The sequence below is a fragment of the Mytilus galloprovincialis genome, chromosome 3 (genome assembly GCF_965363235.1).
Source record: "Mytilus galloprovincialis chromosome 3, xbMytGall1.hap1.1, whole genome shotgun sequence".
Lineage (NCBI taxonomy): Eukaryota > Metazoa > Mollusca > Bivalvia > Mytilida > Mytilidae > Mytilus > Mytilus galloprovincialis.
The window spans coordinates 61856099-61975153 of NC_134840.1; the positions used below are offsets into that span (position 1 = coordinate 61856099).

At 31.9% G+C, this 119055-nt stretch overlaps 3 protein-coding genes and 1 long non-coding RNA gene across 18 annotated transcripts; 3 read left to right on the forward strand and 1 right to left on the reverse strand.

Moving 5' to 3' along the window:
* Positions 1–17227: 17227 nt before the first annotated feature.
* On the reverse strand, positions 17228–67343 carry LOC143068565 (protein sprint-like). Of its 5 annotated transcripts, XM_076242727.1 has the most exons (22): positions 67233–67343; positions 52933–52993; positions 52095–52171; positions 51230–51429; positions 48183–48212; positions 42634–42734; positions 36565–36724; positions 35294–35461; positions 34552–34736; positions 33874–33965; positions 31227–33347; positions 27237–27288; positions 26476–26578; positions 25989–26078; positions 25420–25535; positions 24908–24983; positions 23691–23822; positions 22935–22989; positions 22250–22449; positions 21516–21639; positions 20394–20468; positions 17228–20016 (listed from the first exon to the last, which is right to left on the reverse strand). In XM_076242727.1, exons 4-22 carry the CDS (start codon positions 51305–51307, stop codon positions 19886–19888), a joined length of 4089 nt encoding a protein of 1362 aa, XP_076098842.1. In that variant the 5' UTR covers positions 51308–51429; positions 52095–52171; positions 52933–52993; positions 67233–67343; the 3' UTR covers positions 17228–19885. The 5 variants fall into 5 exon arrangements, with proteins under 5 accessions (XP_076098842.1, XP_076098843.1, XP_076098844.1 ...); XM_076242728.1 differs by lacking the exon at positions 48183–48212 and having other exon boundaries at positions 67233–67342; XM_076242729.1 differs by lacking the exons at positions 48183–48212; positions 51230–51429; positions 52095–52171; positions 52933–52993; positions 67233–67343 and adding an exon at positions 46106–46237.
* A 78-nt stretch (positions 67344–67421) lies between these two features.
* Positions 67422–81389, forward strand: LOC143068568 (serum paraoxonase/arylesterase 1-like). 2 transcript variants are annotated; one of them, XM_076242734.1, is made up of 9 exons: positions 67422–67693; positions 74842–74912; positions 75404–75459; positions 76680–76869; positions 77240–77363; positions 77850–78050; positions 78626–78707; positions 79385–79516; positions 81065–81389. In XM_076242734.1, exons 1-9 carry the CDS (start codon positions 67629–67631, stop codon positions 81233–81235), a joined length of 1092 nt encoding a protein of 363 aa, XP_076098849.1. In that variant the 5' UTR covers positions 67422–67628; the 3' UTR covers positions 81236–81389. The 2 variants fall into 2 exon arrangements, with proteins under 2 accessions (XP_076098849.1, XP_076098851.1); XM_076242736.1 differs by lacking the exons at positions 67422–67693; positions 74842–74912; positions 75404–75459 and adding an exon at positions 75606–75659.
* A 13239-nt stretch (positions 81390–94628) lies between these two features.
* LOC143068569 (serum paraoxonase/arylesterase 1-like) lies at positions 94629–111608 on the forward strand. Of its 10 annotated transcripts, XM_076242743.1 has the most exons (10): positions 94629–94748; positions 98548–98618; positions 99233–99288; positions 102435–102621; positions 103362–103485; positions 107412–107612; positions 108388–108469; positions 109515–109646; positions 110099–110309; positions 110647–111608. In XM_076242743.1, the coding sequence occupies exons 1-9, from the start codon at positions 94684–94686 to the stop codon at positions 110267–110269; spliced, it is 1089 nt and encodes a 362-aa protein (XP_076098858.1). In that variant the 5' UTR covers positions 94629–94683; the 3' UTR covers positions 110270–110309; positions 110647–111608. The 10 variants fall into 10 exon arrangements, with proteins under 10 accessions (XP_076098858.1, XP_076098852.1, XP_076098857.1 ...); XM_076242737.1 differs by having other exon boundaries at positions 110099–111608; XM_076242742.1 differs by lacking the exon at positions 99233–99288 and adding an exon at positions 99553–99608 and having other exon boundaries at positions 110099–111608.
* On the forward strand, positions 95670–97335 carry LOC143068564 (uncharacterized). Its single transcript, XR_012976197.1, has 2 exons — positions 95670–96428; positions 96809–97335. It is a non-coding gene; the product is annotated as an uncharacterized LOC143068564 (long non-coding RNA).
* Positions 111609–119055: the final 7447 nt, after the last annotated feature.

Sequence of the window (119055 nt, forward strand, 5' to 3'; positions counted from 1 at the left end):
TGCGGTTTCAAATCATTTTTGACGATTTTTGGTGATTGTATCGAAATCTCATCTATTACGTCATTTCCGAAACTATACGAATTTTGATTGGCTAAATCGGACGTTGGGAGAATTTGCTATGGAGTGGTGATTTTTTGTCTACACCGAGATCAAAGATTTATCAACTTGTTGTTTTTCGACAACATCATTGCGACATTAACAATATCTTCAAACATGACTGTTGTTCCCTTGAACACTTACAGTTTTGAGTAAGAAAATCGCCAAAAACTAAGATTCATCAACGTCAATGTTTAGCTTGTCACGTCACACTCATTATCACCAGCTGTTGAGCACCTTGTCAAAGAAGTCGGCACATGGAAATCACAATGTAAAGGTGGATTTTGCATACATTTTGAGGTAAATACGTTGTAAATTGTAACTCTTTATCATCGGTACCCATTTCTTCTTATTGAATTTGTTGAAGTGAATCAAAAAATTCATAATTCGTCATTTATTTCGATAACCGACGACGAAAACCTTTAACCTACGAATCAATCATTGAAACAATAAAGTTGTCTAAACGGAAACAATGCTCGGAGAAAGATTGTTTTAATATTAGTTATAGCTAGACTTGATTTTTTCCAAGCCAACTGTTACATAATAATTACCCCTCCCCCCCCCCCCATTAAATTCATCATTGCTGCAATGTCATTGGTTTAGTGTATGCAATAAATTAAAACTATTCATTTATGTATACATAGCTCCTTAACTTAGGTAGTAAGGGGTGCACCCCCTATATTATCATAAAAATAAAATTGAGAATGGAAATGTATACCAAGCCTACCTCTCCTTAGCCTTTAATAGTCAATTTTTTTTATACTTTTATACACCACCCACACAAATGAGCACTTCATGTGACTATAAAATAAGTGTCAGTTACAAAAATATAATATTTGAATGCTTACATGATAATGCAGACTTCCTACATGTTAAACAAAGAATGACATTGTTTTTTTTAATTGACTTAATTTGTGATTTAAGCATGAATTTTATAAATATAAAACTTGGATTTGTTTCACAAATAGTATTTATATCCATTGTCATTTCTAAGTTTATGAGAAAATACCAGTCACACAAAGACAAAGAATTTATAAATGCATGTACAAACAAATAAAATGTACTATTAAGTCATATTTCAGTTGACAGGCTACTGAGATTTTACAAAATGAGAGAATTTGCTCATCTCAGTTAATATATTATCCAATTTAATTTTTAGTTAAAGATATGAAAATTTTAAATTGATCACCACTTTCATTCAATTGACATTTTTAAGACTATTTATTACTTGTATGATGCTTGATAACTATTAAAATGTTATAATACAAATAAGTGACTTTAAAATTTGTCAATCTACATTGATGTAAATATTTCAATATCATACAGATTAAATACCTAACAGTCTTTTAAATATTTGCCACTGGACGTTAAGCAACCAACAATCAATCTTTTTTAAAAATATCTCCTTTATTGCCTATTTTCTACATGTTTTAAAAAAAACTTTTGGTGTATTTATTGCTTTTAAAGTTTTGATTATGCAATTTTATATTTGTCTTTTGCAGAATTTGTATTCACTGGGTTTTTTTACTGCTTCCAAGTGACTTGACATGTAGGAAGTCTGCATTATCATGTAAGCATTCAAATATTATATTATTGTAACTGACACTTATTTTATAGTCACATGAAGTGATATGAAAGCTTTTTAAAGATTAATTGCTTATGAGTTTAGATTAATCTGTCTATTTTATTTATGTGTTAAGAAAGTAAACAAACATGGCAATCATTTTATTACAAACATGTAAGTTTACTATTGGTTTTACCAACCACTGCTGATACTAAGGGCTTAATTAGGCTATTAAGCTTACTAAAATTTGATTATATTGAAGTTCTCTTTTTGTATCAGAATAAGAATAAGATAATTTTTATGTTCAAAATATTAATAACAGGGCACATTAAGAGCATATAAATCAAGTACAATGATTGAAGTAATAGATATTATGCATATATATAGTAATGGGGCTTATAAATTAATTACATTGTGTATAATACTATCCTTTCTTTTTGCAGAATTTTAGGATGAATGAGAAACAATCATGACAATGGCCACTTCCAATACAATAGCACATTTGATAAAATGAATAAGACTCAAGGACTGCACTTGTCATTCAAAGGAAGATCAACAAATGAAACCCAAACAAGGATATTATTTTCATATTATCAGATTCCTGTGCATTGAGATATAAAGAGAAAATTAATTTTCCTGAAAAGGCAACTCTTTACTTATACATATATATGTGTGACAAAATGAATGGAATCAAGACTGTTTTAACTGTGCTAAAAGGAATACAAATTAGAACAATGTAGAAGTTAATTGAGTGTATTAAAAATAAGTGAGAAAAAAAATTTGCTGCTGCATTAAAAAGCAGGTTCAACAAAAGGAAATATGTTGAAATGAATGAATACCTGACTGCAATGATTCTGGAACATGTGTTAATTCATGATCAACAAAGGAAAAATTTATAAGAAAGTGGAGAACATATATATATAGTATGTGATATTGTGTCCTAATTAATATGATCACTGAGGAGAGGATGTTTCACTGAACTTTTACTTCATAAATGTGTCACTGAGTACAAATTGTGATTTCATTCTGCAGATAAAGTATATTTAGCTGTGCTTCATGGAATATTTAAATCAAAATTATTAATATTGTTTATTAATAATATAATGTGAAACAAAAGCAAAAGTGTTAGGAATGATGAAATGTTTTCACATACAAATTAGCAAATAGATTCATCAATAGGATCACCCATTCCCTAATTTCTATGATTGTGAAACATGTTTTATAACAAAAAACAAAAAATTCTATGTTATTTGGTTATCATGGTTATGATGGTAAGTTGTGACACATTGAAAAACATACCACATGAAGTAAAATAAGTCATGTTGGCTGCATAAAATACACAATTTCAAATCAATCAATCAGTGAATGTATATTTTAGATTACTTGGGTTAAATGAAACAATTTTGAGATTGCCCTTTAGGGTTTTCTGTTCGACACTGATCATATATTCCCCAGGCGCGGATCAAGAGGGGGGGTTCCGGGGGTTGGAACCCCCCCCCTTGTTTTGGCCGATCAATGCATTTGAATGGGAGCATTAGCTGGAACCCCCCCTCTACTCTGGGTTGGGAACCCCCTTTTTAAAATGGCTGGATCCGCCCCTGTTCCCTTTCAAAAACATTCACTCCACCTTTTCAGAAAGTACCAAATAATGCTTATTGAAGAGTAATTATCAATATTAATTCAATTATCTAATTACATGAAGCTTAAAAAGATGATAAATATTATAACTTTAACTTTTCAACATGGTTTAAACTGATGTCTGCTAGTTTTATGCTGTTTATTATTAAAAATAAACACCTAATATTGATGGTTAGCATTGCAATTGTAAAAGATAATATATTATTATATTGATATAAATAAAATAAAGATAATTAAAACAGTTGTCCAAGTTGATGATTTTTCTAATTTATACAGATTTAGGCCTCAGATACATAAATTTGGGTCTGAACTGAGGGGGGGGGGGGAGCAATTAGTTGTTAAGAGAATTTTTATCTATTATTTTTAATCAAATAGCATCTTTTCTTTACCCTGCAAAATTATATATATTCTTTAAAAAAAACTTTACACCCTATATATACCTATATTTCTTTTTCCTGTACCTTAAAAAGAAGGCACAGATTACAGCTATTTTCCTATTGCATGTAGAGCAAGACTTTGGTTACCTTGCTTGCTTTGTTTGAATATTGTACAATGATTATTTAGATAACATCCAATTGAATTTAACTATATATTTACAGGTTTAAGTTTGCCTATATTTATTGTTTGAAGATGACAATCTTAAGTGCTTTAAGCTTGGGTAAAAAAAAGCAAGCCAACTAAACATTTGCTCTACAAGCTGTAGGAAATAAGCTGTAAAAGAAAATATTCTGCAGTTTTGGAATATTTTATTCTCATAAACTAAATACAAATTTAAGTTACAGAGATAATGGTACATATATATATATACATACATAGAATAAATACATATTCTGGAGTTTTAAGTATGCTTGAATGAGACACAGAATGTTCATTGAATGTGTACATGGTGTAAAGGGAATGTGTGATAAAAATGTTGCAGGATTTGAAATATAATTAAATTTCCATTAGCTCTTGGACTTTGGTATAAATTGATTTAATAGTCCCATACTTACTGACCATCATAAGTTTTTTTTCTATGAAATCAACATCTATTTTTCTTTAACTATGTTTTCTATCATATGGTAATTAGATTTATTGAGAGAAAAATAAGCAGGACATTGAATATATATATATTCCAAGTTGTCATTACTATATGGTGTGATTGCCACTGTGACTAACGATTGAATGATGTACAGTGTATGGGTCTGTATGATTTATGAAGAATGAGCAAGATTCAAGATTTAATTGTACACTCTGACAGTTTACACTGTTACAAGAGGCAAAACCCAAACATGAGAGGCACCTCATCTGACAAAATAGAAAACACAATTCAAAGAACTATCTGATTGATTGAATGGTGTTTAACAACACTTCCCACACTGTTGTGCGAATACACGGATGTCGTGTTTTATTTGTAGATAAAGCTACAGTGTCCGTAGAAAAATTCAATACATAATCGTTTTGCCAAAAATACCAAACAGGAAAAAAAGGGGGTATTCATACCAAGCTGATCTATTCCCCGAGTAAAATATATATTTAAATACTTTGTTTCTTTTATTAAATAAATTGGTTATGGAGAAAATGCAACAAAACGTACATTTAAATAAAGATCAGCAACAATTTCCCGATGACTGAAATTTTTATTTCTTATTACAGAATTACTTCCCTTTGAAAGTCACTTGTGCGTTTGTAAACAATGACGGACCCGAAAACTTTTGAAACAAGTTAACTTTGACTCAAAAGTGCTAGCGTGTAGAAATGATGAAATTTCGATTCAAATTAACGTACAGAAAGCTGAATATTAATATTTTACGAAAACTGCTACTCGGTTCATGTTGTTTATACCGTTTAAGTGTTAAACGATGTAATATCTGAAGGTCATAGTATTTTTGGCGCAATTCAGTCGAAAATCTCCGTTTATTTAATTAATCGTTTCATTCAAAGGAGGCGAGTAGCACTTTTCTAATACTTTAGTATATAAGCTATCCACAGATAACAATACTTAGAAACAAAAGAGTGTCTACACGCTAGCACTTTTGAGTTTACTGTTTTCACGTTTATAAATAGATTTTGAGTGTCACGTGATAACCACGTGATAATTTGAGAATGTTATTTTTGAAAACGAAAATTTATATTGTTAACATACTAGCAAAACTAAAAAATATAACAAATTACACTATAAATGAGTCAAAAAGTCTTTTTATTAAAAGTTGAAATTTAAGTATCATTTTTTCATTTTTTTGAAAATACAGCATTAACATACCCGCGATGTGCATGATTTGAATTCAAACGCATCATCTCGTATTTCCGCCATTGATTTTAAATACAGGTGCTTTTGTGAAACACCCAAATGATTCTATAGATTGTTCCTTCAATCAAATATTCAATTGATAATAAGCGGAATCACAAATTTAAAAGGTTAGTTCATCATACCAAAGCTTAAATACCTTGACCAACTTAGTACCGCTGTGTTCTATAAAGACGAAGCCATAATAACGTAATGTAAAGAAATGAACGTATACCCGATATTCATCTAAAAGGTGTTATAATACAGGTAATATTGATCCAGAGGACTCTATTACAGCGGTTGAAGAGATTTTTTTTAGATATCGACATTTCTGACAGATTTTAAAAAATTCAGTAATAATTGAAATAGTTGAATACGCATAATGAAGATAAACAGGGACTGTTTAAAGTGTTTTATAGAATTGACTACAGTGCGCAAGCGATTAGGTAAAAGCAACAAACAAAAACAATCTTAAATCCGTTAATAATTCTTTTCCTTCAGTTTTAAAAAAGGAAATCGAACTTGAGAATCTGCATTTCGTGCAAACAATTAATCTAGAATAGAACCGTTGATTGCAAACTTCCTGGAAACAATTGAACACGATTAAGATGAAACGATAAATACTTCGATTGAAAGTTGAAGACATAGCAGAAATGCATACGATTCTCTGTTTTAATTATCTTTACCAGAGAATTATGAGAACAACAGACGTAACAAAACTGTACATCATGCATGTTACAATCTTATATAAACGGTTTTGCATATACCATAATTATAAATAAAGATCTTGCTTACACAGACCAAACGAGTTCACTTAACTCTACTCAGAATTTTAAAGGTTGCATGGGCAATATAAAAACCACCAACAAACATAAGCAAGCAGTTCCTTTGTTTTACTCATAATAAGTACTAATTTAGTGTTGTAACAGCCAAGGAAAAGGGAACTTGGTTTTGGATAAGACAGTTGAAACATAAACGTGGTCATCTGTGACACAGATATCCTATAAAGTTCAACCAACTCGTGATACCGTCCGTAAGTCTTTCGAAGGGAAAATTTTACTCTTTCCTTGATTTTAAGTAACTAAATCTGATTGAAACCTACACTAGATTAGGAAGTTTCACTGTAACTGAGTTCCGGCTTTGATCGTTGATTAAAACAACTGATGTTCATACTTGGAAAGTGAACTTTGCATAACTAGCAAAACAACGTTGATAACAAAACACTAACGTATTTTTTTTCAAATCCAAAACGAGAATTACATACTTTGTCGAGTTGATTGTTCAAACATATGAAAATGATGTCATAAAAGGAAACATTAGTACCTTGTTCACAGATTAGTACCTTGTTCACAGAATACTTGTTCATCTTTGAGCTTAACAAATACTAATTGAACATCAAAATAACAACAGTGGTACTAAAGTAATATCGATTTTCTAGTTGAACTTAAAACACAGATCCAGTTTGATTTTTTTAATAGACAGGTACTGCATAAACAGAAGCTACTCATCCAGGAGTTCAACCGCAAAGATTCCATCTAATTCTAAATACCACTGATATGTTTAGGATTGAACTGATTGATCATTTCTTATTTTCATTAACAAAGCTGATTGAAGTAGTAAAATTGAGAATGGAAATGGGGAATGTGTCAAAGGGACAACAACCCGACCATAGAAGAACAGACAACAGCAGAAGATCACCAACAGGTCTTCAATACAGCGAAACACATGCTGTTGCTCGATGTTCAAACATTGCACTCTCTCTTTAGATTGTTTAGTTCGTTTATAGTCGGTGTGATGTTTTTTTTTAAATATTTTTACTTTATAAATTCAAAAAGTGAACTGTTTGTTTTAAACAGATTTTGCTATGATGACTGAGAGCTACACACGAGCAGCAACTGTTTAATTTTCCGATGCGTATTCGTTCTCCAACAAATCTCTGCATTGTCAAGGATGTGTAACATATTTTTATGATGAAACTGAAATCTGTGAAACGGATATTCTATAATGGTCAACCAACTCATGATGATGTTCTTAAAATTTACGAAGGGATGATTTCAACTTCACCATTTGGAAGTCTTGGTTTAATAGCTTCCTTGTGAGCAGCAACTCTCTATCAAGGAAATCAGGATAGGAAATACAAGCACAGGAATATCGTATTGGGAGATATATATGTACCATATGTAGATGCTACTGGAATCGATGTTGCTACATAGAAATGGAGAGTTCACAATTGAGAAGCTGAAATCATATTTTTGTCGTACAGGTTTTCCAACCGACCCTCATTGTCAATTTCTAGATGTAAGTCAAGACAGATTTAACTGTATCTGTTGTATCCTTTATCTTTAGTTCGATGGGATAGATGCGTTCAACATAGTCACCAAATTTTGAATTATTTAGTGACAGATCATCATCTTTAAAGCGGAAAGTAAAGTTTAGGGATATTGCTAACTTCTTCCTTCTTTCTAAGAAATTAAACTCATAAGAATAATGGAACAAGTCGCAAGAAGAGCTAGGCACAATTGTTCCCATGGGAATGCCGATAGTTTGTTGAAAAACACGTCCTCCAATCGTAACAAATATGGTTTCAAACAAGAACTCAAGCATCTTGATAATGTCAGTTTTTGAAAATTATGCTTGAATCAGAGTGATTCTTTACAAAGTAGGATTTATCCCTCCCAAGACAAGATACTTGTATCTACGTTGGTCATTCTTTTTTATGAAACCAAGCAACACGAACTCTTTCAATTTGTCCTTTAGTCCTCTAAAAAATCTTCGGAATTTTTTAGTACTTAGTATCCACATGTGATTCAAGCCACTTCTAGAATAGACAGTTTCATACTAACTTTGAAGCCCGGCTTTGACTGCTAATAGAATTGATGTTTTAAAATAATTTAGAAAGAGGTTTCGTGAAACTCTTGGAAGACCCAGCAATATACTGTTGTTTGTTAGGAAACTTATGTAGTTTAGGTATCCAATACAGTGATGGAAGATCCAGTTCTTCATCTTTGGTTGAAATTCCAAAGGAGTTTAGAAGAGACCTATGATTATCCAGAATTTCCTCTTTGGTAAGTGTCATTGGGGGTATATAGGTTGAGTTTCCAAGTAAATTGTCAATACCTTATTCATTTATCAAGCAGTTTATGTAATGAGATTTACACACAAAAACGATGTTGTTTGGTGCATAATATCTACGGGGACAACAACATATTTGTTTTAGAGGTAGGACAAGTGTTTTGCAATTTTTGTGTCTATCAAGATTGACGTAGCATAGATATTGGTAGACCAATCAAGTTTCTTAATTCTTATTTGTATGAAGGACTTCACAGCATTGATCCATTCAGAAAGAGTATTAAATTATATCAAGAGTTTCATGCTCCTAACTACTCAATCCTTGTCATATTTTATGCTGACTGAGCATAATTTATGATGAGAAATAACATGAACAGTCTTTTCAAATAACACTTAAGAATCAAACTGATACATTTTTATTTAGAAAATGATATAAATGTTAAATATCTACTATTAATATCCTTTAATATGACAAATATAGGAATATTACAATACCGGTATTCGATGAACACAATGGGTTCTGGTCAATACTGTGGAATTTTATGCTACTGTCCTACAAGTGGGAACTTAAGTTAGCTATTAAACCTAGTTCAATCAATTATTTTCTACTCAGAAAAATGCATGTATAAATTCATGAAAATGACATTTGTTTTCTATTCGTTTTATGTGTTTGAGCTTTTGATTTTTCCATTTGATTAGGGACTTTCCATTTTGAATTTTCCTTGGAATTCGGTATTTTTGTTATGTTTCATTTTCATATACTAAGGATGTATATAGTAATGAAATAGTCTGTTGGTAGGAAGTCATCGAATATTGCCAGTAATGTGCCATAATTATGGTTCTTTACATCTTTGATAAATGTGTTCATCCTGCTCTTTTGTCATTGGATACCTAACAAATCCACCATATAGTTAAATGTTACCTTTCAACCTCTCTCTGACACTTTTTAAAATTCCATCAACTACTAAGTTTTGTACTGCAGTCATAATATTCATTAAAGATAACAGGCTTATGGTTAAAAACGCCAGACGCACGTCTCGTCTAAACAAAACTCATCAATGTTACACGAACAAAACCACATCGGGAAACTAAATCAATTATGAAACTTAGGATTATTGAAAATCCAATCAAGCAGCATACCCCCACTCATAATTCAAAGCACTGGAACACAGAACGTAGCACTCTGACAGATCAGTTAAGCGCACATATATTACAACTCATTACTGTCAAGCTGCTGATAAGATATACAGTCATTAGGTTTAGTGGTATTGGAGAAATGAGTGACAAAACATTTTAAATTTATTGAATATTTCAAAGTATAAAGAAACAGGAAATAGACATCTGATAGATAAGAAAAGTTATCACTCAAAAGCTTCTCAGCAAATACGAAAGCATTCAGTTCCACAACATTTCGGTGTTGACATGAATATCAATAATGTGGTCATTTTTATAAATTTCCCGTTTACAAATTTTAAATTTTTCGAAAAACTAAGGATATTCTTTTCCCATGCATAGATTACCTTAGCCGTATTTGGCACAACTTTTGGGAATTTTGGATCCTCATTGCTCTTCAACTTTGTACTTGTTTGGCTTTTAAAATATTTTGATATGAGCGTCACTGATAAGTCTTATGTGGACGAAACGCGCGTCTGGCGTACATGTACTAAATTATAATCCTGGTACCTTTGATAACTATTCCATAGTTTCCGAGAGAAATATATTGAAAATATTTGTACAACAGAAGATTGGGCAGACAATGTGCAGTAATATAGTCCAAGTTTCTTCAATAGGATACTAGTATAACAAGTTGTCTTCGGCCATCTTTCCTTTGGAATAGAAAAGCCTCAGTATTTCAAAATGATTATCATTTTGCGATGAGTAAATTTACAAAAATGAGCACATCGATATTTTTATGGCTTGGTTAATAAAAGTCTCTGTGACGAAATATCCAACAGAGCACCACCGATCCAGTGGTTGCAAAATCTCATCACAGATATTGGGCTTATAATTAAGCACGCTAGATGTGTGTTTAGCATACCAAAATAATTCATTAGAGGCCTTGGTACTTAAACAGTTTAAAAACCAAACCATTCAATATAAAAGCTGAAATGTTTTGAAATAAACTACATGAGTGTACACACTGAAATGTCTTGTCTACTTTACTCATTTCTGTTTAAAATCTGGAATATGAAGGTTTCAAAGATTACATAAATCTTACATTATCAACAATCCATATAAATCATGGTATTGTTCAGATGAAACCTGCAGCACAATGTACACCTCATGCAACAATCAAGTAAGCCTATTGCCTATAGCATTTTGGGAAACAAATCTAGTCACCAAAAGTGAATATTTACCAATAAACAATAAAAATGATGCTCCGCAGGGCGCAGCTTTATACGACCGCAGAGGTTGAACCCTGAAAGGTTGGGGCAAGTATGGACACAACATTCAAGCTGGATTCAGCTCTAAATTTGGATTGTGATTAAATAGTTGACACAGCATAGGTTTTGGACACAGAATGAATGTGGTCTAATGAACTTAAAATAATTTTTTTGCCTTTGAGCAATCACTATGCTGTTGAATATTAATCCTCTCAAAAAAATGTTTGAAGAAATTTTCTTTTTATTTATGAAATCTGAAATGAGAAAAACTTAACCCCCCACACCATTTTTTTTTTTTTAAATCCCCCTTTCCCTTTTTTCAAAACTGATCTCAATTCAAATTTCTAATGGAGTTTGCAACAATAACTACTCATTTAAATACATCATAAAATATTAAAATGCAACAAAAAGTGCTTGTTATCACTGAATGGTAAAGATTGTTTTTATTTATCAGTTGGTAGTAAAAGTGAATATACATTGTGTATTGTATAAAACAATGATTTAAGTTGATTCAACTACTATTCTGGACAAAGAAAGATAACTCCAATCAATTGAAAATTTCTTGCTATTGCACAATATTGTGCAATTAGATATTTCTTGCTATTGTACAATACTGTGCAATTGAAAATATTTGCTATTGCACAATACTGTGCAATTGAAGATTTCTTGCTATTGCGCAATACTGTGCAATTGAAAATTTCTTGCTATTGCACAATACTGTGCAATTGAAGATTTCTTGCTATTGCTGAATACTGTGCAATTGAAAATTTCTTGCTATTGCACAATACTTAATATAATTATTTTGGATCCTGATTTGAACCAACTTGAAAACTGGGCCCATAATCAAAAATCTAAGTACATGATTAAATTCAGCATATCAAAAAAGCCAAAGAATTCAATTTTTGTTAAAATTAAACTTACTTTAATTTTGGACCCTCTGGTATTTAATGTAGACCAATTTGAAAACGGGACTAAAAATTAAGAATCTACATACACAGTTAGATTTGGCATATCAAAGAACCCCAATTATTCAATTTTTGATGAAATCAAACAAAGTTTAATTTTGGACCCCGATTTGGACCAACTTGAAAACTGGGCCAATAATCAAATATCTAAGTACATTTTTAGATTCAGCATATCAAAGAACCCCAAGGATTCAATTTTTGTTAAAATCAAACTAAGTTTAATTTTGGACCCTTTGGACCTTAATGTAGACCAATTGGAAAACGGGACCAAAAATTAAGAATCTACATACACAGTTAGATCCGGCATATCAAAGAACCCCAATTATTGAATTTTTGATGAAATCAAACAAAGTTCAATTTTGGACCCTTTGGGCCCCTTATTCCTAAACTGTTGGGACCAAAACTCCCAAAATCAAACCCAACCTTCTTTTTATGGTCATAAACCTTGTGTTTAAATTTCAAAGATTTCTATTTACTTATACTAAAGTTATGGTGCGAAAACCAAGAATATGGCTTACTTGGGCCCCTTTTTGGCCCCTAATTCCTAAACAGTTCAGACCTCAACTCCCAAAATCAATCCCAACCTTCCTTTTGTGGTCATAAACCTTGTGTTTAAATTTCATTGATTTCTATTTACTTATACTAAAGTTATTGTGCGAAAACCAAGAATAATGCTTATTTGGGCCCTTTTTTGGCCCCTAATTCCTAAACTGTTTGAACTAAAACTCCCAAAATCAATCCCAACCTTCCTGTTGTGGTCACAAACCTTGTGTCAAAATTTCATAGATTTCTATTTACTTAAACTAAAGTTATAGTGCGAAAACCAAGAAAATGCTTATTTGGGCCCTTTTTGGCCCCTAATTCCTAAAATTTTGGGACCAAAACTCCCAAAATCAATCCCAACCTTCCTTTTGTGGTTATAAACCTTGTGTTAAAATTTCATAGATTTCTATTCACTTTTACTAAAGTTAGAGTGCGAAAACTAAAAGTATTCGGACGACGACGACGACGCCAACGTGATAGCAATATATGACGAAAAATTAAAATTTTTGCGGTCGTATAAAAATGAGGTCTAGATGACTCTACAATGTAAATAAAGCTTACTCACTTATCAATGAAATGAGGTCGTGGTCACACTAACCATGTTAGACAAACATGTAGACCTGGCAAGGCATACCAAATATACCTATTGATAATTCATGATAAGTGAGTTTTTCACAAGACTAAAAATAACAAAAAATTTATTTGTCAAACAGTTGCTGAACAAGGAAAATGATGCCAAAAAACAATGGACATATGATAGGCATAAACTTCGTAACATAAAGCATCAAGGTATAAAATATCTAGATCTTCTACTATCTGAAATAAATAGTTTTATGCAAAAGCTCAAACGTGTTTTGCAAAAACCACATCCTCCATAGAAAAGTATCCCTGTTTTTGGATTCTGTGTCTTTTGTTGCAGATGAGACAAAAAATTAAAATTGGGCCAAATCTTACAATTGAGAAAGGAAGATTGCTTAGCCATCTATTTCTTAGTAATATTTGTTAATCATATATGCACCTGCCACATTTTTGCGCCTGTCCCAAGTCAGGAGCCTCTGGCCTTTGTTAGTCTTGTATTATTTTTAATTTTAGTTTCTTGTGTACAATTTGGAGTTTAGTATGGCGTTCATTATCACTGAACTAGTATATATATTTGTTTAGGGGCCAGCTGAAGGACGCCTCCAGGTGTGGGAATTTCTCGCAGCATTGAAGACCTGTTGGTGACCTTCTGCTGTTGTCTTCTCTATGGTCGGGTTGTTGTCTCTTTGACACATTCCCCATTTCCATTCTCAATTTTACTGTTAATTCATAATAAATTACTTCATCAAAGATATTTTTGGCTTTTTGAGATACTGATACTCATATTTACTAATGTCAGAAAAGCTACATGATAATATTATGAATGTATGGATAATATTATTGGTACCAACTTTCCTCTACCAGATGTGCAATTTGACAAATAATGTCTCTTCGGTGATCCTCAAGGCCAAACTATTTAAATAAAAAAACATCGAAGAGCTGTTCAAACCAAATAGGACATAAACACTAGCCAAACATGGTGATTGTTTAAAAGAAATCAGTTGAGGAAGGATGAGCTTCACAATGACCAGATCAGTTTATCAATATATTAATCACTGGGTAAACAAGAGATTAGCAGCTCATGATAGAAAGAAGAAATCAGTTGATGAAGGATGAGCTTTACAATGACCAGATCAGTTTATCAATATATTAATCGCTGGGTAAACAAGAGATTAGCAGCACATGATAGAAAGAAGAAATCAGTTGATGAAGGATGAGCTTCACAATGACCAGATCAGTTTATCAATATATTAATCACTGGGTAAACAAGAGATTAGCAGCTCATGATAGAAAGAAGAAATCAGTTGATGAAGGATGAGCTTTACAATGACCAGATCAGTTTATCAATATATTAATTGCTGGGTAAACAAGAGATTAGCAGCACATGATAGAAAGAAGAAATCAGTTGATGAAGGATGAGCTTTACAATGACCAGATCAGTTTATCAATATATTAATCACTGGGTAAACAAGAGATTAGCAGCACATGATAGAAAGAAGAAATCAGTTGATGAAGGATGAGCTTTACAATGACCAGATCAGTTTATCAATATATTAATCGCTGGGTAAACAAGAGATTAGCAGCACATGATAGAAAGAAGAAATCAGTTGATGAAGGATGAGCTTCACAATGACCAGATGAGTTTATCAATATATTAATCACTGGGTAAACAAGAGATTAGCAGCACATTATAGAAAAATGAAATCAGTTGATGAAGGATGAGCTTTACAATGACCAGATCAGTTTATCAATATATTAATCGCTAGGTAAACAAGAGATTAGCAGCACATGATAGAAAAAAGAAATCAGTTGAGGAAGGATGAGCTTCACAATGACCAGATCAGTTTATCAATATATCAATCGTTGGGTAAACAAGAGATTAGCAGCACATGATAGAAAGAAGAAATCAGTTGATGAAGGATGAGCTTTACAATGACCAGATCAGTTTATCAATATATTAATCACTGGGTAAACAAGAGATTAGCAGCTCATGATAGAAAGAAGAAATCAGTTGATGAAGGATGAGCTTTACAATGACCAGATCAGTTTATCAATATATTAATCGCTAGGTAAACAAGAGATTAGCAGCACATGATAGAAAGAAGAAATCAGTTGATGAAGGATGAGCTTTACAATGACCAGATCAGTTTATCAATATATTAATCACTGGGTAAACAAGAGATTAGCAGCACATGATAGAAAGAAGAAATCAGTTGATGAAGGATGAGCTTCACAATGACCAGATCAGTTTATCAATATATTAATCACTGGGTAAACAAAAAATTAGCAGCACATGATAGAAAGAAGAAATCAGTTGAGGAAGGATGAGCTTTACAATGACCAGATCAGTTTATCAATATATTAATCGCTGGGTAAACAAGAGATTAGCAGCACATTATAGAAAGAAGAAATCAGTTGATGAAGGATGAGCTTCACAATGACCAGAACAGTTAATTAATATATTAATCGCTGGGTAAACAAGAGATTAGCAGCACATGATAGAAAGAAGAAATCAGTTGATGAAGGATGAGCTTCACAATGACCAGATCAGTTTATCAATATATTAATCGCTAGGTAAACAAGAGATTAGCAGCACATGATAGAAAGAAGAAATCAGTTGATGAAGGATGAGCTTTACAATGACCAGATCAGTTTATCAATATATTAATCGCTGGGTAAACAAGAGATTAGCAGCACATGATAGAAAGAAGAAATCAGTTGAGGAAGGATGAGCTTTACAATGACCAGATCAGTTGATCAATATATTAATCGCTGGGTAAACAAGAGATTAGCAGCACATGATAGAAAGAAGAAATCAGTTGAGGAAGGATGAGCTTTACAATGACCAGATCAGTTTATCAATATATTAATCGCTAGGTAAACAAGAGATTAGCAGCACATGAAAGAAAGAAGAAATCAGTTGAGGAATGATGAGCTTTACAATGACCAGATCAGTTTATCAATATATTAATCGCTGGGTAAACAAGAGATTAGCAGCACATGATAGAAAGAAGAAATCCGTTGAGGAAGGATGAGCTTCACAATGACCAGATCAGTTTATCAATATATTAATCGCTGGGTAAACAAGAGATTAGCAGCACATGATAGAAAGAAGAAATCAGTTGAGGAAGGATGAGCTTCACAATGACCAGATCAGTTTATCAATATATCAATCGCTGGGTAAACAAGAGATTAGCAGCTCATGATAGAAAGAAGAAATCAGTTGATGAAGGATGAGCTTTACAATGACCAGATCAGTTTATCAATATATCAATCGCTGGGTAAACAAGAGATTAGCAGCACATGATAGAAAGAAGAAATCAGTTGATGAAGGATGAGCTTTACAATGACCAGATCAGTTTATCAATATATCAATCGCTGGGTAAACAAGAGATTAGCAGCACATGATAGAAAGAAGAAATCAGTTGATGAAGGATGAGCTGTACAATGACCAGATCAGTTTATCAATATATTAATCACTAGGTAAACAAGAGATTAGCAGCACATTATAGAAAAAAGAAATCAGTTGATGAAGGATGAGCTTTACAATGACCAGATCAGTTAATCAATATATTAATCGCTGGGTAAACAAGAGATTAGCAGCTCATGATAGAAAGAAGAAATCAGTTGAGGAAGGATGAGCTTTACAATGACCAGATCAGTTTATCAATATATTAATCGCTGGGTAAACAAGAGATTAGCAGCACATGATAGAAAGAAGAAATCAGTTGATGAAGGATGAGCTTCACAATGACCAGATCAGTTTATCAATATATTAATCGCTGGGTAAACAAGAGATTAGCAGCACATGATAGAAAGAAGAAATCAGTTGATGAAGGATGAGCTTTACAATGACCAGATCAGTTTATCAATATATTAATCGCTGGGTAAACAAGAGATTAGCAGCACACTATAGAAAGAAGAAATCAGTTGATGAAGGATGAGCTTCACAATGACCAGATCAGTTTATCAATATATTAATCACTGGGTAAACAAGAGATTAGCAGCTCATGATAGAAAGAAGAAAGCAGATGAAACTTGGGCAAAATTAAAAATGATGATTCTCAGCATCATTTCACAAAATAACTTTGGTTTACATAGTTCTGGTAAAATCAACAACATATAGGTAAATATCTTTTTATTTAGCATCAACTGTGCCTTAACAAATGAAAATAATAATGATTACAATGGAATAAAATATTCAAAGCACAACCTCAGATCACAATCAATCAATCACATCATTTAACTGCTAACACACAATCATTAATGAAGAGATGATATGAATGTTTGAATAAAATTCCACTTTTTACATGATCACATGACCAGAAACAATTTTAAATGATTTTTTTTAATAGGCATTTTTTTTCTTTGTTGTATTCCATCAACACTTTTAAATAAGCTACTGTATTTCTTATTATGGGTATTTCAATAATCATGCATATAACATGTTTTGGCTAGCTACTATTTTTGCCATACTGAATGGTAATCTATATTCAGTAAGAACCATCACTGCTAATTTGAAACTGGTAGTACGTGGATTTCTTGAAAAAGGTATTAAGTAAAAAACTGCCTATCAAATATTATTATCACTGTAACATCTTATAACAATAACATCACATGATACCTAACAGTAACATTCCATATCATGTGACAATTTTAAGTCATCACATGGTATCTTCTCATACAAATAACATAACCAACAAGATTTGAAGCAACAATATTACATAACACTTTCAACTTATTAAATCACAGATCTGGTTCCCTTTCACAAAAGTTTGCATGAAAAGTATTTTTAGTTAGACAAGGAAGCAGTACAAACATTTGTGAAAGCAGAATCAAATTAGAAATATATGAAAAGTTTGAAATCACATACATAACAATCCATAACAGACATCCTCATGATTAAAAATCAAAATAAAACATATTCAATCAAAAGTATCACATAACATTATATCTAACAAATTTCAAATTGGAAAAATACACAACTTATAAAGACATTATGTTTTACTCTATTTTTTATTAACATTTTGAATATTTGTCAGAAGATTTTTAGTCTTCAAAAATTTATGAAAATCTTTGAAAAAGTTGTTACATTGTATAGGATACATATTGCATAAAAAGATTGCTGATTAAAAAAGAGATATAAAAAAATCGATTATGCCATTAAAGATTGCAGAATCACATATTGCAATTCATAAAAGAAGCATTCATGTTTGTTCTAATCATAGACTACTTCTTTTTTTAATTGCTTTAGCGATATTAATGAATCTAAATTAGAAACACTGGATGAAAAACTCATATTGCTGGTATAAATATAATTTGACAATAAAAAATTGAAAAATCATTAAAAGACGATTTCAATGTGAAAGAGAAAATAAATTGATACACTATTTTTTAACAAAAAATCAAAGCCATTTTTAGACTTTCATTTCAAGATTTTATGATTTTTTTTGGTGGATAAGAATAATGAACAGAACAAATGTCAACCAAGTTTATCTAAATAATTGTTACTTAAAGTAAATGACGGGGTCACTGATTTAATCTAGGGATGGAAAATGGACGAAAGCAAGAGTTTTTGTTTGGTAGAATACAGCAATGCCACTAATCTAATCCATTTTTTTTAATACATAACAATTAAATAGGGTCTATTTACATTTGGTATGGCACAACATATAAAATGGCACAATAATGCTGAAACATGAAGCTGAGAAGCCAAAAGCACCAACATAATGCTGATTATCTCCCTTATATAACCATATTATCTCCCCTTAACCTACATTCCTAATATGATGTTCAAATGACAAAATTAATATGAACAAGGACATCATGGCATAAATAACATACTGTAATATAAAGTGAAAACTAAAAATTATTTCTGTTTTACCTAAACTTTCCTTTGAATAAGATTGTCAATACAAATAAATGAATAAAATCGGCTTTTTATAAACTATTCAATACAACCTTGCAAAACATTACAATTTGAATAAATAAACTGTAATTAAACACAATTTTGTTTTAAAAATGCCCAATAAAAGTTATTTATTGTCTGCAGTATTCACCTTGAACCACAGGCCCCAGCAGCCCAGGTTTGTAAAATTCCTTCCAAACTTAAGCGCCTGACTTCTAGGTGTTTAACATATTTTAAACCTTGTATATATAAAACCAAACTTTAGTCATTAGAGTTAGATATTGTTATTGAACCTTTCTCTTGTAATTGCAAAAAATTGAAACTGAATCTGCTACTTGAAAATTATTTTTTTGTTTCCTTAATCTCACTCATAACCATGGACTTGATGTAACAGTTACTTCAATTTAACTTACAATATTAAATCACATTACGAAATTTTTATGAATCAAGAGCACTTTGCTTGTATATAATAAAATTTCAAATAAGTAGTTTAAAAAAATTAACAATAATTATGCATGAAAAATTTCCTTTTTCACAACAAAGACAATAACTTGAACACTTATAAACTAAACTAGTTTTGATTTTTGATTTATGTAAATGTAGTAACCCTACAGCAATAAACAGAAAATAAATAAAAAATCTGAAACAAAATTATAATTAAGTCTTTAATGGTACAGGTCATACAACATTTGTTATACAACCTTTTTTTCAGAAAAATCCTATCTGGAAAACTTCAGTATATTTTTAACTGGTAATACTGATCCATCTTTTCTGAAGACAGTAGCAAGTATAAAAGATAACAGTTTTTAAGGTTAATTCTATGCTGATAATAGCAAGAAAGACCATCCATACTACACATGTAATACTGGCTGTTTACTTCTTCACAGATAGTGGCCATGCAATATTTGATGCAAGTCTCTTGTAAGCAAATACACAGTCTTGATTTTTTAACATGATTTCTGTTTTCACGTCTTGAGGACAATGACTATCATTCAGTTTTGTTTCTGGAAAAAAATAATAACATAAATAAATATATCACAGAATATTTTGGTTTTTGTTTGTAGAAATTTATATGATCTTTCTTTTGTTGTTTTGTATCAAGTTGTCCTATATAAATAATACAAAAATCAACTTTATAAATCTGTGTACCATTTACGTTAAACAATGTCCTCTACTGGATGGTAACATCATCAGACATATGTATCATGAAACAAAATAATTCTAAAAGACATTTAAGATTGTGTTCCAGTTTGCTGGAATCTGATGGATTTTTAGAAGATCTTTTGTTTATAATTATATCACACAAAATAAATAAGTTCAATTCCTTTTATAAATTTGCATTGCATTAAAATGTTTTTATATATAAAAAAAAGGACCTTACCTACTCCCCTCACTATGTAATAAAAACCATAATCCTGAGGGTTTGTTATTTTGAATTTGTGAGCAATCATGGAACCTGAAATGTAAAACGATATCATCAATATAAGGGACAAAACTCTGGATAATTTCAAAGCATTACAGGCAAATTTCATATGAATTAACAGTCAGCTCTCTCAATCAAACAAATACAAAGGAGTCAATATAAAAAAAATCAAAATTGGTGATTAAGGTTTAATACAAGCCATTAATTTACTCTAGATAACATTGTTAAAAAAAAGTTACTATATATCTATTACTGTATAAGAAGTGCACACTCTGTTGGCAGGCAGTTACGCTTATTAATAGATCGATTTTACCTACATCCCCCATCTTATTCTGGGTTGAAATTATTAATTAGGAGAGGCCAAAATGCAACTAACACCTTGTCAAATTGTACTGTCAAAAATGACAAATAATAAAACTAGAGAAAAAGATGTCCAAGGAGACCGATTATAATTCATCAATTTAAAGAAAGTTATATCTAACTAGAAATATAATCAGTATTTAAAGATTTTACTGTGACACTACATTTGGGAAATCGATCATGTTATCTTTTAGTATGATGCACATTGTACTGAAAATTAGTACACTGTATTTTAATTGTAATCAATCAAAGTTTAACATTGTTTATGAAATCTATCAAGTTAAATTTAGCTTTATAAATTACTTGTGGTAACATAAAACCAAAATCTACAACATCACTACATGACACAGAGTAATCAAATGTATGTAAAACGTGGTCTTAAATTTTTGTTCTCTCAATTTTTTTAATAGTAAAAACAAATGTTCCTACATTCTACATTTTGCAGATTTTTGTTTTGTATGTTTTCATTTTGTATGTTCACCATTTCTTTATTAAACTTTATGCGCCAAAAAAATGAATCCAACTGCAAAGCACATACCTGCCAACTGTAATTATTTGTGGGGGTTTTGCCAATGGAAATTGGAAATTTCAAAAGAAACAAAACAATCAATTCTACTATGGGTATAGGATTGTAAAAGTATGAAGAAGCAAATAAACAACATTAAAGCATTTTGAAATGATGGCAGGTATGAAAGTTTGCTCTGTCCTACATGTACTTACAAACATCTCGAGTATTCATGTTAGGTCTGACAGGTAAAGTTTTCCAGATAATGGAATCTCTCAGCTCATCAGGGATGGCAATCTTCAGAAAACCTTGCATGTCACTAATACTGGGTAAACGACTCTGAAAGGTAATAAATATTGATGTTAATATTGGTTAATCTCTATTCTGTAGTGTCTTTTTGCAAGTATCACATGCATATCAAGAATAAACACAATAAGAGGATTCAATCATTGATGGGAATCTTAAAGAGGGGAAACTTTTTGTTGGATACTAAAAAAACTATCACATACTGAAAAGGGTTAGAAATCATGTATTATTATATTAATATCATTCTTTACACAGTCTACTCCTCATGAAAAAAATATTTTAAACATTCAATAATATGACTACAAATTGTGGTACTTTAATAAATTATGTCTTTAGAAATTAGATGTCAATTTCACACACATTGCTTAAGGCAAATATCATAGTCTATATGAAATAAAACATGCATTGTATAAAAACTTATGTAAATAGACTGAATAAATTCTGAATCACTAAACAAATTTTAAGGAAACAGATTCAAATGACAAGCTTTGATTTACTGTCGTCAAGGAAACTTTATGTTGATATTCAAATTACAGAGCATTAATAGTCATGGTAACAAATAACATGTCACTATAGATAAAAAAAAAACCAAATTGAAAGTGAAAGTTAATAAAATCTATTTATATCAAATGTGCAATAATACCTCATGTTGAGTATTTTGGGCTTCCTGCATTTCTTTAAAGTTTTTCAGAACCAATACAGCACTATTTAATGAAGTCAGATAATATCCTCCTTCTGTGTTCATAACAGCTGGATTTATCAGATCCCACATGTAGTCAGCCTCAATCTCAGCTGCAATTATCCCACAATGCACCACTACATAGATCAACATTGGTAAGAAATCTAGAAAAAATATTACAAATCTAATTATGAGACAGTGTTTGATGAACAAAATCTTCATTTCAAATTTAAAGATTATATTTTATTTTTTCAAGCATTAGTGTGAATGAAGTTCTTAGGGAGATTTCCATGAGACAACAGCTGTGTTTAAGAAAACTTCTGTCCAAATTTCATGGATGTTTGACAAAGTTTTTGATGTCAAAAAATACTTTAACCACAAACAGAATCTAAATTTTGATGCCTGTGACACAGCCAAAAGTTATCACAACTATGTCTTTCTTCTATAACATAAATCTTGCAGGCTCGACAAAAATACTACTTATCTAAATAACAGAATTTATTTTAACACGATCATGCATATATGTAATCATTCACTGATGACAACTTTTCAGTACCCTTTAAGATGAGATCAGTAGAACAGCACTTTTTTTTCATGCACAATCATTCCATATTGAATAATTTCTATCTCAAAAATATTAGCTACTTACCATCTGCCCCAACAGCCACTGGTCCTTGTATAGCTTCATCGGTATTACCATTTAACTGTAAATAACAAGGATGGCTTATCATTAGTCCAATATATTGTTGGTTATTTGCAAAATATGTAGTACTCAAAATAACAAATATTGCTAATACTGTAATATTACAGTCCTTTTAAGGTACTTGGCTAGATTTTTTAATGTATATTCAAGGTTGATTAAAAACAAAGACTAACTTGAAAGTCATTCAGACAACTGACCTATGTATCAAACCTTGAATAATATTTGAACATTAATGCAAGAATAAGTCTTAAAAATATCGTATTTTTTATCATGACATACACTACTGTAGATAATGCATTTTAATTCCTGTATCAAAATAGGTTATCTACTTCAGAAATATACATATGGACTTCACATACATTATTGAAGGCTGTAGGGTGACCTATAGTTGTTACCTTCTACTTTATTAGGTTTCTGGTGGAGAGTTATCCCATTGGCAATTATACCATATCTTTTCTGTTTTTACATAAATATATAATACTTTTAATGTGTAAATTTAAGAGCCATTCTATCTCTCTCTCATATTGCACTTAAATCGACCAACAATATTCAAGTGAAAAATTTTGCGCATATCAACAATTTTGATGAGAAGGTACAATTATCTTTTTAATTCCTGAGCAAAACATTTATGCATTGAAACCATAAAAATAATGAATGATTTTTTAATCCATTTTACAGTAAAATTGTGACAAATAAACTTACACATTGATAGATACACTGTGTAGCTTGTAGAAGATGTTCTAGTTTCTTCAGTGGAGAATAGGCCTTCTGCATCTTTGTAAGATGGAATCTGATTTTCTCCATTTGTAAACTGTTTGGAACTAATGCACCACTCTGTTTTAAAAAATGTTTTCATATTAATTCATAATATGATATAATTTTACTTACAAAAACATATTTAAAAAAAAGTCCCTAATATATAAAGGTAAAATAATACCATAAACAAAGTGTTCTCATGTACTGGTGGTGTTTTTTTTTTTTGTATTTTGGTTTTTGGATGACTTTAATAAGCATTGTCTTAAAACCCATTAAATATGTTTGAACATTGGTTTACAAAATCTTGGGTTCAGAAATAAATAGGTTGATTTTTGCAAATAGAAACCCTTGTATAGTTTAAACTTCCTTAAAAACTTTTGCACAAGTTAAACGACTTTCATGACCTCAGGTTAAGTTTTCTAAATGTTTCAACTCAAAATGAAACTCCTGACCACTATTTGTTTATGATTCCGCCATTTTGTTTTTCACGAGTTTTTTTTTCCTCAACAATCTTTGAAAAAACATATTTTGACAGCGTTTTTACACCTTATACTAAAATATCGAATGTATTTGATGTTTATCATAACATCTATGAAGCAACTGGGCCAAGAAACACGTCATTGTTACCGCTTACACTGTGACCGTCTAAAAATAGAAATCTATGTATCCTGAAAGATACATTCGGCATCTACACCTGTATGCCAAAAGGATACATTCGGCATGTGCACGGGTGTGCGAAAAGGATACATTTGGCATGCGCACAGGTGTGCAAAAAGGATACATTCAGCATGAAAGGGTTAAGAAAATACATGGGGAATATGTCCATGAGACACAGATAATGCCCCCACTTGCACATAACATCATTAAGGGGCATAACTCAAGATTGGTAAAAAAAACGCTACCCTAAGTAAAACTGGTTCTGAGTTTTGTGGTAATAAGCATTGTGTATAAATTCATAGCATTTGGTTGAGGCAAACTTAAGTTAGAGAATGGAAACCAATTTTGGGACGTACACACAAATGTACAGTCAGACAAGGGTAAAACTTAATGCCCCCTCCTCTAGGACTGGGGCTAATTAAAAACTTTTAATTGTGTTATCCATTAAATACAGTGCTTTGATGAAATATGAATGGGTCTGTCATAAATCTATAAAAGGTACATACCCTGAGACCTATTTCTACTGGTGTTTTACTTCTGGCATATTTTATGTTTCTTGATAAAGATGGTAAACTTCCATTTCTGCAAGATGAAATAAAATTACAGAATATTTTTGGTAAAAAAACTTATAAAAATATATAACAAACAATATAATACTTTTTTGTTTAGGAAATGACAATTATATATGTCAACAAATGTATTCATCATTGTTCATGTATTCGTAATACAATTTATATTTATTAGTGCTATACACCTTATCCTTATTTTTTCGAAATTACTAAACATCACAAAGGTTCCTATCCAATTTTGACGTCATAATAGAAAATTTCTGACGCCACAGTGACAATGGAAAAGTGATTTGTATAACGTCAATAGTTAAACCAGCGTAGATTCCCATGTCAACTGGTATCTCTCTGGTCTACTGGAGCAGATTTCCAAACAGTGATTATGTGTTATCCCATACCTATATTGTCCCGAGAACAAAATAAGGAGAATTACTTTATTTTCTGTTACTTACCTTGTGTATTCTTCCACAAACAATCTGTATATATGGTGTTTCAGAGGTTGCAATACACAGACATGCAAGGCTTTTTCAATAATACCATCTATGTTCAATATTTCATTGGGATTCAGCTGAAAATTTAGCAAAGTATTATAAGTATGATGTCTTAACATTTATACAGAGACTGCATGATCTCAAAGTCTTGAATATATGACTACTTTGTGAAAATTGGGGAGGTACTCATAATCACAAGTGTATGTATTCAAAAGAATCTTCAGAAAGCCAATATGTATATTAGGTGGTTGGCATAATTAAAACTATGATCAAACCTTCTTACACCTTCTGAATTTTGGTCTGTTTAGTAGGGTTCTTATAACAATTCAATTTTCAAAGAGTTACAGACTTTTTTCGAAGAGTTTTTTTTTTTCAACCGGAAAAAGGTTAACAAATGTAGAGATATATAAGTTGCATAAGGTCAAGAAGGCATGGCAAAGAGCTGATATGTCCTTAACATTGACTTAATATATATTCTTAGAATCCAACAAATCAAACTATAACTATAAATCTACTGCCAATAGACTTACATTCATTCTTTCCTTCTGTATGATGTCATCTAGTTCTCCTTCTCCATGCTTTACTAGATAATTCTTTATTCCTGTCATAAACTGTCTTACCTAGAAGATGAAAACAAACCTTATTAATAGTAGTGTTCTTACAAACATATCTAAAGATTATTACAGAAAAAAATAGCTATTTTGAAAGAAAGGCCTCAGCAGCAAAGCCTAAAGTTTTATAAAAGGTAGCTTAAATTCAAACTGGCTAATTTCAAATTGGCATTAAATTAATGTGAGTTATAGTAATAGTAATAGATTTTTGTAAGTACAATGTAATACAAAAATGTACAGATTTTTCTGAACAGATTTTTATTTTGTATCCTGATGACCACTGAACAAATCTTTTTTACTTTTTAATTTGAGCTTTATAGAACCTGACAGGCATGTAATTGAGCTTTTAACCAAGACTCTAAAGTGAATATGAATAACTGTCATATGTATACAGGTAATTACTTACATTTCTGGTGACAAAATGAGGATTAGTTTCTTGACTTTCCAATGTACACTGTATAAAGTTTTCTATAGTACTACCAAATGTTGTATTTCTGTCTTGAGACAATCTGAAAAAGAAAACAAAAAAATGTAGAACTGGTTTTTACAAAACACAATATACTTTTAAAGTGTCCTGTTCAAAGCATTAAAGGCTGCATCTTTGTAGCATCTTCCACTTTCAATTTAAAGATGAAGAACAGCAACATCTAATTGATCGTCATTCACAAATTAAATGACTCTTTAACATTATGTCATTGGTGACTTAACTTATGTAATTTTGTCAGTTTTCTATTTGATTTGACAGAATCATAATGATATCAAACGGTATAATGAATTGCTAATTTTTTTTAACAAAGAATCTGTGCATGATAAAACCTGTTGTCATGAATTATGAGACTAGTTTGTTTATTGTAATTTTATCGCAGGGATCACTTTCATTTTATTGCATAACTTAAGAAGTGACAAGCTAATATTAATTATGCCATCAAATATTTCTACAATTACAAAAATTTTACAAAAGTTATTTTTTTAAAGCAGATGATATTTCTTTTGTAAATGTCTTCATTGAAAAAATGCAAACATCTCTTATTTTGGTTATGATTTCTATGCCCTATTTGTAGTATTCAACATGGAAAAAGACCAAAACTGATCAGCCAATCATGTATAAAGAAAGACAACCCATTTTTTTTTTCATATAAACTAGTAATAATTCAAATTTACTCTAACCTGCATATATACTCTCTGATTTTGTATTCTGGAGTGTCTTCTTTTCTTTTCTCTGTAAATTAACATGAAGAATATAATTGTAAACTTTCATTAAAAGTGTTAGAAAAAGGACACTGTCAAGGGATAATACAAAATACAGGTCAAGAAATTGTATTTAGAATTCAACAATATTTTATCATATGTGGATAGAAGAAACTAGATATCATTGAGATGGGAGCCATCTCTGTGGGACCCGCTGTGAATAATGTGCATTAAAAAAAATTGTATCTTTACCATAGGACATGGGTTTGTCAACTGAAATCAAAGTTTTTGACCTTGACCTTTGACCTAGGAAGTTGTAAATAAATTATGACACACCTTTTGGTGTTGGTTTATAAACATGTCAAGTATAAACTTTGAAATGATAACGGTTCTCAAGATATAGAGCGGACACGATCTTTACCATAGGACATGGGGTTGTCAACTGAAACCAAAGTTTTTGACCTTGACCTTTGACCTAGGAAGTTGCACATAAATTATGACACACCCTTTGGTGTTGGTTTATATACATGTCAAGTATAAACTTTGAAATGATAACGGTTCTCAAGATATAGAGCGGACACGATCTTTACCATAGGACATGGGGTTGTCAACTGAAACCAAAGTTTTTGACCTTGACCTTTGACCTAGGAAGTCGTACATAAATTATGACATACCCTCTGATATTGGTTTATATACATTTCAGGTATAAACTTTAAAATGATAACGGTTCTCAAGATAAAGAGCAGACACAATCTTTACCATAGGACATGGGGTTGTCAACTGAAACCAAAGTTTTTGACCTTAAACTTTGCCCTAGGCAGTCGTTCATAAATTATGACACACCCTCTGGTGTTGGTTCATATACATGTCAAGTATAAACTTTGAAATCATAACGGTTCTCAAGATATAGAGCGGACACGATCTTCACCACAGGACACAGGGTTGTCAACTGAAACCAAAGTTTTTTGACCTTGACCTTTGACCTAGGAAGTTGTACATACATCATGACACGCCCTCTGGTGGTGGTTAATAAACATGTAAAGTATAAAGTATGAAATCATAATGGTTCTCTAGATATGGAGCGGACACAAAGTTAAAGTGTTACGGACGGACAGACTGATCACTATAGGGCGACCCGCCTTTGGCGGGGCCCTAATAAATTTATTATATCATGGATTAACTGCATCTGCATGTTTAGAGTAATGTGATAAATGAATTAGATGTAACTGAGCCTCAATTGTATCTTTTTTACATCTCAATTGAGCTTTTGCATGTTCTTATTTATATATTGCGCATCCGCTGAGCATGAAAGGTCATGTGGTCACATTGCAGTCTCCTCAACAATATGACATGTTCTAAATGGCCTATAGGTGATCTGTTTCGGTTAACAATGTGTCACTAGCATGCTGTCTCATTGATGTTCATAATGTTCGCCTCACATCTATTTTTCATTTATACAGAGGAGTGTATCCCAAGATCGTGTATAATGATAATTGATAAACAGTGACCTATAAATGTTAACTTCTACTTCATTTGATCTCTGTTAGAGAGGTGTCACATTGACAATCATATCACATCTTTTATATAGACTTATTAGTGCAATAAAACTTTGGATAAGTTCTGTTGCTTTCTTTTTTAGGCTTTCCAATTTAGTCTTATTTTAGCCCAAATTTGTTTACTTGTGACATTGGTTCCTTTTGTTCTTTTAAAAATAAATTGATATTAACAGACAATATTTATATTTTGCGCCTGTCCCAAGTCAGGAGTCTCTGGCCTTTGTTAGTCTTGTATGAATTTTAATTTTAGTTTCTTGTGTATAATAGAGTTTAGTATGACGTCCATTATCACTAAACTAGTATACATAGTTTTTAAGGGGCCAGCTGAAGGGCGCCTCAGAGTGCGGGAGTTTCTCACTACATTGAAGACTCATTGGTGGCCTTCGGTTGTTGTCTGCTCTATGGTTGGGTTGTTATCGCTTTGACACATTCCCCATTTCCATTCCCAATTATAATAATGGCAGACTGATAAGAATTTTTTTACAGACACTTTTAATATGACAGACATCATATTTAAAAATCATTATAACCTACAGAGTAAATAGGTTTTAAATTTATTCTGTATACAACAATAAATTGCAAATTATACCAAATAATCCACAAAATTTTGAATATAAATATCCATTGTATAATATTAGCCAGTTTGTCTACGAATCTATTATTTACCATTTAAAAGATGATGACAAGAAAACAGTATAATTTTGAAGACAGGTACAAACAAATCGATTAAATGTGATACACAAATAAACATAATCTAGATCCTATCACAAACTACCTCATCAATTATCCTAAATATTCCATTTAAGTCATTAAACTTTACAATAGGAGAACCTGGTCCAGATCAAAAAGTCGTTTATTTATAACTTCTCAAAATAATTCCATTATAATACATTAATCATCGTAATCTTTAAATGGATAATGGTGACAAAAGAGTTGAAGAAACTATGTAAATATCGTCTAAATAAAGAAAATTATCTTTTTAACAAAGAAGTGCTTTAGCAAGCTATACATAAATCAGTGTGTGTCACTGAGAAAAACAGGCCAGAAGCAAACAATGGGGAAATTCAAAACACATCTTTTTATTATTATAATATGTCATACAATGCTTTATATCTTATGTATTGAATTTGCTTCTCTTCTGCATTTCATAATGTGGTATTACTGAAGACATGCTTTTATCATGTTTATAGTACCAATACACCATTTGATCATAATTCAAACAGTAAATTATCACTATCTTCTAGTTAACTTTCAATGTCTACCATGATTTAATAAGAAAGCTTTAAATTTGAACATCCTAAACTCTCATTGTTAACTTATAAAATAAGGCTTTTGTGTAAGGTTTATACAAGTGCATAAACTGAAAACCATCAATATCAACTAGGGTTAGCATGGTTAGGCTAATAATTCTAAGTGCAGTGTTCAAAATTTCAACCCATTTAAATACACTACATGTATTCACTAGAAAAATTATGACTAAAAAACGTAACAGGAATGTAAGCTTCTATTGTTATTAAAAGCTGTTCAGTCTGTTTTTTACACTTGAAAAGAAAATTTTAGAAATCTGTGAGTGAGTCTTCTATAACATTTTTCGTGTCAATCTGTTATAAATGATATTAATAAGTTTTTGCATTAATGAAATTAACTAATAAATACTAAATAACTTTCAAAACATAGGTAAAATATACAATACATTTTGAATCCAATGAAATAATTTTTATATTTTATATATTTTATAAAAAAAGTCTTAGTTGTATCTTAATTCATTTCCCATCTAACATCTTCAATTGTTTACATAAATGTCTTTTCTGTTTTCAATTGTATTGTTGAATTGCTGACTTATTGAGGCATACAAATCAACTGCATAAGAAAACATTAGCAGCACCAAGATGTGTATATTTTAAGGTAGCAGTAAGTTTACTTTGAAAATATGCCACAATGATATGGCTTGCACAATGTTTTCTCCATTGATGGGGAAGTTTATAAAACGCACATGTAGGCTCAATGGTCTTATTACAATAAGAAACTGTGGTATGATTTGCAATGAGAAAACTCTCCACAAGAAACCAAATGACACAGAAATTAACAGCTATAGGTCACTGTACACCCTTCAACAATGAGTAAACCCATAATACCCAGTCAGCTATAAAAGGTATATCATACTATTAATTAAAGGAACTGTAATTTGGAGGTAATTCAGTGTGATGAAGACTTTTTGTTGTTTTGTTATTAATAGCTAACTTTTTTTAATTCTAGTCCAAAATGATTTTTTTTATCAAAATAAACCTGACAAATACAGGACTTTTGTTTTTTATATCACAATCACATCAAAACTGACCAAAAATAGCATAGGAGAATCAGTATATTCATACACATATAAACAAGAATTTATCAAACTATAGCATTTACAAACCTTTTCTGTTGTGTTGCTGTCCATCTTTGTGATCTGGACCTTGAGGATCTGTCTGAAAACATTTACCAGTGGTTTTATGATCATCAGAAGAAATGTGTTTTGATTGCCGATTTTTTGTTCTATCCTCCAGATCAGTTAAATTGTCTAAACTACTTCCTGAAGATGGAGGCTGGAGCATTAAATCATGAGTATCTATAACATCTTCATCAGAATCACCCACCAGAGTGGAATCTGAGTGACAACTACTACGATCACCAGGAGATCGCTGATCTAAGTGAAGAGTGTCTTTTTGCCAGGCTAAGATTCGTGAATGAAGGTCCATTTGTGGTACTGATTTAGGATCACAATTTAAAAGAGAACCATAAAATGTTTTATCCCAGGGTGCACAGAACTCCGTTTCTGCGTTAGACCTAGTTGATACAGGTGCATAGTGACTTGTAAGATTATCATATTCTGACATAGCACCACTGTATATAATGGTCGGAATTTGTTGTAAAGGTTTCACTGTTAATTGAGGATTCACACTAGATATTAGATCTTCCACTGTTGATAATTCTGAGAACATAGAATGTCTAGAGGCATCGTTTAATTTAGACGGTCGATTAACGGGGAACCTACTCAAAGTAGGAGTTACTTGCTCTTGATCATCACAATAGTCAAACAAAGAATCCTCCTTAAATTGACTATATCCACTTTGTTGTTTATTAACATTTGATCCTTTAGCTATGTGTAGTTTTTCTAATTCACTAGCCACATGTTTAATACTTTCTCTATCAAGAACTGTCATGTTATTATCAGCATTTTGACTCGATCGCTCTTTCATACTATGAGATCGTCGCATCGGAGCAGGAATTCTCTCCAAAACTTCAGAATCGTTAGGATTAGCACCATTACTTAAATTATATTCAAAATCATAGTTTTCCTGACTTTCATAACCAGGGGACATAATAGTTTCTAAATTTGGACCCTGTGAAACACCTTTCGCTTTTCTTCCACTTAGTCCCATAGATGGAGCTGATCGTCTTCTAATGCGAACTAGATTAACATGCTCATCTTCATTGGCTTCTAATGCATCAAATGGTTCTGCATAAACAGGGCTTTTAACACCAGATTTAGAACTATTAGAGGCACTAGACTCTTTATCAACGATATTTTTCAATGGTTTTGGTTTAGATATTACTTTAACTGGGCTTGTTTGAGTTGATATTGTAGCAGATATTGTAGCACTCACGATTTTGTCTGATCTAAATGATTCTCCAAGTTTATCTTGAGTATTTTGTATATCTAATGATACAGATTTCCTAAGTTTTCGTTGAGAGATCGAACCTGAATGTGTTGTTTGAACTCCTGCATCTGTATGCAAGTTGTTTTGAATACAAGTCTGAATTTTATTTTCCGATCGTATAACACTGATTGCATTGTTTAAAAGAGTAGGTGATGTTACTGTTGATTTTTCCGCTACTTTAGGATAAGGATTGGTTCTTTTACACTTATGTCTTTTTGTTTTACCTTGAACAGAAGAGATAGGAGTAGCACAAGATGACGATCGCCAAACATCCTCATAATCACTCATTTTATCTGATAAACTACTTTTAAAATACTGATTATCTGGGATATTTAGCAAATCTAACGAAGTTGTAAAATATAAGTTTGATTTCTGTTTAGAAACACGAGGATGGGTTTTAGAATTTACTCCATCACTGGAATTTCCTGATGACCAATTATCATCCATTTGTTTATTTGACTGACACTTTTCACATATACTGCCTTCTGATGTTTTTCTCCGTCCTAATGCTGAATGATGAATGTTGGGAGACGACACAACTGTGCCATCCCGATTTAGATGGAACTTTACGGGTGATGATTTCTGATGAATGTTTGTATGACTACCTGTCAAGCTTTCTTCAGACTGGCTTGAAAGTGGTTCTTTAAAACACTGTGTTGATAAAGATTGACCTAGTCTTTGTTTCTTATAATGTTTAGCACTTGTGATATTAATTGGTTCACTTCTAGATTTATGTAAAGGTTCACATCTCATTGGAGTAGATAATGAATTATTAGATCCTTGGAAAGACAGTGATAAATTGGATCCTTTGTCAAATCTATATGATGTCCAAAAGTCTGAAAAGAAATAAAATGTGTATAATAGAATCAATGTAAATACTGAGAAATACTTCAATTTTAGTTATGTATGCCTTGTCAGCAATATATTTAGATGCTTATTTGGTGAATTAATGTTTTATTTGTATGTCATTTTTGATACACTGATTACTGATAAAAGTGTATTTTGGGATAATTTGCTGTTTATTGCTGTCTCATTGATATATTTTCCCATATCTCTTTCATTAAAGGCATAAAAGCAGCAAACTGATTGTAAGACTTTCTATGCTAAAATATGTGTGTTCTTTAAACAAATTCTATTTTTCCGTTTATTTTTCACTGATCAGAGTAAAATACAATGCACTCTCTTTCAAATATCATGATATTATGTACCTGTCACATCCAAATAAATGAATTTTGTTTTTCTGATATACTATTGTTATTATGAACATTAAGGCAGATATTTTGTAAATTTATATGAGACTTTTGTGTAATGTGAGAGGACATCATTTATGAGAAATAACAGATTCTTATAACATTTAAATACCTTGTCCTAATAACGATAATGATGTTAATTCCTGAAGAGTTTTTGCTCTTCTTATTGTAGGTGGCAGCACTAGTCGATGAGGTAATTCCTCTCTATAAATATGAAAAAAGGTACTTTATCTATTAAGCAATATGATAAAGGATTTCTCTAAATTAACAAATAACACATTTATGGCATAAACAACTGCAAATTATCTGTAGTTCTTGTGTGGTTTTTGCATTTTTAGTTGGTTGAAAATTTTAAGATTGACCTTGACAAAGTATTTCATTACAGGTCACTTAGATGTCTTTGATTTTGTAAAGTCATCCTTTTTCAAGAGTGCATGTATATGAACAATATATTTTTCCAGTAAGTATTATTAGTGGTGCTACTGATGGACATGGTACTGGTCAACCAACCAATGAAAAAAGCTCATTGTTGGATTTTATTTGGGGTAAATGTACCTCAATCTTTAATTCCGACATTTTGTTTTTCATGTGTGTTTTGTTTTTAAATTGTGTATTATGTTGTGTTATTTATGTTTTAGTTGGTTTTAATTTTGCCATGATATTGTTTTACCTCACCACTTTTTATCTCTCTACTGACAACTAAGAATTTGCACACTCATATAGACACAGGCAATAGTTGTGCCCAATCAATACTTCAGTATAATAGGTTAATACTTTCTTGGTTACTTACAAATTTTCATGATAAAATGCAACCAATTTTGTGAGATCAGAAAATATATGGCTTGACCCCTGAACCCTGTATCCGTCTCTAATGTTCTCAATCAAGTAGTGATCAACATTAGCACCACTTCTTGTAGGAAACTGAGCTGACAAGGCATATGTGTTAGGTTGGCTGGAGTTCCGGATTATAAATGTCTGCAAATAAATATCAATTACTCATTCAAGTACATTGGACAAAATTTCCATGCAGGAAATGTAATGTGTGCACTGTAACGGTACAAGACCATGTGCCTCCAGCATATTTTACAATTGTACATATATATTTGTATTTTGACTGCCATGTTAAATTGTTATATTATGACTATCTTGTAAAATACAATTTTTGTGGTTTTTAATCTTATCTTTTCAGTCTCCAACTAGTGAAGCCAAAGGGGACTATAGGTGTACACTCTGTCTGTCTGTTATTCAGTTCATCTATATGTCAATCACCCTATATGTCTATCACTTTAAAGTTTTGTAATTTTTTATCTTTTATTGGTAGATAACTGTAAAATCCCTTTCTTATCATTGCATCAGACTTCAAGTCAGCAATATGACAGTTGTTGTCCATTCTTTTGATGTGTTTTATCATTTGATTTTGCCATTTGATTAGGGACTTTCCGTTTTGAATTTTCCTCAGAGTTCAGTATTTTTGTGATTTTACTTTTTTCTGTTACCTTTTCAATTTGAACTCAAAATTGATCTTAACATACCCCAATTTCCCTGTCTTTCAGTAAATGGACTGCTCCAGATCTGCCAATTTCTGAGAGCAGCCATATTGGGTGTGTTTTTGACAGCCTCTCTAAGAAGTTGATTGGACGATGATCAGAGTCTGACAAAGGATCACTGCCATTGTCTGGATAGGAGGGAATTTCTAATGCCTGAAATGACAAATGAAAACTATTGATCATAGTTAACTACTATCCTGAAAAGTAAAAAATATCTACAGACATATATATTGGAATGCTAAATGAAAGTATAACATAACTTGTGGTAGCTTATTTGTTTTGTCTTTATAATACCATATAGCAGGTTATTTTCGCGGGTGTAAAATTTCGCGATTTCCATTGAATAAGGTCAATGAAGGTATATGCACTATTTTGCCAGTTATTATTTTGGCCAATTCAAAACTTTTATCAATACCTTTACCTATACACTTTTCAATGGGTGGAATTTATTTTGGCAATTTTGTTATATCCGTGAAAATAAGCGTAAATTTACAACCAGTAAAAATAACCCCTTTACGGTACGCCTGTTGTGTGGCAAGTTTACAGTTAAGAATCTTTTCTATTTTTTTTTAAATCTTATGTAAAGTTTTCTATGCTTAAAAAATCCATATTGATCAAGATCACTCTTGTATTTTTGTTCATGTTGAGGTATCCTCCAATATAGGTCAAGTCAATATAAATACATAACATAAAAACATCCAGATGACTACATGAACAAACTTTCCTTCGTTTCTTAATGTGTTAAATATATCCTCTAGGTACTACCTTTGAATGTGTAATCTAGGCTAAAGTCCTTCAGATGACCTGACTGAACAGACTATCCTTGGTTTCTGTTTGTGCTGAGGTGTTCTCAATGGTTTCCTTGTGATCCAGGCTGAGGAAATCCAGATGACCTGACTAAATTGATTTTGTCCTAGGTATGTTCTTGCTGAGATATACTCCAGGAGTCGATTTCACCAAAAAACTTACGACTAAGATTGATCGTAATTATACTGAATTGTTCATAACATACGATCAATCTTAGTCTTAAGTTTTCTTGTGAAATCGATTCCAGGTACTTACATTGGGTGAGTGATCCAGAATAAACATCATGATGACCTTACTGAACAGATTCTATCCTGGGTTTCTGTTTGTGCCCAGTTACCGTCTACATACTCACTTTGGGTGAGTGATCCAGGCTAAACACATCCAGATGACCTGACAGAACAGAATCACTCCTGGGATTGTCTTTGTTGAGTGATATTCCATGTACTTACTTTGGGTGAGTGATCCAGGCTAAACACATCCAGATGACCTGATAGAACAGAATCACTCCTGGGTTTTTGTTCACAGTTATAGCTATCTGTGGAGGCCAGAGTTCCAAATGCACTGTCTTCCCCAAAGCCAGGACTACTATCTGTATATGTCTGTCCCTTACTGAAAGCAAAGGTGGTCAATATATGATACATATTTTCTAATTCTATTTCATGAAATTGGGGTCAAAACTCTGATTTGGCATTAAAATTAGAAAGATCATATCATAGGGAACATGTGTACTAAGTTTCATGTTAATCAGACTTCAACTTCATCAACCAGATGCTCCGCAGGGCGTAGCTTTATACGACCGCAGAGGTTGAACCCTGAACGGTTGGGGCAAGTATGGACACAACATTCAAGCTAAATTTGGATTGTGATTAAATAGTTGACACAGCATAGGTTTCTGACACAGAATGAATGTGTTCTAATGAACTTAAAATTTTTGTTTTCTCTTAGAGCAATTCACTATGCTGTTGAATATTAATCCTCTCAAAAAAATGTTTGAAGAAATTTTCTTTTTTATTTATGAAATTTCAAATGAGAAAAATTGAACCCAATTTTTTTAATCACATCCCCCTTTCCCTTATTCCAAAACTAATCTCAATTAAAATTTCTAATGGAGTTTGCAACAATAACTACTCATTTAAATACATCATAAAATATTAAGATGTAAAAAAACTGCTTGTTATCACTGAATGGTAAAGATTATTTTAATTTATCAGTTGGTAGTAAAAAGTGAATATACATTGTATATTGTATATAACAAAGATTTAAGTTGATTCTGGACAAAGAAAGATAACTCCAATTAAAAAAAATCTTGCTATTGCACAATATTTTGCAATTAGATATTTCTTGCTTACTATTCTGGACAAAGAAAGATAACTCTAATTAAAAAAAAAATTGCTATTTCACAATATTGTGCAATTAGATATTTCTTGCCATTGCGCAATACTGTGCAATTGAAAAGACTTGCTATTGCACAATACTTAATATAATAATTTTAGATCCTGATTTGGACCAACTTGAAAACTGGGCCCATAATAAAAAATCTAAGTACATTTTTGGATTCAGCATATCAAAGAACCCCAAGATTTCAATTTTTGTTAAAATCAGACTAAGTTTAATTTTGGACCCTTTGGACTTTAGTGTAGACCAATTTGAAAACAGGACCAAAAATGAAGAATCTACATACACAGTTAGATTTGGTATATGAAAGAACCCCATTTATTCAATTTTTGATGAAATCAAACAAAGTTTAATTTTGGACCCCGATTTGGACCAACTTGAAAACTGGGCCAATAATCAAGAATCTAAGTACATTTTTAGATTTAGCATATCAAAGAACCTAACTGATTCATTTTTTGTCATAATCAAACTAAGTTTAATTTTGGACCCTTTGGACCTTAATGTAGACCAATTTAAAAACGGGACCAAAAGTTAAGAATCTACATACACAGTCATGACAGTTAGATTCGGCATATCAAAGAACCCCAATTATTCAATTTTGATGAAATCAAACAAAGTTTAATTTTGGACCCTTTGGGCCCCTTATTATGTTGGGACCAAAACTCCCAAAATCAATACCAACCTTCCTTTTATGGTCATAAACCTTGTGTTTAAATTTCATAGATTTCTATTTACTTATACTAACATTATGGTGCGAAAACCAAGAAAAATGCTTATTTGGGTCCCTTTTTGGCCCCTAATTCCTAAACTGTTTGGGACCTAAACTACCAAAATCAATACCAACCTTCCTTTTGTAGTCATTAACATTGTGTTTAAATTTCATTGATTTCTATTTACTTAAACTAAAGTTATTGTGCGAAAACCAAGAATAATGCTTATTTGGGCCCTTTTTTGGCCCCTAATTCCTAAACTGTTGAAACCAAAACTCCCAAAATCAATCCCAACCGTTCTTTTGTGGTTATAAACCTTGTGTCAAAATTTCATAGATTTCTATTAACTTAAACTAAAGTTATAGTGCGAAAACCAAGAAAATGCTTATTTGGGCCCTTTTTGGCCCTTAATTCCTAAAATGTTGGGACCAAAACTCCCAAAATCAATACCAACCTTCCTTTTGTGGTCATAAACCTTGGGTTAAAATTTCATGGATTTCCATTCACTTTTACTAAAGTTAGAGTGCGAAAACTAAAAGTATTCGGACGACGACGACGACGACGACGCCAACGTGATAGCAATATACGACGAAAAATTTTTCAAATTTTGCGGTCGTATAAAAACTACCCTGACTCATAACTTTAACCTGAAGCAGGACAGACAGAAAAAAGAACAGAAAAACAGATGGATGAACAGACACACAGACCAGAAAACAGAATGTCCATAAAAATGGGGTTTAAAAATATATCATTTTTACATAATGGGTAATATTTTTTACCTTCATTGTATTTGTATTTTGACTCTCTGACTGCCTCTGGTATACAAAATTACAAGCCTAGCATCATGGCTTTCATTAATCAGGTTTTTTTATAAGAAAAAAACAAATTAACAAATATCAACTTCATAACTGCTACATTAATTAAGCAGGTTTCTAAAGCTGTTTGAAGTACTGGTACTTGAGGGAAAAAAAATATTTAGTACTTTCTTTGGCTTAACAGGCTTAATAAGTAAAAGTAGTAATCAACTTAGCGAGATAAACTCATCAACTAAATTCTGTTTTAAATACTGAAAAGATTACAGTTCCATTACTTGGGTTTTACACTTAATATCATACAGGTCATAAAACTAAGGCATACAAATAACCAGTACACAATAAAATTCTTCTTTAGAGAACACTGACTGCATTTGTTCCAGTAGTAAAACCCTCTCTATTATATCATAATAAAAACCAATTGTATACAGTATTCATATAAATATGTTTTTTTTTAATCAAACAATAAATCTCCCTATCTATTTTCACTGTGGATTCATTATTATTCGTGGGATACCATTTTTCTTGGATATCATGTGTACAGGCCAGCTAGGTAAACTAAGAACTTAACTATTCAATAAACTACAAATTGACTAAAAGCTTGAATGCAGACTTTGAGAAATAAACTTCATATTGTTAGTGGTTAAAAATATCATGCTGTAAAAGGCTTTTTCATTCAAAGAAAAGTTGTGAAACTGAAATTTTCTTTAGGAATATTAAATTCCTACCAGGCCAATAAATAACTATAATTTTTTCAAACAAGAGTGCACACGCTGAAATGTCTCGCCTTCTATACTAATCATTGATATTATGTTGATAGTCCTAAGTATAAAGCTAAGCTTTATTACAACTGTCACATAAACTTAACATTAACCAAGATAACTAAACAAAGACCAATGAACCTTGAAAATGAGGTCAAGGTCAGATGAACCATGCCAGGCAGACAAGTACAGCTAACAATGCTTCTATACAACATATATAGTTGACCCATTACTGATAGTTTAAGAAAAATAGATCAAAACACAAAAACTTAACACTGTGCAATGAACCGTGAAAATGAGGTCACGGTCAAATAAAACCTGTGTGACTGACATAAAGATCATAAAATATTTCCATACACCAAATTTAGTTGACCTATGGCATATAGTATTAGATAAAAAGACCAAAACTCAAAAACTTAACTTTGACCACTGAACCATAAAAATGAGGTAAAGGTCACATGACATCTGCCCGCTAGACATGTATAGCTTACAATCATTCCATACAACAAATATAGTAGACCTATTGCATATAGTATGAGAAAAACAGACCAAAACACAAAAAATTAACTATAACCACTGAACCATGAAAATGAAGTCAAGGTCAGATGACACCTGCCAGTTGGACATGTACACCTTACAGTCCTTCCATAGACTGAATATGCTAGCCCTATTGCTTATAGTATCTGAGATATGGACTTGACCACCAAAACTTAACCTTGTTCACTGATCCATGAAATGAGGTCGAGGTCAAGTGAAAACTGTCTGACAAACATGAGGACCTTGCAAGGTACGCACATATCAAATATAGTTATCCTATTACTTATAATAAGAGAGAATTCAACATTACAAAAAATTTGAACTTTTTTTTCAAGTAGTCACTGAACCATGAAAATGAGGTCAAGGTTATTGGACTTGTGACTGACGGAAACTTCGTAACATGAAGCATCTATATACAAAGTATGAAGCATCCAGGTCTTCCACCTTCTAAAATATAAAGCTTTTAAGAAGTGAGCTAACACCGCCGCCGCCTTTGTAGCCGCCGCCGCCGGATCACTATCCCTATGTCGAGCTTTCTGCAACAAAAGTTGCAGGCTCGACAAAAACTATTCAACACAGTTTATTTCCTCAAAAAGTTCAAATTTAAGTCCAATTTTTTAATATAAATAATTAACTTAAATTTTCAATCTCATTGTGTTATTTTATTTTCAATTACATAAAAAAAAAATTGTCTCTCCATGTTTGACATGAATTTAATAAAAACTGCTTGAATAAGGTATAAATATACTTCACATAAATTTAATCTTTTCGAAAACAACAGATAATGGTAAACCCATTTATAGCCTTAATACTCCATTCCATTAAGACATTTTCTTTTGTCTATAGGTAGACAAGCGATAGACGTTGAGATAAGTCATGACAAAAATATTCCATTCATAAAATTTAAACCTAAACCATCCTATTAGGGTTATTTGTATTGTAATGACTATCTTAATTTGCTAAAAATGACACCTCAAGTATGACTAAAACAATTGATGCATAAGTAACATTCCCAAATGTAATTTTCTTTTTGATACAATTTTGGCAAAGTTTTTTGTACATATTTTAAAACTGTTTTATGTCAAACAGTTAAAAATGTGCTCTAATTTTTTTCAGGAATACTATTTATAGACTTGTAAAATATCTGACAATAATGTCCTATTTAAATTGTGTATAAAACATGAAATTCATGACATAAAATCATTTGGATAAAACACTAATGTATCCGTAAATGACCATTTTATAGATATAATAAAAATTATGTATTTAAACTAAATTTTTGAAACTACTATAAAGATGTGTCACTTAGCATTTCTATGAGTCAGCAACCTATCAACACAATGAAACCAAAGTCAAACCTAGAGGTCAATGATACCCAAGTCATATCTATGGGTCAATGATATATACACAGTCTTTATAACATGTCAATGAATTCAATTGAAGAATCTATACTATATTTCTATTTGGGCAAAAGACTGTACCAAACAAGGCATTCACTGATGAGGCAGCTGACTTCAAAAGCAGGCACAAGACAACTTTATAAAGTCACTTTTTGAAGATCACTCTACAATTTATCGGTAGTTGATATTGATTTTTAATTCTAATTAGGAATAACGAATTAAATGGTGACCTATGTTGTAGGGTTGATTTTGATCCACCACAAGTAAGCTCTTAAATATAAGTTGGACTGATTTAAATGAGAATAATTGAAAATGAGAAGTATTTATTTTACTTATCCTAATCATACATAGGACATGAAACAACATGAGAATATTGGTAATACAGTGTAACCTGCCTTATCCGACACCTGAGTATTCCAACATCCTGCTTTAACCGACACATTTTCATGGTCCTAAAATATGCCTATCCTTGCAGAAAAAACCTTAGTATTTCCATAACCTGCTTAATCCAACTTTTTTTCTGGTCCCCCCACATGTGTCAGATAACACAGGTTTCACTGACAGGGAAATTGGAGCAGACGAAAAAATATCCAAACTTGTCTGTAGACTCACTATAAATGTATGAGGTTTAGATCTAGAAGGACAATGAAAATTTGATCTAGTTCATTAAATAAACTTAGAAATTTAATAATATTCAGTTTTTTTTAAATCTTCTTCCATGGTTAAAGGATAAATTATATTTTCCTGGATATTAGATTTCGCTGTTTTGCGATTCATGTAACCAAGCCTTTGTAAAACACTTGCACTTCTTTCAACATTTAAATTTGTAGAATTCATATACCCACAAAATCCACTAAATTGGTATCCATTTGTGCCGCTATGATAAGATATATCTGAACATACCCAAATGTTGTAAACTTTCTTTCTGCTGTCACAGGATATGGATAAATATGGCAAAGGTCATTCAGCAGCAGGTCAAGGTCACTGGCTATATTATTCAGCATCTGAAAAATGAAATAATACTTATGTTACCACAGGTATTCTATCATTACCCACCTTCTTTTTTTAATATCCCTTATAAAATGTGTGGTTTCTTAATTTTAACCATTCACCAATTGGTTATACAGATGGTATAAGTGAATATCTTTGAACTAAATTGTTTGAATGGGAAAGTACATGTACTATAAAACAAAAGTACATGTTTTGCTTGTAATATATTCACACATAAAAATGAAGAAAAACTGTGTAATATTCATTCAATTTCTATTTAATTTGACCAATAAAATTAAAAAATATTTACAATCACAATTTTTGAAATTTAAGCTTGAAAAGTTGACATTACATATATACGACATCCTGATTAATACAGTTATATCACATGGCATCCTGAATATAGTATAAGTATGCAAGTACAGAAAATACTGTAATAAAATTTCAAATAAAGAAACAGTAAATAGATAAAATGTAAAATTTATAGACATTAAAAACAATTTTAACTGTAAAATACTAATACCAACATGTAACTAAGTACATAATACACCTTCTGTCAAAACATCACACCTATATTAATCCAATAAAATATTGTGTGTACAACCGCAGAAATATTCTGTCTCCCTCGGGATAGACAGACTGACGAGTGAAGGTCGCCAAGTACCGATTGTGTTTTAATTTTTGAGTGGTATAGATACTACATGATTCAGGATCATTGATTTAAATTTCTATCCTAAAGGATGAAATGATCAGTTTTGTATTATTTGTCAGATAAAAGGACCTACCTATTTATGAAACCAATAGATTTTATGTATGCATCATGAACAAATGATTATGTCGTTTAATGGTTGTAATCACGTTAGGTTCAACAACTTAACATATATTTAGAAGTACAAATTTCCTCAAGAGTTACTGTAATGAGTTAGGACAATATTTTAGATCCTTATATGTCGTGTTGGATCATGATGATTAAAATATAACTTTGGTACTTATTATTTTTAAATCATAATCCTAAATTAAGTTATTTTACCACTAACGTACAACCCCTTCTCAATTTTACCCTCCAGCTAAATTTTCAACAAATAATTTTGATTTAGAAAATAGTGATTCAATGAAAAATAAAACTCAATTCGCTTTAGAAATGTTTCTCTTTCTGAGGGTTTTTACAAAATGGATACTACAGCACAGTCATTGCTTCAAACATGTCAAATGTTCTAGACTAAAAGTACATATGACTGACAAAAATCTGAAAATCAAGCCTGAAAAAAATCTAAAATACACTACATAAAACTTGATAATTAAAACTGCCTGCGGACAAGGCCACAGTGACCTTTATACCTTGAAAAATAATCGTCCACCTTAACCCCTGGTCATTCTGGTGTTGATGTGTGAAAAGTGGACACTGATAATAACTATTTATATGGGAAACTTAAAAAAGAGAATAGGGAGAGCATGAGTCAAAGCAAGTCAAAGCAACAGTGCAGGTGTTCATTTCCTACAAAAGTGTTTCTTAAAACTTTAAATTTAGCTGAACTTTTAATTTATTTTATATATTTAAGAAGCTAGCCGATTTTTTTCATTTCTGTACGCTACAAAATAAAAAAATAAATGAGTATGGAAGAATAGTGAACATGATTAAAAATTGAACTATGGTTCCTTTATTCTAATGAAAAATGATTTGTTATGTCTCTTTTTGATGCCATCTACCTCATACTTTACTATTGACCATGTTGACAGTCAAAGTTATTGGCAATAGACATTTCTGGGTTCTTTTGAAACTTGTACGTTTGTACTACTACATGTATTGGACTTGGATATCATTACTGTGCAGGAAGAGTTGTCACCTTCAATCGGATTTGATGGGCCTAATATATAAATATCTTTTAAAATCTGTCTATTTTAAACTATTTTTGGGAAAATGTAAAACAGATAGTTGATAAATTCTAGGAAATTTAATTTTCAACCAATCCTATATTTTACTACAGGTTTCAAATATTGGTATTACTAAGCTGAAATACTGAATTTCTTTTAACAAGCACATGTCAAGCATGTCCTGCAACAATTATTATATAGGTGCAAGTTCAACTGTCTTTTATTTTATATTTTACTTGGGATTTTTAATGGAGTAAAACTTTTTATACATGGCAGAACAAAATCTACATTGCATGGCAAATAGTAATCAAATCAAACACAACCTTCAAAAAATCTTCCTGTCAGAGACCTTGTTTAATAGACTTTTTGATCATTCTTGTCAAAGCAGATCGACATAATTCTTTAAACGAGACACAAAGCAGCAACTATCTATTTATCACTTTTTCCAGAAAAAGAGGTTAAATATTCAGCTTTCATTGGGAAAAAGAACTAGAATATCAAACATGAATCAATCATTTAAAAACATATGACAAGTTGTCTTATTAAGATGTCAGAGATGTAAGGACCAAGATGGAGGTGGAATTAACAAGTTTTACCCATGTTTCTGAATCCTATTTGGAAAATCGTCTACTCAATTGTCATGTTTTGTTTTCGTTGTAAACGTAAAATTATCATGTGACTAGATTTTTGTCTTAACTTTTATATTTTGTTTTAAAGAATTACAAAAATTTATAAAATACTTCGTTAGAACTATGATGAAAGTAGGAAAGAAACATATTCTAAGCAATAAAATGATATTAAGTTGAAGAAGAAGAAAACCTACCCATACTTATGAATCCTTTTGTTTGTAAGATTTCACACAATATAAATCCATTACGTAAAGACACAATAACATAATTAATTACATTCGCTCATTGTATTTACCTTGGCCAGGTACTTCCGCTGGCCATGTTAACAATGACTGATAGCAAGCAAATAGACTGGGGGTTCACTATCGGTATTAACTTTTACGCAAATCATCTATTCAAATTTTATCAAAACAAACTAGAACATGTTAACGTTTTTTAAAGGTTTCATAAATAAAGGAAGTAAAATAATATATATTTGTTCTACCTGTTTGATTTGAAGAGAAATAAGTCATTTCCTTCAGGCAGAACACTTTAATGTAAAAGATAAAATAGATTTCAATGTCTTCAATAAAAACATTAAAAAGTTGTAATAAAAATATGAAATTATTAAGTGATGTGGGCGTACAAAATTACATTGTCATTTGAACTTGACAATTCATTTAATTACATAGAGAAAAAAATACAAAAACCCTACCCTTGATGATTTCAAGTCTTTCATCGTTTTTCTCTATCAAATCTAAACTTTACCATTTGTTTAATAAAATAGATATCAAATTAAATTTACACGTATTTATATAAAGATATCAATATATAATTACAGCTTAATCTCTTTTGACCTCATATAAATAATTTATTTAATACCTCATTACAAAAAGAAACTTTACCTGCAGTTTATAAAAGCTGTCAGCGACCTTAGGTAGCCCAGCGGAGAAATAATCAAGTGTCGCTTAAAACTGTCCGTTAATTTATTGTCCCGTAAAAGTAATGTCCTCACTGTTACACCTGTTTGTTACCTTTAATAGTGTAAAAACCGTCATATTTGCTAACGACTATGTTAAAAACCATGAGTTTGTCAGATAACCTATTCGTCTGGGTATTTACACAGACTCGGTCAACCGTCAAAAGGAACCCAAACAAATTAAGGATACCCTTTTTTTTAAATGGAGTGCAGAAAGTTTCACCACAAATATCTAGAATTGATAAGACCTGAACAAAAGATTTAAATTGGGATCGGTAGAATCCTTTACGATACTGATCATTCCCTTATTTGTATATTATCAAAACTTAAAAAGATAAGTTGTTAGATGAAAAGATCAACTAAATTTAATGGATCATTTTTGGTTTTTCTTATTACACCTTATGAACAGTTCTATTATGGTTTACAACAACATTCAAATTTCTGAAGAACCAAAAATTACCACAATAAATGAAAGAGTCTATAATAATTAATTGGACTTTAATAATGAAATTGCTAGACAAAATGGCCTATAATAGTCCACTGTAAGCCTATAGTCAGAATGTCTCATAGGGTTTTCATTTGGGGTCATGACGCTCTGACTTTTATATCAAACTTAAATTTGAATCTTGACTTTATAAAAGTACATTGTATTCAATAGTATATTTTGTTTTCAAGGGGTCTGAACCATTCTCGCTTAACTGGTGTGATCTGAAACTTGACTTTACTGTTATAGTATTAATATGGTTTTTTTTTATTTCTAGGGGTTTGAACGTCCTTGCTACTGGTGTGGTCTATTAGACTTTTAAGCAACATTCTTGTATTACCAAATTCTGATATAGTTTTTTTACCGCATATTTTATTTCATATTGTATCCAGAACACAAACCTCATACCACATCTGTGTGAAACTTTACTAAGTAGATGATAAAATCATTGATGAAATTGAAGACATGCACTATACTGTGCAGTACTGCCAAGTATTTATATAATGTACAGATATAAATATTACATATCTTACGGATATAAATATTACACATGTCTTTCAATTGTGCAGATAATCCATTTATTGTGTCAACAGTGAAACATGTGATAAGTTGTGGAATAAAATGTAGGTTTAAATGAGGGGTGTTATAAATGTTATATAACGTGAGAAAGTGTAAAGTGCAAAAAAATGGAAAGGCAAAATATTTTAACAAAAAGCGATTAAACAAATAACTTAACAAGAAAAAAACTTAGCTGCTAACCATATATGAAAATAATCATCTAGATTACAAATATATCTATATAGACTAATTCTGAAAAGCTTCCAAAATTTGCAATATCAGCACATAAAGAATTGCAGTTCAAGAATTTAATTACAAAGCATTATTCTCTTGACAAATTATTAGGCACCTGTGTCAAAATAGACCATGTTATTGCTAAAAAGACCAAAATGTTAAGTTAAATAAGTAGAAACAGGATTTAGTAATGTTCAGTTGTACCTAGCAACTTAAATAAAACAGTCAATGATAAGTTGATAGTGAAATATTCAATATACAATCAAACTTGAATATATCTAGTTCATCTTAGAGATCAGAGAAAACATACCATATAAAAAAAGTGACTTTTAAAATTGAGGTTCAAAATGGATAGATATATTTATTGTAATACTATAAATGTACAAAAAAAGGATGACCTAAAAAGATGATTTATTAATTAGTGTTTAATGCCACTTTCTCCACTATGGTGCTATTTCGTGGCAGTCAGGTTTTTTTTAATGGACTCAAGTTGTTTGACTACTTAGACCACATCAATAAAGATGACCTTTATAGCTGGTTAAAATATTCTGTGAAGTGCTAATTTTTGACTTATTGTAATGGTACATGTATATAAAGAAAACATATTGCTAGCTTGGAAAGTGGTAATGTTCAAATATTAATTGTGAAAAATGATGCTGAATAAAATAAACATAAAAAATCTTGAAACAAGAAAATCAAATTAATATCTATTAAAGAAGTATCTTACCAGTAAAAACTCCAATCTACGTAAGGGTGGCTTGAAATAAATGTGTAAGTAAAGATTAGACAGTTAGTACTATTCTACAGTGTTACATGTGCATGTACAAATCTATAGAGGACATACATAAAAGACAAGGAGCTTTGAAAAACATGCACCATTTATCTGGCTACTGTATCTATTGATAATGAGGTCTTCATAAAATCAAATCTTTGGGGAACGTATTTGACCTGAGATTTATTCTAAAGGTCAATTTTGGAGAAATACCAGGTCAATGTTCTGAATTTTCTAATTTTCTTAAAATGAGCAAATGATGGCATCCGTCTGACCAGAAATCTTCCATGATGATGATGGATAAGTGGTAAACGTTTGTTAAGATTTGTTTTTCTTTTTTTTTTGATACAATTAAAGTGTCAAATTTAGTCTTTCATCATACAAAATTTAAGTCCTAGTTAATGTCTTTACTGTCATGGAAAAAAATGACTGTAGAACCCCTAAGAATAATAATTTTGAAACAGTATATATACGTATGACAAATGATTGACAATATGATGGTATTGGTTCATACTAACAAGTCTGGCCTATAGGTCATAAAACTTTCGAGCATGATTTGTGTACTCAGACTCGAAAATCAACCAATCAAATTGCAGGATTTCATGTTTCGAGCATGATTTTTGTGCTCCGAGCAGAGCAAAGTTTTATGACTTCAACCACTGGTGTGCTAAACTAAAGCTATTTAGCTTCTCAAGTCAATATTAAAAATCTCAGATGACAAATGGAAGTTTCATGGATTTCATTTTCCACCGGAAACTTTTGATCATTAATCATGGTAAATATAAAAACAAAATTGTAATAAAAGAAATGACATATCCCTAAATTTTACTGCTGTTCTCAAAATAATCAATGACCAATGAAAAATAGTTTTTTTTACAGATAAATGAGCTCCAAAGAAGCAAAGACGCTTACAGGAAACAGTTATATGAATACTTCAGATTATTTTCAGCCCTAAATTGGTCCTTGAATACATTTTCTAACATACAAATTTTGTCCCTGCTTTGATTTTTAAAAATTTCATATTTCTAAGCTCAAAATACTTATTCCATGAAAAATGGACTACTAGTTTTTAAGGGCCAATGTGTGAGAGAAGATCACATGATCAACTAGCATCATAAAACCACAGGAATCCCCCTCAAAAGGCACTCAGCAAGTTTTTATTCATCAAAGCAAGTTGAAAGCTATCACTTTCCACAGTTATACAATATTCATTACCTTTCTGCAAACATAGTTATTGACTAATAATGGGTGCTAACTGTATATTGACATTCAACATGAACTATTAAAAAAAAGTTCTAACAGTATTCAGTAACACTTTCATGTACTCTTATGTCTCTGACAAATATCTGTGAAGTATTCATATAAACTGTAAAACTATGTTGATGTTTAACTACAGTTTGTGTCTTAATATGCTTTAAAATAGCTGTGCTAGCCTATTCATTCTCTAAAACTATAGTCTATGTCTAAAAAGGCTACAATCAGGTGTGAAATCAGACAACACGCATCCAGCATGCTTCCAGTTCCCCCCTAAATATTTATTGGTAAAATTATAGCTATTATTTTTCTCAAAAAAAATGGTCCTCTAACACATAATTCTTCGAAGTGCCCCCTAAATCCAGGATCTGTACTAGATGATATCACTGTAAACTTAGATTAAAGCTCATATTTAAGATTTGATCTCATATATAGCTCTGATATGTATGTCCTTTTATAAAAACAACAACAGAAAAATGTGTTTCTTCCTTATAATTCCCACAATTATAATGGGTAATGCTTTCAATTGTAGTAGTTATCCACTAAAATAGTAGACAGTTTGGAAAAATATATATTTTTTTTAAATATAACTAGCTAATGTTGCAAAGAAAGAGCTATTTCCCATCTACATATCAGAGAGTTATTTCCCCTTTACATTAGCAAGAGTTATCTCCCTTTAACATTAAAAAAATCTTTCATTAAAATATTGAAATAAACGACATTTATTTTTCTTTAAAACAGCAAAACCTAAAGTCCCTTGCCACATATATACAGACATTGTTGCTTCATTACACCATTTGTACACCAACAAGTTTAAAAGTCTTGTTTTGAAAACATATGTCCTCAAATCTTTATTTGACTAAACCAATTTCCTTAAATGTCAATCTTAATTTCTCATTCTGGTCTAGACATGTAAACAAATTTAACAAAGACTAAGTCAGATCTTCCACACATAGAAAATTCTTTAAAGGGTAAAAACACACTTATTTATCAACAAAGTCAATCCATGATGAATTTCCTCATTTTGGACAGGCACATCAAAATAGGGCGGGAATAAACTAGATAAGCCAACTAACAAAAAGTGGCAAAGTATGAAAACAGAAATACTTTTAAACAAGTATTTAATGGATGTTGTTGTTGTCTTTTTGGAGGAAAAAAACTCACAAAACAGAACAGATCTCCATTACAACGATAAAGAAATCTTTAAAGACTCTATAGACTAACATTTTCTCAACTTGGATCATTTATCTTTTGATAAACTTTATTGATAGAGGTTTAAGTTCATTCTTATTTTTGTATTTCCTAATCCTAAAATGGGAAAGCCAATATTCAAGTATTCAAATATTTATGTCTATCGTCTGCAAATGATCTTCAAGTGTCAAATATGGGTCATTATAAGAGGATTTGTAGAACAAACACACAGAAGATTCTTTAAAATATATCATGGGGGATGTATGCAGTAAATAATTCTGCCTGAGCTGTGTATGACTGTGTAGGCCTCTTTTTGCATTAAACTTTGTAGGGGCTATTAAATAAGACCCCCCCCCCCAAAAAAAAAAAAAAAAAAAAATCAGAAGCCACATTAACTTATATATATTTATGTCAAGTATCATTTTATATGCACAAGTTTTGGTTATGTAAATATATAGAAATAACTCTTTCTGTGCAACACATGGATTATATATTTTTATCACACACGAAAAACTTTTGTGCATATTAAGTCAACAACAAAAAAATCAATACCATACCTTTTGATATGTAGACTCTCGACATGCCTGCCCACTTCCTAGGCCAATGGCTGTTTTGTGCTCCATTTTGTTAATCATATCCAATTATCTGTCTTAATCTTTTTAATGACATAATCCAAAACCTAGTTCAATCCTTTCGAGTGTCAGGTCGAATTGAGTTAAAGTTTGTCCGCCACTGTATAAATCCATTCATTCATAAACTGGATATGAAAACAAACAGCAAGAATTAAATTTACAATAATAACACTTATTACAATTGTAAAGGTATAAAATGAGGGTAGGCAGGGGAATTTGTCTGATAGTACGGCTATACCTAGTCTATTGTTAAAGTAAACACAAATTACATTTGACTCATAATCAATATTTAAAAGCATTACAATCTCTGTCGGAGTTAAATTTTGTTAAATTTTCAGCTATTCTTCAAGATACATTCCTTTCACTTATATAAACAAATTAGATAAAAGTGATGAATAAAGCATGGTAACATTAAGTATGAATAAATAAACATTTATATCAATTGAAATATAGTCAAAAATAAAGAAAACCTACCATGTATCTATACCATTTGTATTAACATAACTTTGTAGGTAGACCAGTACAAAATACCCAGTGGGTTATGGTATTGTTAAAGTGACAAATTGCAAAACGAGTTTAATATGATTAAACATATTGTGCCCATAGGAAAGAGATGCCCTAGATTGATAAAAATCACCAGGACAAAAATCATACTTACTGTTGTATGATAAAATTTAAAGCAACAATTTTAAAAGTCAAATCTTAAATTCATCTTGACAAATTCAGCTGTGATATTTATTGTCAAATTTTACAGCTGTGAATTGTTAAATATAAAACAAATTGTTTTAACCTTGTTAAAATATATTTTCTGTAATTCTGTGATATCTTTGCGCAAAATGGTCAACCCTAGCAGATCTTCTAAATAACCTACAAAAAGTAATGCAGCCATGTAAGTAAAAAATGAAGTTTATGGAAAAAAATTGTATAAAGCATGATTTTATGGTTCAGAATACTCATCATCTGCATATTTCATCTTTCACAAAAAAATGATCAAAAATAACATTTGAATAGTGACATATGCAAATCCTTGGCAATAAGAATAAAGGGAACAGAATAGAAGGGCATCCTAGATAAACTACAGTTATTGTTAGAAGATATTTCATTTCCAATTATGGGCCCAAAAGGCCATAAACATTACAACATCAATAATTGGGCGGCAATAATTTTCATAATATAATACAAACAATGATATATAAAAAAAAAGATTAATGAGAACTATTTAAGTTCTTAAAGAATATATAGATCTATCAAGCTTCGAATGCACTTCTCTTCATTATAAAACGTATGGTATGTAAGCACATCTAAAACTGTATCCCCTAAGTTTTACTGCTTGATTCTTCTTGTCTTTTCAATTCATCATGCTTAACAATGCAAATGCGTAATTAATTTTGCTAATATTCTACTATTTCAGTGCACATAAGCATGATAAGTCTACAATAAAATATTTCCACAAAATAAGAATCTAAAATATGAAGGTACTTTACCAGCACAACAAATTCCATTGACGTACTCACATCAAATTTATCAGATTTTATTGGAGGGACAATTATAATGTTATACAAAATCGACACAGACAAACATGCAAATGCACAATACACAAAATCTTATATTACAGACATTTATCTTACCTGGACCTTTAAGTAGCTATAATGTTTTTTGACACACCTAAGACAGGGTCATTAACACCTCCTATAAAACAATACATCCATCATATATTGATGATCTAGACTGATGATCAGGTCTACCTGTCACCTACCTGTGGGGGATACAAACATTAAATCTATTGTTTTTCTCCAAATCTAACCGTTCTCAAAATCAAACTTTGACGATGTTATGTAAAGAGACCTTGTGAAACCTAATGAATATTAACTGAATTTTAAATCTCATATTTCCCTAACTTACAGATGATCAAAGGAATTGACAAGGTTGAGAGTTAAAACTGTGAGGGAAGACTTAAATTTTACCACTTTAAAGTAATGTCTTAGACAGTATCAGTGACCTTTCGATAAGACAAGTACCATTTAAAGAATTTACAAAGAATTTAAAATGATCACAAAATGATTTTGTAAAATTACTAACTAAAACGTATTTGATGAATTCAACAAGCACAATTTTGTAATGTAAATCTTTGTGTTTAGAATTTAGATAAAGAAATTAAACTGGAACTCTTTCTCCTGAATTATAAAAAAAATACATTTCTAATTGTCCATGTTGCATTTATAATGAATTTATAACACACTGACAGCATCAACAATTACACTTTCTAAGAACATCATTTTATATTATGTATGCTTTTCGTATCAATTTTTCTTTATCTCCTCTTATTGGAGAAGAAAGTCTACAAAATACAAATGTACTCTTATAAAATATATTGTACATGTATAGCCAAAGGCTTATAAATAACTCTGAAAAAATGTTTTCTATATCATTACATAAAATAGTTCTAACCTGGATAATTTTTACCAAAATCCTTGCAATTCACTAAATAAATACTGACCAAACATCATATAAATCGTAAAAAATACCTGTGGTCTTACTTTTGACCCTCTAAAGTATGAATGGTCATCCTTAGACTTAAGTATGAATGGTCATCATAAGAGGTAGGTGTGAAGTTGGACAATACCTCAAACAGTTATAAGTAGGTGTTGTATAAATGTCTTGGAGATGTTTGGTTTAACTGATAATTATTCTTTATTGTAAGTATAGGAGTATTAACTCTCCCACAGTAAACAACTGTACGTTTTGTTAACAGAAACCACAGTTGTCTTTGAAAAAAAATAAGTTGTTTTTAATATGGGGTATATTTATTAAAATAATAACTGATACATGAACTCTTCCACTGCTATACATACACTCAAGTTTCATTAACAGAAACCATTATGGTTGTCTTTGAAAAAAATAAGTTGTTTTTAATATGGGGTATATTTATCAAAAGTTTTGATAATAGAAACCACAGTTGTCTTTGAAAAAAAAGGTTGTTTTTAATATGGGTATCTTTTTAAGAATTGAATGCTGCTTTTTGTAAATTTATTAGGGTGTAAAAGCGTTGACCGAAGTACATTTTGTATGAAGCGCGGAAGCGCTTCATACTAAAAATGTGCGCACGGTCAATGCTTTTACAACCCTATAAAGTTACAAAAAGAAGCATTCAATACTTATAATTACATATTTTTTTAGCTAGAATCATGAAAACACGATTTTTATCAAGTTTTCATTAAATTTACCTGTGCACTTTATTGTGGGACCTCGTGTCATCATGAATGATAAATGTTATTGTCTAATACAATTGTTTCAGGAATAGCACGTGATGTGCAGTTAGCCAATCAGAATAACGTATTATAATGAAACATACATCTAATGTAATTATATTAAAATAATAACTGATACATGAACTCTTCCACTGCTATACATACACTCAAGTTTCATTAACAGAAACTATGGTTGTCTTTGAAAAAAAATAAGTTGTTTTTAATATGGGGTATTATATATTTATTAAAAGTTTTGATAACAGAAACCACAGTTGTCTTTGAAAAAAAAGTTGTTTTCTATATGGGGTATCTTTATAAAAATAATAACTGATACATGAACTCTTCCTCCCCCTGTCATAAATAACCTTAAGTTTCATTAACAGAAACCATGGTTGTCTTTGAAAAAAATAAGTTGTTTTTAATATGGGGTATATTTATCAAAAGTTTTGATAATAGAAACCACAGTTGACTTTGAAAAAAAAAGGTTGTTTTTAATATGGGTATCTTTATTAAAATAATAACTGATACATGAACTCTTCCACTGCTATAAATAAACTCAAGTTTCATTAATTAACAGAAACCATGGTTGCCTTTGAAAAAAAATAAGTTGTTTTTAATATTGGGTATTATATATTTATCAAAAGTTTTGATAACAGAAACCATGGTTGTCTTTGAAAAAAATCTGTTGTTTTTAATATGGGGTATCTCTATTAAAATGATAACTGATACATGAACTCTTCCCCTGTTATACATAACCTTAAGTTTCATATACAGAAACCATGGTTGTTTTTGAAACAAATATGTTTTTAAGCATATAACACCCTAAACAAGATATTGTTAAGAACCATTTTCCAATAAAATATTTGCAATCTTTTCCTGCTGGCTAACTTTGGAACATAATACATCTTCTTTCCAGGCTAAGAATGAACAAAATCCTAAGCATGTAACAAAATGTTATAGAAATATCTCATGCTTGTAAGTGGTGTTTTGTTTTTGAAGAACAATTTTAAAACTGTATATATAATTGGATTTTCACTGATTATTTTGAATTGGTGTAAAATGAAATAAGTGTGATGCTGCTCTTGGAATTTCTCAATTTAACCTCACAACTTGTATTTTCATTACAAACCAAGAATAAACATGTTCTCATGAGTAACAATGTTCAGTTAAAGTAATCTCAAGTTATTGAACAAAATTAACTTCATAAAGTGAAAGTTTCAATTCAATCAAGAACCATAACTCCTTAACAGTAAAATTGAAAATCAACAATATCAAACTAGACCTTTATTGTGTAATCACTAATATCATCAGTTATAACATATTTAAACCTGAAAACCATTAGCTGAACAGTTGTCAAGTTATAGAACTGATATAACATGAAGTGCTATTAAGGGTGTTTGCTTGTCATGTTTTGGGGAATTTTGTCAGATTTTCGGAATCCTATGGTTTTATCCATTTGAATGCCTTAAACAAATTTACCCATTTTTCATTTTATAAATCTTTTATACGTACAATTATAAGCCATCTATTAAAGTCTTATAAAATCTTTGTTATTTTTTAATAGTTTTTGAGCACTTTAACTTGTCAATGATAAAGCTATAAAAATTCAAGAGAGTACATTGTCCCACCAAAATTGTAATGGCTAATATCTTATAATTAAAAACAAGCACATTGACCTAATATTTATTTTCCTTTTTTGGTTCCTTTATTAAACCCCTATCAAAACATACTAATGCTATGAAAAGCTTGTTATTTTGAAACGGAGTATGGAACTTCCTTAATATTTCCTAATCAACCAAGGAGCATAACTCCTCTTTTACCACCAATTAGAAAATCTGGTTAAAAATGCTATATACATGTATTACATGTACATGCCTAAACATGATAAAAAAAACTTACAACTTATATCTTTAATCTTTGTAGGATGTGCAGCTGTCTTGTTGAAATAATTTACAACTGCAAGATATGGGGAATATGATACACGAAAGGACATAATAAATTACCTTCCGTTGACAATTTCAAAAGTGAAAGATTGCATGTTGCACAACAAAGCACATGTATTATATTACATGCAAGGAAGAGACCATTTTAACTCACTGTGACACACCTGTCTGATTTATTATCTTTCAAATGCAAAAAAAACACTTAAAGTTACATCCATTCACAGAATTTCTATTTAAATCTTTTTCAGAGACCTAAATAATTTATATACAATGTATATGCAAAGTTCTGTCAATTTTTCTTTTGATTATCTTAAAGGTGATTAAGCAAAAAGCACATAATCTGTTTAACTCTTTGGAAGATAAATAAGTTTAAACATCATAATTGTTTCATACACCAAAATCAAGTTAACCTATTGCTAATAGCATTTGAGCATGGACGAATGATGGTCTTGACAATGAAAACTGAACCATGGCATGATCATTGATCCCTAAAATCAGGACAAGGCCAGGTATCTGACTGACATAAAGAACTTGTAAGGATCTCATATGAAGTAATATGCGAGAAATTTACATGATTATGTATCTATAGTACCATGAAAATCGTATTTTAAGCATTCTCTAAACCATGAAAATGATGTCAATGACAGATATCTAACTGTAAAAAGGGTATAAAGTATCCAGATCTACAACAGTGGTTGGTCCAAAAGAGGGGCTCATTGACTGCCTATCTTGCTCCAGTAATCTTGGTAATGCTTCAGTGAATACCTTAATAACCAACCAAATTTTTCCACAAAAAGGGGGTGGGGTGGTGGACCCCTACCCCCCTTAAATCTGCCTCTGTATAAATCTTATCATAAATAAGTTATGCTGTTGGATTAGCATCCATATGACTTGCATAATGAAAGTAAAATTCAGAGGAAAAAAGAACCAATTCAATGAAAGTACCATGATTTCATGTAACTGCTCAAATGTGGTAAAACATGATGTACTTGATGGTTAAAAATGCTTTATCAAATGCTGTCCTTTTTCATGTATCTGACATTTATTCTTTAACAGTTATGGCACCTACACCTTAAATTTACAATCTGACATAGTCAATGTATGAACATCATTGCCTCACATGGCTTCATTAAATGTTGCAAATTAATTTCCAACAAACAAAATGCCACTGTTACTAACCTGTCAACAACGAAAATGCCAATGACATAATTACAAAGGATGAAAAGTGACCATATAATCTCTCGTGACAAGAATGAAAAAAAAGATCTCAATTAAAACATCTAAATTATTAATAAACCTTGGCCTCTGCGTTTCCTACTTTAACTGTTTATCTATTAATCAACTTATCTTATCATTCAAGTGCCATTGAAAATCCTCAAATTTCACAAAAGAAGTTAAAATGCAATCTGAGCACCCTTCTTAACATGTCAGCAGTTAGTACTTAATTTACTGTCTGATAAGGTGTAAATCATACATGCCATATATCAATGCAATCCTTTGTATTTTATTCCTGTAAGATTTTAAACCACCTGTGCAACTTCTATGCAAAGATTTCATTATCAAATACTACAAATGTAACTTGTATGTATATATATTGGGAGTATCTTCAAAAAACATTTTAGCCCACCATATATATGCTAGTCTTATATCATGAACCTCATTAGAGGTTGTCATATGTTACTGTGGATTCAATTTCATTCGTGGGATACCAATTTTGTGGAATTAGTGAGCCTACAATGTAGATGAAATGTAAAATAAAAAACATTCAAAGAAGTACAAATTTTCTTAAGGATTGTATGCAAAATGTAGGCTAAACCATGAAATCAAATATACACAAACAAAACAAAAATCTGGATCCCACAAAAAATCATTCTAGGAAAATAAATGAATCCACAGTATATCTTTAGGTCTTTTTTTTATTCTGTTATAGTGTCTTTTCAATAACATACCCGTAGCCAGGGGGGTTGGACGAACCCCCCTTGAAAACAAATAAGCACTGTTAAAGTCTATGTTCTCTTCGAATTGTGACTGTTAAAGTCGAGTTTGTGAGTCCCCCCCCCCCCCCCTTTGGAATTCCTGGCTACAGGCCTGAATAAGTTCATTAATTTTCTAGATCTTGGCAATTATCAACTCGAGCAATTAGAATTTATAATGGCAATTGTATCATATAGACACATGTGACTGTCTATTGTTGGATATCATATACCAATTCACCTCTATAGATGTTTCAGGGTTTTTTTGTGTCTTGGGTTGCTGCCTTATCTATATAGATGTAATATAATCCACAACTTTTCTTATTAGTATGTTCAAAGTTCTGGTTTCACTATTGTGTTCCTTCAAAACCTGTATACATAATGAGGGGGAATATGAGGGTCCTGATTCCAAAATCCCGGGCTTAAAAACATGAAATCCCAAAATCCTGGGCTTATAAACATGAAATCCTGAGGTCCCTAAATTTGATAAAAGAATTCCCAGATCCCAAAAAGATCAATACCAAAATTCCGAGCTTAAAAACACCCAGTCCCGATAAAGGTCCTATCCCCCTCCATAATGATGAAGAAAAAATATTTATTCTATCATTTAATTTTATATCTGGTGGATTTCCAATGCAAAATAAAGAGAATTGTATGAAATTCTGACATTTTCAATTTACGATGTAGAAGTTATCTCTCTTGCAATGATCATAAAAGTCTTAAATATTCAATCATTTATTGTAATTGATTTACAGAAGTTCAGATGTGTGAAATATCTTTAATCAATCAAATCAAACTACATCTTTCTTGGAACATCTCTAAGGTTTAAAGAAAAAATTAATATGAATGATATTGAAAATAAAAGCTTTCTTCATCCCAGGTCATATCTCACCAAAAGGAAATAAGAACTGAGTAACACACGACAAGTTCTCCTGATTGCACATATCTCATCTGCTTCTTTAAAAACTTTTTATACATTTCTTAAAGATTTGCAGGGTTCAGAGCACTTACAATGCAATTTTCCATATAGTTAATTAATATTTCCAAGGGGCATATAACTCTTTGAGAAATAAGCATAACTCTTTGGGCGGGTTGTTGTCTCTGACATATTCCCCATTTCCATTTTCAATTTTAGACCATAAACAAGAGGCTGTCAGAGCGACAGCAAAGTGGATTTATTCATATTTATTCGTGTCCTGGCATTTTTCAATATCACAAGAACCATAACTGATGAACTGTGAAAGTGAAAATCTTTAATATCAGACTTGACCTCCATTTTGTCATTAGTAACAACATATTAAAATTTGAAAAGCTTTGGTTGAATGGTTCATGAGTAAATGCAACAACATGACTGGTAACACAATTTTTCAATCTTTCAAGAACCATAAGGCATAACTCCTGAACAGAAAAACCCCCAACCACCCGCCCGCCGTACATCCCCAAATCACTAACCGACATTTTTGTCACAAAAATCCAGTTGAATATACTGAGTCTTATCATAAAACGGTGATTTAAAGTAAAGCTACCATCATTCAATCTAGCATATCATAAAAAATACTAGCAAGTATACCTTCTGAACATCCTTTTATGTATGTCTATGCTTATTCTGTCAATATGAGCAGTTCATAAGGAAGTCTGAAGTTCCAAGTTTAGTCCCATTATTTTTGAAAAATTGCAAATTAAGAGTGAAATTTAAATATTTTCAAAGCTTTCTTGTGGATTTGTGTGTAAGATTACTGACAAGCATATGACAAGATTAATACAGTAAAGGGAATTTGTTTCAACTATATCCTTTCCATTTAACATGTATCTATGTTTAGAAATCAATAAAAGATGTATAAAACAAAATTCTAGCTATCTATATCTACAATACAAATGATTGCATGACAATTTTCTTCCAAGTTTTCCCCCAAAAAACACCTATTCAAAAAATTTCAAAACATGTTTTAAGTAAAGGCAACCTTAATGCATTAAAGATTAAACATCTTTGTACAATTTCCGTTTTAAATTTCTGTCCCTAATTATATCCTGACGACTTCTTGGTAGGTAAATTTGTTTCCACTTATTAAATAGGTATAAAATTTTCACTTTGAGCTATTATATACCTATGTAAAAGTTTCTCTTTTCAAAGGAAAGATGTGTATCTAAAGGATGGGTCAGCTGATGTATTCATTAGGCATGAAATTAACACAGAATTAACACATGTACAAACAAATCTAAACCAGAGATATAAATATTTTCACAATATCTTGATTATAAGTTTGGAGGAGGCTAAGATTGATTTTATTGATCGCATATGACTAAAGTGGCAAAAAACCGAATCTATATAAAATGTACTTTTGTTTTTGTCTTGTACTTTATGTGCTGAAATAAGCATTTTTTTCCAGAATTTCCACTCTTAAATGTTCACACATGTATGTGTTTACCTCTAAAAAAATCAAGAGTAAATCTTTTTCCCACAAAATCATAAATTACAATTATCATTTTGACCTTTGAACTGTAACTAATTTCAATTGCAGTAAAACTGTAGTCCAATTGTCAGAAAATACAGAAAATGAAAAAATTTTTAAAATGTGCTTCATATGCTACATTTTGTTTCTCTTGAGCATGTAGTGTAATGCAAGTTTATCAAATTATACAAAGGTTTAAAAAAAAGTTATTGATGTCTAAACAAAAGTTAAACCACAGATGAATCTTAATGTTGATGACATGGTGGCATTGATAAATTATAGGATTACTTGGTCTCGTCTTGTGACTTTTGTGTCAAGTAAGGCCAAAAATATAACGGTAATTTCAAAAAGACTATAAAGCTCAGGGGCAAATCCAGCGATTTAAAAAAAGGGGGGGGGTCCTAACCCAGGACAATACACCTTATCGCTAATCCCGGCTGACCCAACTACATGTCCCAATTCAAATGCATTGATCGTCCAAAAAAGGGGCGTTCCAACCCTCTGAATCCCCCTGGATCCGCCAATGAAGCTACAGTTTTCTTTGTAACTAGCTTTGACTTTTCAACTGCTCTTAGTTGCATAATGCATTGGGTTTACTAGTACTCCTGTGAGTATAATTTTGCTAAAAAAAAATGAACATTATATATTAGAACCTTACAAAGCCTCTATAGCTTATTGACTTCTCGGGAATAAAAACCTTTTGCTTGATAGAAATCTTGAAAAAATCTACATATTATATATTTTCTATTCAAAAACCTAAAGGTTGTTCTATTCGTGAGATGCCAAATACACTTATATCCAATGAAAAAGAGGATTATTGGTAAAATTAAAAATGTCCTAGACAATCATATTTCAAGCAGAGCTGTCAATATTTCTGAGTTTTAGAGAAATGCTGACCTATTTCTCCAAATGCTCTGATCTTTTTATTTAAACCAAAACCTCAAATCAGGTATTCAATAAGTGAAAAAAGTATTAAAGAACAGGTTAACTGGTCACATGTCAGAAGCCTGTAACTCAGCCATTGTCATTTATTGCTGTTGGTCATATTTTTTTTTCATTTATTGTTTTGTACATAAATCAAACTGTTAGTTATTTTGTTGAATTGTTTCACCTTTTTTTATTCAATAAATTTAGTTTTACCAGATGTGTATGATTTTGTAATTGAATACACATCTATCATTTCAATGAATATTCATTGATAAAATCCAAGAAAATGTTTATCAAAATTGACATGACCATTAACCAATTTTTTTTTATCACAAACTTCACAAATGATGTGATAAGCTTTTGTCATACACTTGTTCACTTTTGATAATTATCTTTTTTTCAACATTGTCGTATTGTTAACAATTAATATATAGGTATTTATTAAAATCCAGATTCAAATTAACTTACATTTTTAATTCACTATCAATCAGTTGTAAATTCAAAACCAAACCACAAAAAAAAAACCCAAAATATAATATTACAAAACAAAAAGCTCCATTTCAACAAATAAGAAAAAAATATAAAGATACAAATGTATAAATAAATAAGTTTTGTTATTTACCTGCTAGTTATTCTCTGTTTTATGAAGAATGTTATACAGATGAACTGACAGTACAAGACTAAGGTTAAGTTAAGCGTGTAATGAAATTGGTGAAAATAGTATATACATCTGGTCTGACATAGGTATGTAACATTGTACCTGTACACGGATATACTGCAATTAGCAGTTTTTTACTTTATTGTTTTCCTATTTAATCTTGATGTTGATATAAATCTTTCAACAAAGTCTGATATTTCGAAAAAAAATTATTTCAAGTTTATAATTATTTTTATAGTATCACAACCTCCTCAGCAAATGAAATGATGGGGTTAATATTTAACCTATCCCATGGATATTTTCAACAGCAATGCAATGGAGGATTCACACCCCTATGGATACAGTAAATTACAAACAACTGTTCATTTAACCAGAAATAGAGTTCAGGAGGACAATATTTGTAAAACATAAAAATATAGTAAAATGTAGTTGCATATATCACAAGCACTTATCTAAGGTATATAGTAAAATTGAGGACTTTTTTCAGAGACAAGTGCCGGTGTAGCAAATATATCTGTAACTTCTAAAATAATTACGTCTGATTGCAAGATAAAAATACACATTGAATTAAGACTTAAAAGCCAGAGTAATTTACCTTCTGTATATAAAGAGGTTTTAGTATTTGATCTTACTTAATTTGTAAACTGGCTGTAAACATTTCCAACATGATCAATACATTACATATTGTATTTGATGTTCTGTTAACAAAGAAGATCAGATTGATGATGTCATAATTACATACTAACTAACTAGGATTATTACGGCTGTAAAATGAGTGAAGTACATCAAAGTCATAAAAGTATAATTATAGAATTGTGATGAGAAAATCAACAAATAACAAGAAATGAAATAAAGAAACTGTCTGTTGTCAGCATGCTCAAATACATAACCCTTCTATATAAATGGGGTAAGTTTTTAGTGACCTGCTAGCATATTTTATTCTGTTCACTTTTATAGTATGATTCTTTTCTGTTGTGATTTCTGAAAGTAGCATCATAAGTAAAATACAAATCCCTTATCAAGAATTTGATTAAGAGACAACCACCTGTACAATCTTCAACCTTGACTTTTGATCTAGTCACATTTCTACTGTCCTCAAAATCTATACAATAGCATCCAGAAACCACATTTCTTCACCAATTTAAGTATGTTTTAATATGTATAACCTTGACCTAAGAAGTAGTGACTTAAATCTATAAATCATCATAGCTTTTCTTCTCATTATTTCTTACCCAACATATTGCACAAATACTTGTCCTTTTATTGATACTATGACCTTGATCTATCACATAGTGACCGTAAATTCATAAGGGAAAACTCCTTTTATATTTTGTGACCATTTATCTGGGTAAGGCTGCAATCTGATATAAAGATAGAATCCAGAACTAAAATGACTGAAAATTGGGTCAAAACTATATGTTCCCCCACCTTACTTTATAGTGTGCACGTGTCGTGGTGTGTAATGAGACAAGAAAACAGGACAATTTCTGAATGAAATATATAGGGTAAGTTATTTTATGCCCAGTGTATCCCAAACTCTGTCTGTCAAACAAAATGTCAGACATAAAATCAGTTAGTCAGACAGAGAATTTTAGATTTTTTTCACTGAAGTTATAGGTGAAAACTTCAAATTTCTTTTTCGGTTAGATAAACCTTAAAAAAGTTTGGCACAGTCTGAAAGCCTATTTTCACATTATTTCGGAATTCACATTTAGCTGAAGAAAATTATTAAAAAAGATATTTTAGATAAATGTTATCATGGTTATCCAAATAGTACATGTTTGATGTATTACCAGAGGCAGATTTAGGTAGCTCTAGAGCCCATGCCCCCTATTATTGATCTACATATACATAGACTGTTTACATAGATATAGGAAGATGTGGTGTAAGTACCAATGAGACAACTCTCCATCCAAATAACAATTCATGTATGTCCAACTCCTATAAAGTTGCCTAGTAAGTTCCAAAACCAGAATCAATTGGTGTAACAATGGGCAGGATTAATTTCACTTATTCCATCAGACAAACTTGCATAAGTCAGGGTTGGCAAAGTATTACCCGCCCGGGAATTCCCGGGGCTGGGCAATACTCCCAGAAATGGGTAATACTGGGCATTACTGGGCAATATGGTTTTTTAAGCTTATTTTAACACAAAATAGTTAAGACTTGGTGTAGTTTCATAGTATTACAGCTAAATATATACTTTTTATACAGATAACCATTGAGTCCTTTCTAGAAGAATGAAAAATTCAATTTCATTTAGTCATGTTAGTTCTTCATTAATGTAAGCACAATGCAAGATTTGCACATTTAAGGATACCCTGTTAATTACCAAGCATTGTTTTGATAATCAAATCTTTGATAAAAATGCATTTTTTTAAGTGAATTGTTATTTTAATTGTTATACATTCATATTGCTAAATAAACAACCTAAGGGGTCATGCCATTAAAATTTATAGAATTGAAAGGGCTGATTATTGTTACATAAACAAATCTGTGTTGTAATCTGAATAATTACTTATTAATTAGTGACAGTACATATACATAAATTTAAATGTATTTTTTTTCTTTTTTCTTAATAAGAGTTGTACTTATTTGAAAAAAAATGATTTTTTTGCTTTATATTTACAGTTTGTCCAATCCAGACAACTAAAACAAGTTATATATATTTTAAATGTATTACATTTGTGTTTGATCACTGAATCCTCTATGAAATTTAGACCAGTATTTTATAATACCCAGTATTGCCCAGTATTACCCACTAAAACCCAGTAAAACCCGGGTTTTCCCAGTATTTCCCACTGGGCTGGGCAATACTCATAAAACCCGGGTTTTTGCCAACCCTGGCATAAGTTGGCATTTACTTATCCGACACATTTTTTCTGTTACCAGACAATCTGACAAGCATTAATAATGAGTTAAGGCTGGTATAAGGATGGAAAAAATTACTGACAAGCACTATAGGACAATAATTAAAATTGAGGTACTGTATATACACAGTAAATATTAATTCCTTTAAATACTCTGAAAAGTATATGTAACTAAAGAGATGTGTTATTGTTTCAAATGAGACAACTATAAATCAGAAACCAAAGGATGCAGATCTAGATAATAGCTGTCAAGGGTATCACTGAAAACATTTTTTTTTATATAACTCAAATGATTACATGTCATTCCATAATAACTTGTAAAAGTTTTGATAAAAAGTAACCAAAAGCAGTTATCAATTTTGGCATTTTAAGGGGCATAGCTCCAGGAAATTTTGTGAATTAATAACTTGTTTTACTTACATATACATATAACAGTCTATTATTTGAACTTGGAATTATTTTTAACTATGGAATTTGCTTGATTTCTTGTTATTGAAATTTTTAATAAATTCCATGTTTATTCTGTATTGAAATGTCCTGTGCTGCGCACAACACTTTCTATTACAAAGAAAATAGTTTATTTTCAATAGAATGTACTGTGCCGCGCACAACACTTTCTAACCAAAATACATTGTATGGAAAGTGTTATTAACCGCTCAAAAGATCATAAAACAAAATAAACATGGAATTTATAAAAATTTTAAACACAAGAAATTATGCGAATTCCATAATTAAAAATAATTCCAAGTTCAAATAATAGCCTGTTATATGTAGACATATACATAGGCGGATCCAGGGGGGTCCGAGGGTTGGAACCCCCCCTTTTTTTGGCCGATTAATGCATTTTAATGGGGACATATAGTTGGAACCCAACCTTTGTCCTGAGTTGGGACCCCCCCCCCTTTTTTTAAATCTGTATACCATTTCACAGATCTTTTCAATTTGTTCAAGATAGTGATACCATTGATTAGTCTTTATAATAATCATAATGTGTTTAAAAGATAACAAATAGTTTATATATCCCATGGGGAGACTTTGCACATTCTTGATTTACCATACCCATAGGCAGTTTTAGGGGGTAAAGGGGCTGGTACTCCCTTGTGGAGCTATATATTTAAAGATTCATGACAATGAGGTCAAGGTCAAATAAGTCCTGTCAAAACAGACATGTACACCTTACAATTATTCCATACATCAAATAAGGTTGACTGAACCTTGACAATGAGGTCAAGGTAATTGCATCATGTCACCATTAACAGCAACTACAGTAGTGACAGTAGTATAAACTATATAGTGTTAAACTAGTCCAAAAAATCATGACGTCTGGCAAGGCTATTTTAATATTTTAAAGGGACGCCTTCCTATGACGTCATTTATATAACGCTGAAACCATTTTTTACGTCTGGAAGGCGTCCCAGAAAAAAATAAAATAGCCTTGCCAGACGTCATAATTATTTGGACTAGTGTTAAACAGATGTTGTATATAGATGGGAATAAAGAGGGGGAATCTGCCGGAAGAATGCGAAATAACAATGGCATTTCACGATGAACAAACTTAGTCTTGCACGTTGATCTTTTCACCGATTTCACAAAACACAGTGAATAACGAACCTTTTCCACTGCTGCACGTGAAATAAAGATGGCAAAACACGTTGCACTAAAATAACCCTTTACCACTCTCTACTTTTTCGACTCTGAATAGCTATAGAGATTTATTTGCATGTATACATGTATGGTTACTTTTCAGTTTTGTGATTGCAAAAAAATAAAACTTTGATGCAAGTGTCTGCGTAAGGTTTGATCAGAAAGAAAATGTTAACTGTTTTTAATAAACCAGTTTTCCTTGATAATATACTTACAGTTGATTTAGAACAATCGATCAGCACCATGTGTAAACTTATGAAAATCACTATCAAAAAGTTTTTATTGTACAAATGGGAGACAACTCGTTTTTCTTTTGTAAGGACCAATAACGGAACAAACACGAAGAACTGGTCCACTTGAGTTTACAATGCACACAATTTTTATGTGTACTGACATGCTTCCTGGACGATTCCACAGTGATTTATTAACATAAACAACAATTATCAAATTGTGAAATGAAATAGTTTCTCTTCTATTGTAGACTTTTTAGTATTTACAAGTTTTAATTCCCGCCATTTTCCGGAGTCACACACTAACAACTATAAATCCCATGACCTGAGATAACCTGAACTTCGCTGAAGAACCACAAAAGCTGAAAAACTGTCGTAAAAATGATCAAGAAAGCAATTGCAGCAGTTGTTGGAATACTTATATTACAGTTTATTGTTAAAACTCTGTAAGATTGTACATAATCAAAAGGTTCAATGGTTGACAGTATGTGACCAAGTACAAAATACATGATCAGTTGATGTCGTGACAGTTCATAATTTAGTTGCTTAAGGTTCATCATAACAAATGGACAAATATGGCTGTATTTTCACACAAAAAACTACTCTGTGGACTTGCTTGTGCAGTTTGGAAAGTTTTAAGGCCTGGCACCCACTAAATCTATTTTGCATTTCAGAACATATATATTAACTGTTAAATCGGAGACATGTATACTGTATTTGTATGTCTCTGGTTAAATATACTGTTCAAGATTTCAGAAAGATAAAATCTATCTTTTTTGGATTTTAATGGGCCTTTTTTTTCTTCGTTCCTGCATAAGGTTTAAAAATAAACTAAGTTGGGATACAACTTTGAGATGCTCCCTCTCGGGTAACAACTGGTTTCTCCCTTATGAAACTGAATTGTTTGCAGGAACACAGAAAATAGTGTTTGCAGATGTTTTCCGCTTTTTGCTGCAAGCTTGCGGCAAGTTTGCAGAAACATTAATGTTTGCCATAAGATTGCCAGAAAGTTTAAAATAATAAAGAATGTTTGCCGCAAGATTGCAGAAAACTTTGACCATTCTATTTGTTTGCCGCAAGATTGCAGAAAACTTTGACCATTCTATATGTTGGCCAGAACATTGCAGGAATTACACAATACTGACTGGGTATGCCTAGTTGGCACTTCCTGGATGCTAACAATTTGAAATTGTGGCTAGGTCATGATGGTTGTGTTTGGAAATGTATTTCACATATTATATAAGAGATCAAGTAGGCGTTTTGGTTAAATAATATAGGATAATCAGTATGTAATTTTGTAAGTACAAATAATTCATACAACTGCATGTTTTAATAAAATATTTAATGTTATCATCATACATAATTAAGTAAGCAACTATATACATGTATGTGTGACTGAAAAACTTAAACTATTATCTATACTATTAAACGAGAAGACCTCATTTTGTGTGTCGCTTCTCTTCCTTCCACAATAAATTAATCATCATGCCTCTGTGTTCTTTAGGTAACATGCATAGTCGCATTTGTCATCCATTCTTATGATTATTCAGATTGAGTTATTTTTGGAGAAAAACGACAAAATAGGTGTCCGGATATTGTTTCCGTTATCAGATTGACTTTTAGTCATAGATAGGACTTCCGGTTTTAAAAATGCACAAGAACAACCAATCGTATGATAGATTACAAAAATGAAAAATAAATAATCCAATCAGAGCGTTCTCCATATCATGGTTTTTAGATCGCAAGAACCACAACTATTATACCTCATTAGAGACATTAAAATTGAGAATGGAAATGGGGAATGTGCCAAAGAGACAATAATATATGAGCCAGTCCATGCGAAAAGGTACAAAAAGTCCTTTTGGTAAACTTTACAGGACACGTTATCAAAGTTTGTTATAGTATTTTTGAAAAACGATTTTATCCGAAAAAAAAATACATTAATGTAAACATTCATAAGATTGTCAATTCTATCCCGAATTTGTCAACTAAAACCGAAAAAGACGCAGAAATATCTGAATTTTTGGTATTTGAGCAAGTGTAAAATCATTTGTTCCCCGGACTAATGCTATACCGACCAGAAACTACAAAAAATTATGACACTACAGAGACAAAAGTCAATAATTTCCGTCAGTTCTACAGGTTTAAAGAAAGAAAGACAACATTAAAACATGAGGGAAAATGCAAAAACTATGACATCTTGTGTTTTAGAAATTGAAATTTAAGTTAAGTTTAGTTATTTAATATTATATAAATCAACCTTAGTTGCACGGGATTCGAACCGTTGCCCGGTTTGATTGCATTGATATCCGCATCGTAAGCGAGAGCCTTATCCCCACTGCTACCAGGTTAAACGTTATCAATCGGCAAATCAAGCCATTTAAACTGTACTTTGAAAATGATTGAAATATATGAAATAATTCACTAAAAATCTTGATAAAACTAGGGGGGGGGGGGGTCTCAACACTCGCAGGTGCGTGTAGCTCACAGCTTGATGATATGAGGGAAAGTAAATGTGTTTTATAAATCACAAGTCTACTACCAATAATTATGCACACTTTTTAGAATTTCGTAAATTTTTCGTTTTTGTACCTTTTCGCATGGACTGGCTCATATGTTTTCGCGTTTATCCATCTGTAAACTACGATTATACTACTATAATATACAGAGACTCTCTGTATTCTGTCTACTTTTTTCTGAAATATTAACTATCTAAGGGGTCATACCAGTTGCATATATATTTAAAAAAGTAAAACATGTGGAAAAAAGAATGTGTCCATAGTATACGGATGCCATATCGGCACTATCATTTACTATGTTTGGTGGACCGTGTATTGGGTAAAATCTCTATTAATTTGGCATTAAAATTAGAAAGATCATATCATAGGGAACATATTTAATAAGTTTCGAGTTGTTTAGACATCAACTTCATCAAAAACTACCTCGATATTGAATAACTTTACCCTGGAATGGGACAGACGGACTGACGAACGAACGAACGGACGAACACACTAGAAAACATAATTCCCATAAATGGGGCATAAACATTTATTGTTGAAAGTGAAAACTTTAACCTGAAGTCGGACAGAAGGACGGACGAACGAACGAACGGACGAACAGACTAGAAAACATAATTCCCATAAATGGGGCATAAGATTTATTGTTGAAAGTGAAAGTGATTTGGCCAAAATGAAAGTAGGGTAGAGATTAGAGGGAGGCAGGACTTATTCGGGACGTCGAGATTGGGTGTTTTTAAGCTCGGGATTTCGGGATTGATCTTTACGGGAATATTTTTTTTTTAATTTCGGGATGTCGGGATATGAATTTCGTTAAAATACGCACCTCGGGATTTCATGTTTTTAAGCCCGGGATTTCGGGATCAGGGCCCCTCAGACTACCCCTCGAATGAGCCATAGTCATTTATACGAGATTCAAATCCTACAATTGGCATGTTAATAGGGCTCTCAAAAGGAAAAGCACTGATAGATTGTCCTAGAAGCACATTTTATTAGAATAATAATGGTCTATAAGCAGTTTCATTTATTTTATGTTTGAAGCGGTGCCAATTTTTAATTTTATTTTACTTTTACCAAAAAAAAAAAAAAATGCATTGTAGCGAAGGGGATGAATAATTGTGGTATAAGGCCAAAAACACGAAAAATAATTGAAATTAACAGAAAGGAAACACATAACGGACTTTGGAAAAAAAAGGGAGAGGGCTTTTGATACCTTATATGAAATTCTCCAGTCATAATATCTTTTACAAAAAATCATCCTACAACAGTTTACAAGCTGTTCAAGTAAGTTTGAATTTTGTAACTTAAGTACTGCACCATCAAGACCATGTTTAGTAAACTTAAGTCAAATTCTGTAATGCAATTATCACCAAGCTTTATCATATGATCATGTTTATACTCAAGACACATTTGAGATTTATCCTTTTTCATTTTTTAATACTGGTATATTATGTCATTTGAGAATGACCCCTGCCCCCTTTTTCAAAACTCAAATGCATGTATGTATTTCCTTAAATCTCATGAGTTTGCAAGAGTTCTTTCAATGACTGTTTGTATAAAGATAGGAATTGACTAAAATATTAAAAATGATGCTGTGTAATTTGAAAGAGATAAATTGAATGTGTCTACACACATGACATTGGTATATGTGTAGTTCCTGCAAGTTTGTCGCATGTTTGCAACAAACAATTGACGCAAGCTTGCGGCAAATCTAATTTGCATAATTATGTTTGCAGCAAGCTTGCCGCAAACTTCCTTTGCATGGTAAAATGGTTGCGGCAAGTTTGCAGCAAACGTTTGCTGCAAGCTTGCAGCAATGTTTGCTGCAAACTAGCGGCAACTGTTTGCCTCAGGGCTTATTTTTTGGTAAGGGGAGCTATTGTATTGATTGTCCTTAATTGACATGGACAATAGTAGGACAATAGATATCTACACATAGATCTATAGTTGAATTAGAGGTAGTAATTGAGTGGACAGTATCAAATGCAATTCATGTGTTTGTTTATTTTTAGGGAAATAAAATACCCATCAAATTCCAAAAAGGATTTTATCTTTCTGAAACACAAAATCATATGCATTTAACTTTTAAAGTGGATGCCAGGCCTTAAAACTTTCCAAACTGCACAGGTAAGTCTGTTCACAGAGCAGTTTTTGAGGTGAAAATACGTCCATATTTGCTCATTTGTTATGATGAACCTTAAATCAACTTTATTTGGTCTTAATAAATGTTTGTCTCATTTGCAGCATACCATAATTCCCAATTTTTAGCTCACCTGGCCCAAAGGGCCAAGTGAGCTTTTCCCATCACTTGGCGTCCGTCGTCGTCCGTCGTCGTTAACTTTTACAAAAATCTTCTCCTCTGAAACTACTGGGCCAAATTAAACCAAACTTGGCAACAATCATCATTGGGGTATCTAGTTTAAAAAATGTGTGGCGTGACCCGGCCAACCAACCAAGATGGCCGCCATGGCTAAAAATAGAACATAGGGGTAAAATGCAGTTTTTGGCTTATAACTCAAAAACCAAAGCATTAAGAGCAAATCTGACATGGGGTAAAATTGTTTATCAGGTCAAGATCTATCTGCCCTGAAATTTTCAGATGAATCCGACAACCCGTTATTGGGTTGCTGCCCCTGAACTGGTAATTTTAGGGAATTTTTGCTGTTTTTGGCTATTATCTTGAATATCATTATAGATAGAGATAAACTGTAAACAGCAATAATGTTCAGCAAAGTAAGATTTACAAATAAGTCAACATGACCAAAATGGTCAGTTGACCCCTTTAGGAGTTATTGACCTTTATAGTCAATTTTTAACCATTTTTCGTAAATCTTAGTAATCTTTTACAAAAATCTTCTCCTCTGAAACTACTGGGCCAAATTAATTCAAACTTGGCCACAATCATCTTTGGGATATCTAGTTTAAAAAATGTGTTGCGTGACCTGGCCAACCAACCAAGATGGCCGCCATGGCTAAAAATAGAACATAGGGGTAAAATGCGGTTTTTGGCTTATAACTCAAAAACCAAAGCATTTAGAGCAAATCTGACATGCGGTAAAAGTGTTTATCAGGTCAAGATCTACCTGTCGTATAATTTTCAGATGAATCGGACAACAGCTTGTTGGGTTGCTGCCCCTGAATTGGTAATTTTAAGGAAATTTTGCTGTTTTTGGTTATTATCTTGAATATTATTATAGATAGAGATAAACGGTAAACAGCAATAATGTTCAGCAAAGTAAGATTTACAAATAAGTCAGCACGACCAAAATGTTCAGTTGACCCCTGAAGGAGTTATTGCCCTTTTTAGTCAATTTTTAACCATTTTTTCGTAAATCTTAGTAATCTTTTACAACAATCTTCTTCTCTGAAACTACTGGGCCAAATTAAACTAATCTTTGCCACAATCATCATTGGGGTAATTTGTTTAAAAAATGTGTGGCCTGACCTGGCCAATCAACAAAAATGGCTGCCACGGCTAATAATAGAACATAGGGGTAAAATGCAGTTTTTGGCTTATACTCAAAAACCGAAGCATTAAGAGAAAATCTGACAGGGTTTAATTGTTTATCATGTCAAGATCTATCTGCCCTGATGTTTTCACATGGATCGGACAACCCGTTGTTAGGTTACTGTCCTGAATTGGTAATTTTAAGGAAATTTTGCCGTTTTTTGTTATTATCTTGAATATTATTATACTAGTAGATAGAGATAAACTGTATACAGCAATAAAGTTCAGCAAAATAAGATATACAAATAAGTTTACATGACCAAAATAGTCAATTGACCCCTTAAGGAGTTATTGCCCTTTATAGTTAATTTTTAACATTTTTCATAAATTTTTGTAAATTTGTAGAAAATATTTTCCACTGTAATTACTGGGCCAAGTTCATTATAGACAGAGATATTTTGTAGCAACAAGAATGTTCAGTAAAGTAAGATCTACTAACACATCACTATCACCAAAACACAATTATGTCATGAATTTATCCGTGTCCATTATTTAATATGCACAAGACCAAGGTGAGCGACACAGGCTCTTTAGAGCCTCTAGTTTATAATAACATTTTTTCACTACACCTTTTACCCATAGGGACTTGAGTTAAGGTCAGATATATAGCGCCCGATTATTGGTCTACATGCATTTTAATAAAAAAAAAAACAACTACCCAACATTGTGTTTTAAGGGAAAATCAAGGTACAAATTTTTGTAAAAATAAGCAGTTTTTCTTCAAAGAAAATAATCAGAATAAATGAATTGTGACTTTTTGTCCTGTGACTTTTTGTCCTGTGACTTTTTGTCCTGTGACTTTCTGTCCTACATTCAATATTTAAGAAACATGTAGTAGTGTAACATCAAAAAATAAGTACCCATAAGCCTTTTGAATTTATTGAATAAATGTGTATTTAAATTCTCCCTCGCCCTGCTCGTCAGAATTTAAAGTATTTAATATCTAAATTCAATAGGCTATAAACAAAACAAACACAGATATAGGATTAGTTGCTCGCAGTAACATATCATTTTCTCTTGCGATACAATATTTTATTTTACTTTCTTGTACATATTTCTTCGATTCAAACCACTGACATATAAATCCTTGACATATAACATTGTTTCTCATTCGCATCTTTTCTTTTTCCTGGGTTAATACCTCCAACGCCTGTACATATGTAATAAACATAGCAGCAACTGTCAATATACCAATGTGACCAACTTCAATTCGACGCAACTGCGAGCACCTTCGATAATATTACATTTAATTGCCAAACTTTATATAGTACCATTAAATCCCACCCGTAGAAACCGCCAAAACTTTCCTCGTGCATTATACACCCGACATCAAACTCTATAAATAGTACATACTGTTGCAGAACTAGTTATACTAGTTCCCATCTATAAATAATTACCACTAATAGCAAACGGGAAAACACCAATTTCAAACGAAATAAAATATATGTAGTATGTACTACATCTGAACATGCTGAAACATATATCTTTTATGGTTGATATCTCACAGTCACCTTTTAAAATGATAACTTTTAAAACTTCCCTCTGTATATATTTTTTTTGTTTGTTTCAGACATACCTTGGAAATTTTAAAGTATGTGTATAACCATACACCAGGACCCTGTAGAATTGTTCCTGGACAAGGTAATGATCTTAAGTTTTCTATGTTGTGTCTTGTGTACTATTATATGTCTGTTTGTCTTTTTCTTTATAAGCCATGGCGTTGTCAGTTTATTTTCGATCTATCAGTATGAGTTTGAATGTCCTTCTGGTATCTTTCACCCTTCTTTTATGACCTAAATTAATACCATTATGGCTTTTTAGATTGAAAAGCTTACTATTGCAAATGGGAGGCTGAGTATTTGTGTGACTTAGTGAATGAATTTATAAAGACTCATTCATTGTAACATGGCTCATCATCTTACAGTGTTTTAAAAAACTGCTGAATAGTCTTAATACCAAAAAGAGAAAACACAATACAATTAGTATTTGATTTTCTACATATTTTAAAAGATATCTATTAGGAACGAAAGTGAGCTTTTGAATCCATGGTACAGCAAAATTGAAGTTTTGTTGCTTTAGGTGGCAGTTATAACATATATTTTTACTATTAAATTCATTATATTTGATTACAGGAATTGGATATGAGGACATGGAGACATTACCTAATGGTTTCACTCTTATAACATCAGTAAGTATAGAATTGTCCTGAGTTATTGCCCTTGGTTTAAATGGATTACAGGTATTGGATATGAGGACATGGGGACATAACCTAATGGTTTAACTCTTATTACATCAGTAGGTATAGTATTGCTCTGAGTTATTGCCCTTGGTTATTATATGAAATAAGACATGGAGACATTACCTAATGGTATAACACTTATTACATCAGTAGGTATAGTATTGCTCTGAGTTATTGCCCTTGGTTATTATATGAAATAAGACATGGGGACATTACCTAATGGTATAACACTTATTACATCAGTAGGTATAGTATTGCTCTGAGTTATTGCCCTTGGTTATTATATGAAATAAGACATGGGGACATTACCTAATGGTATAACACTTATAACATCAGTATGTATAGAATTGTCCTGAGTTATTGCCCTTGGTTCACTTATATTAATGACTGAAAATATCAAGGGGAACAAGTCTTACAGTGAGGTAATTTTTAGGGTCTTTTACCAGAATGATGCCTGTTATTGAGATCTATAGTACCTTTAATGGACAGTGCAATTGGATTGATCTATATAAATTATGGAGATAATATAAGGATGTGGTATAATTTATAATTGCAAACTCTCAATCATTGACCAAATTACATGTAGTTAACTCAGTCACTATGAACACCATCTTGAAGATTGTAATGAGTACTACATGTAACATCTTCCATAGTCAAACACCAAATGACATATCATGTTTATGAATTTGATATGAGATATATGTTTGTATGTTTCGTATTGTCTTGGTATCAATCCTGTAATTTTGGATTTCAAACCAATAAAAAATTACTTACTTACTTACTTATCATTATCAATTTTTTGACTGTATCAAATTGATACTGTGGATTCATATATTTTCGTTTGGATACTAATTTTTGTGGATATTGTTGATACAGCGGAACCTTGAATTTAAATGTTCGACAATTACAAATTTTCTAAAGGAATGTATGCAGACTTTGCCAAAACCACAAATTTGAATATCCACGAATATGCAAGTTTCCCACAATCCAAGAAAATTGGTTACAGGTACCCACAAAAATAAATAAATCCACATTATGTAAGTTTCCCTCACTCCAAGAAAATTGGTACCTACAAAAATAAATAAATCCAAGGTGTGTCCATTTTAAATAGAAATTAATAATAATGTATGAACAGTAAGTACTTTTTCTACAAGGATTTTTTGTTTTAGGGTCTTGTTATGCCCTCAGCTTCTCCTACAGTTCATGCATACCACAAGAAGCACAATAGAAAAGGACGAATATATTTGTTTGATTTTAATCATCCAGATAAAGGCATAGAAGAACTAACTATTGTTGGAGACCAGTTCAACCAGTCTGATTTTGGTCCACATGGCATTAGTTTGTGGACAGACAATAAAGGTAATGTTTGTGAACCAAAAAGTTCTGATCACTTTGTTTAAATTTATTTTAAAATCTTTAAAAAATACAGATTTTTATTTCAATATATTGAAAGTAGTCTTATAACAATGTATAACCACTAACTAATTATCAAAATTTTGTATTCTATGAATCAACAGTATCTTTGTATTAAAAGTGTTTGCTATTATCACATTATATTTAGAAGTTACGATATTGCATTATTACTCTCATGGGACAATTCAACTACTTTGTAGGGTAAATAACACAATTATATAGAAAAAGACATCTAGAGGTCAACTTGTAGTCTTTAATGGCAGACTAGCATGTGTACCAGATGACAATTTAATTATTTATATTTGTATTTTTTAAGATAAAGTTACAGTAATGGTGGTTAACCATGGATCCAAAGGGGATAGCCTAGAAAAGTTCCTGTTCATAGCTAAAGATAAACAGCTGAAGCATGTCCAGACTTACAGAGACCCAAACATACACTAGTAAGTGTTAAAGACACTTAGCAATTAAAAAAATTATGAGGTGAAACTATTTGTAAATTTAGTTTGTTTTTCAATCTTTTGAAAATTTAAAACAGGAAATGTGTTTAAAAAAAAGCTATATTTAAAAAACCAATTTTCCCATTATAAAAGAAAAAGGAGATGTGGTATGATGGCCAATGAGACAACTATCCACCACAAAGAATTTTACAGGGTTTAACATATTTGCTAATTTTAAACCCTCCCCCCTTACCTGGATCAGTGGTGTAACAGTACATGTACAACATAAGAACAGACTATCAGTTGAAGAAAAAAAGACAAAATACAAATCTGAAAGTACTTACAGTAAATGACAGCAAGTTCAAATCCAAATACCATACAACTAATAAATAATCATGTTCTCTCAGACTAAAGTGTGTCTGTTTTGAATTGTTTCTCAATTTACTTGTAGAATGTAGATTTATGGTTTTTGATTGACTTTCATTTCAGTTTAAATGATGTAGCAATGGACAGTGAAAATAGTTTTTACTTCACAAATTATGCCTACTATAAGAATGGACTTCTTCACCTATTAGAGATGGTCCTACCATTAGCCTATGGAAATATAATGTATTATGATGGGAAAGCATACCACAAACAATATGAAGGCTTTGTTACAACAAATGGTCTGATGTTATCACGTGATCAGAAGTAAGAACAAAACTCTTGCCACTTCTTCCTTATATGATAGCATTTTTAGCACTGTTTTGTACTAGCTTATTATTGACCAAGTGAATTAATTGCAGATGTCAATGGTATGTAAAGAAAAATCCTCTCTTTTGTCGTAAATATTAGTATGGAGTTTAATATATTTATTTTTAAGCACAAAAAAAATCCATAGTAAAATGCCCCCTACATGGTCTCTAGGTAGATATCATCAGAATTTCATTATCACAACTACTGGTAGCACTTTAGTAGATATACGATTGCAGGAAAATAATATTCCAGGTTGTACAAGATCACAAACTTAAACTATAGTGTTCTTATGTACCTGTAAAAAGACTGAACACAGTGCTTTATTGATATGTCAAATATGAATTGTTGCAAATATGTAAAACTTTTAATTTTGATTATTACACTATAGTACTACATCAAGTAATTAAGAAAATTGCAAAATTAAATCACTGTGAAGGGATTATAAAGTCCTAGACTTAAAGATAGCTTGAAGTAGATATATAGATTTATTTACAGGCTTACAGACCTTTGGCATCTCCACTCTTTTTCAGATATTTGTACATGGCAGAGCCAGTCCCAAAGAAATTCCATACTTTTAAAAGACAGAAAAATGGAACAGTTAAAAGATACCAGGTATTACAGTTTTATTTTTATTCTCCCAAAGTCAATTTGTTATTATAATTAATAATGTAGAAATGTTTGCTGATTTGGTCCAGTTGGTACATAAATTCCCTTTATAATTTTTGTGAATGATTCTAACACTGTAAAAAATAAAGTGGATAGAGCCTCTGGGAACCTTCTCTTGCCGTAATAAACATAGACATACATCAAGGGGGTTCGAAAGGAAGTCTTTCCAATGACTGCTATTTGAACTAAAGTAGAACTTAAAACTGTGGCCTTTAAAAAAGCCTTGTTTGAATTTATATTGTTGAAATGGTTAAATGATGGCAGTGGAACTATTTTAAAATTTTGATAGGTCTGTTTATAGTTCCTGTCTTTAAGGGGGTATCCAACTCTTTGACTGAAATTTGATCTACACAATTACCAGAAATAATTTGGTTGGATATAAAGCAATTTGACGAACACTAATTTTGATTGTTGAAAAGCTTGATTTCTCCTTAATATTAATAGTGAGTGATTAAAACACTCAGCTGATTTTAAGGAGTTAACTCCCTTATATGTTCTGTACCCCCTTAATTCGATTGTGTGATGCATGTGTTAGTTGTACACTGCACAGTACAAAAACATTTTTAACATTTTAATGTTATCACACATAAATACATGAATAAACGATAAAGTATTTATTTCAGGAATTTGATGTAAAAACAGGAATAGACAATCCCACTTTGGATAAAGATGGTAATGTGCTGCTAGGTGCTCATCCTATAGCATGGCAAGCCTTAAAACATTTAGATGATCCAGAAAGTCCAGCTCCTTCACAGGTAATGTAAAATGTGTGAAGCCACTAAGAAGTTGATGAATTCTTTTTATCTTGATGTTCAATTGATTTTCATGAAAAAGGTTGACCCATCTGGATGGCCATTTTTTTCAGGATATATATAATTGATATTATTAAAAGTAGATGTGAAGTTAAATTCAAGTAGAATCTTGATTGCACAAAAAAGCAAACACAACATACAATCTCTATCAAAAGACAATTGTCCATTCAATATGTCAAGCTTTTAATCACCAAAAGTCTTAAAGAGTAGTGAATAAATTTAACAGAGACTATCAAGTGACAAAAACAGTTTGCAATATGATAAATAAAGAATGTGTTGATAGTACATGGGTGCCCCACTCACTATCATTTTCTATGTTCAGTAGACCTTGAAATTGGGTTCAAAACTCTAATTTGGCATTTAAATTAGAAAGATCATATTATAGGGAACATGTGTTCTAAGTTTTAAGTTGATTGGACTTCAACTTCATCAAAAACTACCTTGACCAAAAAGTTTAACCTGAAGCGGGAGACAGATGAACAAACAGACAGACAGATGAACGGAAGGACAAACGGATACACAGACCAGAAAACAAAATGCCCATAAATGGGGTATAAAAAAGATTTAAATATAGCAAAAGACAACAACTGACCAGGTTCCTGACTTGGAACAAACACATGTACATATGATGGAGTTCAACTATTTTTTTTTAGAAATAAAAAAAAACCTTTAAGTTTGGATCAGTTGATTGACAAATGGTACATAGAACTTAGAGATAAAATACCAGTATTATGGGCAAAAAAAGACCTACTAGTAAAACTACTAATTTATATTATGTCAAAGATTGAAAGAATGTTCACTGTTATTAAAAACAAGATCAAATTATTTAAATATCTTGAAAACCTCAACAAAGAAACATTTGAGAAAATGTAAGAGGCAACATACTCAAAATTGCTTTCCCACCTTTCTATTTCCACCAAAATTATCAAATGACTCCTTAAAAGAGTTATTGCCCTTAAATGACCATTTTTGACTAATTTTCTAGTCTTGAAATTTATAATAGATAGGCAGAACTTGTAAACAGCATTTTAAACAGGAAATAAAAAAGAAGCACTTTCTTAATTGCTGTTTCTTAATCTCAGTATCACAATAAGGCCTTCTACACATAGCAAAATGTTTTTGTCACAGAAGGTTTAAAAAAAACTCAGCATCTGTCTAAGCTTAGTTCTTTGCTAGAGCCTGTTAACAACAAAAATGACAGGTTTTAAAACACAAAACAAAAATCAAAGAGTTTTCTTTATTGCTGTTCTGAATATTAATGTTACAGCAGGTTTAAGATCTTCCCTACCATCTGTTAAGCTGAATTCTTTGCAAGCTTTTGGTTTTTGATGTGTTTTGTCATTTGATTTTGCCATTATAAGGGACTTTCCTATTTGATTTGTCCCTGAGTTCAGTATTTTTGTTGGATTTTACTTTTTGATGCTACACTTGTTCATTGAACCCTTTAGAATTTTTTACTTTTGAAAACTTATATTACTTTTTTGCTTACAGGTCATTAAACTTCACATGAAAGATGGAGTTGTGACTAAGATGACAGAAGTTTTAAGTGATGATGGTCAAATGCTGAGTGGATCTACAGTGGCCTCATTGTATAAGGATGCTATGTTGGTAGGAACAATCCAACATAAGTTATTGTATTGTGAAGTACGTTGGATGGACTGATGCTTTGTTTTCCCTGCAGCTAATGAATACAAACAAGTCCTACTATATGGAATATGTTCGTGTAGGGAATTGAATGACAGTTACCAATATGTTGTGAAGAAATATATCTGCTTTTATTGTGTTTTGGGGAAAGCCATGAAAAGCCTATTATCAGTTTGAGATTTATGTATAATTGTAAAAATTCAGAAATAGGGCTATTTTTATTTGCATAGACCTGCAACAGCAATGCCTTTTTTTCATTCAATGAGAGCATATTAAGGTTGTTTTTATTTCACCAAGGACCACATTTTAAAAAGTCTATAGAAAACTTAACTTTCAAAGTACGAAGTTGAAGAGCATTGAGGACAGGGGTGGAAATTAGCGCTGGTCCAGTGGTCCGAGACCAGTAGAATTTGCGTCAGACCAGTAGATTTTGTCAGCTGGTGGTCTGGCAGACCAGTAGAAATTTGCCGATAAAAATCACTGATTGCTTCGCAATCTCGGTTTGTTTACAAAACAATTTACCTGCGACATCAAATACGGGGGATACTAAGTATCACTGTTGATAAAGTTGTCAAATGCATGTCATTTTTGCAGGACCAGTAGATTTTTAGTCCACTGGTCCGCCTGGCCATCTTCGCTAGCCAATGGTTGCGATCCACTCCCGCTCTCTTCACCCTTGGCAGATTGAGCCAACATTTGTGATATCAATGTCGCGCCATCTATCGGAAGATTAAAGTCACGCCCATTCCGAATACATTATTCTTGACCAATGATAGCACTTGAACTCTTCAATTTGGAGGTAAAAACACGGTAGTGTCTAGATTCTACCCACTTGGTAAAGCCGGAAACGAAAATATACGTCAACATCCATGCATTTGTGCATGAAACATACACAGGAACTTCTATTTGTTGATTAAATCATTCAAGTTGTCACTAAATATAGTCGTATGTTTAGTGATGTAAAGACTTGTTGCACAATAAACACGTGGCAATTGTTTACAAACACTTTCTACATTTACACGTGATCATGTTATAGGCGCTTTTTGATTGGATGCAGCGAGTTTCTACTGCAACCAATAAAAATCCTTACCTTGTGTCTCCGAAATATTATCTCAATCCGCCAAGGGTGAAGAGAGCGGGAGTGGATCGTAACCCTTGGCTAGCGAAGATGCCGCCTGGCCAGTACACAAAAAAGCTTAAATTCGACCCCTGATTGAGGACCAATATTCCTAAAAGTGTTGCCAAATATAGCTAAGGTAATCTATTCCTGAAGTAGAAAAGCCTTAGTATTTCAAATATTAAAAATTTTGTTAACAGTTAATTTTTAAGTATGAACATATCAATGATACACACCATGAGACAATGTACATTGTACAGTGTGACAGATGTTACGATAAACATATGGAAATAACATTAATTTATATTAAAAGAGAAAAAAATAAACATTGACAAATGAATAAACATATAGAATGTTGAGCTAGTATAAAATTTAATGTCAAACCAATGTTTTCAAATTATTTGATATTGAAATATGATATCAACTTCCAATATTGCAGATTTTAAAAGTTTTTTTTACATTTCAATGTAATAGGATTCAAATATTTACTGTGTATTGACTTTTATGTGAATTGTCATGTTTGTGAGAGAAAAAAGTGTTGTGAACAATGAATTATGAAGGAAATGTTTGAAACATGTATAAATATATTTTATATTATACTTGAAAAAAAATTAACCTACATTATCATGCAGTGCTCACAAGCACTTAGTTTTAAAATTTATAGAAGTTTTGTAAAAGGATTTTTATGATTTGTATGAAGATAAATCACAATTTGTTGTCCATTTATATTTGTGTTTGCAGTTGCACTTTGTAACTCAGCAGTGAACAGTACTTTTCCCTCCATGTAAATGATTGCCATGACTAGTTACTCTTGTTTTATTTCTTAAGGTTGGAAATCCTACAAATTTTATTTATTGCAAATTATACCTTTCCCTCCATGTAAATGTTTGCCATGACTAGTTACTTTTGTTTTATTTCTTAAGGTTGGAAATCCTACAAATTTTATTTATTGCAAATTATACCTTTCCCTCCATGTAAATGTTTGCCATGACTAGTTACTTTTGTTTTATTTCTTAAGGTTGGAAATCCTACAAATTTTATTTATTGCAAATTGTACTTTTCCCTCCATGTAAATGTTTGCCATGACTAGTTACTCTTGTTTTATTTCTTAAGGTTGGAAATCCTACAAATTTTATTTATTGCAAATTGTTTTTTTTTTTTCTTAAAAAAAGGATAGATTTCGATAATATTAAATATAAAGGATTTCGATAAAGATTTTTGTGTTGTATTTATAGATTGTTAACAGTCAAAACTTAGCCCTATTTACATATTTTGTAATTCAAATATTTTATTCCTTAAATATAGTTATAAGTTTAATTCGTATTCATATTGCAATTGATGCTGTCAGAGAGTAAATCAAATCTTGAAATTCTTGCTCTTCTGTAGTGTGAAAACTTTGATTGATTTCTAGTAATTTGTGTTTGATGTATATATTTTTACACTGCCTTTTGATAAATGTGCTTTACATTGTTTTTCATTAAGAATCAAAATGATTCAAATTATTGTTTTCCTTAGTGCTGTTTTCATTTATATGATAATAATTTTAGTTTTAGAAATGACCTTGAATTGTTATTGATGTGAACATATTGTTGTGATAAATATTAAGAGTTACATTTTATGTATTATTAAAATATGTAATACATCTATATATATTTGTGAATTAAAAATCTTTTGAAATACTTTTCATTGTAATTGAGTGAAAATGCCTCCATTTCAGTTTTCAGGATTAGTTTTGATTCACAGAATATTCATAATTGAGCAAAAGTTTTTAGCTCACCTGGCCCCAAGGGCCAAGTGATCTTTTCTCATCACTTGGTGTCCGTCGTCCGTTGTCGTCTGTCGTCGTTAACTTTTTACATTTTTAACTTCTTCTAGAGAACCACTTAATGGAATAAAACCAAACATGGCATGAATGTTCCTTATGAGGTGCTGACCAAGTGTTGTTACTTTGTAGCCGATCCATCATCCAAGATGGCCGCCAGCGGTGGACTTAGTTTAACATAGGACCCTATGGGAAATGCATACAAATGACTTCTTTTAGAGAACCACTGAATGGAATGAAACCAAACATGGCATGAATGTTCCTTATGAGGTGTTGACCAAGTGTTGTTACTTTGTAGCGGATCCATCGTCCAAGATGGCCCCCAGTGGGGACTTAGTTTAACATAGGACCCTATGGAAAATGCATACAAATGACTTCTTTTAGAGAACCACTGAATGGAATGAAACCAAACATGGCGTGAATGTTCCTTATGAGGTGCTGACCAAGTGTTGTTACTTTGTAGCCGATCCATCATCCAAGATGGCTGCCAGTGAGGGACTTAGTTTAACATAGGACCCTATGGGAAATATATACAAATGTCTTCTTTTAGAGAACCACTGAATGGAATCAAAACCAAACATGGCATGAATGTTCCTTATGAGTTGCTGACTAAGTGTTATTACTTTGTAGCCGATCCATCATCCAAGATGGCCACCAGCAGTGGACTTAGTTGAAGATAGGACCCTACAGGAAATGCATACAAATGTCTTCTTTTAGTGAACCACTAAATGGAATGAAACCAAACATAGCATGAATGTTCCTAATGAGATACTGACCAAGTGTTGTTACTTTGTCGCCATTCCAACGTCTAAGATGGCCGCCAGTGGGGGACTTAGACTTAGTTTAACATTGGACCCTATGGAAAATACATACAAGTTTTTTTCTTATAGAGAACCACTGAATGGAATGAAACCAAACATAGCATAAATGTTCCTTATGAGATGCTGACCAAGTGTTGTTACTTTGTAGCCCATCCATCATCCAAGATGGCCACCCGTGGGGGACTTAGTTTAACATAGGACCCTATGGGAAATACATACAAATGTCTTCTTTTAGTGAACCACTGAAAGGAATGAAACCTAACATAGCATGAATATTCCTAATGAGATGCTGACCAAGTGTTGTTACTTTGTTGTCATTGCAACATCCAAGATGGCCGCCAGTGGGGGGGGGACTTAGTTTAACATAGGACCCTATGGGAAATGCATACAAAAGTCTTCTTCTAAAGAACCACTGAGTTGAATGAAATCAAACATAGCATGAATGTTCCTTTCCTTATGAGGTGCTTGCCAAGTGTTGTTACTTTTAGCCAAATTTTATAATTTTTTATATGATTTCAAAAACCCAAGTAAATCAGGTGAGCGATACAGGCTCTTGAGAGCCTCTAGTTAAAAGTGATTGCATTCATTATAGTGATAGGAATATGTCCATAGTTATCAAAGGTAGTGCTGGTACCAGACTTTGATATGTCAGACACAGGTTTCATCTGAGTAAGACTCATCAGTGACGCTCAGATCAAAATTGTTAGAAAGACATCTGGCTTAAAACTTTCGAGCATGATTTTTGTACTCAGACTCAAAAGTCAACCAATCAAATTGCTGGATTTCATGTTCGAGCACGACTTTTGTGCTCCAAGCAATGAGCAAAGTTTTTTGTCTTCAAGGATCTGTCATATAAGAGAGTTTGGATTGGCTTTCTTCCTTTCTGTATTCTTAATTTTTTGGGTGATTTTTTTCTCTATCTTTAAAAAATTTATTTTACTATGAAATTTATCTGTAATTATATGATTTCTTTATTCTGTACATAATCAATTTTTTTTCTGGCATCCATCATTGATCGTTAACTTTTACATAAATCTTCTCTGAAATTACAAAGCCAAATTAAACCAAACATGGCCACAAAACATCATCATGACCATTGGGGTATCTATTTTAGAAAAATATGTCTGATGACAACGCCTGGCAACTAACATTGCCTTCATGGCTGAAAATAGAAAATAGGGATAAAATGCAAGTTTTGTCTTATATATTGAAAACCTTTATGAAAAGAGAAAATCTTTCAAGGCACAAATGTTCAGAATGTTGAGCTACACCAGTTGTCCATATATGTAAAAACTGTCAGAAGACTATATAGGAGTTATTGCCCTTAAATGACAAATTTTACTTTTTTTTTTAGAATTTTGCCTGTTATCTTGAAAACTATGATAGATGGAGAGAAACTTTACATTGCTTTTATGATCAACAAGACAAGTTCTACAAATAAGTCCACATCATCATGGTCGAAATCATCAGTCGCTTCCTTATTAGAGTTATTGCCTTTTGATGATGATTTTTACAAAAAAAAAATTGTCTTTTTTGCCTTATATCTTTAAAATTATTACAGTTCGATAGAAATTAGGATAAGCAAAAATTATCAGATAGTCAATTAGTAAATATATAGAAAAAATTGTTTAATAACTCTTTTTTGGAGTTATTGCCCATTAATGGAGATTTTCACAATTTTTATTTGCGTTTTGCCTTACTAGTATATGTCAAAAATTGTATATGTAATAGATAAATAGACATTTTTAATCACAAAAGTCATATCTACTTACAAAATTAGTAAAGGCAACAGTAGTATACCGCTGTTCAAACTCATAAATCCAGGGACAAAAAACAAAATCGGGGTAACAAACTAAAACTGAGGAAAACGTATTAAATATAAGGGAAGAACAACGACACAACACTACAATGTAACACGCACAGAAACGGACCAAGCATGAGAAAAATCCCACGAGAATAACAAATATAACATCAAAACCAAATACATGAATTTGGGATAGACAAGTACCGTGACACGTCTTATCGCAATGTGTAGTAGACACTCACTTTTTAAAGGAGTGATTTCCCTTAAATGAGAATTTGATTAACTCCCTTTTGAGCAAAACTAAAGACAATAGAGAGACTAAATGATGAGAAATTATATTCTTGTCCATAATATTGGAGTGTCCTTTGTTGAATGAATTCGAGCAATTATTGAATTACTACCAATGGGCTCTTACCTCTGTTCGTGGACTGTTAGTCCCTGGTGGTATCACCAGCCCAGTAGCCAGTAATTATATGCCATGAAAATACGGATGATTTGAATATGCTGTTATAAAATTTATAAATCAATTTGAAGGTGGTTTGGGTGTCTTCCTCCATCTTGGATTTTGAAAAAGATAACAATCTGTCTAGATCTTTATTGAAATGTGCAAATTTCAAGAGTAGTTTGTAATTCAGATTTAAGATTTTTCTTTGCATTAAAGAAAATTTAATGTGTTATCATAATTACGTCTGTATTTTACAAAAAAAAAAACAATTTTGTGTTTGATTTTTTCAACTTTGCCACAAAAGGGGAGGTAACTCAGATATAAGAGAAGATCACTCAAATGAATCATTTTCTATACGGCCGTAAAAATTTTGACGGGACATATTATAGTATACAAATGTCTGACGTCCGTCTGTCTGTCTGTCCGTCTGTCCATCGTCCACATGTCACACTGTAACTCGAGAACCGCTTATCAAAATTTCATGAAACTTTAATAATATGGTTGTTTTTTATGATGGTCAAACAATCTGTATACTTTTTGGTGAAAATAGGATTTAAACTTTTTGAGTTAAGGGACTTCATAACTAAAACAGAGGTGTGTATTTTTCACATGTCAAGCTGTATCTCAGAAACGATTACTGATTATTGCTTTAAACTTCACACACTTCTTAATTATATCAATCCAAAGATCTGTATACTTTTTGGTGATGATTCAAAATCATATTTTAGAGTTATTGAGTTTTTTGTAAAAAGGGAGGGTGTCATATGTTGCGCCATATCTCATAAACGATTTATGATCATTGCTTAAAACTTTACGCACATCTTAGTTATATTAATCTTAAGATCTGTATACTTTTTGGTGATGATTCAAAATTTCATTTTGGAGTAATGGAGTTTTTGTAAAAAAAAAAGAGGGGGGTTTAACATGTTGCATCGCATCTTAAAACCATTAATGACTATTGCCTAAAAGTTTACACACTTCTTAGTTATATCAATCTTTTGGTGATGATTCGAAATTTTTTTTTTACGTTTTTTTTTCACATGTCGTGCTGTATCTCAGAAACTATTTATGATTATTGCATAAAACTTCTCACACAAGACGAAGGGCGTATCATGCGCTCATGGCGCAGCTGTTTATTTATGATAGAATGTTTTGTGAATTTACATATAATATTTAGTTGTGTAGCAAGAAAACAAGTTCTTTGACCTCATTTTTATATTATTTTTTTAAACTGAAATCATATATTTAGAGCTTTCTTCTCATATTCTTTCTTTCAATTCTATGGTGTAGTTTTCTTTTTATCACGCAAAAGTGGATTTTCCATGCATAATCTATAACCCGGTGACCCAAACTTTTGGTTATATTTTTGAAAAAAAAGGGCATGATGTAAACTACATATTGACAAATTATTAAGATTTTACTGATTTTTATTTAGACCCCCATCTACCTTAAATACTGCATCTTCCTCAAGCGTAGTTTGTGCGGGTTAAGCTTTACTTATTTTTGTATTGTCAGCTCTTCAATATTTGTAACAGTTTTTGGACTTTCATAACATTTATAATTGTCGAAATGTGCATCTCAAGTCCGAGATCTAAATCAAAGAGCTGATAGCTCTGAGGTGGAAGAAGGTGAATAAAAGGTAATTTGAATTACCATAAAAGCAGCCTCACTAAGTCATGCTGCTTTGTTCCATTTATTGTTTTTGAGATACGGAGGGACATATATGAACCCCCCCCCTCTTTTTTACTTCAAAAAAACTAAATATCACTAAAATAAAATTTTGAATCAAAACCAAAAAGTATACAGATCTTTAGATTAATATAACAAAGAAGTGTGTAAAGTTTTACGCAATAATCATAAATTGTTTTTGAGATACGGCGTGACATGCAAAAAAAAAACCCCTTTTTTTACAAAATACTATATAACTGAAGAAGTTTTTTTTTGAATCATCACCAAATGTATACAGATGTTTAGATTAATATAACAAAGAAGTGTGTAAAGTTTTAAGCAAAAAAAAAAAAAAAAAAAAGAGAAGAAGAAGAAGAAGAAGAAGAAGAAGAAGAAGAAGAAGAAGAAGAAGAAGAAGAAGAGTTTGTTTGCACTTGCAGTTTTTAAATCCTATATTTATTAAAATAAATCAAAATCAAATGTCCTGCAATATTTATGTGAATTATTATCTTCCATCCATAGTTTTATCTTTACTTGTTTAGAAAACAAATTAATATCCATTTAAACCATTATTTACATTTTCACACAGGTAAACTAATTTGGCTATAAATAGATCAAAGCATGTCTGTGTAGAATCTCTAATCTAAAATCGTAATTGTTATAATTTTATTTCTTTAAATAATCAAATTTAAATTTATGAAAATAATCATGATTGATAAAATAGAATTGCATAAAGTTTACGTTTTCAGACTATTTATGTTTAGGTCATGGTTCTAGAGGCTTCTTCACATATTTGTAAACAAACCAATATGGCCGCCACACGTGATTACCTTTGCAATTGTGAAACAAATATTTCTGACAAAAGTCAGATTTCTTTTGTTAAAAGGGATATAAATTTATATTGCAATAAACTATTTAGAAGGAGGTACATTCAGTTTAGATTATATTTCTTCTTCTATGAGCATTTAGAGTTTAACCAAATTCTCCCAACAGCAACGTACTGCTCTTGTCAACTGAGTCTTGAATAATAAATAGATTCAAACCATTTGAAGTAGAAATTCACATGACAAATGAAAACAATGAATAAAGACAACAATTTAATGAGAAATAGATCCTTTCTATTTATTAAAAACAAAATCTTCTTGTCTGCAAATTCGTAACTTCAAGGGCGAACAATTGAACAGGGCGAGTTGTCCCGATACCAAATTCACGCATGCGTACGTCAAATATCTACAGAAAAACATCCGGTTACAAGTAAACAAATAACGTTCATGTAGATGAGATGAAATCACCTCTCAGCATTGTTTATATAACACATATGCTAATCATTGATTGGTCAGTTACATGTTGTGATGTCACTACAGATCTGAGAATAATTTACATATTAAATAAAAGGGTATATATTTACGATAGTGATTGTTTTTCAATCCTAATTTACAAATTAAATGATTCAGATGCTTAATCATGTGTAAAAATCGGTGTCAGGAATCAAAAGTTGTTATGAAATTGCAATACACAGAAACGAATGCGGCATACGGAGAATTCAAAGATTTTAAAGTCGGCACCATTGACCTTCAGAAGACTTGAAGTCTTCTTCCACCAAAAATAGCTTTGTTACTGATTCCAATCATAGATGCACTGACGTAAATAAATGCAACAGTAGTATACCTCTGTTCGAAAGTCATACATGTAAACCGAGAGAAACACATCACCTATAAGAGGAAAACAGCAGAAACACTAAAGTGCAACAAAAAACCAAACGACAATGTAACATACACGGAAACGAACTATAATTACAACTGCCATTTTCCAGACTTTCCATGACATTCTAAGAAAAATAGTTGGTTGAACCTGGTTTTGTGGCTAGCGAATTCAAACCTCGCACCTTCTATGGTAATGCTAAATATAACACTACAATTTCAACAGTACACATAAATGCAAAATTTGAAAATTGTTGTTTGTTTGGGTTGTTCACACAATTTTGCTAATGTAAAGGAACTATAAACCACTGTCGTACAAGTAGGAGGTCTAGCTAGCTATAGACCCAGGTCTAACTCGCCATTTTCTGTGCCCATGCATAAAATGTAATCAAAATCCTGGGGAAACCCAAACCTTATCACTTCTTTTAATATACACAAAATATAGTGCATTGATCTTAACATTCTATACATCCTATCCATGTACATTTTCTCACATTTATCAATGAAGAATATGCTCAGATATTTAAGTTACAAGATTATGTTATACTTGTCAAGAAATTTACATAACTTGTCTAAAAAAGGTGTTGGAATCTTATATCTAATCTAAAAATATCAATGATGTCATTATAGTAATGTAATCTTTAAAATTGGAGCTATCTTCCTTAGTTTGTCCATAGTTGTAGTTAAATCAATTTAGTTTGTCCATAGTTGTAGTTAAATCAATTACAACCAAAGGCCAAATCAAATAAAATCGAAAATCATTGAAAATCGAATTTTCCGATAGTTATGCCCATAAAGTTGAGGTATTTTCACAAATACGGCTCAGTGTGACCTACTGGAAAATTTATTTTTGTATTCATATGAAGCGGTAACTTCAGAACCTTCTAAAAGACAAAAAGAAAATTTGTGTTGCAAAATTTTATAATTTCACTTTATATAATTTTAGATGTTTTGATAATGTATTGTCCCATAATAATCCACATTTCCGTGATTCCTTACACATGTTACATCTCACAATATCCCACTGAACAAACGACTAAGAATACTTCCGAAAGTCTGCATCATACGAGATTTTTTTATCGATATTGACGCATTTTGACTGAATTGGTTTTTAGATATAAGAAGATGTGGTTTGAGTTCATATGAGACAACTCTCCTTCCAAGTCAAAATTTATAAAACTAAACCATTATAGGTCAAAGTACTGTCTTCAACATGCACGGAGCGACGAACAGCTAGCAAGCTATAAAGGGCACCAAAAAATTACTAGTGTAAAACCATTCAAACGGGAAAACCAATGGTTTAATCTATATACATGTATATATATATAAAAACAAGAAACAGAAACACTTATATTTTTTTATAAACCACATCAACAAACGACAACTATAGCTACTGAACATCCGTGAGATTCCTGACTTAGGAGAGGTACAAACATTGCATGACTTGCATGACCGTGCAATGAAGACGCTTACCTAGTATCGCTCTGTTTGGAGTTCTTTGTATGTTCTTTGAATTCTTCCTTTTCACCCGTAGTGATAAAAGGTTTGCGTTATTTTTTATTTGTAATATTTATTGAGCAATTTATTATTTTGTATACTACATAATGCTGCTCTTGTTGCACACAATATGTGCCTGAGTGTATTAATAAACTTGTCTTGTCTTGTCTTGTCTTGTCTTGTCTTGTAACTATTCTCGCAGGTTATTGTTTTACTCTGATTTGCATTCTTAGCGGATTAATGATATTGGAACATTGATAAACTATGCTGTTACCTAAAATTCAGCCGTGCTAATTCTATCATGTATTTCTGTTGATAACCTTTATCGGAAATGATCCACCCGAGTGTCATGTATTCTTATGCTGATATATGACCTCATATATGAGTTGTATTGGATGTTTTTAATTTATTTGATAACTCATATAGGAATTTAAGCAATGTCACCATTGTCATGAGAACCGGTGTTGGTTTCTTTTGCATATTAATCATGAGTTTTTTGTGTTAGGCATGGTATAACCCTTTTGTATTTCAGGCATTGATTGAAAGTATTCTTTTTTCCATGTTGCATTCGTAACTTAAATCCCGTCCCCTTTTCACTGAATTTGACCTTCTGAGTATCGGTTTTGTATTAACAAGAGCATCACTATAGATGCTACATGTGGAGCAGAATCCTCGTATCCTTTTTGAGCACCTGAGTTCCCCAGTTTTGTTTGTGGTTTGTGTTCTTCAGTCTTTAGTTTCCTACGTTATTTTTTGTGTACTGTTGTTTGTCTCTTGGTTTTTTTTTTTCATTTTTATTTTCTACTTATGAGTTTGAATGTCCCTTTTGGTATATTTTGCCTCTCTTATGCAGAAGGTATTCGATCATGTAGTCCATTGTTTGTGTTCAGGGTTGGCAAAGTATTACCCAACCGGGAAAACCCAGGTGGGAAAACCCGGGTTTTCTCGGGCTGGGCAATACTCCCTGAAATGGGTATTATTGTCTAGATGTTAGACGAAATGTTAATTAATGTATGTAATAACAATGATAATGATAATTGTAATGATTTATTGTTCTCATCCTGCCTGGAACTAAATGTATTTGATTTTTATAGAATGAAGATAATTACACCTATCTGAACTTTTTTAATGTTTCATTTTATTATGTAAAAATGTTTTTCTGTTACAAATCATGATGTATTGTTCTATGTGTACATGCTATGCTGCCCATCTAGGGCCCTTGATTGGAATAATAAAATATTCTTATTCTTATTCCCTTATTACTGGGCAATACTGGGCAATATGATTTTGTAAGCTTATATCAACACAAAAGAGTAAAGACTTGTGGTAGTTTCATAGTGTTATAGCTAAATATATACATTTTATACAGATAACCATTGAGAGTCATTGCTAGAAGATTGAAAATTCAATTTCATTCTCTTCTCCACTAATTCTATGTAGGCAGAATACAAGATTTGCACATTTTAGGATACTTTACCTTATTAATTTCCTAGCATTGTTTCAATAATTCAAACTTTGCAAAAAAACATTTTATTGCAGTGTGGAAAATTCAAATAGATTGAAATACAATCATATTGCTAAATAAACACCCCACAGGATCATGTCACCAACACATGTCACTTATAGAAATGAAAAGGGTGATTATTGTTATATAAACATATCTGTGTTCTAATCTGAATAATAACTTTCTAATTAATGATGTAGATCTACATAGATATTATTTAAAAGGACTTTTTCTTACATGCAATTGTTAATTTATATTTGAAATAAATGAATTATTTGGCTTTAAATGAATGTTAACAGTTTAACCAATCTGGTAATAGATTTTAAGGATAATTATTGAGAGGGCTTTTTTCTATTTATATCTGTCTAATGTGTCTTTATGTTCACTTGTTTCAGTCAGAGTTGCTAGAATAATACATTTTTTCGACGCACTGGTCAACTCCACCATAGCGAATGACATGACTTTGATAATCAGTGAATTCCAGAGAAAAAATATCTTTATAAGTAAAGAACTGGTGCATGAAAATTAAATACTAGAGTACACGGGAAATGGTAAAGTTCACGATCGAAGTCTAGTCTCATTAATCATTTTACAAAAAAAAAGTCCGAGCAAAAAAGGGGGGCGTACGACCTCTACGACCCCTCTGGATTCCGCCACTGTTTTTTATTACTTTCTTGTGAGTTGTTTTCATTCAAGTCAAATGTCAGTGGCGGATCCAGAAATTTTCATAAGTGCATGGGGGCCCACTGACTGCCTAAGAGGGGGCCCGCTCCGGTCACACTTTAGTGATTCCCTATAAAAGCAACCAAATTTTTACGTTTTAATAATTACAACAGTTTTAGTTTTAAATTATTTGCTGAAAATTTGTAACTTTTTTATAACTGGACTTCACTATTGTTTCTAGCTGTGCACTTCGTTCCATATATATATTTGATATGTTCTTGTCAACATGCTTTTTATAAAGCTAATACATGTGTGCCTATTTACAGCATATATATATATATATATCAGGTTTTATTTCCCGCCATTTACTTCTTATCTACCATGACCTAATGTCCCATGACTGAATTTCTTTGCTGGCCGCAACAATGATCAAGAAAGCAATTACGGCTGTTATTGGGTTACTGATAATTCAGTTTATTGTAAAATTTCTGTAAGAATTTAAATGCGTACAAACTCTGCTTAGGTAATGGTCAGATCTGACCACAATGTTTATCAGATTGCTGTATACCTACTGTTAACACTGTGTTTGTTGTCTCCCTTTTCACATATTTGTATAAAAATGTACAAAAATGTTGATGTGTGTCTATACGATATCTTTAATATCGTTTAATAAGATTACAGTGTTGTTTCAGTAAATGCAATTTAGACAGCAACCATTTGATTTTCTGGGGGGGGGGGGGCTATGCTTTTTTTTCTGTACAAACTTTTTTTTTTCGCCTGCGTCGAAAAACAATCTATTTTTTTCACGACAAGTCGAAAACAATTTTTTTCTTTCAATTTTAGCATTACATATATAGTGGCAGCTGAGGGTGAAACAAACAATTTTCTTTTCTCAGAATCAAAAACAAATTATTTTTTTCTCCAAAAACTGGAAACAAACTATTTTTTCCAAAAAAAACCATAGCCCCCCAGAAAATCAAATGGTTGCTGCCTTAGACAACACTATTATTAAATCATGAAAAGAAGCATTCAATTATCAATGGATAGTCAACCTTCTTATTTATAAAAACAACAAAAAAACAAGTAGTTTAGTAAGTGTAAATTCTCCAGAGATGGTGTGGAGGGATTTAAAAAATGAATTTGACATTTATATCTCAACGAAACAGTGTAATCATAATAGCATTTGAGATCAAGGCCGTAGCTAGGGTCTTTTAAATAGTGAGGCAAGATCCTTTCGCTGATTGGAGCGAGGCGAAAAAATTTGGCAGGGGGTCTGGGGGCCGCAGTCAAGGTCCACAGAAGCGCTGGGTAAATGGCAGACATGGGGTAATTGAAATATGTAATTGTAATTGACTGTAATTAATTACAATTTATCATGTAATTGAATGTAATGTGTAATTGAGCATTTTTCAATTACATGTAATTGAATGTAATTAATTACATAGCCAAAATTGCCTGTAATTGACAATTACTTTTCAATTACAAGTCAATTACATTTGAAATTTTGGATCAAAAGATTAAATCTTGTGTTTTCTCAAAAAATTATTAAAAGCAATAATCTTAACAAATGTTGTAAGCTGACAAAGAAAAGCCTTCACAGTATACTTTCTGTATTAACACAACCATGGTAGATTCTTCATTTTGTATTGAATGATAAAAAAAATGTAGACACATGCCATAATTTTAAAAGAAACCACTAGGAAGTCACTGTCTTGACCTTAATTAGTAGATTTAGATAGATATTTTAAGACATTGATTTAACATAATTAACTTTATTCAAGGACTTAAATAACCAATAAATATAACCTCTGGCTATTTGTTTTATTACAAACTATATAATGATTGTTTTTATAACAGTTATGTTAAACAGATATAAGGCTAATTAGAGAGAGATAAATATACCCCTAGGGCCTATAGGTACATGTTTAAATTCTTGAAGGGATAATGCATATGACAAAATCTCACTTGCAAAATTTGTTCACTATATATATGAATGTTGAAAGAAAACATTTTATCAGATTTAAAAATGAGCTCCAAGAGTGTACTGGAACATTTTACTGTTCCTGATGACTTCCAAAATGGAAATACTTTCAAAGGAAAATGTATGCATTGTGGCACCCTCATTAGTGGAAGTTATAAAGTTACATCCAACTTTGTTACACATATGAAGGTAATACTATATAAGAATTTTAAAAATTAATAAATTCATAATGCTTCTTTTTCATTTCTAATCAGATTTCATTTATCTTATATCCTCTAATAGCTTACATTTAAATTTGGAAAATATTTTGTTTATTAAATTAATTAGTTGTGATTAAAACTAAAGTTTATTTTTGTTTTAAGAAGTCAGATTTCTAAATCACTTATTTAAGATAAATAATTTGAATAAGCTGGGATAAAAATGAAAATCATTTCAAAAAATAAAAAATAGTGCTCTTTTTTTGTATCATTTACAATCAAATAAATTTAAATAAATGTAAAATTTCAATAGGTAAATTAAAACAATTTAATATTTTCAAGATATTAAATAAGGCCTTTTGTAATTTTCAGAGAAAACACAGAGATTTGTACATTCTGCATTCTGAGAATAAAGAAATTCAACCAACATTGACACAATGCATAAAAAAAAGTGTAAAATATTCACCGTCTGATCCAAAACAGTTAGAAATGACAAATGCTCTTATAATGTTCATAGCTGGGGATCTTTTACCACTCTCTATTGTCGAAAGTGAAGAATTTAAAAAAGACCCTCTTTTGTATTGGCATAGTAACTGTCAACGTTTACCACGTCTAGCTAAGTTAGCAGTGCAATATTTAGCTATTCCAGCCACATCTGCACCAGTTGAACGCTTATTTAGCACTGCTGGAAAAACATTTAGGCCGGAAAGGTGCAGACTGGCTGATGGAACATTTGAAAAGCTGATGATGGTCAAATGTAATGGGAAAATGCTTAAATAAGTTATATGACACAATACAAAAATGTATATACTAGTTGAACACTGTCTAATTGTTATAACTATAGAGCAATGTATAATACTTATGTACATATCATAGAATAAATGCATGTTTTCAATGTTTTATCTTAAATTTCCTTTCAAATGTAATTGAAGTAATTAATTACATTTGCCAAGTAATTGGAATGTAATTAATTACATTGGTAAAAAAAGTCAAATGTAATGTGTAATTTAATTGAAGATTTTGTAATTGTAATTGAATGTAATTAATTACTTTCAAATGTAATTGACCCCATGTCTGGTAAATGGTGCAAAATTCTGCTATCTGGGCGTTCCCTGGGCCATTATTAGTGATATCGATCATATGGGTTTCATGTGCCATAAAAGTGATAAAACATTTTTTTCTTGAAAAGGGAGTGGGGGGTATTTTTACTTATGTGTAAAATGAATAAATTGGAACCTCTTTATCTGGTAAATTATATATGAGGTACTGTTTACAAATGCGCGGTTATGTGCATTTTTATTTCATATGTAGATATTATCGGCAATTATGGCAAATAGAAAAACTGTCAGAGAAAAAAGATCAATAAAATAAAGACAAGACTCGTGGTTACTTCTTCAGTCTACGAAGTCCTGAAAAGGATCTTACAACAAACGCTGGTGACAGGCATTGTCAACAGTAGCACAAATATCCGTCTGATATTTGGATAAAAGTCTTGATGTGCTTGTTTCAAAGAAGATTTGAGTGAACCTGGTAATTTGGCCTTAGGGATGTCAGAAAATTTAACCTTCCACCTTGTCACTTCTTGTTCCCATGTATTTACATCTGGCAGATCCGAGGAATAAACTTAAAGCAATTCGTCTTGTATGGTATCATTTAGATTTGCCAATTTTGATGGAACCAAGTTTTGGCCTAACATCATCTGACGTTGGTCATGTGGAAAACGTCTCTCCATCTCGGCCAACTGTATCGCTTTCCCCATTCTTTTGAGTATTTACGTGCCTTAGTAGTCGGATAAGCAATCAATTAATTTACCAGGCTATATACAATGATTGCAATCAAATAACGCACCCGTCGTCTTTAAGGATTAGTTTTGGTCATCGCTCATAATTTGGATATATAAATGATTTTTTTTTAAACATCAATACCATACTTGGTCATTTTTTTAGTGAGGCATTTGCCTCACTTGCCTCAATGGATGCTATGGCCTTGGAGTTCATTAGATGTAGTTTTTAAACAATAGATAAGGTACATGAACAGAATCAAAATATGCACATGATGCACATAATTTATTATACTTAAAAAAACATCCTCATAAATATTTTTTTTTTCAGACTTAAGCTTGAGCTTTTTAAGCATGTGTATAACCATACACCAGGACCCTGCAGAATTGTTCCTGGAGAAGGTAATGTACTTATCGAATTGATCTATTTATCAAATTGATATGCAAAATCATTGTTCTATTTTCAAAAATTTGCTTCAGCAAAAAGGAGGCCAACATGCAAGTACCTGAGTATTTTGGTAAATGGAAATCTTCATACGGATCCTTGATTTTGTTTAAAAACTTTGGTGCAACTTTTAATGATTGAGGACCTTCATTCATTAAATCTTTAATAAACTTCTGTCAAATACATTATTGTGTACTAATTTAGTTTAAAGGGTTTTAGGTAGGTGTGTAAAAAAAGTAAATGAACAAAAATGAGGTTCTGGATCAACTCCAGCATAACATTTTTATATTAACTTATCAAAATATGTTAACTTACCCCCTGCTTGAGCTATACTTTTATGATTGATCTTGTCTGGAACTTGAGCAAAGAACTAAAACACTTTTAGTTACAGATTAAAGTAAATTTATGTCTTCAAAAAATTATTTATAATACAGTTATCCTGAATATACAATCAAAATCATTATACATGTTATACACTTCTTTCCTATTATTCTGGTCTCTGAAATTGGATATTTTGCCCTATTTAAAAAATCACCTTTAATATATTTTTACTTATTACATTTGATTACAGGAATTGGATATGAGGACATGGAGACATTACCTAATGGTATAACACTTATTACATCAGTAAGTATAGAATTGCTCTGAGTTATTGCCCTTGGTTTAAATGGATTACAGGTATTGGATATGAGGACATGGGGACATTACCTAATGGTATAACACTTATTACATCAGTAAGTATAGTATTGCCCTGAGTTATTGCCCTTGTTTCACATTGATTACAGGAATTGGATATGAGGACATGGAGACATTACCTAACGGTTTAACTCTTATAACATCAGTAAGTATAGTATTGCTCTGAGTTATTGCCCTTGGTTTAAATGGTTACAGGTATTGGATATGAGGACATGGAGACATTACCTAATGGTATAACAATTATTACATCAGTAGGTATAGTATTGCCCTGAGTTATTGCCCTTGTTTCACATTGATTACAGGAATTGGGTATGAGGACATGGAGACATTACCTAATGGTATAACAATTATAACATCAGTAGGTATAGTATTGCTCTGAGTTATTGCCCTTGTTTCACATTGATTACAGGAATTGGGTATGAGGACATGGAGACATTACCTAATGGTATAACAATTATTACATCAGTAGGTATAGTATTGCTCTGAGTTATTGCCCTTGTTTCACATTGATTACAGGAATTGGGTATGAGGACATGGAGACATTACCTAATGGTATAACAATTATTACATCAGTAGGTATAGTATTGCCCTGAGTTATTGCCCTTGTTTCACATTGATTACAGGAATTGGGTATGAGGACATGGAAACATTACCTAATGGTATAACACTTATAACATCAGTATGTATAGTATTGCTCTGAGTTATTGCCCTTGGTTATTATATGAAATAAGACATGGAGACATTACCTAATGGTATAACACTTATTACATCAGTAGGTATAGTATTGCCCTGAGTTATTGCCCTTGGTTATTATATGAAATAAGACATGGAGACATTACCTAATGGTATAACACTTATTCTAATACAATTATTTTGTAACAATTGTTCTGATTGGATAACAGCAAGCGTAAAATTCTCTATCTCCTTGTCTGTAACTAAGGAAGCCGACATTTTGAATTTCGGAATGTATTAACATGTTATTTCTACAATAATAAACAAAAAACTCACTTGTTGCGTCTAAAAATCTTCTTTTTATCAAATTTTATTACATTCTGAAGCGGCACAGAAGCCAGAAAACGGCCGGTGTTTATGTTTGACGCCGGAAGCATACCTATGACGTCACCTAGTGTAGGGACCAAAGAACATAACATCTTTTCGCGGAATTTTCTTTAATGAACATTTTACACTGAAATAATGATTGAAATTTAATTATAAACCTGTTTTGCATTAGAATAGAGATAACTGTATTGTATTTGAAGCTTTGCTGACGTCCATCGGTAGTTTTACTGTCGCAAATACCCTTTTACCTGTCTCCGCTCCGCGTCGCCAGGTAAACTAAATTTGCGACAGTAAAACTACCGATGGACGTCCTTAAAGCTTCAAATACAATACAGTTATCTCTTAATTACATCAGTAGGTATAGTATTGCTCTGAGTTATTGCCCTTGGTTATTATATGAAATAAGACATGGAGACATTACCTAATGGTATAACACTTATAACATCAGTATGTATAGTATTGCTCTGAGTTATTGCACTTGGTTATTATATGAAATAAGACATGGAGACATTACCTAATGGTATAAGTATAGATTATAACATGGCCTTTTCCATATTGGCCCTGGTATCATCCCGAGACTCCCATATCGGCCTCGAGGCTTTAGCCGAGGTCCGATATGGGTCGAGGGATGATACCAGGACCAATATGGAAAAGACTTGTTATAATCTATTTATCACATATCTAAGTTCTGCAGAATAGAGACACAAAGTTCAATTATTACAATTTAATAAAACATAACAGGTAAAATTTTAAATTTTGTATCACAAAAGTGTCGTTAAGGACGCAATGACGTGACGTCATTTGGAATCAGGGCACAATATCAATATCGTCTTTTTTGCCCTGGGCAATTTTGAGGTTATTGCATATGCAAAACCCAACGTATTCGTAACAAATATGTGATAACACTTATTACATCAGTAAGTATAGTATTGTCCTTAGTTATTGCCCTTGGTTAACATAGATCGATACAGGAATTGGATATGAGGACATGGAGATATAACCTAATGGTATATGAGTTATTGCCCTTGTTTCACATTGATTGATTACAGGAATTGGATATGAGGACATGGAGACATTACCTAATGGTTTAACACTTATAACATCAGTATGTATAGTATTGCTCTGAGTTATTGCCCTTGGTTATTATATGAAATAAGACATGGAGACATTACCTAATGGTATAACACTTATTACATCAGTAAGTATAGTATTGTCCTAAGTTATTGCCCTTGGTTAACATAGATCGATACAGGAATTGGATATGAGGACATGGAGATATTACCTAACGGTATATGAGTTATTGCTCTTGTTTCACATTGATTGATTACAGGAATTGGATATGAGGACATGGAGACATTACCTAATGGTTTAACACTTAATATGAGGCAGGCATTACCTCTGAAAGGGGACGAATGCTGTATGAATTATTTTTTCTTAACTTCAAAATCTGTTTTATAAAAGAAACGGAAATACTGTAACGTTTCCGATTTTTAGCTCTGTTGTTAGGGATTGTACTTGTGACTTTAAGTAATGATGTCATGTTCAATGTAAACAAAGAAACGCGATATCAGGTAACGTTTATCCATATCAAAGACAGAAAATTATTAAAAATTAAATTGGTATTTTTTCTTGAGTTCCTATATATATTTTACTAGACTTCTCAGAGTCTCATGACAAAGAGACTCACTCATGGAAAAATGAAGTAGATTTCTGCATTCTGTGCAAATTCCAGAATTAAAAAAAGTGACAAAAAAGAGTGAACGATTTTGAGTTCATTAGTACATGTAGTACAAAGTAAAAAAGTAAAAATACCAGGTACATGTTTGACATAGAATTTTTTAAATTGGACTCAGTGTAAAAAGGCAAAATCAAAATTGATTAAGTTTAAAATTTGAGAAAACTAAAGGAGAAGGTATAAGTTGGTGTCTTTTTGATGTTGGAATATATTTATTTCATTAAGAAATTGCTATTTAGGTATGAAATACTCGCTCTTCATTAATAATACCTCTGTTTTTCAGGGCCTTGTTATGCCAGGAGCTTCTTCTACAGTTTCTGAACACCGTAAGAAGCACAATGGAAAAGGAAGAATATATTTGTTTGATTTTAATCAACCAGATAAAGGCATAGAAGAACTAAAAATTGTAGGAGACCAGTTTAATCACTCTGATTTTGGTCCTCATGGCATAAGTTTGTGGAAAGACAAAGGTAAACTTTGTAAACATCTAAGTCGTAGATTTGTCGTTTAATCTAGTGGTAGAGTCTGATTTAACTGCTATACTTCTCAATTAATTACTTCTGGCACTGCACTTATTTAACATGTTTAAGTAACATGTCAGAAGAAAACTTATAAATGTGCATTATAAAGTCATAAAAGTCTGACATTTTACCAAATTGTAAATGGCTTAAGAATTGTCACAGAAACTGACGGTGTCTACATTAAGGGCTGAAAACTTGTTTTTGCTAAGAAATAGGGCTTTAATTGTCAAATTCAAATGGGTCCATGTTCATCGTTTCAAGGTCAGTTGTTTCTGGTATTAATAGTAATAGATGTGCTTTATCATGTGGTATAAATGCATATAATGTGATATTAATTTGGGTAGTTAAAAATAAAAAGTGATTTTAGCAAAATTTCTCAGAAATTAACAACTATAGGTCACCGTACGGTCATCAACAATGAGTAAAGCTCATACTGCATAGTCAGCTATAAAAGGCCCTGAAATGACAATGCAAAACAATTCAAATGAGAATACTATATTAAACTACCTAATTTATGTACAAAAAAATGAATGAAAAACAAATATGTTAACACATAAACAAACGACAACCACTGAATTACAGGTTCCTGACTTAGGACAGGCACATACATACAGAATGTGGCGGGGTTAAATATGTTAGCGGTTAGCAAGGTTTACCTCAAAATATTTATATCATTTATGTATTTTAAGATAAAGTAACAGTTATGGTGGTAAATCATGGATCAGCAGTAGATACTATAGAAAAGTTCCTGTTTATAGCTAAAGATAAACAACTGAAGCATTTACACACTTACAGAGACCCAACTATACATATGTAAGTATTTTTTACCACTTTTAAGATAAAAATAGTTCAAGTATTAAATTCAGTTACAATCATTATTATTAGGGATAAGGGCATTATTTACAGTGACATGTGTCTGAGGGGTTAAAAATCCACTAGCCCTACGAACCTCAGGCAATCAAAACTTTGTCATCAGTATGCCTGATGGACTGGTAAAAAAATTTGTTGGCGTTATCAAAATATTAATAGAAAATCCTTCCCTCCATCCCTTCAAAGATTGCGTTAATAAGTGTTAAATTTGCTTTTATTCACCACAATAAAAAAGGAAACCAATTTTCCTGTAAGTGCTGAATAAATGCAACTTTTCATGCAAATATACCTATTTACTTCAAAACTTTATAGAAATGAAGTCATGATTTCGAATTAATTGGTGATGCCCTTCTGCTACATTAAAATATCCAAACTTCAAGTTGCTGTGAATTATATTTCAATTTAAATGTATACATTAGATTATGGTATATATATCCTTTCACTGAACTAGCAAAAATGACTAGTATACATTTTTAGCTCACCTGGCCCAAAGGGCCAAATGAGCTTTTCTTATCACTTTGGGTCTGTCGTTCGTCATCGTAGTTGTCGTCCATCGTTAGGTTTTACAAAAATCTTTTCCTCTGAAACTACTGGACCAAATTAAACCAAACTTGGCAATAATCATCATTGGGGTATGTAGTTTTTTAAAAATGTGTGGCGTGACCAGGCCAACCGACCAAGATGGTCACCATGGCTAAAAATAGAACATAGGGGTAAAATGTAGATTTTGGCTTATAACTCTGAAACCAAAGCATTTAGAGCAAATCTGATATGGGGTAAAATTGTTTATTAAGTAGTTATCTATCTGCATTGAAATTTTCAGACCAATCTGACAACCGGTTGATGGGTTGCTGCCCCTGAATTGGCAATTTTAAGGAAATTATACTGTTTGTTGGCTTTTATCTTGAATATTATTATAGAAAGAGATAAACTTCAAACATCAATAATGCTCAGCAAAGTAAGATCTACAAATAAGTTAATATGACTAAAATGGTCAATTGACCCCTTAAGGAGTTATTGCACTTTATAGTCATTTTTTACCAATTTTTCCTAAACTTTTTCTAATCCTTTACAAAAATCTTCTCTAAAACTACTGATCCAAATTTAACCATACTTAGTCATAATCATCATTTAGGTATCTCATTTAAAAAATGTGTGCAGTGACCCTGCAAAACAACCAAGATGGCCGCCATGGCTAAAAATAGAACATACGGGTAAAATGTAGATTTTGGCTTATAACTCTGAAACTAAAGCATTAAGAGCATTTCAGACAGGGGTTAAATTATTTTGCAAGTCAAGATCTATCTGCCCTGAAATTTTCAGATGAATCTGACAACTGGTTGTTGGGTTGCTGCCCCTGAATTGGAAATTTTTAAGGAAATTTTGCTGTTTTTGGTTTTCTTGAATATCATTATAGATAAAGATAAACTGTAAACAGCAATCATGTTCAGCATAGTAAGATCCACAAATAAGTCATCATGACCAAAAAGGTCAGTTGATCCCTTGAGGAGTTATTGCCCTTTATAGTAAATTTTTAATAATTTTGTAAATTTTGTAAATTTTTGTAAATTTTAACAAAATACTTTCCTCTGTAACTAATGGGACATGTTCATTATAAATTGAGATAATTGTAAGAAGCAAGAATGTTCAGTAAAGTCAGATCTACAAACACATCACATCACCAAAACACAATTTTGTCATGAATCCATCTGTGTCCTTTGTTTAATATGAACATAGACCAAGGTGAGCGACACAGGCTCTTAAGAGCCTCTAGTTGGTTATTATCTTGAATATTATTATGGATGGAGATAAACTGTAAACAGCAATAATGTTCAGCAAAGTAAGATCTACAAATAAGTCAACATGACCAAAATTGTCAGTTGACCCCTTAAGGAGTTATCAGAGGCTGATCCAGGATTTCAAGTTAGGGGGGGCACAAAGTAAAATATTTAGAGTTTTTTTTTAGGTAAAACTATTGAAATGTTCTTCTAAAGGGGTGAAATGTAGATATCTCGAACTATTGTGTGATAAAATTAGAGAGAAATTAAAGTTTCAAGCTGAAACCGCCTTAATCCACACCTGAAAACAATCTACAGATAGACAAGCGGACAAACGGACGCATAGTGAGACAAGACAGATCACAATTGCTCACCTGACCAATATATCTTTCAAACGAAAATTTCTACTTTTACCAGCGATTTTTGATTGTCCTTTCATACTATCTGTTTTTTTACTTTTTTTTTATTTTCGGAGTTCGTACCAGACTTTACTGTATTCGCCACAAACAACTAAAATCAGAATGAGATGCATTCACGCAGTTATATTTATTTTCTTGGGATCCCAAGCATACAGTAATACGGTACAGAATTCGGCTAAATATTTAAGTTGCAAGTGAGAAATAAATATAGACACAGAGATACAAATTAATAAACTAACCTTTCGCTTGAAACAGTATTTCTATCTTTCATTACAGATATTATAAAAGAATCTCACTGTTTTCTTGACCGTGTCATGATGAAATTGTGAAAATGAGTAAGGGATGTTTTGGAACTACGATTATCAAACAAATTGATTATAAAAACCGCAAATACAATGTAACATTTGTTTTTACTTTAACTGCTGAAAACCTATTATGTTTGTCATCAAACGCAGCTCCGCGTTGGACACCTTTTGAAATTATTTATAGAACTTTAATAAAGCGTTGGTCAGTTGATTAGTAATGACGTTGATTCTGTTAAACTGACTGTTTTATATACTTTGAATGTTAAAAAAGATTGAATGGGCTCTTCTGGTACTTAAATATGTTGAAGTCAACCCATGCTTTGCAAATTTTAGGGGGGGGGGGGGCGCACGCCCGCCTGGCTCCCCGCCTAAATCCGCACCTGGTTATGGCCCTGTATAGTAAATTTTTAAACATTTTTCAAAAATTTTAGTATTTAAAAAAAAACATTTCTTCTCTGAAACTACTTGGCCAAATTTAACCAAACTTAGCCACAATCAGCATTGGGGTATCTAGTTTAAAAAATGTGTGGCGTGACCTTGCCAACCAACCAACATGGCCGCCATGGCTAAAAATAGTACATAGGGGTGACATGTAGATTTTGGCTTGTATCTCTTAAACCAAAGCATTTAGAGCAAATCAGACACAGGATTAAATTGTTTATCAGATCAAGATCTATCTGCCCTGAAATTTCAGACAAACCAGACAACCCCTTGTTGGGTTTCTGCCCCCAAATTAGTAATTTTAAATAAAATTTTGCAGTTTTTGGTTATTATCTTGAATATTATTATAGATAGAGATAAACTGTAAACAGCAATCATGTTCAGCAAAGAAAGATCTACAAGTAGAGATAAACTGTAAACAGCAATAATGTTCATAAAAGAAAGATCTACAATTAAGTCAAACATGACCAAAATTTTCAAATGACCCCTTAAGGAGTTATTGCCCTTTATAGTCAATTTTAAACAATATTCATAAATTTTTGTAAATTTTTGTAAATTTTTAGAATTTTTTAGAATTTTTTAAAATATTTTTCACTGTTATTATGGGCCAAGTTCATTATAGATAGAGATAATTGTAGCAACAAGAATGTTCAGTAAAGTAAGATCTACAAACACATCACCATCAGCAAAACACAATTTGTCATGAATTTATCTGTGTCCATTGTTTGATATGCACATAGACCAAGGTGAGCGACACAGGCTCTTGAGAGCCTCTAGTTGTTTAGTGGCAAGCTGAAGCATGCCTCTTGGTGTATTGAAGACCCATTGGTGGACTTCAGTTGTTATCTCATGCTCTTTGGTCGGGTTGATGTCTTTTTGACACATTCCCCATTTCCATTCTCAATTTTATTTAAATTTTATTTCAGGGTGAATGATGTAGCAATGGACAGTGAAAATAGTTTTTACTTCACAAATTATGCTTACTATAAGAGTGGACTTTTTCATGTATTAGAGGCGGTCATACCATTAGCCTATGGAAATCTGATGTATTATGACGGGAAAGCATACCACAAACAAGATGAAGGATTGTTTACCTTAAATGGTCTGGTGTTATCACATGATCAAAAGTAAGAAATACCTGTTTTTTTTTAATTTTGATGATAATACATGTATAAATACTGTTAAATCTGTTTGAAGAAACCACTAAAGGTTGGACATACCACTACAGAGAGATAACTCTGTCAAAATCAGATGAATGTATTGATCACAATCTATTGTTAAGGAAGTATTGAGCTACTGATTGATCAAAACTAGTCTTTGTCAAACTGCTATGTATCCAGGAAACATTAATTAATAAAGTGTGTGGTTCAAGTTTTTAGTTTTTTTTTATATTTTAAATTAAAGGATCAAGTTAATATTTTGTCAAAACTTTGTCAAAACTTAAAAACTTTGTCAAAACTTTGTCAAAACTCAACAAGCCAAATTAGTTTTAGTCAAAGTATTTGGTACCACCTTAAGGCAGAACAAAAAAATGGTTTCATAAGACAAGTGGTCTTTTAATACTGTGAGTGAGCTTAGATTTATATTTAAGGCACTGCAGAGAGGGGACCTGAAGTTAATGTTATTACAATAACACATGATTTTGCTCAATACAGGTGGTCTCTTAAGCAGGTTTGACTATAATTCTCCTGGATAATAGATTAGAATTATCAAGTGATGTAACTGTATCAATAAAGAGTATAAGAAACAGTTACAGGGGAGGTTATGATGTTGCTAACATAAAATGATATTTTTGCAACGTCAAACAGATATATCCGGAAAAGATGCATTTTCAACTGGTTTTTTTTTATGATTCAAAATGATTAAACTTGAAAACATTTTCCAAATTTGTTTTTCTTTTAGGTATTTGTACACAGGAGAAACAATCCCTCAGAAATTTCATACTTTTACAAGACAGAAGAATGGAACACTTAGTAGATACCAGGTACTAGATTCTTTCAGATTGGTCACATGATCAATGACTTTCAGATTGGTCAAATGATCAATGACTTATCTGAATATAATGATATTATTGACCGTTTGTTCACATGATCAATGACTTATCTGTTAGCTATTATTTGTGTGTTTCTCTGTACTATATGTTCTCCTATTTATTTGTATTGTTGTCCTAACATGTAATGTTGTCATTTTAATGTTATATTTAACATTGCCATAAAAGCGGGAGATTTAGCATGCCATAAAACCAGGTTCAACCCACCATTTTTTTTTTTTTTATTAAAATGTCCTGTACCAAGTCAGGAAAATGGCCATTTTTATATTATAGTTCGTTTCTGTGTGTGTTACATTTTAATGTTGTTTTTCTGTCAATTATATTTGATGTGTTTCCCTCAGCGTTAGTTTGTAACCCGGATTTGTTCTTTTCTCAATCGATTTATGAATTTCGAACAGCAGTATACTACTGTTGCCTTTATTTATCTGAATATAATGATATTGTACACTGTTTGTCACCTTGAGTTGTACAACATTTTAAATATGAATGATTTTTTTACATGGTTTGAAAAAAATACATTTTCTAGGATTTTATTCATATTTGGCATTTGACACAAGAAGTCATATTTCTGTAGGTATAGATATCCATAAAAAATGTAAGTAAAATAAATAGATGCAAAATATTGATTTCAATTGCCCTGAAGAAATTGTTCTTGTCAACTTCAGTTTAATATATATAGTGTTCACAGGGTATTTTAACTTTTAAAACCACATGGTTAGGTTGATGGGGACAGACCAAATGAAAGTTTTAAAATTCCAAACACCTGTCTGTGGATCCCTCTATTCCTACAATATCATGTTCAAGTTTTGGTTTAAGTTATATTGTTACAGTCACACCAGTTTAAACTATGAGTGGGGCATGGTGTTCCCTTGGATATTTATTCTTGTTTAGAAATACATCAAAACTGATGAATGTGAATGAATTAATGTGTCTGCATATGCATTATTTCTTGAATATATTATAAATGTTTTGTTTTCAGGAATTTAACGTTAAAACAGCAATTGACAACCCAACTTTAGATAAAGATGGCAATGTTCTATTTGGTACTCATCCAATAATATGGCAAGTTATGGGACATACGGATAACCCAGAAACACCAGCTCCTTCACAGGTAGTATTAAGTGTGTTGAAAGTCACTGAAATACTTTTAATACCTGGAAATCACTTGCGCAAAACAACATGAAAAATCAGAACAAGTCTGAATAGCCTATAATGTTCAGGAAATACTGTGATGTGAAATAAAGAGGAAGTAACTTAAATATCAATCAGATATTTTAACCAAAGAACACACAATACTTAAATACAACATGCAGTCTAAAATAAGTCAAGTGTCTTTACAAAACCAGCTCTTTTAATTACCATGAGATTAGATAAGAAAGACCAATATTACAAAAACCAAAGCTATTTTACAAATGAAAATCACAGACCATTAATCTTGGGGATAGTCAATATATTTCAATCATTTGAAAAATTGTATGAATTCACTGTTTAATCACTTTCTTAATGCCTTATATACACAATATATTTGTACTGAATAATCCAAGTAATGATTAATTTATTCAGGTAATTAAACTTCACATGAAAGATGGTGCTGTGACTAAGATGACAGAAGTTTTTGCTGATGATGGTCATACATTGTATGGATCATCAGTGGCCTCCTTGTATAATGACGCCATGTTAGTAGGAACAGTGCTCCACAAGTTAATGTATTGTGAAGTACGTTGGATTGATTGAGTGTGGTGTTTTATTTATACATGCAACTCATGAATAAAAAGTAGGTCTAGTGTGACAAGATTATTTAAAAAGTAATTCCCTTTTCTAACTGAAATGTTCAGTATTTGCAAAAGCATTAGTAGAATAAAGTATAGGACATGATTTGCAAAAGCTTAGAACGTCTTTATTAAACAATATACTTTGATATATCCCATTTTTAATTAAGTATCTGGAAATCCTTGCTGACCTTTTATAAAGAACAGCAGCTGTCTGTTAAATACTGAGTTAGATTCAAGTGTACTGCTGGTTTATTAAGTATAAGCTTGTTTTTTGCTAGTTAATCATTTATTTTATGAACAACTAGAACTAATTTTACTTTTATGTCTATTGTTTTTCAGCTTTGAACATAAACCCTCACTTTACAGACACCTATTTTCAAGGGTTGGGTACCATTTTTCGTTTGCAAATAAGGGTTTTGATGAAGATGTGCTGATTTATTGAACATGGAAAGAAAGTAGTGGGTGCAGCTCGGTTTGCTAGGAGTACATGTTCTTGTTTCAGTGCTAATTAAATTAATACTTACGTTTAATCAATGTACATAAATAATAGTTTACAAGTTTTTGATTATATGCTGTATTAGTTTACATTAAAATATATAATATATAAAATTAATGAAATATCCAATTTATAACAGAGGGTGTTTGTTTTGATCTAATCATAGTTAAGGAACCTTACAAAGAAAGGAAATACAAATTGAGGAATGAAAAAGACATAATTCTATTGTAGTGACATTAGCTTAATAACTTATCTTGGCAGCCAAAGGATACTATCCAGTTCTGTTCCTAGACAAGGTGAGCTGATTGTAACCATTGCCTACCATAGATGTATCCTGCTCTTGTGGCATTATTTTATTACTTTTCTTTTTCTTATATGTTGCTTATTTTTTTGTATAGTAATACATAAAAAGTTTTTTTTATGGATGTAGAGTTAGATGTTTTTAATGAGTTTGTACACTACATTTCGATTTAAGTTTTTTACAGATTGTTTTTAATTATATAAATTGCCATGACACAAGTAATTGTTTTCCTTTATGTGTTTGTTTTAAATATTTAGTAATTTTGTGTTTTAAAGCAATAATCAGGGATTGTTTAGTTAGTGAATACATATTTCTAAATCACATTATTAAACATGATTGTTATGTTAGTGAATACATATTTCTAAATCACATTATTAAACATGATTGTTATGTTAGTGAATACATATTTCTTCAATCACATTATTTAAACATGATTATGATGTAATATAATGAAAGTTATGCAGGAATTCATATCTAAAAAAAATAAAAGCATAATCATTTTTATTGTTATTGGGTTGATAAATGAAAGGCTTTGATTGTCTAAGAATTATCTGAAAAATGTTGCTCCATTTTAATACAAGTCAGTTATTCTCATCTGACCTTCATACTGCAAAAATCTGATTCAGTTTCCAGGATAACATTATGCAGGAAAGATTGTCAAAATTTCATATGAACTTTTGTTGTGAGTACAAGTCCATCTGAACTTTCTCAAATTTCTATGACCTTGTATCTTGTGCTCATGTTCATAAGTTCTTTCTTTGTTAGGATTGGATATATTCCTAAGTATATATGCAAGACAAATATATGATATTCGTTTTAGTAAGTATATGTCCATCTGAATTCTGACACATTTCTCACGACCTTAACCTTGACCTTTGCTTTATTTTCATGTTTCTGGGAGCAGGTGAAGTATTCAGGATTAAGTCTGTTCCACAGTTTATTTACAAGACGGGTATGAGATTTTTATACATAAATTGGTTAGTGAGTTTATGATCTAAATCTTCAAAAATTCCTGACCTCATGTTGATGCATTACAGCACCATTACAGTACTTGTATACAAGATTATTGTATGTGGATATGTCATTAGAACAAATTGTAAAATTTACAACGAGACTCCAAAACACACTCGACCTTATACTTACAAGTCATCCTTCCATTGTAAGGCACTTCTGCCTATAGGACTAAAAAGTGACCATGATATAGTACTGTATGACACTACCATACAACCAAGTCGATTTCAGCCAACACAGAGAAAACTTTTCTTGTGGTAAAAGGCTAACATGAAAGCAATAAACATTTTCCTTAAGGCCTTTGGTGAACAATTCTGGCAATCAAAATACCAGAGTAGTGGAGGCAATGTGAATGTAATCAAAGCAATCTTTGAACATCTGATCGAAAAGCACATACAAACAAAACCTGCAATGACCAGACGCTCACATCCATGGATAAGAAGACAAGAAGAGCAATGAGAAGAGAAAAAAAAGAGCCCACTCTAAAGCTAAACGTACCAACAACTCTACCGACTGGGAAAATTACAAAGACTGCAAGCCAACACTCAAAATAAGACACGAAAAGCTTATAGAAAGTACATCCAAGATGTTGTCAGCAGCAATTTTACAGAAAATTCTAAGCGATCTACACAACCATAAAAAATAAGAAACAAGAGTCATCGGATGTTTCTGCCCTTACCAACAATGATGGGTTTTTACATAGCGATAGCTCTCAAAAGGCTGCCTTTAATCAGTCTTCTAAAGAGGAAATTAGCGGCATACCAGACAAAGGACCAAGCGCATATCCTACCATTGGGAAAATTAATGTAAACAGAAATAGTGTACACAAGCTATTAAAAAACCTTAAACAACACAAAGCTACAGGACTTGTCCTGATATCATACCAGCACTTATACTTAAAGAAGCAGCAAATGAAATGGTTCCTATCCTTTCCTAAAGGACGTCAAGTTGGTTACTTATTCCCTATTCCCTATTCGTTACCTATTCCCTATTCGTTACCTATTCGTTACCTATTCGTTACCTATTCGTTACCTATTCCCTATTCGTTACCTATTCGTTACCTATTCCCTATTCGTTACTTATTCGTTACCTATTCCCTATTCCCTATTCGTTACCTATTCCCTATTCGTTACCTATTCGTTACTTATTCCCTATTCCCTATCGTTACCTATTCGTTACTTATTCCCTATTCCTTATTCGTTACTTATTCGATTTTTAATATCGTTCCCCCTTTTTAATTGTTTATACTCTTATATCTGGTAATAGTTCTAAATTTGTTGAGGTAAAATGATCTTTTTATGACCTATTTATATGTGTTTGTGCTCAACCGATCCTTTTACTTTATGTTCGATACTCATTTGTTCCTTATTTGATTTTAATACGTTCTACCTTTTAACTGCTTTATGTCCGTATGTTTGAAGATGGATCTTGGTTCGAAGGGATGAAATCACCGTGTTAGCGCTTGCATAAAAAAAGATGTGGTATGATTGCCAATGAGACAACACCCCACAATAGACTAAAATGACACAGAGATTATCAACTATAGGTCACTGTACGGCCTTCAACAATGAGCATAGCTCAAACCGTGTAGTCACCTATAAAAGGCCCAGACATGACAATCTCAAACAATTCAAATAACAAAACTAACGGCCGTAGTTCATATACAAAAAAATAGACGGAAAACAAATTATGTAACACAAAAACAAACGATAACTACTTAATTTCAGGCTCTTGTCTAGGGACAGGCACATACTAACATAATGTGGTGGGGTTAAACATGTTAGCAGGGTGTACATCGTTTCGGAGCATGCTATTACGTTGTTTAATTCGTTCCATCACTCGCTTATAATTCGCTTATAATACGTGTATCATACGTTTCACCTTTTAAAACATGATTTTCAATTGTTTTGTTGTCTCTGGTGGTAGATTTGGGTTCTTAGAGGTGATATAACTCTATCAGCGCATATGTACCGGTTCCAGCGCTCGGATAATACCCTGTTAAATATTCGTTACTTATTTGCTTTTAATACGTTTGTTGCACGTTCCACCTTTTAGAAAAGGATTTTCAATTGTGTTCATATCTCTGGTGGTAATAATGTGTTCTTGTAGATGCAATACCCCTATTAGCGCGTATGTACCCGTTCCAGCGCTCGGATAATACCCTGTTACTTATTCGTTCCTTATACGCTTTTAATGCGCGGGGTAAGTATACGTTGCACCTTGAAATAAATCGTTTTTCTAATTGTGTTCATGTCTCTGGTGGTAACAATGTGTTCTTAGAGACGAAATGATCCTATTAGAGCGCATGTACCCGTTCCAGCGCTCGGTTAATACCTGTTACCTATTCACTTATAATACGTTTGTTGTACGTTGCACCTTTTAGAAAAGGATTTTCACTTGTGTTCATGTCTCTGGTGGTAACAATGTGTAATTAGAGATGAAATGACCCTATTAGCGTGCATGTACCCGTTCCAGCGCTCGGTTAATACCCTGTTACCTATTCGTTACCTATTCGTTAATTATTCGCTTTTAATACGTTTGTTGTACGTTGCACCTTTAAGAAACGAATTTTCAATTGTGCTCATATCTCTTGTGGTAATAATGTGTTCTTATAGATAAAATACCCCTATCAGCGCATATGTACCCGTTCCAGCGCTCGGATAATACCCGGTTACTTATTCGTTCCTTATTCGCTTTTAATGCGTAGGGTATACGTTGCACCTTGAAATAAATCGTTTTTTAATTGTGTTTATGTCTCTGGTGGTAACAATGTGTTCTTAGAGATGAAATGACCCTATTAGCGCGCATGTACCCGTTCCAGCGCTCGGTTAATACCCTGTTACCTATTCGTTACCTATTCGTTACCTATTCACTTATAATACGTTTGTTGTACGTTGCACCTTTTAGAAAATAATTTTCAATTGTGTCCATGTCTCTGGTGGTAACAATGTCTTCTTAGAGATGAAATGACTCTATTAGCGTGCATGTACCCGTTCCAGCGCTCGGATAATACCCTGTTACTTATTCGTTCCTTATTCGCTTTTAATGCGCAGGGTAAGTATACGTTGCACCTTGAAATAAATCGTTTTTTAATTGTGTTCATGTCTCTGGTGGTAAGAATGTGTTCTTAGAGACGAAATGACCCTATTAGAGCGCATGTACCCGTTCCAGCGCTCGGTTAATACCCTGTTACCTATTCGTTACCTATTCGTTACCTATTCACTTATAATACGTTTGTTGTACGTCGCACCTTTTAGAAAAGGATTTTCAATTGTGTCCATGTCTCTGGTGGTAACAATGTGTTCTTAGAGATTAAATGACCCTATTAGCGTGCATGTACCTGTTCCAGCGCTCGGTTAATACCCTGTTACCTATTCGTTACTTATTCGTTAATTATTCTCTTTTAATACGTTTGTTGTACGTTGCACCTTTAAGAAACGGATTTTCAATTGTGTTCATATCTCTGGTGGTAATAATGTGTTCTTATAGATGAAATACCCCTATTAGCGCGTATGTACCCGTTCCAGCGCTCGGATAATACCCTGTTACTTATTCGTTCCTTATTCGCTTTTAATGCGCAGGGTATACGTTGCACCTTGAAATAAATCGTTTTTTAATTGTGTTCGTGTCTCTGGTGGTAACAATGTGTTCTAAGAGATGACATGACCCTATTAGCGCGCATGTACCCGTTCCAGCGCTCAGTTAATACCCTGTCACCTATTCGTTACCTATTCACTTATAATACGTTTGTTGTACGTTGCACCTTTTAGAAAAGGATTTTCAATTGTGTCCATGTCTCTGGTGGTAACAATGTGTTCTTAGAGATGAAATGACCCTATTAGCGCGCATGTACCCGTTCCAGCGCTCGGTAAATACCCTCTTACCTATTCGTTACCTATTCACTTATACGTTTGTTGTACGTTGCACCTTTTAGAAAAGGATTTTCAATTGTGTCCATGTCTCTGGTGGTAACAATGTCCTCTTAGAGATGAAATGACTCTATTAGCGTGCATGTACCTGTTCCAGCTCTCGGATAATACTCTGTTACTTATTCGTTCCTTATTCGCTTTTAATGCACGGAGTAAGTATACGTTGCACCTTGAAATAAATCGTTTTTTAATTGTGTTCATGTCTCTAGTGGTAACAATGTGTTCTTAGAGACGAAATGACCCTATTAGAGCGCATGTACCCGTTCCAGCGCTTGGTTAATACCCTGTTACCTATTCGTTACCTATTCGTTACCTATTCACTTATAATACGTTTGTTGTACGTCGCACCTTTTAGAAAAGGATTTTCAATTGTGTTGATGTCTCTGGTGGTAACAATGTGTTCTTAGAGATTAAATGACCCTATTAGCGTGCATGTACTGTTCCAGCGCTCGGTTAATACCCTGTTACCTATTCGTTACTTATTCGCTTTTAATACGTTTGTTGTACGTTGCACCTTTAAGAAACGGTTTTTCAATTGTGTTCATATCGCTGGTGGTAATAATGTGTTATTATAGATGAAATACCCTTATTAGCGCGTATGTACCCGTTCCAGCGCTCGGATAATACCCGGTTACTTATTCGTTCCTTATTCGCTTTTAATGCACAGGGTATACGTTGCACCTTGAAATAAATCGTTTTTGAATTGTGTTCGTGTGTCTGGTGGTAACAATGTGTTCTAAAGAATGAAATGACCCTATTAGCACGCATGTACCCGTTCTAGCGCTCGATTAATACCCTGTTACCTATTCGTTACCTATTCACTTATAATACGTTTTTTGTACGTTGCACCTTTTAGAAAAGGATTTTCAATTGTGTCCATGTCTCTGGTGGTAACAATGTGTTCTTAGAGATGAAATGACCCTATTAGCGCGCATGTACCCGTTCTAGCGCTCGGTTAATACTCTGTTACCTATTCGTTAGCTTTTCGTTACTTATTCGCTTATACTACGTTTGTTGTACGTTGCACCTTTTAGAAAAAGATTTTCATTTGTGTTCATGTCTCTGGTGGTAACAATGTGTTCTTAGAGATGAAATAACCCTTTTAGCGCGTATGTACCTGTTCCAGCGCTCGGCTAATACATTTTTACTTATTCGGTACTTCTTATTTCGAGGTGCAACGCATAGCATTCGTATTTAAAGCGAATAAGGAACGAATAAGTAACAGGGTATCAGTCGAGCGCTGGAACGGGTACATATGTTAAATTAAGGTTATTTCACCTCTAAGAACCGACAGTTACCACCAGAGACACAAAAATATCTCTTTTTAAAGTGCAACGCATAACACACGTGTTGAAAGCGAATAAGGAACGAAGAAGTAACAGGGTATCACTGAGCGGTGAAATGGGTACATATGCGCTAATAGGATTTTTTCAACTCAGAGAACACATAATTACCACCAGAGACGTGAAAGCAATCGATACTCGATTTATTTCAAGGTGCAACGTATACCACGCGTATTAAAAGCGAATAAGGAACGAATAAGGAACGAATAAGTAACAGGGTATCTGTCGAGCGCTGAAACGGGTACATATGTTCTATTAGGGTTATTTCACCTCTAAAAACCGACAGTTACCACCAGAGACACAAACATATTTCTTTTTGTAAAGTGCAACGCATAACACACGTTTTATTTTTTTAATTTAAACATATTTATTTATAGTGGATTTGGAAACAAGTTTTTCAACTATATTTATCCCTTTCCACTTTGCGGGTGCGAGTGCTGCCTTGTAGCGGCATCAGTCTACTTTTTTTCGAAATCTACAAGGGTGTCTTCAACGTGCAAGAGATATGGCTCTCTCTTAACACGGGTCAGCCATTTATCGTTCCCTTCCGACGGACTATCATCGTTTCCTCAAGACCATACTCGCAAATGGTGTCAAGGGAGAGCCGAAAATTGAGTTCCTGAAATTTTCATCCCAAACGGGAATCGAACCAGGAACCATTGTGTTAGTAGTATGATACACTAACCACTACAACACGTTTTATAAGCGAATAAGTAACAGGGTATCAGTGTTGCGCTGAAACGGGTACATATGCGCTAATAGGGTTTTGTCACTTCAGAGAACACATAATTTCCGCCAGAGACATGAAAGCAATAGATAATCGATTTATTCCAAGGTGCAACGTATACCACGCGTATTAAAAGCGAATAAGGAACGAATAAGTAACAGGGTATCAGTCGAGCACTGAGACGGGTACATATGTTCTATTAGGATTATTGCACCTCTAAGAACCGACAGTTACCACCAGAGACACAAAAATATTTCTTTTGTAAAGTGCAACGCATGACACACGTTTTAAAAGCGAATAAGGAACGGATAAGTAACAGGGTATCAGTGTAGCGGTGAAATGGGTACATATGTGCTAATAGGTTTTTTTCAACTCAGAGAACACATAATTACCACCAGAGACATGAAAGCAATCGATAATCGTTTTATTTCAAGGTGCAACGTATACCACGCGTATTGAAAGCGATTAAGGAACGAATAAGTTACAGGGTATAAACCGAGCGCTGGAACGGGTACATACACGCTAATAGGGTTATTTCATCTCTAAGAACACATAGTTACTGCCAGAGACAAAACAATTGAATATCATTTTCTAAAATGTTCATTTTTATACAAGCGCTAAAAGGTGATTTCACCTCTTCGAACCATGAACCAAATCTTCAAACATACGAATATAAAACATTTAAAAGGTAGAACGTATAAAAATCAAATAATAAACAAATAAGTATCTAACATAAAGCAACAGGATCGGTTGAGCACAAACACATATAAATAGGTCATAAAAGGGTCATTTTACCTCAACAAATTCAGATCTATAACAAGAGATAAGAATATAAACAAGAGTGCACACGCTGAAATGTCTCGCCTTCTTTACTAATCATTGATATTATGTTGATAGTCTTAAGTATAAAGCTTTATAACAAGTGTCACATAACTTAACAT

Bases quoted from the DNA above. Each gene is read 5' to 3' on its own strand.
- LOC143068568 (XM_076242734.1), top strand. From the start codon at position 67,629: ATGATCAAGAAAGCAATTGCAGCAGTTGTTGGAATACTTATATTACAG. The intron at 74,913-75,403 runs GTAATGATCTTA...ATTTGATTACAG, and splicing joins TAGAATTGTTCCTGGACAAG to GAATTGGATATGAGGACATG. The intron at 76,870-77,239 runs GTAATGTTTGTG...GTATTTTTTAAG, and splicing joins TTTGTGGACAGACAATAAAG to ATAAAGTTACAGTAATGGTG.
- LOC143068569 (XM_076242737.1), top strand. From the start codon at position 94,684: ATGATCAAGAAAGCAATTACGGCTGTTATTGGGTTACTGATAATTCAG. The intron at 99,289-102,434 runs GTAAGTATAGAA...TCTGTTTTTCAG, and splicing joins GTATAACACTTATTACATCA to GGCCTTGTTATGCCAGGAGC. The intron at 107,613-108,387 runs GTAAGAAATACC...TTTTTCTTTTAG, and splicing joins GTGTTATCACATGATCAAAA to GTATTTGTACACAGGAGAAA.
- LOC143068565 (XM_076242727.1), bottom strand. From the start codon at position 51,307: ATGATTAACAAAATGGAGCACAAAACAGCCATTGGCCTAGGAAGTGGG. The intron at 35,462-36,564 runs GTAAGTACATGG...TTGTCATTTCAG, and splicing joins GCCTGGATCACTCACCCAAA to GCATTAGAAATTCCCTCCTA. The intron at 20,017-20,393 runs GTAAGGTCCTTT...ATTTTTTTCCAG, and splicing joins TTACATAGTGAGGGGAGTAG to AAACAAAACTGAATGATAGT.